Source organism: Antennarius striatus, chromosome 12 (genome assembly GCF_040054535.1).
Source record: "Antennarius striatus isolate MH-2024 chromosome 12, ASM4005453v1, whole genome shotgun sequence".
NCBI lineage: Eukaryota > Metazoa > Chordata > Actinopteri > Lophiiformes > Antennariidae > Antennarius > Antennarius striatus.
The window spans coordinates 14,659,604-14,803,782 of NC_090787.1; the positions used below are offsets into that span (position 1 = coordinate 14,659,604).

Sequence of the window (144,179 nt, forward strand, 5' to 3'; positions counted from 1 at the left end):
GACAGCACCCTACTGTAAGTGAGACAGGGTGTAAGTCTGGGTATGTCTCTGTCTGGGTTAAGGGGATAATGAGAAAATACCCTGCAGTGAGTTAATCAGCTCATCGCTCTCCCAGCACTGCCATTTATTTGCTGTTTATTCCCCAGCACAGGCCCCCCGGGGGTAGGCCTGTCTGCGAGGCAGCACCTGCAGCTTCTCCAGCGCTTGATTTAGCACTGTAAATGCTGCTTGTGGGCCAGATTACGCTGGACAGTGATCAAACCTTATTTGCACTCTGATTAGACAAACTGCTCCCTGCACTGACCAGGCTGATGCAATTCTCCTTTAGCAATTTAATACTGCTGTCCTGTGTAAAAATGATTAACACCGCCTGATAGAATGTGGCAACTATTCACCATAGCAATATTTCTGCGCAGACCTGTCGGTCCTACTGCTGTAAACTGTTAAAGTAATCCCATGATTTAGGCTATTTCTATAATTGATCACACCAGAACAAAAAATAAAGACCTGCGTATGGATGAGCTGATTCAGCATTCCACTGTTCCCCTTTCACTGAACATCTTATCTACTTGTTTTTGGGTTAAAGTTGAAAGGTGAAGTAAATGCATGACATGTGTGGTCACATGTATAGGCATAATTAAGAACATACCTTCTTAAAGAACCAGTTCGTAGGACTTTTACCCAGAGGTGTTGAAGTAGATTGCAAATGACTGAACACCCCTCTACACAGCCAATGTTTGCTTTGTCTGATCTGGGCTGCTGTAGACTCTCATGTTAATTTTATGAAAGAAAACGATAATGAAAAATACAGTATATGTCAATGCTGTTTTTATTTTCAGGACTAGGATGGAATGCTGGCAAGATAATTCCTGTGGTGTTATGTGCTAAATACGATAATGTGCAATGTTATTTCTTTTTTTATACGCAGTTTTCGTAAATTTCAATCAAATATCCTGTTTCTTAGATGCTCATGTCACATTATCGTTCCATCTCACCTGGGGAAATGGAGTGTGAGTGTGTGTGATAGGACCCAAAAGATGGTGACCGATGTCTGGGGAGGACAAAGCCAGAGGAAACTCTTGGTCCTGAACTGGGTATAGAAAAGACTAATGAAATCATCCAGTAGCCGGCCGGCATCAGAGTGTTCCTCAGGATAAATAGGGAGTTTTCAAAGTCAATGATTGCTGGTCTTGGGGCCAAAACAAACTAAACCTATTCTGAAATTTTAAATGGGTAAAGAAGCATTCCTGGCTGGCTGGCTGGCTGGCTGGCTTAGGTGTGATTCAAAATAAATATGTAAATCAGAATGTGTTCTATGTGTGGATGTACTCCTTAAAATGACACCATCAGCCCAGACACTCCAACTGCATCCTTTTATCTGCTGTGTAGCAGAGAGAAGTCATATTAACTATCTCAAGACATTATTTTTTATGTCTGGAGTAGATAACCTGAACTGTTCATATGTCTTCCCAAAACTAAAATGTTAACACTTTTCATTGATCAAAACAATTACAGCTGTCTTTGACTAAAATAAGACAAATATTCTCAGTTAGGCAAAAAAGAAAAAAAAAAAAGAGGATAATTAATAAATATAATTTAAAAAATGACTAATGTAGCCGCAAGAGGGCATTAGCCAGTATCTTATTTTGCCGGTCCCAAGTCCAGGTAAATACAGAGGGTTGTGTCAGGAAGGGCATCTGAAGTACAACTTTTGCCAAATTAAACATGCAAATCAAATCTATGACTTCCATTCCGGATGGGTTGAGGCCCGGGTTAACAACGACCGCCATCGGCGCTGTTCAGCTACGGGATGCCGATGGAAATTGGACTACTGCTGGTCGAAGAAGGAGAGGAGGAAAGTGTGCTCGTAGGATGAGAGAGAAGAGGAACACCAAGAGTAGAGGACTGAGAGTAGGGACGTTGAATGTTGGGACTATGACAGGAAAAGGTAGAGAGTTGGTTGACATGATGCAGAGGTGGAAGGTAGTTATACTTTGGGTCCAACAGAGCAGGTGGAAAGGTAGCAAGGCTAGAAGTTTAGGAGCAGGGTTCAAGTTGTTCTATCATGGTGTAGATAGGAAGAGAAATGGAGTAGGAGTTATCTTGAAGGAGGAGTTTGTTAAGAATGTCCTGAGTCTGAAGCTAGAAATCGAAGGTGTGATATTCAATGTTGTTAGTGGGTATGCTCCACAGGTAGGATGTGAGCTGGAGGAGAAGGAGAAATTCTGGTTGGACTTTGATCCCTGACTAAATCAGCTCTGAGCCCCTTCTTGTTCGCTATGGTGATTAACAGGCTGACAGACAAGGTTAGACAAGAATCTCCATGGACTACGATGTTTGCAGATGACTTTGTGATCTGTAGTGAGAGCCGGGAAAAGGTGGTGGAGAAGCTAGAGAGGTGGAGGTTTGTCCTGAAAAAGAGAGGAATAAAGGTTAGCCACAGTAAGACAGAATACATGTGTGTGAATGAGAGGGACCCAAGTGGAAGAGTGAGGTTACAGGGAGAAGAGATCAAGAAGGTGGAAGATCTTAAGTACTTAGGGTCAACAGAGTAATGGAGAGTGTGGAAAAGAGGTGAAGAAGCGTATACAGGCAGGATGGAACGGGTGGAGAAAAGTGTCAGGTGTGATGTGTGATAGAAGAGTTTCAGCTAAAATGAAATAAAAGGTGTACAAAACTGTGGTGAGACCAGCGATGTTGTTTGGTCTAGAGACAGTGTCACTGAAGAAAAGACAGGAGACAGAGCTGGAGGTAGCAGAGATGAATATGCTGAGGTTCTCTTTGGGAGTGACCAGGAAGGATAGGATCAGGAATGAGTACATCAGAGGGACAGCACATGTTAGAGGTTTTGGAGATAAAGTCAGAGAGGACAGACTGAGATGGTTTGGACACGTCCAGAGGAGAGATAGTGAATATATTGGTAGAAGGATGCTGAGTTTTGAACTGCCAGGCAGGAGGCCTAGAGGAAGACCAAAGAGGAGGTTTATGGATGTAATGAGGGAAGACATGAAAGTAGTTGGTCTGAGAGGAGAGGATTCAGAAGACAGGGTTAGATGGAGGCAATTGATTCACTGTGGTGACCCCTGAAGGGAAAAGCTGAAATTAGGAGAATTAAACAATTACTAGGGATATTTGACTAATTACTAAGACTGAATTAATAACAGTTGTAAAAATGAATGTAATGAACAAAATAAAGTACATGATACAACAACACTGCAGACTTATTTGAAGACATCTTGGTAAAATGTCTCAACCTAAACAGTGATTTATATGTTATTTCTGAACACCTGAAGAACGGCTTGACCCGGCAAGGCACTTAACATAAGAATTGATTCAAGGATGGGTTGGCTTTTGTCAAAAAAAAAAAAAAAGCAGGACGCGCTGATCAGAAACTGCTTAATTACTCAATATATCATAAGACTAGTCTGGAAAAATGCGCAGACGAACTCAAAACCATCTATGGTTGTGTTTCTGTCTGCAAGACCTTCTGTCCATGGAGCTGCAGAATCTTTGACCTGTGACTGTCACCCCCTGCTGCACATCATACCCCTGCTGTCTTCATCAGTGATAGCATTAGTATCTGTAATGTCAGTGTTTCCTGTATAGCAGCTCTCTTATCAGTGCCTTCATGTCTTGCCATCTCTCTGTTGCCTGTTTTCATTCAGTCGTTTGCTCTCTCTCTTTCTGCACTGAACTGGACAAGGAAGATGGCCGCTGATGAGTCTTGGGTTCTGCTCAAGGTTTCTTCCTGTTAAAAAGAATTAGTTGTTTACCTCCATTGCCAGTATTTCCCCATGTGGGACAAGTTGGGTTCTATAACAGTCAGTCTCCCCCCTGATCTACATGAAAAATGCCTTAAGATAACTTGTTATTATGATTTGTCGCTATACAAATAAAACTAAATTAAATTAAAATAGATATAACATACATAGAGATATACAGTATATCAAGTATATCTTTCTATAATTGTTCTTGTAGTTATAATATTTTGTCTACGCCATTTGTGCAACCCACGCACACAAAGACACAACCTCGTATTCACGCACACATGCTCACACTCCTTAGAACAGACAATGGCTCTTGTAACCTTCAAACATATTGAGTTTAGAGTAGGTCGCCTGTGGCATTCAGAGTAGGAACCACTTCAGTTTGGTCATTGTACAGCAGATTTTCATGCTTTAATGCCACACAAAGCCTGCTGTTTCCACCAAAGATTAGGCCATCTTAATCTTGCACCTGAGACTGAATAGGTGCATATGAAGAGCACTGGCAAGGTCTTTTTAAAAAATATTTGCTTCTGTGCAGACGCTACCAAAGTATTAATGAAGCCATTTCTTGATCGTATCTCTTTACCCTTACCCTCTCCCAGAATATCTCTCCATCATTTTCTAGTATTTACTGTATTAACATAACACTGATGCAAGGCCCATTTGGAACTGGAGCGTCAGGGGAGTGCATTTAGTGAAAGGGGTATAATTGCAAAGGAAATGCATGAAGTACACAAGTGGAAAGAATAGAGGGCAATGCCCATAATGGGATCTGAAAGCTTTCATTTCGCCCTCATTGTCTCTCCTTCTTTCTGTACACAACCTTCCTTTTTTCAGCTATTGGGAAAGTTCTTTGAGTGAAAATGAAGTTCATTCATGCATCCATAGAGAGGCTTTTAAGAGCTATGACTGGCCTGTGTATGACTCAATGTTTATGACCTTGGCGTGCAAAATTCAGAAATGTAGTAGAAATAAATGGAAGGGGCTCTAAAGCACATCACAGTCACAATGATGTTTTATTTATTTGTATTCATGTTTTGTCCGTGTTGCTAAAGTGATGTGTCGCAGTTTCGTGAAAATGTTTCTGGATAATTACACTCAAGTACATAAGGCTACAAACTACGTAGGTTGACTTTGAGTCACAGAACATGACAGAACTGATGCTGTTTTACTTTCATGCTTTTCTTTTCTTTGGGGAGGGTGGAGAGAAATAATTCTCTTGAATAATACTGTATTTCCATTGATTTGGAGCAGACATGCATCTTCAAGATGAATGTAGGACCATAATGAGATACAAAGAGTATTTTTCTTAGTTGCCAGACCCCTCCCATTGCTCCCACCCTCTTTCTCTCTTCATTTTCCTAACTGGTCCTGAGACCTTCTTCTCCGCTGACCAAGCATCAGCTTCCCTGTGCTGATAAATGGGCTTCTTTGAATTGATGACAGGCTGGAGGAAAAAGAGATAATCCTAGATAATGTGGACACAGTTTCATTTCTTGTCACCCAATTAAACTGCAATTATCCCAAGAGCAGGAGAGGAGAAAAGTGGAAAGAATGGCTGAAGAATGGGAGAGCGAGGCTCCCTGGGACACTCTCTAGCAGACACATTAGCCCAGATTTGCTCCATCCTGATAAAAGAGATCCATTTCTTGCACTTGGCAGTACACAGCAAGTGGCAGACCAGCTGCAACCGGGGGTTTAGAAAAGAATGCCTGTGCAATGTTTGTGCCATGCCTCAAAGTGGCTGGGAATAAAAAGATCAAAATGTATACAGGTTGTCTCCCTATTAAAGCATAGTGGCTTTTGTATCTCTCACCATGTGTCTTTAGCTGAGGACGTCAAGGTTTTATCCCCTAACAGTCCATATAGATTTTATATAATTATTATGGTAATGTCCAAGACACACTGTCGGAGGGAACAAGTGTGCTTCTTGTGAAACCTTTGTCACCACTGACTGATCAGTTGAAGAACCCTGGCGCTGCCTACACAGGGGTTCAAAAACCTTCAAACAAGCATCACTTAGCATATCCAAAAGTGCTTTGACCAGGAATCTGTGTGCCTCTTCTGTTGTTTAAAGGAATCAAGCAAAAAAAAAAAAAGAAAAAGAAAAAAAAGGATGCTTCCTCTGTGAATTGTTTGCCCTCAGATAAATCAAGGCTGGGTGAAACGCTCTACTGACACAAAATCTTAGAAGTAAATTAATGTCTTTTGTAATTACAGTTCCTTAAAATAACGATCACATTGAACAATTTATGGATTAACATATTGATTTCACTTGACCCCTTGGTAATGCTTAATTTGGACAAAGGAGACACCCTTGGCTTTTGCTGCCAAATGCAAACTGTCAGGGTGCCTGTTGAAGCTTAGAATTTTAGACATGACAAAATCTTTCACAGAAAGACCCGTGGGACGACAATCTGGATGCCTGGCCAACCAAGAGGAGTGTTAGCGAAAGCAATTCCTTTATCATCATGCAGGTAATTTGTGTTGTAATCTTTGAGTTTGAAAATCCGAGCTCTAACCGTACCCTCCACGTTTTTGATAAGCATCAGAAATAAACAGATTAGTTAAGATCATTGCACAAACATGTTTTAACATACAGACATGGGTTGCCCGCCCTGGAATGCTGATAAGTGTAACCCCTTTGCTGCGGCACCTAATGATGTTTTCACATGTGCTGTGTCCACAGAATCAGCTGTAAGGCATCGCACATTATCATATCAAAATCTGATCAATATTTCCCATAAGAGCACTCCCTGCTCTGCATGAGTAATGGCCTGATTACTCTGGAAACACAAATGAGTTTAGTATGAACGCGGCCTCTCCACTCCTGTGTCCATCAAATGATGAGATCACCTGAGACAGCGGCTGTCGCCCCCCCCTCGCGCTGCTGACAGGACACTTGCCCACCCTTCGATCGTCGTGTCATCCAAACCACCTCCTATGAGATGGATGCACACGCACCATAAATTCATACACAGGCACACACACATACGCTCGGTTACAAATTCCAAAATGCAGCACATATCACTAATCTTTTGCAGCGTTGTGCATCTGCTATAATAAACTGTTACTCCAGAAGTTGTACGTATGTCAAACAAAACTGCTGTAAAAGGCTCACCTACAGGGACCTGACATTCATCTACAACAATGAGCCATCTGCAGGAACTCAGTCATTTCTTTCTTTTGAACAGTGGGACTTTTTTTCCCCCTCTCTCAATGATATGGTTATTATCTTGGTCACTCAATCTCCTCAAATAAGATTGATTTGTCCTTTCAGGCAATGTTAGAGTGCCTCTGTCAGTAGACGCTCAGGCCATGGGAACCCTAGAGTTCCAATACATCCTCACAATTTTCCCATTTGATGGAGGTCACAGTCACTTGGGCTGCTTCTTTGACATACTGATGAGTACACGCACAAAGACTCTTTTATTGTCACAAATAACAGAGAGGAGCACGACTACACACACAATGCGCGATAGAAAGAGGTGCAAGGTTGTAAATTTGTCATACAAATGCAAACATGCATCACAAATTGTAGGATAATTACACACTTAGCAGCCAACTGGCACCAACAGTATGATGTGAACTCTTCACATCTGTCATTCTGCCTTTGTCTTAATTCCAACACGAGTAGGAAATTATGAAGTGGGCAAGACAAAAAGAACATCAAGATACGTGTAGCTGCGTTAATGTGTGGATGTGTCTTTAAGATTAATAAGCTGATGCCGTAAGATGTCACACTGTTGGCAAAATGTTTTATAATGTAAATTCTTCAGAACATTTCATTTAGACAAATGTTAACTTAAGGTTTGGTCCTTCTCTCAAGGGGAGTTTTATAGAAAAAACCTTAATTAGATCAGGCTTTTTGTTTTGTGTATAATTTTATGCCCTCTACCAAGAAGGTCATGCTCTTGCTGACTTTTGTTTGACTGTCTGTTTATACGATTACTCCAAGAAGAAGAAGAAGAAGTACACTTTATTAATCCCCGCAGGGAAATTACATAGTCACTCAGGTATTTTTACATGTTCTTTGTGTTAGTTTATGACAGTCAGTGTATACACAGGCCCCGTGAAACACAGCACACAGGGGGGCCTGTAAGCATGCAGTTAGCAGTTAGTACACACATCAAAAACACACATCGGGAGGCAGAGTGACGGGCAGCGGCTTCAGGAACGCGCCCCAATAGATATGAATGGATTTCAGTAGACTTTTTTGGAGTGGTGTCATCTGTCCAAAGGAACAATTTTGGTGGGGATGCAGATCAGATCTTGTCTACCTTGGTGGAGATTTTTCTTTCTAAACAAAAAACTCATGAATTGATTTCCACAAATCTTTGTGATGTGGAGGGCCATGGTCCAGACCAGAATTTACTGAATTTTGGCGTGCATCCTGATAAACGGTCAAATCCAAGCATTTTTTCCTCACTCTTACAAAACTGTTCTTCTTAGCTAGAAAACATTTTTATCAACAGTTATCTTTCATACGTTGTACAATACTTCATATACTGCTCCTGACTTACCGTGTTTTATGGCAAATAGAGCACTTGTATTACCACACCATTTACCAATTATAAGAGATCCACAAACTTGTAGGATTGCTCGGCCTTGGAGGAGGTATGTGCTCTGCTGACTGCCCCTCTGTCTGTTTCTGTCTGTCTAGTCTGTTTTTCATGATTCACTTCCACTGTAATGCCTAACATACAATGGACAATGGCTCACACAGAAGAAAGGTCATCTTTAATAGCTGACTTGTGAAAACTTTCAATAGTTTTGCAATTTGATTTAATCAACTTTTAATTTCTAATTTTTGCAGACCTGTGCATTGAAAAGGTTCTGAATTCTAATAAATGCTGACCTTTAAAGCTAAATTTTTTTCTCATGTTTTCAGTCTCTTTTCATTAAACTCAGAGACACACACATCGATAGATTAAGTTCTTTATTTCCTATTCAGAACATCAGGGAAAGTTGAAAGAAGGGTCAAAGGTGGTTAACAAGCTGGAAGCATTACACACTGTCAACTTTTATGTAAGTGTGCTTGATGTTGTATGCAGTGTCACCCTCTGGATTTTTTCTCTCTCTTCGTCTGAAGGACGATGGCACACTATGAAAGCCAAAATAGAATGTTACTATGCTGCCACAGGTTCAAGGAGATTGGATCATTTTTTGTTTGCGGAGCAGCCTCAATTCAGCTTCCACATAAAGAGAAGGAGTCGAGGAAAGGACCGGGAGAGAGCAGTCTTTGTGGGGTTGAAGGGAAGAGGTGGATAAAAAAAAAATTGCCTTGGTGCATCAGTTTTCTCTGATCCTCACTGGAACTATAAATGTATCTGAGAGATGAGCTATCTGTGGTGGGCTCTGCCACAAGCAGGCCTTTTCTTCCCTCTGTCCCTATGATGAGTTAGCAGGACCTGGAGTGATAAAGCTGATAGAGGAGCTGCTATCAGGTGGCAGTCTGGGTAATTACAACTCTCTATTTGGGGCTTTGCAGCGATGCTGTGACGATAAGAGGAATATAATGAGGAAGAAAGACTGGCGATAATGTATCGGCTAAATGGTTCAAAATAGTCTATCTTGGAAAAGTCATTTTGGTGCCTGAGGGGAAACAAGAACGGGACCATTTGATTGCAGAGACGACATGGAAGGTACAAGCAAACATACTGCCTGTGGGGGGTGGTTGCAATCGGAGTTCAAAAATCTGGGCAGGATAGGCCATTTTTAATGATCCTGGAAGTCTTTTGATTGCTATTTTGTTTTCCCCTCAGGGTGCGGAGATATTCTGCAGCGTGAGATTACATATAATACCTTGTCAAGCGGCAGTTTAAAGATGAAGGTCTTATCAACCTCACGGACTCCACATCCTTCTGTGCATCCATTCTCCCTCCGTAATGCGCTTTCAAACTTTTTTTTGTATCTGTCAGTACAGGTCCTCGAAGATTGAACTGACAATCACTCCTCTTCCCTCCCTCTTTACCATTATTCAAGCATTCACTCACATGAACTCAGTCAATCCTCAGGGCCATTTTCCTCTTCCACTCCCTAGTCTTTAATACATACTGCAGTGTGTTCTAGCTTGTAAAGATGTTATTGTGAATTACAGATTCCTTCACTCGGGATCATGACCACTATCAATAGTATTTCCTCTAATGTGATTAACTTAATACTGTTCTCTATGAGAGGATTATTTCTCCATTCCTGTTGATATGTGTAATATTTAGGTTGTGGTTGAGTAAATATTTTGGTTCTTCACCAAAATAATTCCCACTGAGACAAAGACACTAAAGTCTGCCCTAAGGAGCAATAAAGACTGTATAATTAGAATGATTAAGGAACTGCACAACTAATTTGGCACTTATTGAATATATTTCTAGAACACAATGTTCAAAATAGGTCACATATTTAAATCACGGGAAATATTAACTTTATTCACATTAATTATGCAGTTATTCAGATGTTCTATGTGACTCATTTGAGGTGATGCTGAAGTCGGCATTGTCTCCGTCAATCCGATCATTATGTGTCCTTGCACTTAAGCATATTTTCTATGTATTGTAGAGGATGTGAAGAAACCTCATTAGGCAAAATTACTTCTAATTTAAATGCAATCATCTTTAAATAGTAATCAATTGGATTCTTTACAACACTAAACTGTTTGTCATTAGCACTTTGTCAAATGCTCACTTAAGATAAGATGCTGCAGCCTTAATGGAGTGTGATAGTAACAAATTGACTTTCAACACCCTCCACATCATGCAAGAAACTCTCTTGTCCTTCAGTGCATGGAAAATTTTCTTTGCTTAAAAATGTATTGACAATTTGCAGATTTTGTTTCCTTTTTCAGAAATGTCTTTCAGATTCATGAATACCTTTGTCTTAATCATCCACAAATTGGAATTTATTTCAGTCAGTCATTAATATAAAAATAGTTTATGATATGAAAAGAACTGATTGAAAATATACAATAATTATGTATGAAGAAATATTATATTTATCCAATCTTAAAGCTTCAGTATTATACTATCAGTCATGCTTCTAAGTAGATTTTTATAAAACCTCAATCAAGATTTAGGTCTGTGTTTTGTGCTGTTATATCTGCAGTACAAATCATTAATCTGGAAATCAGCTGTAAAAAGTGGAGCAATTTGCACGTTCATATAAGGATTAGGGAAAATCCTCAGAACACTGATGAAAATGAGACAACTACCTTTTTGCTGTGAGGTGCATTAAGTGTTTCTATCTTGGCCCGGCCTTCGTGGAAGCAGCTCCGCTTATAAAGGGAATGGGAAGATCCAGGCAGAGCTGTGATCAGACAAGCAGAAAGAAACCACATCAGGAACACAATCAGGACCCCTCCCTCTCCTTTCGCCAGACCTCCCCGATAATGAAAAAAAAACTTTCATGTGGTTGTAAATGCTATCTCTCTTCTGATTGATGTGACTAGCAGAAAATACTCTTGTTTACCTTATAACCATTTTTTCCCAGTCAGAAAAAAGCCATCTGATAGCAGGAGGTCATCTTAAATGCTGTGTTATCTTGAAATCAATTTATTTTAAATTTCCCCTTTCCTCCTGCCCTTTTAGAAAATAACAGTAAAAACGGAGAAAAGTATCCTACACTGTTCATTATGAGGACTTTTTATGCAAACTAGGATTATCCAGCATCCTCAACTCTCTTTATAATTTGTTGTGGTTTCTACCAGAGTTAATGGAGTGTTGGGCAGAATAAACTGTTTGGTGCTATCATGAAGATTCTTGCACCTCCAGGGGCTCCTATTTCAGAGTGATGGCTTTAGCACTTTAGAGTGAACTGTGTGCGATCTCTTCGGGTATAGGAATATGTCCCCATGGGCTTGTTGTTGCTGCTGTCTGCCTTCTATTTGCATGATATTTTTCTATTCAGTCTTATCATCAGTGTGCTGTGAGGTGGGAGTGCTGGCTCCGTCTCGGAGGCTGGACCCGGACTTTATCTGCAGGTAATTCTCCCACTCTCACTAACTCATCTTGAATTATTTAAGTGTTATTTCCAGGATCCAGGTAGAGGTAAAAGCGGAGAGAACACACATTGGATTATAGGATTTTTTTCCCTCTCAAATTACGTATAATTAAATAAACATATTTGAATGTTTTCTCAATATGCAAAATATTACTTGTTTTATGAAGTGGATACAGTATAACGAATCTTGACATTTTGATCTGTAGAAAACATGTTGAATGGCTGCACCTGTTCCCGTTAACGCATGGATCAACTGGGCCCTGGTATCAAGTGAAATCCTCCAACACGTGTTAAAAAAAGAAAAAGAAAAAAAAAAGCAGGATTAAGGAATCAGTCAGGAAATGTTTATTTATCTAAATTAAAAATACAAATACAATAATGCAATTTAATTTAACAGCAGAGAGAAATCAACACCTCTACGAATGGGTGTCAGTCTACAGAAAGCATATTAAAACTTTCCATCTTGTCCATATACAGTAATTCAAATTCTTTCTGTTTGTGTCACGGGAGGGACGCGCTCCCAAGGAGTGAGTGGAGCGCTTCTATGCAGTAACGTTATCGAGGTGAATGACAAGCCGCCGAAAAGGGACGCACGGTGTTGAAAGATGCTGCGACTCCGTTCAGGCAGCAGGTTTGTCTCTCTTTTGGTCCTCTCGGCGCGGATCATCTTCACCTTGTCAAGTTCCCAACTTGAGACAATGGGACGATCCGTCACTGGGCTTTTTCTTCCCGCTATTATAAAAACAACTCTAATCTTTGTTAACAGATTTCTAAAGACAGGCTCAACGCGCAGAAATCCAAAGGGCTCAGTGTCTTGTAAAATTACGCATCACTTTGGGGGAAAATGTCCGCGTCATCACTCAACTTTCACCCCTTCAAAAACCTGCCAACTAATTATTTCAATTAAAAAGAGGCAAATTTTCTTGGCAATATTTTTATTTTCTAATAACAACAACACTTGAAATAGAAATCCCACTTTAAACATTGACTAACTGTCTTCAGATAAGACTAAACCATTAAATAAGGAACAACAGTTGCCCATATTGAATTAAATTTCATTTATATCCTAATTTAAATGCTCGACCTGCAGCCTAATTTTTCCATTTATAATATTGTTCGATTTTCTTTTTCCTTTATTGTACTCATACAATTATGTACACCGGTGAGGCTGTGAGAACAAACCTCTTAAACCTACAATTTACTCAACAAGTCCTAAAGATAACTGTAATTGCTTAGTTGAATATTCGACAACCTAATTTCGGTTGTGATTCGCTGCCCCTGGGAAAGTCCTTTGAAGTGAATGTGAAAAGAGGGGGTCTCAAGAAAGTAATTAATTTCACCGAGCGCGATTAGAGACACTTCAGACCTCCCAAGCATATGCGTATTTACGACAAATGCAACAATATCAGAAAAATACTGTCGTCTTACACTCTACTTTTCCAATGGCAGCGCATCCATCGGGAAGGGAAGGGGCAGGTTTACCGGTGAGGATGAAAGGTGAGAAAAGTGGAGTGACATCAGCAGATAGGATTTTCACTTAAATGAATGGAACACAGAGACGCGATTAGGCGCGTAGTTGTAGATGGTTTAATTGAAGGACTGTGTGTGCGATATTAAGTGTTTAAAGGCTGTGACTGAACGCACGGTGTGTGCGTCAACAACTAGCGCTCGTCCGTTTCTCTCACTTTTCACCTGTTAATGACAGATTGAGCCTGCGTGTGACCTTCGTCCTCGGTTATTTCAGGTACATCCGTAAAAAAATAAAATAAAAAAAAAAAGCAAAATGAAAAAAAAAGTTTAGGATGAATTTTATATGACTCCGGAAAATGAAAGCGTTCAGTTCAAACAACTCTGCTTTCAGCTTAAAATCCTCCCTGACACAATAAAATAAAGACGATATATAAATACGAGATGCGTTCATGTTTGATCCAGGGTGGGATTTTTTTTTTTGAAATTGTTCAGCTGTCGTCTGCGCGCTTCGGCGCCACTGCGCATGCGCAAGTGGCGCTTTCACTACCTGCCACACAGTCGCGTATTTCACATGGGGCAACTAGGAGTTATCATCCACTTGCGTGAATGCTGCCGCTGAGAGGTGTTTGTCAGTCTCTGGAGACAAGAGGGAAACAAGACGGCGCCTTTCTCTCTCCTCTTTGTCAAGGCGTATCACTGATGGATGCCACCATGGAACAGAAAACATAAGTTTAACACTCATAAGGACGTCGCCACTTGTACTTTGCAGAAGATAAACAGCGGTGGGGATGAAGAATTGAAGTCTTAGGTACGTAGCGAAAACGTGAGCTGCGATTCTTGTGTGTCTTTTAATGCACTTCTTTACTTTTAAACGAGTTGTGCGTATTTTAATTTGGGTTGTGCAATACTTACAAGATTATTTTCTCAAAAAACAAAATATTTTTTTTGCAGAGCGTTCTGTGCCGACATGTCAAAACCGATGGATCACGTAAAACGACCGATGAATGCCTTCATGGTGTGGTCCAGAGCCCAGCGCAGGAAAATGGCTCAAGAGAACCCGAAAATGCACAATTCTGAGATCAGCAAGAGACTGGGCGCGGAGTGGAAACTTCTCACCGAGTCTGAGAAAAGGCCATTCATCGATGAAGCCAAGCGACTGAGAGCGATGCACATGAAGGAACACCCAGACTATAAATACAGACCGAGGCGGAAGCCCAAGACTCTGATGAAAAAAGACAAGTTTTCTTTCCCTGTGCCCTATAATCTCGGGGAGCACGACGCGCTCAAAGTTAGCGGACTTTCGACCGGAGGAGCACTTTCCGAGTCCGTTCTTGTGAACCCTGACAAGGCAGCAGCGGCTGCAGCCGCCGCAGCGGCGAGGGTATTCTTCAACCCTTCCATGGCTGCGAACCCCTATTCATTTTTCGATCTTGGATCCAAGATGACTGAGCTGTCACCACCTTCGTTTCCGTACCCGTCTCCGCTGGGCTACCCGCCCGCGGGCGCCGCGGCTTTCACCGGGACTGGCGGTGTCGGTGGCGGGACGCACACCCACACCCACTCGCATCCATCCCCTGGAAACCCCGGCTACATGATCCCTTGTAACTGTACGGGCTGGCCATCAACAGGACTCCAGCCGCCCTTAGCATACATCCTGCTCCCAGGGATGGGAAAACCTCAACTTGAACCCTACCCTGCCTATGCTGCAGCTTTGTGATAGGCCCCACTTTTTGGACTTCTAAGAAAGTGAAATGTGAAAAGAAAAGAAAAGAAAAAAAAAAAAGTTACTCGTGCAAGAGTTTTATTATGCATGCACAAACTTGTACATGTGATGAAGTGCTCGTCGTCTCAGATATCACATGTGTATGTATATTAATTAATGCCTTTATCTAAGGTTATGCTTATTTAGAGAACTCTCTAATCTACTATCGCCCAGCCATCACTTCTCACACCCCAGGAGAAAAGGACTTGAGGATAACAGAAATGCACACATTTGAGAGGAAAATGTATAAGATCATGTTTCCCATTTTGAAATGTATTTGATTTTTATTTCTCTCTTTTTTTTTTCTTTTTTTTTTTGTCAAATTGCACCTGCTTGACTAGCCTGTTGGAATCTTTGGCAGAATAATCACTGGATCACAACACTTCCTCTCAGTTAAGACTAATGGCTTATAATCCATGGGTCAGGGAAGATTGTGGTAACATTTATACCCTCTTGTTTGACTGTAAATCTGTACAGATAAAAAAATAATCTAGTTTATTTGCCGTTATAGGCTTAGTGTTTGAGATAGGGCCAGGAACCTACGTATTTCACTAGAAATCCGGTGTATATTTTGAGTTTTCAAACCGTTTTATAGATGTCTGTAATATTTATTGTTTAGTGAAATCTATGGTGACCCAGACGGTTTTAAAAAGGACAAAACTAGTACTGTAATATTTTCACATGAAACGTAGAGGATGTAATTTATTTTGAAGGTGATATTCGATTTCAGTGCATTACATCTTTTTGGATTTCATAAAACCGTTTTTTACCCTCCAACCAGTTAAAAGAAAAAAATTCACCTCACTCTTCCACTCCCCGTATCACGTGCAGCAGAAAAAAACCCCATTTTTAACTAACTCTTACGGAATTTGTATGTTTTTGTGTTTTCTTTAACCTCCGTTATGTACTTCAATCTATTGCTACTGTTCACATGTTGAGCAAAGGACTACAATAAAGCGTATTCGGATTAAACGGAAGGGGAATCGCGGCTGTACTTCTTGATGAGATGAACAAGATTGTTTTCTCCTGCTCCTCAGTCCAGGTGAAGTGTAAGGTATCCTCCAAAGGCCGCTTTTGTTCGAGTGTTGAATGGCATTGCTGGGGGAAATCTAAATCAGCCCATTGTAATCAAGAGCCAAAACCTTATTTATCACAATTTTAATCGTGAATAGGAAGGAAGATAAAACTGTGTGGTATAGTCTGGCCTTTCTTTTCCCATGCATGGAAAAAGGCAGCTTGCAGGCAGAAGAACAAGTTCGTCTTTGAGCCTCTAAAACAACCTGAGCTGAGTGTGTGTGCTGGAAAAAAAAAGTGCGTTTAATATGAATTAAAAGGGACACCCTCTTTACAAAAAAAAAAAGAAAGCACAGCGATCACCTGTCCGAAGCAGTGTGTGTGTGTGTGTGTGTGTGTGTGTGTGTGTGTGTGTGTGTTCTCACGTGCACCAGTGTGTGTGTGTGAAGCAGGTGTCTACGTGTGTTTTTTTTTATTGGCGCGCAAAATTCCAATTCATATTAGATCTATGACGTGTAAAGTGTGTTATTGCTGCCCCTTTCTTACTGGGAGATTAATTCATAAGGATCACAGCCATTATGCAAAACTAATTTGGACAGTCCAGGGATAATTATCTCCGTCACAGTTAATTAAACTCTTTCACCGCTTTGGTCTCCATTGTGACACCCCAGCATCACCCCTCTCCGCGGAACTTCCTTCTTGGCCCCCAAAATAACGCGAAAGTGACTTTATTCTTTTATAGTCTAGAGGGGGGAAAAAAAGCGGAGAGTCGTCAGAACTGGTGGCATTCAAGTGTCATGTCCAGCATCTCCTAAAGAAAATTGAAGTACCACAATTTCTGACATTTAAATATATTTCAAAATTGTCTATATTTTGTTTTAAGTCCATCACTAATTTTTATTATTCCACAAAATGGAATACGTCGTTGCATTGTGAGAATAAAAAAATGTCAAAGACTATTTTAAAAAAAAATTATTCATAACAACAAAAATTCAAGCCGGTTGCTGTGTGATCAAAACAGAGGTCGTCGACTCAGCGAAAGGACTTGCATTATGAGTTCAGTGGCTATTTCTTTTTCCTTCATTCTTTGACCTTTTTTTTTTTTTTTTTTTAATTTTATTTTCCCTTTTCTTGTGGGGGGAAAAGGGGGAAGAAAGCTGAAAGAACTTTTTTCAGCTCAGGGAGCGTTTAGACAGTCGAGGGGGTTTTGTCCGGGAACAAAACGTGGGTTGGGAGGTTTTGTGAGAGTGTTGTTTGTTGAAGTGGAGCTCAGCAAAGGCGGCTGCTCTCCCTCATTGTGATGAAAGCAATCAGTGGTATTTGGAAAACTGTTAGCATTGTGCACTTCTTCTGTGTCCGTTGTGGAGGATTTCTTTTCACAAGGTTTTTTCAGGCGATCCAGCTGGCCGTAGTGAATAGCACTGCAATGTGTACACGCTTTGTCCCTCCAAGCCCTTCAAGTAGCCCACATTGAATGGAGTGAGTTGACACTGCATGACAGTGAAACAACATAATAAAAAATACATGAGCACATGAATAGAAGCAGGCGCATAAATAAATAAAATGGGTGGCCAAAACTGGATAAACTGAATGACAAAACGGTGAAAGGGGAACAAAAAGATATTTAACACGCTAGATTAGCATTAGAATGCAATCTACAAGCCAGAACAATTGATGAATAGGTTTACCGGCCAAGAAAGAAATGGACTAAATGCCTTTTGAATAGATAGCCTATGTTTTTTCTGTCTTATATGGGGACTGAATGAATAAGGTGCATGCAACTATGGAAATAAGTGGGAGAAACTTTTTCCAATAATTTCCCCCCTTCTTGATTCCAAGGATCTCAGTAAATTTGGGGCAATAAATTTTGCTTCTGAAAATAAGATTGTAGTTCAAAAAATTTGTGATTTTCACTGAAAGAATTTTATCAAACCAAATGACCGTCAGCAGGAGCCCCATCTTTATGTTTCTAAAACACCTTAGTAATTACAGTCAAAGATTCAGATTGATTTTACATGCGATACGGATTCTGAATATTCAAAATCAATCATAACAATGTGTTTTCTGTTTAATATGACAGGTGGGAGTAAATGGATGGTGATTCGTAACCCGACCCTGAAGTTGAACAATGTGAGCACTTAATAAAAATAGTGAATAAATTCAAGCAGCTGTTCAGACTAAATAATGACTTAAATACAAACCAGTCCAGACAGCAGGGCCTCTTTCTTGACTTGGGAAAAAAATAAAGATAATGATGAAATTGCACCTGTAGTGGAATTATCGTGGGACTGTTTACCTATGATAACGCTGATCCCCCTGTGTATATATTTTGGTTATATACTATAATCATTTCTGCCTAAATCAGTACGCAGTAGTGTAACTTCTCAGATGATCATATTGGTTTTAATTAAACATGGAATCATATTATATCAAGATTTCTGTATGCAGATAAAATGATATGAAATATGTATCAAAGAATTCTGTGAATAAAGCAAAGTGTAAGACATGGGATTATTATAATGAGAAATACGAATTTAGATCTCAATTTATTTTCCTTGGTATTTTAGTGTATCAAAGGTTTCTGCAGAAGATTTAAAGGTATGACTGCCTCATGTTTTTGTAATGCTCCGTCTGATGCCCTGATATCATTATGTCTTAGTGTTAAACCCTTTATGTGCCTGTTAGACATTTGTAGAAGTGAGATTAGGCAAATTAACATACATATGTATCATCGGTTCAACCATGTTGACCTTAGAGGGATGCACAATGGTTCCCTCATCCTTAATTCGCCCAGGGCTGCCCCACAAGCATGTGGATTATCACCTGGCTTCAATAGCTTGAGATGGATCATTTCAGCATTTTTTTTCCGACATGAATAATACATCAATATTATCTCTTTGAGGATACTTTCCTCCATTTGTTTGCAGGAGTCTTCTCCTTGCTCACCTGGTTGTCGTAGTGTGTGCTCACTGTGCAATGCTGGGAGATATGCAGCCAATGCTGGCTTCTCTGTGAGCAACCTCAAAGAGTCTGATCACTGACTTCTCCATCTCATTTTAGGCAAATCAAAGTGTGAAAAGTGTCTCCCGAAGCAATATCTCTATCATCAGGTTGGGTCAAGAATGTTTATGAAGGCTGTGTGCCATATTACCTGTAATCTCCAGAGTATGAACCGCTGTATTTTTTACTTTTCTATGCTCCCAGGAGGGAAAAAATGCCAAAATTATCTTGCTTTGCACCTTTTCCGCATCACCTCAACGTGGCAAATCAAAGCCTCACAACCGTACATGTCACTGTGCCCAAGGTCACCGGGAGAAATGAGAAATCTGTGTGTACTGTACAGCCTTTACCTATAAACATGGCACACAGCCTCTGAAGTCTGACTCCAGCTTTAAGAAGTCCAAGTTTGCTTAATAGTACATAATGCAATAAGTCAGCGGACCCCTGCTGGAGTTCAGAGAGGAAATGCTTGAAGTAGGTTTTTGGCAGTGAGGGTTGAGAGGATCATGAGCTTTGTAGGCGAGCCTCACTCTGTCTACCAGGTTTTCTGGCATCAAAGAACATTAGCAATAATAATATCACAGGTTAATTATTATTTTTGGGTCAATGCTCCGTGGGTTTTCGAACCCTCCTTATATCACTGAAATAGTTATTTAATATTTTTTATATCTAAGTGCAGCCAATGAAGTCATGTTTAAATATTTGTGGACACAGACAATCTGAACCACGGAGATTCTTTATTTTTAAAAGCTAAAGAGGCTAAAACACATGCAGATTTTTTTTCAAATTTTTTATGAGCATGATTTTTTCTGATACATCTTCTACAAAAAATGTTTTTTTCTTGTGATCTAATCTGAATGTTAAAGCATCCTCCCAAATTTAAATCAAGTGTAAACACACCTTTTAAAACAATAACAACAAAAAACAACAAATTGCATTTCTGAGTGTGGTAAGACTCTGTTGTTAGAAAAAACCTCTCCCAAAGTAACACACAACAGTAATGTATATATTATTGCGATTGAAAAGCTTTGTACCGTCTTTTCTTCTTTGTGTAATTTCTATCAATTGTGCAATTCCAGGAAATATATGCTACTATGAAACTCAGTAGGAATTAATGAAGCATTAATTAAGTCAGAATAGAAAAGAAAAGAAGAACAAAAAGGTGTGTTTTGTAAATTTCAAAATTAATGTAATACCAACAGCAAAGGAAAAATGGGTCAGCTTTCTGAACAGTGAAATAACACATTGTAAAGGATTCCTAAAATGCATTTCAACCATTATTTTAGAATAAGCTGTTACTCTGAACCCATAAAAGGAAGCAGTTTTGTCCTGAGCTATAAAGAGAGCGTTAGGGTGTTTTTTTTAATATCAGCTTTAAAACAGAAGGGACTTTGCTCTAAGGCTCCCACTGCTGTCTGAAGGAACTCACTGCACTAAGAACTTCATACTGACATTCAAGATCATATAAAGGAGCATTATTTTACAAGTCACGTTCCATTGTTACAAAGGCTGTCTTAAAATAAATGTGAGAATACTATATATAAGCTCACATTTATACCCGAGGAAAAACCCCCCCCGAACATTCAGATGTTATGGGGTGACAGAAATGAATGTTTTGAGAAGATTAGACTTTTCTAAAAGATCCTTTAGCTGTCAGGTAGTCACCGAAATCATTACGTTAATAACCTAAAACAGGAGGCATAGGATCACTTTATGAATCCATCAGTAAATTAGAATAAAACCAGCGAGGAGCCTTGAAAAACGTACTTTAAACTGACATGACATTTTTTGTTCCATTTCCAAATGACCGCTGGCAGAGATTTCTGGCTCTTCCATTAATTCCCAGGTTTTCAAGGAAAAATATATCTATCATAAGTAGAAATAATGAAGTTGAAGAGCTGATGCCCCGAGGAGCAGTCACAAAGAATTATATCTTTCTCTAACACAGGACACAGGCAAAAGATAAGTACCTGTCAGTTGGCATACTTTCTGCTACATGTGCCTATCAATAAAAGAGATTATTTCCCCCAGTTATTACAACAAAGATCTGGGGGGCTCCAAGATTGCACCTTTAATGAGAAGGAATGATTTCCTCCTGCACACTCACAACCACACATTAAGTGAGTGAGCTGTATTGCCATCAATTTCGCCTCTCTCTCTCTCTCTCTCTCTCTCTCTCTCTCTCTCTCTCTCTCTCTCTCTCTCTCTCTCTCTCTCTCTCTCTCTCTCTCTCTCTCTCTCAATTTTACAAGAACTTATTAAAATGAAATAGCACCAACATTAATTCATAGGGATCATTTATTACATTTTAACAGGATTATAGAGAGCAAAGCTTGATTTGGGATTCACACCTCATATTGTGATATTGTGGTTCAGAAGTCAAATTCCTGTAATTTACAGTGGAAAAAACATCCTTTCCAACAGCTGAAGAACGGATGGAAACTCACATTTTCTTATGTACTTTTCCGTTAAAAAGCCTCAAATGTTCCTGAATTCTTTCGGTGTTGTGCCTTTGAATGACACTGACATTGGTGTCATGTCTGCAGCTGATTTATTTTCCCACACAATTTTGTAGCAAAGGCGTAATGCACCGGAACAAACATATAGATTCCCTGGTAATGAAGAATACATGTGTATATTTCCTTGATGACACAAAGCAATAATTTATACAAGCACCTTATCATATTCAGGAGAAAATTCAACATTTGCGAAACATTTATTTAACGTGAAAACAGGACTGAATGCTGAAATGTGACATTAGTTATACTGATGAAGGAGCATAGCCTCATGCCTTAATTGGGAAGTAATGCGATGGTCGTCAGAACAAATCTATTATGAATGGTCGCTGCAGACATTACATCAGGGGTCTTTCTGACACCACATTCTCTTTAACCACATTATCATGCTGTGTCTAGTTGTATTGTGGTATGCTATCACAAAAGGGTTACATTGAAGGTAATGGCTTTTCAACAGTGTATTTACACTTGCTTTGTTTGCTTGTGTGTGTGGGAAGAAAGGGGAATCTTTAAAGGATGTGGAAAAGCAAAAGCAATCAAAAGTCTGGCCTTCACTCACTATGCTGCTGACAAAAATGTTACAAGGCTAGGAGCTGCTGAAGTACCGACAGACAGAGAGACATGTCTGTCTCTCTCTTCCAGCAACTGAGAGGTCCTTCTCTCTAAACGTTTCCTTTATGATTCCACATGTTGGATACATGGTTTTATTCAGCTTTTTCTCCCTTGAAGTAAATCACTATCCAAGCCACTATTAGCAATTTAAAGTAAGGCGCAAACAAAGGACTGAAGTGTATTACATTGACCTATCTCTAAATAAGTCAGATCCACTCTAAGGCATGGAACATTTTAATTTAAACACACTGAAGTTGTTTGTATGAAAAATAAAAAATGGGTCAAGTGGAACAAGTGACCCACGACAGTTCTTTTCAAAATGGAATGAAACTTGGGAATCGAGGGTTTTTTTTCTTCTCCTCCCTCAAAAAGATGGCACCCATTCAGACTCTCACAGGAGACATAAATGAAGTTGAATGTCTAACAGCAAACCTCTGCACTTTGATACTAGTGCAGACAGGTATAAAAATATACATAGCTAACAGAGCAATAATAAGAGATTTATGTATGTAGGGCGCAAAAGAAATGCAGAGCCGTCTCCTAGTGCTGTCAGGTTAATTTTCCTGTTGCGTCATTCACCATGCCAGCACACAGAGAAAGCCAAATATGGCAGAATCCTCTATTTCTCATACCATGTGCATCATGATCTCTTGTCAGGCAAACAGATGTCTGAGCACCATGAATTGTTGGATGTTTGAATGTGTGTGAAAGAAATGAGTAAACAGGTTGAAATATTTCCCCCTTAATTTGATGCACAATAAATCTTGACAGCCCATTGAATTTGTGCAGAATCAAGATCCAGGGTCACATGTCTCATCCTTTTTGCACAGATTCATGAGCGAGTTTGGTAGGAATAACCAGTAACTCTGGTTGCCACTCAGTGGGTCGAAAGGTTCTTTCTATTTGTCTTGTTATATTATTACCTCATTCTGAACCTAGAATCCAACCTTTACTGTTACAATCAATACACTCGGAGGTGATGAAAGACCGTGAGTGAATGGTGTGTGTGTAATGTTGCAGCCAGTAGCGATTACGGAACATGAACTCTTGGAAGTGATACTGAGACGTGGCTTTTTGTGTCTCCTAAATTGCTGGACAGCTCCAGGGCTGACATTTAAAACATAACATCAGCAAACAAAAACACATCTAAAAGAATAGCTGAGCAGGGGGGCTTTAAGCAAAACCTGAAATTCAAGTTTTGGCGAAGGCAACTGACCCAAATTTCCTGCCCCTTCGTCTTCTTAACATGCTTCTGCAAGTCTGGGCCCTGGGGTGACATATCCTTTACACAAGGATTGCCAGTGCATTTACATAGCATGGTTAATGAGAGATCAACACCAGGAAAGCGCCTTGAATATAAAGCTTTCTTGTAAAAATAATGAGCGAGCGATTGATCCATACTCAAACAAGCCGGTTTGCTGAGTTAATACCAAAGGCAGATTATAGCCAGTGCCAAAAGTGCCCTGGCGTGCAACGTCTTTTGCTTAGAGGGTCCCCAAACTTGTCATCACATTAGCACATGGTCAAGGAGTACATCCTACCACTCTCATAATCTGCTTTCCTGCACAATTAGCCTTCTATAATAAGGCAGCAGCCTGACGCCCAGCAGGAAAATCATTGGGTTTCACATAGGATGGATGGATCATTTACTGCCTCTGAAATATAACCTCTGAGGCGGCTCGCTCTGCGACTCATCGCTGCTGCTGCTGCTGCTGCTGGTCCACACATTAGGTCCAAATGTTATGACAACACTGAGGCTTTCCCATCTTCATTGTGTCAAGCATCTATTGCACTTTGATGAAGCCAGACAAAGGAGGTAAGGGGAGAGAGAGAGAGAGAGAGAGAGAGTGAGAGAGAAAGAGAGAGAGAGAGAGGGAGAGAGCATACCCAAAGCTCAGGATAGATGTGTTTTAGCTCAGAAATTGTGAGAGAATCAGATGTTGGAGAGGGTAGGATAGCAGTGGAAGGCATGTTTTCTGAATAAAATAATAGATAATTTTATTCTGACAAAGGCGAGGAAACTATGGGAAAGAGAACAAAATAGCAGGAAGGGATGGAGAAGGAAAGGGGTTTGAAAAGAATAAGAAGAATTCAGAACTGCTTCTTGCAAGGGAAAAGAAAAAAAAAACATTGATGACACCCGGTTCCATTCTTCCGCTCTCCCCTTTCTTTGCTCCTCGCCTCGCAGCACGGCGGGCTAAGCTGGGAGCTGTAATGTCATTAAATTGCAAATGCTTTTTTTTCATTTTCGACACACACTGTTTACTTATCTGGCAAAAACATATGTTGGAAGGAATCCGTTAAATTCTGCCCATTGCCTTGGGTGAAAGTGCAATAGAAACGGGCCCACTGAGCTCCTTCTGTCGTCTCCTTTTAGCACTTTGCCTTATCTACAAGGCTGCTTAGCAGCAAACTGGCGAGTTCAATGAAAAATGAAGATACAGTGCAAGATTAGGGAAGAACAGTGAGGGGAGAAATGCTTGGAGAGAGGGTCATCCCATTGCAAATGATTTCACTCCTCTCCATCTGCATAAATGACTATTTTTAAGGCATCTCCAGCGTCTGTATATTTTTCTCACTCTGCCACACATTTAATTTCACGCCCCGTGTTCTGAATATGCTTAAATGCATATCTCTGATGCACCTTTAAGCCAGAGGAAAGAGGATGGGGGGCTGTGTGTGGGGAGGGTACGAAAGCAAAATTAAAGATAAAATGGTGTGATTTGCACTACAAGTCTATTACTTTATGGCATTTACATATAGTTTACCTCTGCAATTCCAAGATTTTTTTTTTCTAGCACCTTCCTATCAGTATTTGGGCTTGTATAAATATGTATAAATCTTTGTTGAGAAAAAATAGAATTTTCTAGCACACTGGAAAGTTTGAAGGGTGCACTTTCTTGGTTGAACTTCTTCCCTCGCTCCTATGAGACTGACTGTCAGCATATCTGCTGGGGGTGTGCTCCCCCAGTCTGCCGAAACAAAGGCACAGGCTTCAAGCACTTTGTGTCCCATGATCCTCAGATACGCCTCCCCTCAGTGGAGCGAGTGGGGAGAGGGAACCTGGGTCAAGGCTTGGCTGTGAATTTATAGGCAGGTCCTGGCAAAGCCTGTTGCGAGTGAAACACGGCACCTTTGTCAAACAAGTGGGTGAACAGCTCTGCGGAGCACGGGCATGCTTGGAGATTGACATGAAGATTGCCATATGTACACATAGACTCCCACACAGGTCCCCCACAGTGACATGATGAATAGTGGTTACATGTGTGCTACTGCCATGCTGTCAGGTGGAAGTGTATTTCCACACTGGTGAGGAAGTTTGAGCGTTGGAAAGCCCGCCCCTAACAGCAGAGAAGAGGAAGGCACTGAATTAGTCTGGGAATGAAAAGCAGAGAGAGCAAGAGGCTATTCAGAGCACGTTCTCCTTCCTTCATTGTCTGCCCGCTTAGATTTGAATACGCTCACTCAAAGCAGACGAGAAAAATGCTTCAGACCCCTGCATTGTTGGCATTCTCTCTCTTCTTTTCTATTTGCAATTAAATGCATTTCAAATGGAACAACTGTACAGAGAGCATTTCTGATAAGAAGGAATTCCATTGCCTTTAACCTCTTTTGTAATAGCTTCGCAATTTTTGAGTACTCTTATTATGAGAACTGCACAATCAAAACATATCTTGAATAGAAAATGCCATACAACTTAAGTGTTGCTTCATTGAAAATTAAATTGCATTTATAAACCATTTTTAGTCCCCTGTATTTCTTGTTCCATAAGCCAATCTGAGTGTCTCTGTTTTGTTGCTTTGTGCGTAACATAGTGCTTTGACAGGACCCTTGTGTCCTGAGCAGGATCACACACACTGGTCCAAAGCATGGGATGAGATCAGTCAATTAGAATTAATGTCATCTGGTCATTTACAGCTAAACACTCTCCACATGCTTTGTGTTTGCTTTGTGTGCAAACCATCAACTGCAAAACCAATCTCATCCGCCAGACATGAATTTTTGAAGGATTTGAATGCTGTAAATAACTCCAAACCCTCTCTTACGAGGTTTACCCCTGGAGCACTTTGTAACTTATCAGGCCTGCCTTGTGCCTCCTTTAATGCTCGCATTATGCTCAAATGTAAATCGGTAAGCTGCCAGAGAGGTGGGCGGGAATCACTGAAGAAAGAATCACTGAAGGGTCTAGCTAGCCAATATTCTCATTTGGGCATAGCAAAATAAACTGTATAGTTTTGTTTTATAGGAGCTGGTTGAACAAATATATATCCCATTGCTCTGTTATACTGACAGACAGGAGTCCGTTAGCATTACCCACTTCCAGAGACTTGCAAAATGAGAGGTTACAGCCTTTAAAGGTTTTTATATTCCAAAGTTTTCTAGGATTTTAGTTTTCATTATTTTAACACCAAACAAAGGGAAACTAATACATTAGCAAATGATGCCTAGAGGTCTGTTTTGTATTTCTAATTTCCATCTCTAATGGTACAAGAGACTGATTAGTAATTAGGACAGGCTCCTTTAAATGCATGTAATGAGCATTATAGGTTTCCCATATACAGTGCACTTCACACTGATGAAAATGGGTAGCATCTTCGTCAGTTTGAGCCCACGTGACCTTAAATGGCAATTAATCTGCAGCACAGCTCTTCATGCTGCTTGTCTTTGAATTGGCTTTAAAGTGTAATGAGTATATCGTCGGCATCTCCCAAATAATTGACCTCAAGCATGTTTCGCAGCATAACTATTAATCTTATTTTCCAGGGAATAATTTCATCAGTTTGCAAGAGAAGTGGGTTATAGAAGAGTACAAACTGGTGCAGACAGATATGTGGCCCCTGGATATTAATTTGGAGATGGATAGGAGTCTTAAAGAGGATTAAAACTCTATACAGGATAGTTATTTCGTACGACCGCATACCACCCAGTCCACTGTATATACTGTCAGTCACTGCTTGGCATGGTTGAGATTTGAAATGGTGACAGTTAAAGTACAAAGATGTCCAATCCCAGACTATTTCATGGCATATTTCTTGGAGCATCCTGAATAAAATGCAAACTGTCAGAGCCAGTCATTCCAGTGAACCAGGGCCCCAGAAACAGCAACACTGCCCCCCTGTTTTTGTCTGCAGATACTGCATCTCCTGTTCGTTCAAACTGGCACACTAGAACAGACTGACATAGTGCATACAGAGGAGCCACACAAACACAGCTGTTGTTGTTAGACTTTAAGAGTACTCTAAAGAAATCTACGGCTTGTTGGTGTTTGTGGATCATCATGTACTAAATAATTGTAATTATTTCTTTAAAGAAAAGTTAAAAGAATGCTTCTTTCATTTCAACCAGTATTTCTAAAGCAGCGATATGGGACCAGGTTGGAATAAACCATATAGTTTGAAATGTGAACTATAAGTATGCAGCAGCCTGAAAAGGTCATTAACTATCATTAGATGTTTTGTAACTGAATATAATAATTGTCGTTTAATATTCATTCAAAATTAGTTTCATAAGTAGGATGTTTTACTGTATGATTGTGCATTCTGTAAGTTTCATCTTTTGGAATTAATACAAATGTTGAGTGTAACAAATATTTTGTTGATCTTGTCACTTATTAAAAAAATTGATATATTAATTCCTAAAAGACATTGTATTTCAGAGGGTGTTGGCTCACATGATCTCTATTCCATATTCCTCAAATATCCCCTATTTTGGTAATACATTTTTATCTTGCTTTTCATCTCATGTGTTTTGTGCTTTATGATAATCTATTTTAAATTTTTGTTCACGCTATATAATGGAAACACAGTAAATTGTGCATCACCCATTGTTAAAACTTTACATTGTATGTATTTTCACAAAGGTAAATATAGTTTAGACGTGTCTATTTAAAAGAAAGCAAAAATATTAATTATGTGAAGAAGATGAAGAAGAAAGAACCAGCAGCGAATGTCAAGTGTAACCACACATTCCTCATTCATGAAATAATCGCACTTACAGACAGTTTCTACAACACTGAAGAATGATCAGTGTGAGTGGGACTGAAGTGGCCTCAATTAAATGTTAAAAGGCCTTCTATTATTTGGACAACAAATATTGCTATTAAACGCCCCCGGAATATTTCTTTTTCACAAAGCTGTGATCAAATTGGCACATTTCCCTTTTTACATAAGAAGCAAAGTACAAATTAATAATCACCACCATTTTCTTTGAAAGGCCATTTACAGAATGGTCTCTGCTGCAAAGATACATTATCGACTATTATGAATATCTTTATAATGAAGCTGAAAAGGAAGAGAATTAGTTCACAATCAGACATGCAATTAAAAATTTGTCCTTGCTGCAGTTCCTTCTTTTATATTTTCATATTTTATGAATATCTTTGCATTTTACCTCAACAAACTGTGCTCTACAATATGAAGACATGATCTTCTATAATTCTCAACAGATCACTGGAGGGTTCCAAGAATAAGATATTTCTTTTCTTTTTTTTTTAAATTTCTTAACACCGCTGGTTTCTTCTTGCCTGCTGTCATACAGAAACTCGTTTCCTGACTCTCTGGCACCATCCTGTGTTTCAACAGGAATAATGGATTCTTTTTTTGTTTTTGTTTTTTTAACACATGTTGAGGAAGTTAAAGGGCAGGAGAGATCATTAGTGCTGGGCTAATGTAATGGAAACCATATGGGAAAGAAAACCGGTAAATTGCTCATGTTAAATTTAACATGCCTGATAAATAAGCAGCTTTTTTTCCCCATACATTGAATTTAACTTACATTGTTGTAACTTTTTGAAATTAGAAAGAATGAATGGGGAAATTATGCGCATTTAGAATAAGCTAATGAAACAATCAAAAACAATGTGTAGTTATAAAGGACATTTCTAGAATGAAAAGGTTGTAAATATCACTCAATTGAGTGCTCCGTTACTTCGCCAGCAGCGATGACCTGAAGATATGTCCATTAAACATTGTGTCAAACACGACCTGCTCATGCACCATTACACATTAAGATATCATATCTAAGCCAGAATAAAAGCACTGTGAAACGTTAGGGCTGCTACAACTTTTTCCCAATTTATTCCAAAAACTGTTAAGCTGTTTTCCACATTTACAGAAGGGTTCAGCACGAGCCAGAAAAGAACCCATCCAGCTCTGGATAGAAGATTATATCCAGGATTTTTTAAATAACTAGCCAAAACATTGTGACATAGAGAATAAGCAACAGATTTACACAAAACACTAACTGCTCAACCTTGGTGGAGGTATGTACTCTTTTGCGTACCACTACAGTTTTGAATGTTAATTGTCCAGTGTTCATCGGTAATTTTTTAGTAGTTCTAATAATGTAGGTCTACTAATGGTTTTCTCTCTCTTCAGTTGCTTTTTTTTTTTTTTAAATTCCAAGTAAAAGAAATTGGGCGGCATGCTAAATATTTTCAAGGGTGAAAATGTTGGACATTTAAGCAACAAATCTTAGATTTGGTATCTTCGAGCCCTTTAAACTGTATGCGTGATGAATGTGCTCATTCATGCCTATATTTTATCTTTAGTTCTCTTTGCTAAAGCATTTTGTGTGCTACGATATTGAGTGTGCATTGTTTTTTGTTTTTTCAGGTGAAAACATTTCATTTTGTCTTACCTTAAATTTGAATTAAAATTTTAAACACACTGACCCGTGAAGCTGATGAACAATTATCAGGCCAATGTGAATTCAGTGTAATCTTATCTACCCAGGTGGTGATCTTCAATTCCCCCAGATTTTACCCTTAGACTTGAAATGGGAAATCATTTCTATAGAGACATTCCATTCGACTCCCAGCAGGAATTCTGGCCACTAATCCTGTTGAGTGTAGTGAACCACACAGCACCTGTTGTGTAAAAGACTCACACAAGTGTTCTCATGAGGCTTTATTCATGTCTGTTCTTTTCTCTGCAATTGATTATAAATGTAGCTCCTCTTCAGGTAAGCAAGTAAAATGGAATGTAATAAACATTTGTTGACATATCTCAAGAAAATTTGAAAAACAAAAATCCAAATCACAATATACTGTATGTCTTAATCTTGATTTGGTAATAGTATGAATAAAGCTATCATATTTAGAGATTTAATAGGAACACCAACAGGTTAAAAAAAAGCCTTTAGAAACCAAGCACAGAATGGAACATAGAGTCCCTTAATCCAGAATAATTCATATGCTTGTATTGTCATCAGTCACATGCCATGAGTGAGGTTGAACGACACACTTTTTTTTGTGTGTCATGAGTTTCTCTCAATGTAAGTGCGGCCTCCTCCTTCTCAACAAAGACTGCTCAAAAGAAAGTCTAACAGGCTTTTTTTAAATTTTCAGATGGAAAAGATAAATAAATCCTATTGATAGAAAAAGATAATAATTAAAATAATTTAGATATGTGGCTGATTCCCCCTTCTGATTGTGATGCTCGAACTCAATTCAGGTGAGTCCTTGTCTTTTTACAAGGACATTAATTTGAAGGTAACAAATACAGGCAGATCATCGTGCAACCAATGCATTTATGAATTTTCAACCTTGCATTCCTGTAAATGTCGGATGAGTCACATGAAATCCAGTCCCATGTTCTCAGCATCATTTATTCAATTGTTTCTCTGTCTTTGACACAGCAACTTTTAATATGGATGTGAAGAGAAGAGCAACATCTTGCCTGGAGCTCATTAGTGTGGATCAGATGCTTGGATAAATAAAAACCAGATTGTGAGAGCTCTGATCATGAGGACAAGTTGGTGATTTTAGTCTTTCATTTCAGTTATTAGTAATAATAATGTAATAATTCACTTAATTAATAAAACATTATTACATGAACACAATCTTCCAAAGCCATGTCAAAGTCCACTATGTATGAACTCAAACACCCAATTCAAAACTTGTTTTTCAAAAATTCAAAAATGTTTTTCTTATTTTTTACAAGCACTCATAAAAATGTAATTTTTCTTTTTGAAAGTCATGGACATTTGTGTGTTCTTTCCATCGGGAGACGAAATCACAAAAAATACAAAAACCAAAACAAACCCAAGTACTACTAACATAATGTAAATTGTAATATAATACATGAAATATTAGTATCATTAGTATTATTAGAAATAAATATTTTTTAAAGTAAAACATGCGTTATCTTTGTTTGTTATTACAGATGTATATTTACTGGTGCTACTCTGTATACAGTTAAGTACTTGTTGTGTTGGTTCCCAACCGGGGGGGTCAGGGTCCCTTCAAAGAGTTGGAAGAGAAATTTGAGGGGAAATTATTCAGAGTAGGTAGGAAAAGAAGAATGTGGAAAAAGGTGATCCTGTTTTTGTTAATTCTTAAAAACTTTTTCACCTTTTAAAATTTGAACTTATTTCAATTTAATACTTTGAGAAGCTCAGATGGAAAATATCTCCTTAATGACAACAATTTATAAAACAGTTAAGTTTGTCTTATACATTTACCAAAGCAAACATTCACCAGATGAATGAAGTAAAAATGAAGCATTTTTTCTCATTCAAAAAATACAGTACAGCAGCACAAGGACCTTAAAATTCAACTTAAGCAGTAGGTAGTAATTATACTGGATTGTTTCTGATCACAGCATATGTGGATAAAGCACAAAGAGCCCCACAGTTGCTGCTCACATGAACGACAGAGGCTGTCAGCTGAGAGTCTGGTGAAAAGTTTGACCAAAGACAAAAAGAAAAAGAAAAACAGAAAAAACAGACTGAGCCCAGATATGACATCAAACCAACCACCAGAAATAAGTAAGAAAACTAGCTGGATTAAAACAACCAGTTCCTCATTAAATCCAACACTACAGATTTGTGTCAGTGTTCAATATTTGATATCTACATTTTGTTTGAAGCAGGTCTGACTTATTAATCATTGTCTATGTAAGATCAATTAATTGGAAACAGATACTTTTGGTACTGAGTTAACATAGAAAATGTGGTATTCCCTTCAGGCAGTGTCTTGGTGTTACTCCAGATTTTAGTCAGGCTTACAATCCTCCTGTCAGGTGATCATCACAAGACTGGTGACTTAATCCTCCCCCATTGTACAAAAGCAAGAGCACAAATTAGAAGCTTTCTTCATGTGCATGTAACCAACTGGAACACAACATGATTTGGCTCTAAATGTTGTTTTCTGCAGCTTCTAAAACTATCACTGAATCTAATTTGAAGATACACGACGGGAAACCGTAGCAGACTGAGATTCCACGGTCTTCTGGGGGGAACTAATCGGCCATTTACTGCTGAAAGTTGATGTTCAATTTGATTTGTAACCAGAAATTGGAGGAAACGTTTGTGAAATATGATGCTTGCTCTGGGTCTTGGTCTTCTTTGTGTGGCCCTCTGGCCTGTTCCTGCTGGAGCTCAGTTTCCTCGAGTGTGCTGCACAGTGGAGGGCATCTTGTCTAAGCAGTGCTGCCCCTCGATGGGATCAGATCCCGCCAATGTGTGCGGCTCTCTGCTGGGAAGAGGAAACTGTACGCCGGTTCGAGTTGACAACAAACCCTGGGGAGGACCATACAATCTGAGAAATGTTGATGACAGAGAGAGGTGGCCCATGAAATTCTTCAATCAGACTTGCAGATGCACTGGTGAGTCTTTACAGCTTTATTAGGTTATGCTTAAAATAAAAGTCTTACGTTTAACCTGGAGCACCAACAACTTGTTTTTCTGTGGCTACCTGTGCTTCAGGTAACTTTGCAGGACATGATTGTAGCCAGTGTAAGTTTGGCTGGACGGGACCAAACTGTGACCAGAGAAAAGCCCCTGTGGTACGGAAGAACATCCACTCCCTGACCCCAGAGGAACTGCAAGAGTTCCTCAATGCTCTAGAAATGGCAAAGAACACCACCCATCCAGTCTATGTCATTGCCACCCAGCACTGGCTGGGACTCCTGGGGCCAAATGGAACTGAGCCCCAGATCGCCAACATCTCCATCTACGACTTCTTTGTCTGGCAACACTACTACTCCGTCCGAGACACTCTTCTTGGTAAAGCAGCATGGCGGCGTTTCCGTATTTAAAACTACTGGAAGGTCTTAGTTGATATTTATGAGGCAATATATATATATAAAAAAAAGTCATACATTCATGTGAGACAATAGATTTTTTCATCCCTGGAGCTTAAATCATCAGGTTTCTGAGAATAATCAAAAATAGTTGGTTTTCTCACACATGGAACACATGGTATTACTATTTGATGTGCTTAAAAATATTTTGGGATGTAAATGATTGGCTTTTCATCACGTTCCTCTTTTGCAGGTCCTGGTCGTCCATTCAGGGCCATAGATTTCTCACACAAAGGACCAGCCTTCATCACCTGGCACCGGTATCACCTCCTCAGCTTAGAGCGAGAGTTACAGGTTTGCGCAATCCTATTCATACATGTTATTAAATACATCTATGTTGGCATGACTGGACCGGATTAGTAACACAATCCATGTTTGATTGAAGCCAATAACCGTAGAACCGTAGAAAACACTGGGTTTCACCGTGTGTCTAATATGCATCTTTTGCTTTTGGCTTCAATTCATTTGATAATAATTCTCTTTTATCCTTCTCTTTATTATTTCAATATTTTGGAGGTTCTTTCTACACTGTTTCTCCTTCACAGTTTCTCCTTCACAGTTTCCTCAACCAGTTTAATAATTATTAATCTTTAACTAATCTGTTGGGTTTATCCTGAAAAGGAAAAATACTACCACACATAGACCAACAAAGGGACTAATGAGACATGATGTTTTATTACAGGTTGTACAGATCAATGAATGATTTCAAACTGAGGAAGTCCCACTTACAGTGGATGGATTAGAAAATCAAATGAGAGGTTCATGACGATGATGATCAGAACATAAACTAATATAAAAAACTCGATGTGTTCTCTGCAGAGGTTGACTGGGAACGAGAACTTTGCGATCCCTTTCTGGAATTTTGCCACAGGGCAAAATGAGTGTGATGTTTGTACTGACTCTCTGCTGGGTGGACGGAACCCAGACAACCCGTTTCTCATCAGCAACCAGTCCAGGTTTTCCAGATGGGGGGTGGTATGTAACAGGTCAGCAGACCCCACCGATGAAAAAGATGCTGTATTTACTAATAACATAAATAATTTAAGGCAAATCATTTAAAGTGTCTTAACAATGGAATTTATTCTCCAGTTTGGATGATTACAATCGCCTGGTGACTCTTTGCAATGGCACCAGTGAAGGCCTCATCCAAAGAGGGATGATGAATGGGGGAAATGGCTCTCTGCCCACCATGAATGATGTCAGGAACTGCCTCGGAATCAGAGACTTTGACAGCCCTCCATACTTCACTAACTCCTCCTTTAGTTTCAGGTATAAATCCTCTATTTGCTATCAAATCTGATGCCATGTATCACTTTAATAGTTGCTGACACATTAGTTTAACTTAGGATTTATGAGGCTTCGTTAAACTGACGGTGTGTTTGTAAATAACAGAAATGCACTTGAAGGATACGAAAAACCAGACGGAGAACTGGATGAATCAGTCAATAACCTCCATAATCTTGTCCACTCCATGCTTAATGGAACCAGTGCTTTGTCTCACTCCGCAGCCAACGATCCCATTTTTGTGGTCAGTATCCGACTCCTTTGTGTCCCTTGAAATGGAACAGTGGAGTAGTTGTCATTAAAATCACCGTGGTGTTTCCATTTCTCTTATCTCGCAGGTGCTTCATGCTTTCACTGATGCTATTTTTGATGAGTGGATGAAACGGTTTGCTCCTTCCAACGCCACCTTCCCTGATGAGATGGCTCCTATTGGTCACAACAGGGACTACAATATGGTTCCCTTCTTCCCTCCGATCACCAACGAGGAGATTTATATCACTTCTGAACAGCTGGGATACTCCTATGCTGTTGACCTCGCTGGTGAGTGAGTGATAAAAACAAGGAGCTGAAATGAGTTTGGGAAAATCAGTGCCACTCTATCTACTCTATATCTGTGCAGCAAACATGAAACTAAGCTTAGCATTATGTCTGGTAAAACTGACACACTGGTTACGATATCCACCTACCTACACTTTTAAAGTTTACTGAACAGGACATTCTATTCTCGTTATTTTTACAAGTTATTATGAAGCATGTCAAAATACCATGAACGCTTTTACATTTACGAATGTGATCACATGAGACATGTCTAGTGATGGCAGCAGCAAATGACAAAACCTCGTTTCTCTTGAGATGACCTGCTTTTAATTGCACCATTGTAAAGTTTCATTGTTTAGTGTTGATATAAACCTAGAACAATTTAGGGAAATTATTATAGGTGGGGATCTTTTATTGCAAATCACAGTAAGAAAATCTATTTTGAAGTCAACTATTAGCTGAGAAGTCACTGAAACCTTATAAAACTAAAAAGGTCCCTTCGCACCAGAACAAAAGGTTTCACTAATTTTATTATAACGTCTGAGTATTTATTCTCCAGTTTATGAAGTCTCTTCGTGTTTCCAGAAACAGATGGAGGGCCGAACGTGTTTGTGCTGGGATCTACTCTTGGGGGAGTCTTCATCGGTCTCCTGGTGCTTGTCCTTATCTTCGTGCTCTACCTGCGCCAACGGAGAAACAGAGGCTTTGAACCTCTGATAAAAGCAGACTTCACAAATAGAAAGTACACAGAGGAAGCATAGATTGACCCTGTTGCTCTGAAATGCACTATACATGTCTGAGAACTGGGAAATGCAGTCCCCCTAAAGCAAGAGAAAATGATTAATTCTGAAAAATCACTATGACTTGTTAGATATTAATTCTAAATCTGTATAAGAAAATAAGTATGAATAAAGTAGTAGCAGTTGAACAATAGTGATCATACCTCAATATGAGTTTCAGATGAGACCAATCAAAATGGATATGCATGTTTTTTATTTTAATGAACTCACACAATCATGATCTCTTTCTGTCACTCGTGATAATCAACTTCTTCAGAAGAGGCAGCACGAAAACAAATATTTTGGAATGTTTTTAATAAATATTTATTCCCAAGAACAGTAACAAAACACAAATGTACTGTAATCATCTTAATTGCACTGAAAAATAATAAGGCATATTCACGCAACTATCTATTCAATCATTTTAGTTTGAAGTTAGATTCAAACAAAAATCACCTTAATAGCATTCGACTTCTTACAGCAGCGCATTGATTGTAAAAATGAAGACTTAAAGTACTTCCTGCTAATTCTATTTTTCAGATATTTTGTCAGACCAGACATCAATTTTTAGTTTTTATTGCAAAAATATTACCATTAAAAGTTCAATGATACAAAGCATATAAAGAGCATCCTGTAAGATCAATATTCACTATAAATAATTCTTTAAATGACAATTTGACACATTTTCTTTATATTTTTCCCCTTGCTATGTGGATGCTAATGCTGATGTAAATGTTATAATGAAAAGCTAAAGAAATATTGATTGATATACTGCACTGGTTAGTTCCTTGGATATGTGATCTCAGCCGGCTGGTGGTTACGAAGCTGACGGGCTCTCAGAGAACAGTGGACTTACATACAGCCTGGTTTTGTCCACCCCCCTCAGAAGCGCCAGGCCTCTCACATTCTCTGTAAGTATGCTCTACTGAGGAGCTTCACTGAGGCATTCAGCCTTGACCAGTCTCCACAGTTTCTCATTTCACAGGTGACTGTGGTCGGCTTCAAGCCTGTCTGTGCTGCAGGCATAACTATTCAAGCTTTACAGATAAATTTAGGGACCCTTTCTTTGCATTTCAAGTAACCACTGAATGTTGCTTGCTATTTCATTTCTTAATAAATTTCTCAATTTTTACACAACTGTGTTCCAAAAATTTCAGAAATAGCTTGACTTTTCTCAAAAATTGCAATGTACATTACAGTGATAATCTAATCCGAACTATTGCGATGATTTACAAGATAACCTTTGGCTATTTGAGCACATATGCAAAACACACACTTTATGTTCCTGTTTTTTTGCAAATGCAGAATCCTGGCACTTCTGAAAATGTTCAGTATTTGTGAAAATAAGTGTAAGGTATTCTGAGGATGCAAGAGAAATTATTATAGGCCTCAAATGAAGGAAAAACAAATAAAGACATTTCAGGAGCAGAAAACCTGATGCGCGGTGACGTGTGTTTCATATTGTAATGTGCACGTTGATTTATGTCTACAGAACAATATCAGAATCTTCAACTAGTACTGTTGACGAGATTTATACTGGCAGGAGAGTATATGTATGAACCATTTAAATACATAGAAACTTTTGTTGTGTGTCTCTTTTGGCTTGTGTGTGCCATTGCATGCAGATCACTGATGCTACAACACTCTTAACAGAGACATAAACCCTTACTGGTTAAAAAAAAAGATCATAGACTATTTTTTACATATTGATTAGAATTTATCTCACCTGGGTATGCACCCAGTGATATTACAGAATTGGCATCACTATGATGGTATTACTGAATATTTGTGGCATCCTCTCTGTCAATAACTGCTCCATGTTTATTCTGTGTTTTCACTCCTGAAGCCAAGACTGGCAAACCAGCAAGCCATGAGAATATTTAGCAGATGATACAGTTGTTGTAACACAAATGAGTAAATAATAATCGTTTCCCTTCTGAAAACTGTGAGTTTTAGCACAAAGCAGTTGCTGCTCGCTGTCACTGGACAGCAAAGATGAGAGCAGATCCAGGACCTGTGCAAAACATTATGGCTGAAATCACTGTGAAGCATAAGATGAAGCAACGTGACTCAGTGACCGAAGTTTGATAAATATTCAGTCTCTTCAAATAAAAACGAACAAACCTGCAACCGGTGTATTTATGCAATGATAAAGGAACAAGATCTCAATTAAAAGCTCAGGTGGAAGCTGCATGTTCCTGAATTTCATCTTTATGCTTTGCATTTCTTTGAAAATATAACACTAAACTTATTGTGCACCATTTAGGTGCATCAACCCACATTCTCAGCATTTTTTCAACAAACAATTTTTGCATAAAAAAATCAAAACAATCAAAGTGCGTGTTATACCTTTCCACGTGGAGACACACATTAATACCTGCCATATGTGCAAGGAGTCTCTGCAGCAGAGTTTGTTGGTTTGGCATCAGTGTTAGGTGGTGAAATGATGCCGTAAAAATTGAGTCAAACGATGGCACAGCATGATCTTTGGGAAAGTGGGAAATCACAATGCATGACTGCTCTCTTTTTTCAGAGCAGACTCCTCTTGCCTTGAGGCTGGCAGATTGAATACTGTCTGTTTTACTGCATTTCCAATCTGCCTGAATAAAAAAACAACAACAAATAAACAAACAAAAAGAACAACCAGGCTGTCCGTGTTTTGTCAGTTCCTCCAGCATTATCTCCATTGTTGGTTGAATGCCAGGGTTGACAGGACCAGTATGGTTGGCAGGGCTACAGAGGGAGTGCAGAGCGGGTCAGAGTCATCCACAGGCCCACTTCGGTCGGCTTCCACCACCGGGGCTTCGCTGGCGACACCGTCCGTATCTGTGGGGCAGACCTCTGTGCAGCCGCTGCCACTGCCTGAGCCGCTGCCCTCATCGCCTGAAACGCCACAAGGAAACACAAACCAGACCGACACATCAGTGAAACTACCTTTTGAATTGTTAATTGAACCACATTTTCTGATCCTAAATGGCTGCTTTACAGCAATATCCTCACATTACTTTAGTGTGACAGCCGCTATAATTAGCATTTTAATAGTGGATCATATTAATTAGTGTGTTAGAATTGTGTCATTCATAGCAATAAACCCACAGGGATTCATCATCTATATGTGCAATTACCTTAATGTCTACCTTCAGAACATTTTAGTCTTTTTAGCTCTTGTTTTTGGTTCTACAATCTGGAATTTATCCACATGACTCCCTCTGTTCCACCTTCATCTGTGTTGCTTCATAAACTCATTGAACACTACCTGCCAAACATGTGGCAGACAAAATTGTTAAATAGCTGATGAGCTGGCTTTACTTAGACTAACAACTGCATTCTTATCAAAAAGTTATCTTCACATGATCAGCATGTTAAATCATAGTATAGCCTTCCTAATGCAGCCATCAGCAAGGCTGATGCAGCTTGGGACCGACTGCAAACATGGTATGTAATATATAAGTTTAAAACAATGAACCCATCCTGAATGTATGAGTAGATCTAGTAATATGTTTATTCCACTAAACTAACATGCAGTATTTCTTTTAGCTAAAACCTTGATGGTGACAAATAGAAGTCACACAAGAGCATTTAATTTAAGAGTTTAACACAATACTACTACTACTGCTACTGCTGCTGCCACTGCTAATACTACTATTACTACTACTAATAAAAATAATGAAAGTCTCATGTGTTATAAGATGCTTTCAAAACACAGAATCTCAACGATAAGAGAGGAGGGGGAAGTTCAACTCTAGTGATCCACAAGTCAGTGCATACGGTTTGTTTTGTGGACGCCATTTTCCAGAGAACTGATTGGTCAGCACAGAGAATTTGTGTATGTATTGGACATCTACAGAGGAGGTAAGGAATGCAGTATAAACTAGCATCATGACAATCCCCTGGAACACAGTTAACACAGCTAAGTTCTGTACCTACTGGATTTAAATAAACCACTAAAGGTACCATATCAGGTTCAGAGGTGGTAATGGAGAATGTAATGTTTTAGCCGCTCATAAATGGCAAAAAAAAAGTTTTAATCTGAGTCTATATGTGCATCTGAACCAGATTTTAACTATTCTGTTTTCAATTATCTGTGATGGGTTCTATTAAAAGAATATCTGAATGAAGTGTACAATCAATGTTCTGGCTAAAAAAAGTGAACAATAACTTTTATTGGCATTTAATGTGCAACAAGGGAGACTTTTTAAAAAGTTATTGCAAATTGCCACTGCAGCTATTTGATCCTTCAGTGCTTCTTGTGCCATTACTAATACTGATTAACTCTACCTCAAGATTAGGTCACATGCTTTCATGTGTGTGCACTGGAAAGCCTCTTTTTACTCACTTGAGTCTTGGAAGTAGATATCATTGCCGTTGTAGGCATTTCTCAGCTTGTTGGTCATCACCCTCAGAGCCATGATCTGCTGACGGATGAAGGTGTCTGGACGGGTGATGTCCACACCCACCTCGGGGTTGTTCACCTGATTGGTCAGTCCATCCTTCTGAACTTCAGGGAAATACCTTTTTAGGATAAAAATACAATAAAAAATGTCATGAGTTATTACTTACTGCTCATTAATCTATAAAATCAAATGGTCAAAGATGACAAGTAAAGTACAAACACGGAGCTTTCTCATGTGGGAAAACAATTTAAACTGTCACAACCATCAGACTTGTGCCAGTAAGAAAGGCCTGAGTGCATTTGAGAATTATTCTATAAAGATAACAAGATGTAACCACATCACAGTTAAACATGTTAGGTAATATTCAGACAAACTTGTAAGAACTTTACCCTGTAAAAACTATTAGCCTCTGACATTCCCTCTTTGTAAGGGAGCAGCAGACAGTCATGTGAGGGCATTCCTGCGGGCGTTCCACAAGCAGCTTCAAACAGCAGAGTCTGTTACCCATAAGCCCCAGTCACCTTGGGTGACACACATATAAATCTAAACAGCAGCATCTTCCACATCCAAACATTTTTGACTTTAAATTTTATTCAGAGAACGCAAAACATGGATGGTGTTGCACAAATCTTGATCATATGCTTGTTGCTTTGACTAAAAGCAGCTCAGATCATGTGACTGACTCCAGCCATCACTGTCGGCTTTTGGAACTTGTGCAAATGTTTTTTCTTTTTTAAATGAGGTTAACTGGGACACACTACAATGGCTGCAGATTACAAAAAAACAAAGAAAAAAACCCCCAGTGAAAACACAATTATATAAAAATTAGAAAAAAACGACCCTAATCCTTATATAAAATGCTGTATAGGAAAGGTTGTAGAGCCTCATTCTGGTGTGTAGTCAAAGTATGCCAAAGCTCTTCTACAGCTAACTATAAACCATTTAAAGTACATAATCTGGTCCATAGTTCTGGAATTAGACTGATTTACATAAAAGGCTTTTGTATCAGTTTGCATTAGCACTGGATGCTAGAACACTCACCTGCCCTTGCTGTGTCCATTCCAGCAGTCGTCATCAGTGGCGTTTCCAGTGGTCACTCTGTCCTCCACGCACATCTCCTCAGGCAGGTTGGACCAAAATTTCTTTGACAGCTTTAGCTTCTCTTTTATATCAATAACCTTAAGAAAAAACACAGATCATTACATGGAGTGAAAAAAAAAAAATCTGTATATCGCTATAGCAGTATTAGACTGGATGACAATGATGGAAAATATTTTTTGCCAAGCAATAAAAGTAAGAGAAAAATATTTGTCCAACCCTCCTTTAATGTTATTTATGTTTTAGCCCAAAAAATCTGTGAGTAATATGACTGATATTACAGTGAAACCTACTGGTGGGAAAATACACACCGACAGGTGTACATGAGGTTTCTGAAACATACTATCTTATCTAAACTGGGGCAGCAAAATAGCTGCCCCAGTTTATTGTAAGATTGAATCAAAGTGTGATAAATCTTTTGATTCAACCCAGAGATATCTTAACTCTCTTACTTCAGTTGGGTTGGATTTTCTTTTCACCTTGACAATCAAATGTTTGCGTCAGGAAAAACTGAGATGACACAAGTTTTGCAGCTATGGTTTCAGAATGAATGTCTGCGTTAAATGCTCCTTTGCATCTCAGCCGTGAGACACAGATGTGATTTCCTGACTTGGGCCTGTTGAACTCCAATCTTCAAACCAATCATCAAACACAGAATTTAACATATTCATCTGAAGCTGAGGGAAGTTTTGATAGCAGCAGGTTGGCCCCATTATCTTTTTCTGTCTGACTTGCCGTTGGCTTACGTGAAATTGTAGTGAACCTGAGCAGAACATGAAAGGTGCTGTACTGATGGTGTGACGCTGCTGTAGGCCCTGACTCCGCTTTTGATGTTTTAATCCTGTCACACTGTTGGCAAAGCACTTCAGCAGCTGTGATACTGCCCAGAGGGTGAAGGCTTCACTCAATGCAAGAGATTGACTGTCAATGTTTAACTAAAACTCACAAATTAAGTTTAGTTTAACAAGTTAGAGGTTTCAAAACCAGCTGTCAAAACCAGGTGAGTAAACAGCGTGGATTAAAGTTAGAAAGATATGCCACTCTTTCAATAAATAAGCATGTCCACTAAATGTTTTACTGATGTTCTTCATGTATCTGAACATAGATGGAGAGTTATATTTATCAGTTGATCAAATCATAATCTAATTTAAAAGGCTCCGATGAATATAAATCATCACATACATTAAATACAGAATGAAATATACAGAGTACAGTAACTATAATGTTAAATGTTTCCTGTTTCAACCAAAATCATCATTTTAGGATTGATGAAAATCTTCCTTCTGACACATATAATGAAAGTAAATCCACTGAAAAACTGCAAATGGTTGTTGCTTGAAGGAAAACAAGTTTAAAAAGTAGAGCAAAGGTCTGACCTTTTCACACATAATAAATACCCTTCAGGGAAAAGTCTGCCTCTCAGTTCATTGTGTATCGCCCATGAGTAAATAAAACAGCACAAACAGGTATGCAACGAGCTACAGTGGCCACTAGATAGCAGTATGTCTTTCAGGAATAAGTGGATGAAAACCACCAGAGAGAGAAAATACACTGAGGAAATTACTAAGGAAATTATTAAGTGCATTTACCACTAAGAACTACTTAACAAAATAAAAAATTCACTTTGCCAACAGTTCCTGTGTAGTCCAAGACTATTTTAACAATGGATGTTGAAACTCTTAGTGTATATGTATCCACAGGTCAATAACCAGGAAAACATGCATAGGGAAACATACGAAAAAGAAGGAAAACTCTTGATTATAGTCAGCCACATGTTACTGACAGGACTGATGTTCTCAACAAATGTTAACATGAAGACACTCCCGTTTCTCACATCAGGATACAAAGTTGTATTTGTCAAAGTGAAAACCTTTCAATTGCTATGTGCCTTCTGTTACTGAAAAAATATTGTTATCTTGCAGATATCCATATTTCAAAAAGTGCCAAAATATGGATATTAATGCGTTGAAATTACTGAGAGAGGCAGGCTATGCTTTGAAATGCAGGCAAATTCTAATTGCATAAATTAACAGACATAGAATCATCTGTTAAATATAGCAGATTTTGACAAACATTCCAACTCCGCATGTGAAAGTTGATTATCATCCATAAAAATGTCAGAATTTAGAGAATTACATATAAACTGCATACAAATAATAAATAGCACAAAAAATAAGACGTTTTCTGTTTTAGCCACTTATTTCTTCCTTCCCATATTTATTCTTTTCATACATTTATACAATTACATTGCAATTGTTTTATCGGATTTATTTGAAGGCACTGTTTAATGTTACATCAGTAACTAAGAACAGAAGCACTAAACAGATTTCTCTATCTTTGAGTTTTTATAGGACAGCTCATCCTATTGGGCAGCACAATCCATGACCACTTGTTCTCTTTTATGCATCAAATTATCTGTTCTCTGTGTTATTTAAAGACATAATATACATAATGTTAAAGACAGTTTAGTTAAGATGCATGCCTGGAGTGTAATAGAATATTCTACTTTACATTGAAGACTATATAGTCAAACGGTGATCAATTTAGTACATTTAAAAAATCAAATGTAATTGAATTACTATTTTAAATAATTTATTTGCTTTTACTCATTAGAAGACAGATAATTTGCTTTCCTGTGATTAACAGTTCTGTCCTCATTTGGGTCTAAAACATTGTACATGCAAGTAAATTTTAATTTAGTTCTAGTGGTTTCGCTATACAATTTAGATATTTGTCATACATTGCAAACATTTTTGAAGTATTCAAGTGTTTTCAAATTAACATAACTAGATATTGTGTAGAATGTAGGTCAAACCAACATCTGACAAAAACCAACACCTCTTTCAACTTCATCTGTGGGTCTCACAAACCATTGGTTCCTATTTATGACAAAAATCTTTACCAGACATAAATCATTTTATGTAACAACAATTTACTGTAGTTTTTAGCAAATTACAAATAGCAAACAGGAGCAAATGACATTACTTTCAAAAGTGGAATAACAGTCATATGGTGTCCTAGTTAGTATTCATGGAAGCACAGGGTCATGTTAACTATAATGAAGGGATTTCACTAAGTTGAACAGGTTGGTTCACTGCCACATTTTTAATAATTTTTGGACAACAATGGAGTTCTAATTAAAATCATCTACAACAAGAGGTGACTTCCTGTTTATTCAGAACTGGGTGTGGTTTTGATCAGTCATCTCATTTCTGAATCGACATAGAAATTATTTATGATTGAATGTCAGTTTATACCTTCAGGGTGAAAAGCGACAGAAAGCAGGAGTTTGGCCCACTCTCTCCTTTCCATTTCCTCTTTCGGCCTCTATCTCACTGCTTCCTGTCATGAACCATATATTACTTCATTGTGTTTCTCTCTCTCTCTCTCTCTCTCTCCCCTCTTGCTATAACTCTGGTTTCTTCTCTATTCGGTCTCTCTCTCTTTTACCACAGTCTTAAGTGAAAGTGAACGTTTCATGGTGATGTGACCCGTAATCTTAAACCAGATTCTATTCTAAGGAGCTTTGTGAATAAAGCCCCGGGTCTCTTTCCCAACTGTGATATAAAACAGAGTAAGCTCTGCAATTTCAGAACTGTTTCACATCTGCCCTCTTCCACATTTCCTCCACATCTTCATTAAAGATTCATCTTCATTAAGAGAGTTATCTGGCTTGACTGTACTTGCTCTTAATTTTTCTTAATTTCAATCAATCTTTCTTTTAATTTAATCACACATGCAATTAAAGTCTGTGTTCCTGTCTCTTCAGGAACAGGAAAACAGGAAGTTTACGAAAGCTAAACCACAACACAGGAGATTAATTAAGCAATGAGCATAGCTTGTGATGAACGTGCGCCTCACAGAGCTCAGCTCGCCATGATCCAAACATAGCCTCACCTTTAAGCTTGTTTTTTTTTTCCACATTACAAACACAATCCAACCAAACATAATGGATATACAGTAAAATGTTTACCTGCTGTAAAATGTAATTGGCTAGCTTAAAAGGACAAACATGAAGAGATGTTTGCAGACAATAATCACCCCCAGAAACAACAGCATGTTTCACTGAGATAGTGGTGTTAGTTGGCTTATGTCTGTGTTGTGCTTTTGCTTGTTGCGGTGAGTGTGCATACAGCGTGAATGACATTTTTTCCTGCATACATGTTAACAGGGTGTCACCTTCAGCCCAGTGCAGAAATGAAAGTGACCTGCACTTTGACCAGTGGATTTCAGACAGGCTTGCCCATCGTCAGATCAGAAGCTGATGTGACACTTGCTTTGAAGTCAGTCACACTCCTGGCAACGGTACAAAGCCAGGGGCTTGGGCTCTTATTTGGCCGTAGGGTAAAGTCCACACGTGCTGTCTGCCATTCAGTTAGACAAAAAAAAAAAGAAAAAAAAAAGGAAAATTCAGAGGCCATCTCTCTAAATTTTACTCCCAAAAGTCCTCAGTCTCACACGGTTGACCTATAATGTTCAGTATCTCCCTTGCTGCTTGGGGAATATCCATTTCCCTCACTCACAAAATCAGACATTCTCCGTCACGCTAGTTAAAACACCTCTATCCTGTTAAATTAAGAGGTCTTTTTCAAGCAACTATCTGGGGATGTCATTGCAGCACATCCCTCTGCTACAAGTCTGAGCTAAATTAGTGCATGTTAAATCTAATCATAGACTCGGCAGCAGGTCTGGCCACTAAACCACAAGGGGCAGACAACTCCTCGATCAACTTATTTTCCCTGGCAACTGCTCCTCCTGTCTGCGTTAAAATAGTTTTTCATTTGATACGAATGCAGTTTTCTTTCTGCATCTCAATTACAGAGGTCAGTGAGTCAGTTCTGCTCATACCAAGACCTTGGCCTTGCCATGAGTCTCTTTTTGACCAGTGACCACTTTGAGGACGGACCAAATAGTTTCTCACAAGGAGAAGGCCACAGCGAGAATAACTCTGCCTCTTCATCACATTCTTCATCAAAGTCATATTGTGGCCAGAGCCAGTCCCTAAAACTAATATGTGTTGCTCTATCTGGGTGAACTATGTGTTAATGCAGCCAACAGGTCAACTGTTTGAGTGTCGAGTATCAGGGTGCTGAGGCCCTGTGGGTGTATGGCCCTGGGCCTGGCTATGTAATCTGGTGTCTAACATGTCATTAATTCTTCCTCATTGGTCCAGGTTTCCAATTAAAAACTGCATATCTGCTCAAAAATGATCTGGCGTTTCTGACATATTAAAATATCAGCGGAGTATAAATACTAGCTATTTATAAGCACAGAGGGTAACTAGATGGCGTTCGTGTGTGACTGACAGTGTCTTCCTTTTGTCAGGTCGGTTTTGTCCTTGCCTGAAAACATTTGGCTCAAAGGTGACTATCTCTGTTGCTTAGAGAAGGTAACTACCAGAGTGCATGTAGATGTGAGGCTGTTTTCATCCAATCAATATCCATCAGCAGAGGACCAAAGCAGAACAGCTTTCCCTCTTTGACATCACAGCACACAAGACAGAAAGGCGTCGCCCGGCTGCTTATTTCGAAGGACTCACACAGACAGAAATGGCACATTAAAGCAAATCATGGTTAGAAAACATGATGTGACTGCACAGCAGAAAGTTTTTTGACCATCGCTGTTTGGCTACATGCCTTGTGTTCATGATGATTTTTTTTAAAGCCTCATTCAGGGGGCAATCATACTTTTTCCAAATCTCAGTTGTTGCCTCCACGTTTGCGTCCCTTGATTATGACTGATTGTGTCGGAGCATAAATCTTAGATAGCAGAATGTTACAATATCATTTGACATGGACATCTCAAAAACCAAAGCCAGGGGAATGTGTACAGTATATCTTATATCTTCTGGTGACAGCCCTGTCAGTGAAAGCACCAAGAGATTCTTATTATGCAGCTGCCTGGGAATGGATAGTTGACATACTGAGAAACTCTTATTGTTATTCATCACTGGCGATTATTTTGCATTTGTTTTGATTGTGCAGCAGTGGCAATGCTTCAAAATCCATCTCTACATTTGACAGACACAGAGGAGATGATGCAGATACCACTGAGGCAAGAAACAAAAATGATGAATATTTATCACTTATCAATGTTACATGTGCTTAAGATTTATAAATTACCTGTAGAAATACTGTACACTGAGTTGATGTAATTATACGAGAATATTACATTGGATTTCCCATATGGTCTACATTTCAAGTTTGATTCCATACTTCAGTGGGAAAAATCTGAATACTCAATTTAATCAGTCAATCCTGTGACACCCCGGAGGAATAACTTTATTTGCAACTTTCAGCAGTCTTCAGAACTGCTATGGGAGGGGGATAGTTCATCATGCCTTTAATTTCATGAGGTGCTGAATTTCTTTGTACCTTGAAAAACCAACTAAAAATGGTTCCACAAATAGCAGAAGCTGTGTTGTTATTAGAGGAGCAGACTGTGATTGCGATGCGTGGACTGCTCAAGCCTCTTTAGCCGACTTTGATGAGGTTTTATCTAGCTAAAAACAATAATAATAATACTCTTCCACAAATATTGCCTCTCAAAACTGCAGCTAAAAAAATATCTTTCACCAAAAACACAGCTGTTGCAAGCATCTCTGTATACTATTGGAGCTTGTGCAGTTTTTCCAGTGTCAATGTACAGCAGGACATATTCAGTGGCCCATTTTACATAATATTGCCTCAAACCATTTGCTCAGTCCCACGGTATCTACACAGTTAGCTAATATGGTGTATCATAGTGAGCAAAATTCATCACACAATGATCCTACAGTGAGAAAATATGACAGAATATTGATGAAACAGTGGTGAGTTCGTGTGTGTGATTTGCCCACGGCTACGACAGGAGAAGTTTGAAAAAGGGAGATGATTAAAGGGAAGCTATGCACTGTGGAGAACAGAGCAATCATCAGCAGGCCTGCTCCCTCCCGCTGCATGTTCCCCAGAGTCCCAAGCAGCCCAGAGTGCAATGGGCCAATGTGTCTCATTAATGTATCGAAAGATATGAAAAGTAGCAGAGCCCTTATGGTGCCAGCACTAGTCACCAAGAAAAAAGGAGAAAGATAGGATTTTATAAAAAAAAGATTGACAGTCTTTGAAAATATTGTGTAATTACTGCTGTATTATGTCTCCGAGGGAGTTTTGATTACTATCATACTGATGAGAGCTTTGCACAATAAAAAACAAATTACATAATTTTAGCTTAATGATTATAGATGTAGGGTTTCTGAACAACTGTGTTGGATTTTCAGTGCATCATCAGGATTCAGGTGTGTATCACTTTCCCGTGGACAGATGTTAAGTCAGCTGAAGCCCTACTCAGATACTGCATCAGGTGTCATGACATTGCAGGAAGTTGCTTTTCATGTAGTTCAGGATAATTCTTAAAGATAGTAACCAAACTGCATCTGTCTCAGATCCACCTATCAATGTGATCTAATGTGTCTGCTCGCATTCCATCAATGACATGATGCTTTGGAAATGATGAACATCTGCATATTAAATGCTCTGAATTTCATTTATTTATTGAGATGTTTTATATTACATAGATAGCTCCTCTCTTGTAATTTCTAATACATTATAGAAGATCAACCCAGTGAGCTGGGAGGCAGGTGCGTTCTCATTCTGCCCGTCTCCTGCATGTAACAGCTTTGCTGGTGCTGCCTGTGAATGACAGCAGTGGATGTTGCTGAAATATTCTCTGTTGTTGTGGCACTTTTTGTCTTAATGCAGCATGTGTGATGTCTTTACCTCAAAACAGGACCAGGGCATAAAGCTCTGCTATGCTGCATGGCTAAGTTTTGTCACTATTTTTTATATCTCCTTGCAAATTTGTCATATAATTTAATCATACCGTTTCACCTGCCAGTACTGGGAACACAATAAGGGAAGACTTTTAAAAAAAAAAATTAGACAACATCATTATATTATTTCTTTCCTTGAATCCTTCAGAGAACTATTGCATCGTCTCCCGTGGATGTGATGATTAACAGTTACTGCTCACGCTGAGTTAGTTTGAATATAGTGTGGATACCAGAGATTTGTGCAAAAATATCTGCAGTTTCAACTGTCCGTTACTGTCATTAATATGATCAGACATCCAAACTATTAAACACCTGAATTAATGCTTACAGAGGTTGAGAAAGTTGACATTTTGATCTGTTGGTTTGAGAGCAGCTCCACCAGGGCTCCACCCCAGAGACAAGGGGGTAGGAGATGTTTGTTACCTTCTAGAGCACTCCAGTATGGAGATCAAGCTGATGACTGACATGCACTGTTAGAAGTGTTCTATTTTGGAATAAATGGGCATTTGGGAATGAATGTGAAAAAATACACACCCTGCACAGATATGGAACTTGACTACAGTAAGTGCGTTTTCAACAATGTTTTCAATAATTGTTCAGTCCTACAAGCTATGATGACATTTTTAGAACTATTAATAGAAGGCATTTCTCCAAATCTAAATTGAACACACTTTTCCACATTCCCATGCATTTTAGATACTGCCATCACTGAATGTCTTGGAAATTTAAGAAAAGTCTATATTACCTATAAAGTTAAGGATGGACACGTGTAGATCTGTTCATTTTTGAATACATTATTTCGATTTTTCAAAGGAAAAGTAACATTACGCAATAATAAATACATTTTTACACTTAATAGTACTGTCATGAAGTGACTGAGGTGTACAACTCAATAAGCATTAATGTTATTGACTAACAGACGAAAACAAAGCAGGATCTTCCTAAAGCTCTGCTCTGTTACCACGGTCTCTCTGTCATAAGCAGAATGTAGGGAATAAGATAAAACCTTGCCTACTCTGTCCAATCAGTCAAAGTACAAAAATGTTTACTTAAGTGATATTAAGGCATTTGTCTGATTATCACATTGGACACATTAGTTCTACCAACTTTAATGCAGTGTTACTGTTGAAATTTGTTTTACTTTCACAAATAAGTTTTGGGATCTGAATCTTGAATCTGATCTGGCTGCAAATCTAAACCCTTCTCTCCCATTCAGAGAGCCACTGATCTTTAAAATGTCACTGAAATCAGTTCAAAACACATTGAGTGTCCTACTAGAAACAGACAGACAGATGGGGATGACAAAATATCCTCCTTAGCGAAGTGACCATTAGATACTGATGGCCACCTTGCTGGAAGACTGAAATGGTGAGTGAGGTGAATGTTTCTGTGGACATAACATTTGCATAAAAATCTGCCAAATGCTTACATTTTTTCATGTCTAAATCCTGGCAGACCCCAAAATTCCTGGCATTCATCTCTGTCCCACATCAGCTAGACCCAAACTCCCCTGTGTGCCTAACCAGTGACTGACCTAAAATGCTTACAGACGTGTGGGTGATACACTAAGTTAGGAGGTAAACCCACGTTGAGTCTTTTGACACAAAAATGTGAACTTTAACATCAGAACAATGCACATACAGATCTGCCAATGCCTGCAGGTGTTTACCCACTTTGAGGTATAGAGTATCTGCATGTGTAGTAATGCAACTGCTACCTGCAATTATACCCAGAGAACTGGACATGAACGTCTCACTCAGCATTTCGACAGACAACACATTTGTTTGAGCAAGAAAGCAAAGCCTTGACTGCTTTGGTTAGCTCTCTTGTTTTTTTTCTTTCTTTCATGTGTTAACTGCAACACAACGACCACAAACTGGTATGTGAGGTTCACTGTTGTATACTGCGCTGGTGGTTAGCATGTAAATGGATCCGAACGTGAAACAAAAAGGGTCACGTAGAAAACTAGTCTCATCAAACCGCCACATCCAGGTGGTTCTGAATGACTGATTCACATTTAAGGTACTGCATATTTGTATTTGGTGGTTTGTTGTTTTACAGACATCAAATATTTATGCTGGAGTGTCACTCATCACAAAGAGAATTGTTTATGTACTGTCAAGAATTGCCCTAAACTCTGATGCCACATATGCAGTTCTAGACTATTTATTTTTATGTGGTCTTGGAGGGAATCTGTGGAATTTACATAATTGCACATCTTGGGCAAGAGTCTGTAGATACAACAACTCAGAGAGCGGAGCTGCGGACAAGCCCACTTTACTTTGCTTAAGCTGTATCCAAAACAAGAATGTTCCAGTGGCTTGACATGTTCCTGGACTGCACAAATATAATGCCTGGGTCAAGATTTTTGGGAAAGGAGAGGTTGAGCTGTTTCCTGACAACTGACTTCACGAACCACACATAGATGTTTTACTCACTGCGTCCCTCTAAACATGGCAAAGAATGAGGTTCAAAAAGGAAGCATGCGTGAACATCCAGCTTCAAGTACATGTTACCAGTGTAATAACTGCATGAATGGTGTAGCCTGACACAACACTGACCAAAGATGAACAGGGTATTATTGGTTCTACCACACACGTTGTAGTGTGTAAAAAAATATACCATAGAAAATGTTCTGGGTGCTAAAAATGACCCTGCTGTGCATTTTATTCATGCACTCATCACAGGCTCATTCCATGTGACCTCTACAGGGCTAACAAACATGGACGCTGACGCAGTTACATCTAATGTAACTATATTGAACTGCATATCATGATCAGAAGGGTGCCTTAAGGAAAAGGCAAAAGTGAGGAAACAATGTTTAGAATGTTAAACTTGCTTGACGTGAGATACCAATTCTAGGTATTGATCCATCACAGTGCTACCTTTTCTACTGAGAGAAAAAGAATGATAGTTTATTTATTTCTTTACTAATATTTCTTTATTTTGGACTAAAACTATATCCTCGTACTAAAAGGCACATTGGATAGATAGGAAGCTTCAGCGAGCTCTGTGTCTATGTTTGGGTTGTGGTTCAGGTTTTCCTACATTGTACACAATTGTTGTGGTTAGTTTTGATTTCACGTTGTGATTTTCCAAAAAAAACCTTTGCATTACCCGACACTTATGTCCAGTCTTCATAATTCGTGAGTTGAATCTCTCTGTACTTAGATTTTCTGGCCAGAATGTTTTCCAAGTTATCAAAACAAGTAAAGCTGTTCTTCTGTGATGAGCTGTTCCAACATTTATTTGGTTGCAGCAAAAGAAACTGAAGATATCACTGACTGTTATTTGACTAGATAGAATCCATGAAAACATATCAATCATCTAATTTTGACTTGGAGAGACTGAAATTAAAGATATCTGCACTTCCTTTCTGACTACCCACATCATTTATCATTGATATCACCAATAAATTTAATACCAACGGAAAAGTCTTGTGTTGACATCTGTAGCTTAGTAAGTAAATCCAGTTGATTTTGATCAGGCATCATTAGCCAAACTCAACAGCACATCTATAATTTACTTTAGATTTGATAATTCTGACATGCATATCAAAAATTTTACAACTCATATTCAAATTAATGTCATCTACAATCATCATCATTTTAATTCTTGAGATCAACATTTAAGTTCTTATTACAGGAAATAATTATTGTAAAGCTCCATACCAGGAATGCAGCTGTGACAAGCGGAAATTATAGTCATACAATTTCTATTCCTTGTTGTCATAGCGAATGATAATTTAAATTTAAGTGACAAAATGATTGTTTGCAAAAACTCTTTTCAACTTGTGGCAACATAGTTTTGATTACAAACATTTTGACATGTCATGATTACATGTTATACGTCATGTCTTCCTGTCTCCTGTTACCATTGACATTTCTAATTTCTTCTTTTGTTCATTGATGATGGTGTCCTGCTGTACCTGACATTGGCTTGAAAGGCCAAATCCCCCCCCCCCCCAAAAAAAGTGCTCAGGCACTTTTTGGTTGAGTCCGAGCAGAACCGAGACAATTTTCTATTTTTGTAAAAGACCTGCATTCAGTCTGGCGGAGACTTCACACCAGTTATCACCACATCAAATAGAAACATTTGATAGGCCAGACTAAATAAAATAGGTGTGAAAGCACTTTAAAATATGTATGTAAGAGCATAATCAATAAAAGCATGGGTAATTTCAATCAGGTGCTAGATTCAAGCAATGTTATGCAGAGTTACATTTTAAGTTCACTCAAGGAGAGAGTCATCAGAAGCCTGGAGAAAATGATGATATTGCACAGGAAATAGGTAAAGTTTAGAACTAAAAAATTCACAATGTTCTTTCTACCTTGTTAATCCTCATGTGACCCCTCATACTTATTTTGTCACCTCAGGTTGGAAAGTCAGAGTGTAGCAGTTTCCATGGAGGGAAGTTTCTATAACACATCCAGCAAATTTCTGTTTTGAGACAGAGTAGAGAATTGCATTGGTACAGGTTAAGATTAACCTTGCCTTCTTGGTATATTCCTGAGTGCACTGTTAAATTGTACTTCACTGATCCCCATAGGGAAATTTGTCGACTGCATTTACCCCATTAAAATATTACAATATAACTATACAAGTTTAAAGATACTGTAGGTGGGCAGTAACTATGCAGCGCCTGGAGGCACTGACAGGAGAATTAACATATCAGAGATGTTTTTGTTGGCAGGAGAAACTGGAGCACAGGAGGAAACTCATTCAAACTTTACATAGAAAGACCCTGCCCTAGCCTGAAATCAAACTTGCTGTGAGGTGACACTACTAGGCACTGAGCCACTATACTGCAAAATTGATTGTTGACTTAGGTCTTCAAATCTTTATTTTATGCAGTAATACAAAAATGTTTTACAGAGTTTGAGACAAAGAGAAAACAATGTAAAGAATCAAATATATCTGCAGAGGTGAAAAGGACCTGCAATTTATTCACAATTATAGGTTTTCCATTTGATGTGCCTGCACAACAGCCAATCTTCCATCATATCTTTATGCAAAACATAAACAAAACAAAACAAAATGTAACAAACAAGTTAGAATTTAAAGTAAATGTTAAAAGTCACTGTATTGACTAATAATGCCTGAAAAAAAATAAAGAAAATGTTTCTTCCTATTTCTCTCTACATTACTAGGTACACGTTCTGTTAATTAATCAATATTCTTTTATTGTAGCAGTAAAAACATAAGAAAAAAAGTCAAACATGATTAAAATACAAAAATTCCACTTTCTTGAAAGATAAATGAACTTACTTAAACTGTTCTGGATTCACGGTGGATAATGGATCTTGCCATGACTTGGGTTTCATTTATTAATCAACATGGAAGCTCACGTAGACGAATAACCTTGTGGTTGCTGGCGATGACTTAATCAGTTTAATAAGGATGATCTGATACTTCTAATTGACTTTCAAGACATGTTTTCTGAAGGCAGCATAAAAATTAGGTCCAATACAGTTCATGATCATAAAAATGACAATACAAGTATTCCCTTTTGGACAATATTTCCCTCTGCAGACTCTGTCTACATCTAATCTTGTTTGTGTCTGGCTCTAATTGTTTCTACGTGTTTACTGATAAAATGTGAACCATGTATTCCACAAGGGAGACCGAAAATCTGATAAAACTACACCAAATTGAACTGCAACAAACTTGCTACAAATTTCACATTAAAAGCTCTACCTCTTATCTGTAATGCACCTCTGGCAGTGTTTTGTGCCTTCATTCCCTCTCTGGACTTTTAAATCCCTATTTCTCTCAGACCTATGAGGGTGTGTGCTCTGACAGAATGTCAGGCAATTAAACAGTCAAGGCTCATTGAGCTGGAGGTGGGCCCACTCCTCCAGGCTCCTCTATAAGCAACAGAAGAAATCAACGCAGACACTCTTTACCATCCCTCGCACATTCTGTGACTCACAAACTTCGTGGTACAGGCAGACAAGAAGGTCTTATCAAAGGACACTTGAAACAATTGTAAACTTTCAGAAGGCTTAGCAATGTCACTGTCACGGGTAATTATCTTGCACTAAAATGTAAACCAATACAGTGTGTGGGACAACAAAAATATGCTCTCAGGGAATCTAGTCATGTCCCTGCTGCAAGATGAACACATTCATGTGTACCACAACAGTGAGAGCGCGAGGTAGCTGCAAGACGTGAAAATTAAGTTTCAATTAAGACATGCAGTGACAGAAAGTTTCATGCATCAGTCTTTATAGCTTGCCTTTTTTCAAAAAATGTTTCTAAGTTGTACCAGACCTGCTATTTGTCAAAACCTCTAATTGAACTTCTGAATTTTGTAGCCTGGTGGACATGAAAAAATAATCTCCACTGCTTTACAAACTCAGGGACTGTCAGCTCTACATCACACATAATTATTAACTACATATTAGAGTCCGTTTGTTTCATCATGTTGAAATGAAAAGGCAAACATAATTTATATATGGAACTGAGGCTAATAAATTCTTTTTCCTCAAAGTCAAAGCTCATAAATGCCATAAAAATTCTATCTTCTCCCACCCCATTCTCTCTTTTCCTGTCCTCTTTCCTGGACAGGAAGTGAACCAACCTCTCTCTTCCTGTCTTTACTGACACGATTTAATCTCATCACATTCTACATCCTCCTTTGCTGTTTTATGTTCTACCATCCTATGTGATTTACCCTATTACATCCTTGTTTCTCATATCCCATCACATCCAGCCCTATCTTCTCCTATCCCTTTTCACTGAATCCCCTCTTCACCCATACTACTTTATCATACACTGTACCATCCTCTGCCATTTTCCCACATCTTATGTTGTTCCATCCTATCCAATTTTCTTCATCCTATAGTGCCCCATTATAGTATTTATTTCCTATCCACATGTTAGACTTCAATGTAATAATATAAACTGTCCAACCTCTATAATTTCATCTTATGTTTTCCATTTCTATTTTCTCCAAAACTTTTCTATATTCTTCTACACTATCAAACCACCAAACTGTTGATCAAACGCAAAGGTTAACATATTAGCATAGAATCGAATCCTATTGTAGTCTAACTTCTCTATACGTTACAATCATATCATATTTTCTCCTGTTCTACCCAATCCTATTTTGGCACATCATGTCCTATCACATCCCATACCATACCATCCCGTCCAACCCTGTCCTATCTAATCCTAAACCAATGTCATTCCCAATCTCATCCCATTTTACCTTTGTGTTAATATATTGTCCAATCCTACCAAATCTCACGTTGTACTTTCCTCCTGGTGCTACTCACCTGATATATATTAAATAACTGAATGTATCCTTATTCAACATCAGCTAAAGAAACAGGAAATAGCAATAGCAAGCAAATAAGCATCCCTCTAACAGTGCTGAGATAAAATGAAGAACTGCATGTTAAATCACAAATGTGATTAGCTGCTGATGAGCACTCACCATCTCTGTTATTATGCTTATTGAGAATTACATCCGGCTGTAGGCTTCATTTGATCGAGACATTACAAGAGAACTGAAGCCAAAATCATGTTACAGAACAGGAATGTGGCACTGGTACACACTTGTTCTCTCTTTTCCATTTCTTTACTTTCTCTCTCAATGAATGTCTGTAGTTAAAATCTAGAATTAAGAAGCTGCTCTTTTTTAATAAAGTACTGCAAAAGAATTCTTCTCGTTTAAATCTTTTTCAGTGTGCATGGATCTGTATGCTGGAGAACTGAGAACAGGGTATTATCTGCTGGTTTGTATGGTAGCTGATAAGTGGCTGTGATATCAGCTGGCTACAGGCTACTTGTCCATTTTAAGGACTGTTTTTCTGTACATATACCTGTCATACATCATTTACTAATGTTGTAGTTTTATATATTTGACAGCCGGAGCTAATCTGCAAAAGTGAATTCACAGAAGCTGTGTGAGATATCTAAAATAAAACACTTCATTCAGCATTTCTATGAATGGAGAAACAGTGCTTAAAATAAATTCACTGCGTGCCATGATATTGTTTCATTGAGAGAAAACAAGTTTATGTCTTGAGCTTTTTTGTACTTTAGAGGAGACGAAGAGGCCGTGAAGACAGCCTTGTTTCTGTTTTTTTATTTATACATGGGCTTAACTTTTGTGTGATATTGTAAGATAGCTGCGGGGGAAAAAAAACCTCACAGGAAGTTGAGAGGGTTACAGCATGTATACAAAGTTTATGCCTTGAATAAAAAACCTGCATCTTTATTGTGCCCATTATTGTCATGCAGATGCCTTCATCTCATATGTTTCAGCTTGTAAGTGCCAGGCACAAAAGTTTACTTTGAGTTTTTCAGACGCAACAGACTTTTTTCAGTGACAATGCTCGAAAAAACTTAGCCTACACTACCTCGGCAGCAGGCAGACAAAGTTAACATGTAGCTGGTGAACATAGAGGAACATTTAAGAACCATTTCCCTTAGGAATGAATGGAAACCAAAACAGTGCTACTGTAAAAGCAGAGTGAATATTCATCAAGTTGCCTGAAACAACTCAAAATGAATGCTAATGTATCTCTGTAAAATGAAGATGAATAAGAAGGTATGGATGTACAAACTTTCATTGAATACATTTCTGGCAAGCAACTTTGCCCAGTGGTGTGTTACTATTGATCTTTCTGAGTGACTCATGAACACTTGTTCAAATCTTGTGCAACAACCTAGGATGAGGCGCACCATCCTAGGTTTGGTGGTTACAATGATGATTTCAATTTAAAGAGGGTGTCAAGAGTATTTTCTAAATCACTTTGGGATTCTAGAGAGAAGGATTATGCTGACAAAACTGTTGTTTTTTTCCCCTCAGTGGTTCAGGAGAATACCACAATCAATGTTCCCTCAAAATTTTCATGTGTCTGGGCAAACACACAAGCTTCCTGAGCGCAATGTGGACCACTGTGATGAGCATCAGATGTGCACACATGCGGCCACACAAAAGTATCACACTTGTTCAAAACCTTGGATCATAGCAAGTTGCATGGCTTATTAAAAGAATCAAATTACAGCAGCAATTTTCATTTATTTTTAATGTAAGTGATTTGGCTCACTTGAAAAGAAAAAGACAAAGATTTTGTTCTTCATGAGATGTTTAGTATGTAATATGTGAGGGTTCTGTTTTGGCCATGGGAAGAGAGCTGCTTTGGCCAGTGAGGTCAACTTGTGGCCTGGATTTGGTACCTGTTCTGGAAGAAATGACACATACACACCTTTCAGACATAACATTTTGTTCACATTAAAACATTCACGTTTTGCACAATGACGTGTCCTGTTGCTTGTGATACAGTGTAAATGCGTGTAACTCTTTGTAAATGTCTAATTACTCTTTTTTATTAGCATTTCTACTACCCATAAATAATATAGTAGTAACAGCATTACATTACTAACATCCATAAATTAAAATCTTTATAAATGTCATTAGAAAATATGCACAAATCTGACTTAAATTTTACCTTATTTTTCAGGTGGTTGTGTGCTTTGTCCAGGTTAATGGCTTTGTCTGCTTCTTGCTTGGAACTTTTTCAAAAAGAAAAAAATCTCACCCAGTTTCACAACTTCTTCTTCTATTTGCATATACTCTGACAGCCATTCCATCTTAAGAGAACCACATTTCTTTTGTACTTTGGCTTGGTTAGTGGATCTGTCACTCACCAAGTCAAAGTTGTATGGCAGCTGATAAGTATGGTGTCCGTGAACTTTATCGCATCATTGGCAGGACATCTGTCACTCACTGAGTTACAATGCATAATGTTACCGAAAACAATATTATTGGTCTAATTAATTAGGTCTAATATAATACGTTTGTATCGAATTTTATTTAGTACTTATTTATCTTGCACGTCATATTTCCAAAAAACACTGAAGCACAGATTGTGTTTAATAAATGTATTTCAAATTGAGTTTAGAGTATCAGTTGAGATCTAATTGTGTCTTAAATAATGAATGTGAGCTGCAGAGGAGCCAAAGGCAAACCACGCATCGTCTTTCTCTTTCCATGAATCAAGCAAAAGCTCATTAGAGTAAATTATTGAAATGTCACGATTCATAGCTTTCTGTGACTACTCGATCAGCACGGAGTCCACAAATGTTGATAATGGAATTTTTCAGCTCATATACCCTGTTCAAGGGTGATACAATGGATCAGTAGGGAGAACTGATAATTCACAGCAAGAAGATTCTGGGTTAGACTCCTTTCTGTGTGTAGTTTGTATGTTCTCCCCGTGTCTGCGTGGGTTCTCTCCGGGTTCTCCTGTTTCCTCCCACCTCCTAAAACATGCAGTTTAGAGGTGAACTGGTCACACCAAATCGTCCATTGTTATGAACGCAAATGTGATTGGTTGTTTGTCTTTCCTGTGGCCATGGGACGAGCTGGCATATCATCCAGGGTGTACCCCGCCTTTTGCCCGTAGCCGGCTGGGATAGGCTCCAGCTGATTGGTGACCCACAAGGCTGATAAAGCGACTGAAGATAAGACGATTGTGATTGTGATGGATGGATGGATGGATGGATGGATGGAGGGATGGATGGATGGATGGAGGGATGCACTGTTCTAGTTACTGTATATGTCAAAAAAAGTTAGGGCTGCTGAGCTCCATCCTGTTAGAGTCCCCAGGCAGCCTGACTGCCGAGTCACTCACGAGCATCTGGAGCCCCCACTTAATGGTACCTTCAGAGCAGATGCTGGCTGCAACACTCCCCCAGACTCTTCACACCTCTTCTCTCCATCGGCTGCGATGGTCTTTTCTCACCTACTAACTATTTGGCTTCCTTGAGGAGTCGACTCCATTAGCTAAGCCAATAAGGGTTTTGGAAAGCGTCCAGAATACATTTGCGTTGGAGCTCCTGAGAGGAATCCTCACAAGCTGAGGATGTGTTCAATGATCCCTCAAGTGTTGGAAACTCAACTTTAAATCAAGTGTTTTATAGATGATAATTCAAGGCTGTAATACACCGTGAAGAGGTCTGAAGAGTTCCTGAGAGATCAAAAGCTCTGTCAGCGATGTCATGTGACAGTGACTCTCATAAGGGATGAAGATGAGACAATGACGGACATCACGACTGGAATGTACAGGTCAGTTCATAAAATATGTGGCTGCTATAAATTTCCACAGCATGGAACCATAGCGCCTAAAACAGTTATGGACAGCAGATCAAGCAAAACCGTAAAAATGAGTATAAAGTCTTACGCTGTGTTGCATCTCATTCCAAACAATCCTCTGGTTTTGCAGCATAAAGACAGGGAAACAAGCATAAAGTCTTAATTAATTAAATGTAGATGGAAGAAATTGTTGATGGACACAGAAAGCTGAAAAGGCAAATGTTGCTAATAAAACATCAAATATGTGCAGAATTAATTAAGATTGTGCGAATAGCGTAATTAGTATTGAGAAAAACAAATAAGCCATTTATTGTTGTGGGATTCAAAGAAGCAGATGCCTGTGATTCAAGTTATGCATTCAATAAATAAATAGACTATCACTAATATGACATTTTTGATGTATGATTTAAATACTGGGGATGAGGCTGCAACTCTGAACAGATGGAGGAATTGTGGTAAATTCTCAAGGGTCAAAATTGCATTACATTTTTTTATTTATTTATATCTGTTGAAATGGGTTAAACACCAACATGAATGAGACACAATTGGAAAAGTCTTACTATGAAAAAGGCTGGGAGGGAGAAAGGAAGGACACAGCTTCTGAACAGGTAATCCATGATGAGAACTGTCTCTCAGCTGAATTGGTCTGTCAGCTCTGTGTTAACCTTTACCCTGATGCAGCATTTTAGGTTTGAAGGTTGTTTGAGATGGAAATCCACGTATCAAGATCCAATCCAACAAACATACAGCTAATCTGTTAGAAAATAAAGGTGTGCTTTACAGCAAACAATTGATATGGTCAGCCTTGCAGAATCTATCCATCAATTCTTTCATCCCTCTCTTTTCTGTTAGCCAAGTACACAGAGATGAGAAGGGCGGCAAACGCAGTGCACCACACCTTCCACTGCCCTCTCGGGGTATAGCTGTTGATTCGTTAACAAACACAAATCGATAGAGAGGCCTGAATGGAGGACAAGTACAATGAATTAATTTCCGGCTCCAGGGGCTTACGATGGCAAATCACCAACTTTAATCAACGGTGTCAAGACAGAAAGACAAATGATGTTTACACTGAAGCAGTGTCTCGCCTGAAAACAGCAGCATTGGCTCTGTCTCCTTACCAGTCTGTCTAGGCTTGTGCCAGCTGCAGTGGTAGGCCGTTCTTCTGGGCTGTACGGCCTGAAGCGAGCGTTGAACACATCCGAAACACCACGGGTAGACCTAGTCATTCCTGCGGGTTTGGGCTGGCCACAACCTTGAAAAACCTGCAATTACAAAGACAGGGGCACCCGATTGTCAGGGGAATAAATTGCTTTAGATGCAGAAAATAGGGAAAACGTGCTGTTTTGTTAAGGTCTTATGAGACATTCACCTCACATCGCCAACATGACAGCGCTCGTTGTCAAGTTGAGGTAACCACTTTGATAGGTGATTCAACTAGGAGCAGCGACCAATGCTATTTAGATGATATAGTTACATTTTTATGGGCTTTTGGGATACAACCGCACATATTTAAACCATAAACAAAACTGCATCTGCTGCATGGGAAAGCCAACAGGCCTTTAGCTTTGAATGGGAACTGGCATCCGAAACTATGAAGGTTGAAACAAAATTCTTCACAAGAACCTACTTTTATTTTTTTCTTTCTGACTATATATTTGTGGGCAAAGAAAAATGCAGTTAAACACAGGAAGCGGATTAACTACTGTTAGTTGAACTAAGATTATCCGACCAAACTGTAACATATAATTCAAATACAAGGCCTAAACTTGGACATAATTAGAACATGTTGCACAGCACACCTTAGAAACAGCCCAGTATGACTTAACACAAGTTGCCCTCTCAGTTTCTTTTGTTAAAGCTGGACTTCAACAACCTGTCTGAGACGTTACTTTTGCTGTCTGTGCAAAGACTTAATAGACACGTACCCTGTAGGAGACTTCCGCAGTGTTATCTTGCATATTCATGATAGCCTCCGAAATCTTGACATCAATAGGCTCCATTACAGATTCAATGTTGAAAGGTCCCTCCAGCCTCTGTGCCACCAGCAGCATAGCATCTGGCATGACAATGAAACAAAAGCAGACACACACTCACTTAAAAAAAAAAAAATCAAAAACATATAAATGCATTATACAATGATTTTAAGCCATTTAATCATCTCTATTTTCACTTAGGTTATTTTAATAACAATATAAGCCATTCAATATCACACATCAAGTGATAAAAAGCTCAATGAAAATATGAAAAATACAATCATTAATTGCAGGCATAATCAATGACACTCATGTCTGTGGATACACTGATATATCGTGTTGCAGCTGGGTTCACTACATTTGCAGTGTGTCGATATTTTCTTTTTTGGGCGGTACTGTTTTGGCGTTTGCTCATCTTTTCTGTGTGTGACATGCTTTCCATAATGCAATGCATAAGTTGTCACACTGGTGAATATGTATTCCTTACTGCCTGCGTTTGCCGTCAGACTGTCAGAAAGTAAAAAATAAATAAGTAACAGTTCAACAGAATTCAAATGAAGCGTCCAGTTTCCACATCGTACGTTAATCCTTTTTGTTTTAAGGCTAAATTACATACTGTACCTACATGATTAGCAGTCATCCAAGTAAGCTAAACAAATTTATCAAAACTCAAGCAAAATGGTATGTAAAAAGACCAATCGGTTCTATGTTCTCAAATGTGAGGACTTGCTGTTTATTTTCTCTCCCTCACATCACTGTGAACTTAATTTTTTTTGGGTGTTTGATGGTAAATAAATTAAAAAAAATAATGCAAAGCAACTTCAACCAGCTTGGAATGTGGATGGACATGTCTGATGATTTTGTTGACATTTAAAAGATTATATTGTTATTTAATTAAAATAATAGGATAATGAATTGCTAGATCCTTATGAAACATTTCATTAAAATTCAGAGAAAAAACTGTGTTGTGATCTGATTACTATCCAGTATTGTCACTTACATTCACTGACATACAGCTTTGAAGCATGAATGCTTCTATGGGCAAATTCAATTTTTATGGAGATCAACCTAATCAGGTCAACAAATTTTGTTTATTTCACATGCAAAGATATGTTGAGCCATTGATTCAATAGAAATTTTTGAAAAGCTAAGCGTTTATTTACATCCGCTGTGGGAAATGAATAAGGTCAAAGTCTCATTAATATCCCCTTGTGGACAAAAGCCAGAAGACCTTGGTTAACACGACACCATTACCACTTCCACAGAAACCATTTGCTTTCATCGCTTTCTATTAACAACTCTGATTGTTTTATATAAATATAATTTATTCAGAATATTCAATATTTACAAATGTAGAAGTGCAGATTTCACAGAAGCTCCAAATCGGGCAGCAGCTGTTGCCCTTTAGAGCCGGATTGAGTTAATTGATACTGTCGTGAAGCAGCGCATAAGTGCTCTCAGACCTAATGTGTCTCAGTAATGGCAGTAATGTATTTGAATGATGTGTCATAGGGAGTTTGGACATCTTAAAACCATTAACTCACAACTCAGCAAGTCCCAGATCTGGAGGCTGTACTTAAGCAGTCTGTCAGGAAAGGCTCCTCTATCCACAGACCTCCCAGGACCTGACCTCACCTACAGGCTGTCATAATGACTCCTAAATTATGTCCTTGCTAAAGACAACAAAGTATTCTTCTTTCCTTTAAAACAGATTAGCAGTTAATTAAATCTCCAGTCAAATAGGGTAAGTGGTATGTTTTTTTTAAATTCTGCTGTTCTACTGTTTACATACTGCATAATGTCTCTATCCTCTGTTCCTCAGGTGGACCTTAAGTATATTATTTCTCCTGCTAATCACTACGCATAATCTCAGTCACACGCAGCCAATGCTTGGTAACTTTATCTATTATGACACAAACAAAAAACTCAATTTAAATCCATTAGCTTCCAGCATATCTATCTGAGGTTTGTCTCACAGACTCCAGCAATGTCTGTGTGCAGCAGAGCAGCTCCAACACACGACTGCTAATCAGCCAGAGCGTAGTTAAATCATGTGTAAATGTTGCTAAAGCAAGGAACACAGTGTGTCAAATATACTCCAGATAAAATGATCACCGTTCAGAGTCATCTAACACAATATGTTTCGATGGAAACCACATAATAAAATGAAATCCACAAAACCCAAAGGCACAGCTTCTCATAGCAGGCTTCCATTATGGATAAAGTTTGTGAGGATAGAACGTACAGTTTGAGACATCTGCTCTGGACAACATAAATTACAGATGAATGAATGGACAAACCAATACCAATGTCTACTTCCACTTGCTATTTTTGTAGAGGAATAAAAACAAAATCTACATTACGCTTGGCTTCTTTGATAGTAGGTTGGTCTAGATATAAATTCTTCTGGGACCTGAGACCATTAATGGAAAAGGAAAAGAACTGAGAAACATCAGTTCAGCTTTGGCTACATTTCCTTTCCAATTATGTAGAAATTGGAGCCTTTGAAGAGCTCTTCTGTTTGTTTACACCATGGATTACAAATAGCCTCTGATACTCTCTGAGATTTTAATACACCGACTATATCAGTGCCAAACACTTTTCTACGGCGGCACTTCAGTCACACTGTGCAACCATATGGTCTAAGTGTAGACACCTGCACCACCAGTACCATCAAAGTCAGAATTACAGTAAAAAATAAATAAGACCTGTAACTACTTGTCATTAGCTTTGATTCTGATCTGTTGTGATGAGGGGTTCCTTACCATAAACAGCAATTACTAGTAATTCTTTCTTTTTTGTATCTTTCTTGGACACAATTTATTCCTCGCATTGCCACTCAACCCAGATGTTTAATCTATTTATCATGTAAATTCATTCAACTGCCTCAGGTATATTTCCTTATTTCACAACAGAGAGTGAATTCAAATGTAAGCTTAAAAAAGTGAAAAAACTGAAAATTGAGGTCAAGGGAGCCAACAGCAAACCTCCCATATTTTATAATGAAAGTGCCTCTAGCCTCAGACATGACAGAAATCTTTCCCAACAATGGTGACTTATCTGCAACTTATCAGATTGGCTCAACAAATAGAGAGCCTAGATCTTTGTCTTGTATATCTGAGGCAGAGCATACTGTGATGACAGAGTGAGGGAGGGAGAACGAAGGGAAAGAAATGAACCGAGGAATGAGGAGTGGAACAGAACGGGTTGAATCGGACCAGGGCAGGGCTTTATCCCACAGGAAGAGGGTTCCTGCACCACATGCGCAAAAACTCTACCTACATTGAGAATTAATGACTCTCATTTACGAGAAGTGCATGAAGTCCAGTCCGCGGTGGCATGGTTGCCACTCTGAGCCAAATCTTCTCTGCATCACCTTTGCAGCACCGAGATAAGCTGCTGGCCAGTTGGAGGAAATCTTTCTTTTTATCTTGACAACACAGTCATGCAAATAGATGCATTTTTCCTTGTCTTATCTAAAAGGATTTGAATACAACCATGGAGAATGTGCCTTGCTGATTGCAGACATACAGTATACATCTACACACACACCCCACACACACACACACACACACACACACACACACACACACACACACACCATATATATATATATATATATATATATATATATATATGCACACTTGAAGCCAAAAGAAAAAAAATCAGAAGTGGTAATATTACTATGGGCTCTGCCTCTTTATCGAGATTGATGTCCACTTAAATTCAGGCTATGTCAGCCAGCGGCAACCTCCAGCAGACAAGGACAAATAAGGAAAGTGAACAGGCCCATCTATAGCTCTATGCTTGTGAAGAGCTCCGGAGAATGAAAAATGGTTCCAGTGTAATTTGGATTCTGTAAAGCAAAGCTCATCTGAGGCTCAAGTCGAACAACAAATAATGCTATGTGAAATGATTTGAAGCTGCAAATGACAAAAAAAAAGAAAAGAAAAAAAGAAATCAAGCTGTCTCCTTAATAAAAAGTTACCAAACACACGCACACACACACACACACAGACACACACCATCACACTCTCTTCCATATAACGTTGAAGAACTATTCTGAACGTATTGATACCATCATCCTCACACAGAAAGGGAATTCTCCACAGCTAACACAGACAAGCTTGGCAGACTGACAGAGGGAAAAGGATGGCCTCAGAAAAGGTCAAGGTAACATACACCAAACATATCCTTTGGCTGTACAAGGATCACAAAGAAAAGTCTATGACTATACGACTAAATATAGCACACAACAAGAAAAATAAGAATATTTACACTAGATGCATGTATTAAAGGCAATGTGAACTACATCTACATGCATTTGTGTTGATCAAACTGACGCCAGCTTCAGCAACGAATGAATGAATGAGTCAGCCACTTCCTGAGGTTTACTGCTCCGCAGTAGAAATAGGTTTATATCTTTATAGCCCCTCGAGGGGGAATTTGATTCACACTAGAGGGCAAAAACACAAACACAACATATAAAACGATACGGGGCATTGATTACAACAGTTATATTTATTGATGCATATATAAGTAAAAGATCCCCACTAAACACATCCAGCTCTGGTTCAACATATGACAAATATAACACACAGAAGGGACTTTATCTTGGGAAATGATGGGAATCACAGACAAGTGTTTCCTCTACGATTCAGTGGTATTTATGGCTGCAAATTCAATATATTTAAAGTTTTGTTTGTCTTTCACTAAGACCTGCTTTTAAAAAGCCTTTTTCCAGAGTGGCACGGCTCTGCAGATGACTGTTTGTCAGTCAAAGACTCGCTTTGTGCCAGATTGAAATATCTCATATTACCATGACATTTGGAACAGATATTCATGTTTCATCATGAATCATTATCTTTGGGGAACACAGCACCAAAGCAGGTCAGATCCTTTCACCTGTCAAGAGAAATACTTCAAGATTTTATCCTCACATTTTTGTTGTGCCACTGTTCGTACAAAAGTTGTGGTTTTCAATGAAGTATATCCACAAAAAGGATCAACATGACATTTGGCACAGAAAGTCAGAGCCATCGTCAGGTCAGAATTTAGATTTTCCAGAACATGCATTTCCACCAGCCTTGGCTGTACTCTGTAGTGTGTGCTTAATGGCAATCCGCAAAAGTCAGCATGTTAACAGACAGAATTAGGACATTATATAGTAAACAAGATCATGTTTACAAAAAGAAAGAAAAAAAACAGCATCAACAGCAATTACAATCTGTGCACCAATATGTCTAATGTTGCACTCTTGACACATAGGAAAGGGTTTCTTATTTTACCTGATTTGGATCATGAATGGTGACAGAAAAATCATTATTTAGCTGAGTGCAAATTTATTTGTAAATGCCTTTGTACTGTACGTTTGTATTCTAAAGAATTAGTGAAGTTGCTAGTGTTATAGCCTTAGCAAAGATGTCTGTAATAATTGGTACGAGTCCATTAGTCTGAAGCAAAGGAAATAATAGGTCTCACAGCTCATGAGGGCATAAAGAATAATTTATCTTTACTAAATTTCTCCCTTTCTGCAGATCTGTAATTGCACAGGTGGGAAATGGAATCTGTAATTAGATGCACTCAGTCACATCTTCATGTAGCTGTGAGGCAAAGAAGTACAAAATAAAATAAGATAATTATCAACACTATGGACTCCTTTGCACATAAAACAGAGTGAGATCAAAATGTTATCCCATTGCTGTCTTGTTAAGAAGTGCAATATGTTCTACAATATTTGCTTGAATGAAAAGTAAAAGCAGAAATAAAAGGGCTCTGCAGACTGGGTCTGTTCTCAGCAGGAAACCACTAAGAGTCTGAACATCTTTTACAGCGGTTCTGGTTAATCCATGAATCAGTCCAAACTGGGGACAACACCACGTACAAATCCTTAACATTCAAATACTACTGGATTTACTTGAAATATAAAGTTTCATGTGCAAGCTAAAGTCTTTCTTTTACTATTATTTTGTTTTTATATATATTTTTATTGTAAAACTGTAATTGATGGCAAATTAAGTGTTATTTCATTACATTAAATATAATCCAAAGATTATCTTTTTGAGGTCTCTACCTTGTTAAAATGCGTTTCTGTCTCTCATATGGGGGATTTGCAGTGTCTTCATTGTATAAAGTGTACTTTCCAAAACTGCTCCTTTTGAAAGTGATTTGTTCAGACCCAGTGAAACGCAATTAAAACAGAATTGGGAAATTATTGTAGGGTCATGCTGCTGGTGGAGCCTATCTCAGATGACTATGGGTGAAAGGCGGGGTACACCCTGTACAAGATGCCAGCTCATCGCTGAGCCACACGAAAGACAAACAGACACACACGCACACACGTACATCTATGGACATTTTAGCATGACTATATGTTGCATGCTTTTGGAGGTTGGAGGAAGCAGGAAAACTCAGAGACAACGTACGCAGACATGGGAATAATGTATAAACTACGCACAGAAAGGAATTTAACCAAGAACCTTCTTGCTGTGAGGCAACAGTACTACTACCATCACTACTGTGCTGCTCTCTGAAATAAACAATCAGTCTCAATTTAGAGTCATCAGTTCACCAGTATTGCATGACTTCTGTGATCGGAAGAAGCTGGAGAACCTGTAGGGATCCCTCCCAGACATGGGGAGCACATGCAAATTTCATACAGAACAGTTCCAGGTCCTCAAGTGGATTTGAACCAATGAGAATTTTTGCTGTGAAGGAACACCACAACCTGCTGTGTCACCCTGCAAACCACTTGCAGAAAATCTTTTGAAAAACTAAGAGATTAAGATAACTCAGCATCTATATGACTGAATTGTTTTGTGTTAACACTGACAGTATGGAGTGTCAAACTCATATCTGATGTTTTTCATTCAGTATAAAAAAGAATAACCGGTACTAATGCTTCAATGTTGTTTCATTACTAAACAGAAATATAAGAGCTTTCATCTTGACTTCATGACATTACAATATTTATATCAATGCCATTTTGCAAGATTCATATACTTTAAAGATTTCTTTTGACAATAGCGTGTGGAGATGGATTTTCATTTCCTGGTGACCAGTTACGTATATCTTCTGGCCATGGGTGCTGAAACAAGCTTCCAAGTTTGGATGCTACATATCATAAATACATTCTACTACAAAGGTGCCATAATATCTTTTAAATATCTTTTAGCTGCTATTTTGAACCACCACTGCAATAAATACAATGTCAAGAAAATTACTGCAATTTGTAGGGAAGTTCTCATAATCCATTAAATTCATTTCACTTATGTGTGAATGTTACAACTCCAGGGAAGTGAAAGTCCAGCTAAATATAAAAATTCATTGCTTCTTTTCATTGTTTGTCAGAGTTTAGGCTCCCTGATTTCACATCCACTATGACTCTGATTGCACAATCAGATATATATGAGACACACATCAGACACGGGGCAGCTTTCTTTCTCTTGGAGGGCAACTATCAAGTGCTGAGGCGGAATGCAAGGAACGCAAAGAAGCTCATCAAGAAATCTGTTGAAAATCAGACGCAGCATTTACTCTGGTAGATTGTGCTGTGATCAAAAGTTGAACAAGGTCATATTTTTAGAGCAGGATTCATGCTATTCAGATAAATATCATCACCAGTATGACTGTCATCACTGATTCATATGAAAAACAAAGGCAGGAAGTATTGCAGATGCATTTAAAACAATCAATTTTTTAAAAAAAAGATTACTATCAGTGGAATACAGCTAAGTATATTTCTTAAGTGCTCTTGTTTAATTTTTGAATGACAAATTTACCTGAGATTTGATTTTTTTTTGTGGCGGGTGAGAGTCAGAGTGCACCCTGCACCAGTTTGTCAATGGGCATACAATATTAAATTCCCACTGCAACTCCGAGCCCCCGGTATACCAAGAGTGTATGTTTGTGGAGTGTGGGAGGAAGCCTCAGCACCAGGAGCAGACGCCACATCTGGATTCAATCCCATCAGCCCTCCGGCTGTGCTCTGAGGTGACAGGAGTAACCCCTGCACAACTGTGACACCCTATTGATGATCATAATAATCAATGATAAAATGCAAATCTGACATTTAAATACAAAGGATTTTGAGGATTTTTTTGGTGTATCTATTTTAAATATTACAGGCAGTTTTGCTAGAATGATATTCTAATTGAAGGATTTATCTGTAAAATAGTATTTGCAAAGTATGTTAGTAGTAATTTTATTTATGCAAATATATGTTTCACTGCGTATGCCCAAAAAGGCTGCAGCTTTCCTCTGATTTATCTTTCCACAGTATCTACCTATCTACCTACCTACCTACCTACCTACCTACCTACCTACCTACCTATCTATCTATCTATCTATCTATCTATCTATCTATCTATCTATCTATCTATCTATCTATCTATCTATCTATCTATCTATCTATCTATCTATCTATCTAGTAATTGTATTTGTGTGAAGTATTGGCTGATTATTATACAGGAATTCTGTCATCTCCGTAAATTTGGTGAGCGACCAATTATATGTGTAATACAGGTATACGTATTATTTGGAAAAAGTCATTGCCCTTCTAATGCACTTGCAGTCTCCTTCTCCCACTCGTCTACCTGCTGTCTTTTTCTGTCTTTATCAAACCCATTGGAGTCAGGCTAAACATCAATTTAAATGTGGGCATTGAATTAAATTACACTTAATAGAAATGCCACTAAACCTAACTATGTTCTGAACCACAGCCAACCTTGGTCAGGAGGAATCCCACTAAGACAGGTGGGATGAAGTGCATTGACCCTGTCAGATTGGCTGCCTGACTGTTTTTTATAACATCTTCCTGTGTGGGTGTGAAAGGAGTCTCATTTTACCTTAATTATGGTCAAGATTAAAGATATATGAGACATGATAGTGTCGCACTTTATGACGGTAAGAACACAAATCGGAAAATCCTTCAGGTATCCATGGAGCATAAAATATTTTGGTCTATTTCTGCGGTCTTACTTTCAGCCACTGGCTGTCCATGTTAGAGAAGGGCTTTCTAGGCAATATTTTATTCATGAGGAATTTTTCACAAAGGAAGGCATATGTTGCCGGCTTGAATTTTCATAAACAGTGAGGTTGTGGCTGGCTCCAGTTACCAAGTGAAACAAATCACCTAATTAAAAAGAAATGAGCAGACACAATCGATGCAGATCACTGGCAATGTGGTGATATCTCTTCCAGAGAGAAAATCAGCAGCCTGTAAACACTGATGCAACAAGATTGCAAATAAGCAGGTGGCAGTGTCAACTAGTTCAATTATGAATTACTTTAAGCCAACATCTCACTGCAAATACCGTGAAGGAAAAGGAATAAAGCTCCATCAGAGGTGTCAGATACCTGCCAAACTAAAAAAAATGATAGTGACATGTTGTGTACAAACTCCAACGGACAATATTCATCACCGCAGCACACGTCCTAAAAGAAGAAGAATGTATTGGTGCAGACAGCCGAATAAATAGCATCAAAAATAGTTAAAAACAGTCCTTTTTCAGAACTTTCTTGAACAAACAGAAAACCAAACCGGAAGAGTTCTAACATAACACAAAGAGATGTAAACATTGTCAAAGTGATCATCTTGAAATGTTTCTTATAGAGGACGCTCTATATGTCCCAGAGGACTGTGGGTGTGGATACTGATTATGCTCAGTGCAATATTTTCAGAAGCTGTAAACAGGCTGACAGCTGTTTATCAGTCACTTGCGTGCTTTAACTAATTCATATACTGTAATCAAAATATAATCTCTCTCTTAATCTCATCAAATTCCACCTGGGTTGCTCTTTTAAATGAATGTTCACCATGATAATGAAGTGCAGTCATATTCTGTTATTTTGCAGAAAAGGCCTACATCTAAAACTACACTATAAATAGAATTTGTATAGTATAAAACATAGTAGTACGCTTAATTAATTAATATAGCATATGGATCAACATCATTAGCAATGAATGCCCTGAGCATGTCTTGCGCTCATGAGCAGAATGTGGAGAGGTCAGCAAGGATTTGTCCTCCAGTAGGAACAAATGGATTAGAGAATGGCTAATAAACACAGTCCATTTAATCTGGTGTATGATTTATTCAGAATTGATTTACTTAGAGCAACACTAAGGACAAAATCCAAATGATGCATAACGCTTTAACTCCTAATTTAATCTTTCCTTCCTTTCTTTGGTTAATATGAGGTGGTGTCTTTTTTTTGGTTCAAATGGATTTGTTTTATTTCCTGAAAGTGGGGTCATTCAGTGAGAAGGGGTTGTACGAGAAAATCATTGCTATCAGGTGCACAGCTTCTTGGGTTTAAGGATTTCTCACTCTTTGGTTGGGTTCGCTTTTGCCACTCCAATATCTTGTCTTTTCTGGTCAGTGGAGCGACTATATGATATTGGTCTGAATGCATGCCACAGGAATCAAGATGATTATCTTGGAGTTGGTCCTGGCTCTGTGCCGACACTCTCGGGTGTTTCTTACATTTTTTTTTTTCCTCTAAGCCCTCAAAGCCAAAGCTCCTTATCCCTCTTCAGCAAGCTGACATAACCCATGTGAAGTTGAAAAGATGACTAACTGTGATGTCTGAGTAGTAACTATTGACTGTTTTATGTGAACAATATGATTCATATCAGCTAGTACTCCAAACATTACAATGATCTGTCTGTGATGAACATGAAGACTTCCTCACAGTTTAACAGCAGGAATAAAATCATTACATTTTTTGTGGTTGGAACTATAACTAATTGAAAATCTTTTATGCTATAATGAGCATGAAATGTCAGAGCCTAAAGATATATAACTGGCATTTAATCTGTGAAGAAGAACAATGATCCAACTGACAGGAGTGCTGATGAAGAAGGACTGAACGTTTCACCGGGAGTAATGGCAAAGTTTTCAAATTTAAGAAGGGCCATGTCTAAATGTAATCTGTGTTACTGAAGGTATAGTGAAATGCTCTTGGTTGGTCCGTGCAATCTTAATAATATCCAATTATGCATTGTAATATATTATAGGTGAGCAAGAGACTTCTCCTTGTTTATGCGTGGGTTTTTCATGCATTGCGAAGAAATGGAGTGAAGGCGAGATGGTGGCTTAAAAATGTCAGTAGGAGGAAATATGACTGCGAATGTCTATGTGTGTTATCTCAGTGAAGTACTCCAGGGCGTCCCTCTGGCAATCTGCACGACCCTGAATAGCATAAGTGGTTTTCATAAAGATAGATAGGGATTAGCTTTACAGGGCATGCAAACAAACATGAAGACAGACTGACAGGTAAGATGAATGTAATGTACTCTCCTTCCTGTTATAGGCTGTTTTAGCTTTTGATGCTTTTATTTTTTCTTGATTCATTGATCTAGGTAAAATTTGATGGGTGTCTCTTTCTGCGCCTTGTGTAACAAAGCATTGATAAGAGAAGTATTTTAGGGGACAGTCTTGTAGTATTTAGACAGTATTGTTCTATTCTCAAAATATAACCTTGAAAGCAACCAACTCAAAAGGGATCAATCAAAATTTGATTGGTTATCAGCTCAAAACACACACACAGACGCACACACAGACACAGACACAGACACACACACACAGACACACACACACACAAACACACACACACACACACACACACACACACACACACACACACACACACACACACATACACACACACACAAACACACACAGAAATATACCTGCTTCAAGCTGTTCTATATTTCTCAGTGTATCCTACAGCGTTAGAAAACATTGTTCAAATAATATCAGATGTCCATCCACACTGTCACTGTCTTCTGGGTCTCTTGGAAACCAGTCAATCATGTATCTACTGCATTCAGCTCAGTGAAGTGTTGGTATTATTCCTGCTGGTGGGTGGTACTTTGCTCAATTCTCTTGTGAGAATAATGAAACCTGGGCTGTCTCAGGTAATGTTCAGAATCCGCTGCCTCTGCCTCCCTGCTTTTGGAGGAAAGTTAGTCCAAAAATCATGCATGGATCTGTCAGTCATTTCCTTGCTTTGTCCATACTACAAACGCTCCATGCTTGCTGAACACATCAAGACAGTCTGGACACCATAAACTCTTTTGTGAAACATATTTGCTGAAACTTTGACTGAACTCATGCATCCGCAACACAAACTGGTTAGACACTCCATGCCCAGCATGAAAAGGCAGAGTGCCAAAGACAGTGAACAGCTGACCAGGAAGTCCAAGAATCAAGGAAGCCAGAAGCAAAAACCAGTTTTGTCAGGAAAACTGATTTAAAAGTGCAGTGAATACTAGACGTGCTGTATACTAGACAGTTGCTCTGAATGTGTAGGCATTTGTTTGCTTATACTCATGTAAGGTTACATCTGTTACATGTGCACTTGGAGTAGACTCAGCACTATTTTTATCTAATGACCTGGAAAGATTATGATAGATATTTCAGATTGAAAAAATCAAGTATGAAAGTGACAATCTCAAAAGATCTGGACCAACATTTAAAGAAGTGACATCTGATGGGATACACTGTGTGGCTGTGTACTGTTCTGATGTATTCTGGCATCTAATAAGACATAATAAACCAAAGCATCAAAAGGATATTAAAAAAATTACTATGTCAGACTTTATTTGTGAAGGCAAGGTCTGAGCAATGGGACTTCACCCGTTAATCTGTCACAGGTTAACAACAACTGAGTTGCTCCTTCAGTTTCTCATAGGAACCCATAATTTTACTGTCATTGCTGTTAAGTCTAAATCGAACTGAGAAGCGAATCATCTGAGTCAGGTATTCTGTGTCACAATAAATAGGCATATAAGCAGTGCATTCATCTGTGCACTTTTGCTCTCTGAGCTTAACAAGTTCCCATTGAACTTCTTTTCACACAACCTGACACTCCCCACAGCGCAAGTTTGCCCTATTACAAGTCTCTATTTAGCCCAGCAGGGGAGCATCCATGAATCCCATGAATAAATTGTTTTTAATGGAAAAAAAATGTTGACAAAAGAATTTGAAAAAGTGCGTTTTTATCCAAGAGTCTAAAGTATATCAATGTAGCTGTCATATTATTATAATAATTATCATAACATAACAACACAACACCTACTGCTCTAATATTAGAAAGTAAAGCTCAACAACATAGCACACCTGATTTTTCTTTATATATTATTTGTTAAGTCCATTTCTTTATTTGGTAAAACCAAAGAAAAATGCTTCAATATAGACACAAATACATTGAGCTCACAATAACAAAAGAAAATTTCAACAGCATAGAAACAAACTGAGTCAGAACCATTTATCGTAGCAGCTCTATAGCTAATTGTGTTATTTATCCTTGTGTTTTGAGCTCAATGTAAAATCAGACTTATGGTTTTGGATTATTTGAATTCCAACATGAAGCCTTCAATAGATTTTTTTTTTTTTTTTTTACTATTGGTTTTAAGTTTCTTTTGGAATCACTTTATTTTATTCATTCATATCCTTAATTAAACATCTATCTTAAGGAATCTAAGTTTTAAGTTGTGTTAACACCAATATGGTTGTTATTTCAAAGGCATTAAAGACAAAATCTGAAAAGATACATCAAGTAAAATTTGTTGTACTTAATCAATACATTCCTCTCTGTCACATAAAAGGGTCATCTGAGGCCTTAATGCTGATCAACCTAGTCAGCACTCACTCAATTATATGCTCGAAAATGATTTCACCTCAATGCTCAGCAGTAGTTGACGGTGTCCTCAATTTAAACACTTTAATTTTCCTTCTAACATAATTACATAGCAATCCAACACGAATTGAAGAATTCAATTGTAGCTGTGGGCGGCACGGTGGCGCAGTGGTTAGCGCTGCTGCCTCACAACACGGCGGACCTGGGTTCGAGTCCCGCTCTGTGCGGAGTTCGCATGCTCTCCCCGTGTCTGCGTGGGTTCTCTCCGGGTTCTCCGGCTTCCTCCCACCTCCAAAAGCATGCGCTTCAGGTTGATTGGCCGGTCCCAAATTGACCATAGGAGTGAGTGTGTGAATGATTGTTTGTTTGTATGTGGCTCTGCGGTACACTGGCGTCGTGCCCGGAGTGTCCCCCGCCTCACGCCCTGAGACTGCAAGGATAGGCACTGGCCACCCCGTGACCTGCGTTAGCGGATTAAGCGGGTTGGTAGATGAATGAATGAATTGTAGCTGTTGTGTAAAAACCTATATTTAATCTACAAATGTCTCACTGTCATGAGTGCTAATGAGATGAACGTGCTGTTCTTTTTCTCCATATTCATCACATCATTATTCCCATTTAACCATGCTGTGATGTCATGTTCCCAAGTATAAACGCTTAGAAATATTACAAAGTTGAAAAATCTGGCCTTCTGAAAATTTATGTCCAAATAAGTTCAGCATGTCTTTCATATCAGAATGTCAAAATATAAGATAATCAATGGACACAGGGAAAACAGAGTCTCATCAATGCAGTAAAACCAGAGATAAAGAAGTCTCACTGGAAAAATGGAAAACAGCAGCAGGTGAACGAGATGATGTTTGAAAAGACTTACCAATGTACAGATTCCACTCTGGATCCAGATCAGCTTGATTGGCCAAACAGCCCTTCATGACATTCAGGCAATAGTTCTTACAAGGTTTAACTGATGGCATGCCATGACAGAAGGGGCAGTAGAGCATCTTAGTCATGGCTCGGATACATGCTGGGGTGCTGCTTACCTGCAGAAACACAGTGACAGCAATTGTTATAATGCAAACAACTTCAAAATCCATCACCACAGCTTCATAATTACTTTAACATGTAATTGTTGCCATTCTGTTTTGTCATTCATAGCTAATGTTGCCTGGCTGTACCACCATTAACCTGTTTTTTTCATATATATATATATATATATTTTTTTTTCATATACTGTATATATGTATACACACACACACAGAGTGTGCCCTCTCTCTTTCTGTGTTCCAGGAATCACGCGTGATTAATGAATTCCGCGATAGAAAGACAATTTATTTATCTTGTTGTTTACAGTAATTTAAAAATTTATGACCCTCCCCTTACTGATATTAAACCACCTTCTGTCTGTATTACCTTTTCCGACACTCTTATCGACTGTTTAAAGCACTTTTGTGTCTCACGAAAGTCTGAGACTCACAGACTTACATGAGACTTGTGGTAGGCAGTCACAGATCCCGTCAGCCAATAGAATGCACGTACAGTATCACGTGACTGCCTACCAAAAATTAGTTTTTCTACTTTGTGGCAAGATCCAGTATTTGGAAATATGGACACAAACTCTTTACTATCTCTCATTTAGCTTCATTACTTCTCTAAGACTGCAGAGGAAGCTGAGCTTCCATTAAAATGTCAAAAAATACATGGTCAACATACCATTGTGTTAACATGTCACTGACTGTCATTGATAGTGTTGCCCCCGGACTCTCAGCATCTCTTGGGGTGAATGAAACGGTGGGCTGGCCTCGACTGTCCTGGATGCTGGGTTTACGCTTGACAATTGGAGCATCAGTCTACCGGCTTTATCCCTTTTACTGACAGCTATTTTGACACATAAACTATCGCTTGAGCATTGAGAGTTCTACCCTGGATTTTAAAAGTGAAGTCGAAAGAGAAACTGCAACCAATTTCTTTGTATTTGCTTGGTTAAACTATTTGACCATTTCCATCATTCCTTTATTTCACTAAAAATTAACAACAACAAAACATGTCCTTTTCTTAAGTTTAACATAATCTCAACATTTCCTTTTTGGAGTTTAATATTTTTTTTTGTTGCCTGTTCAATCATTCACACTATTCACACTGTTAGGTTGGAGAGAAAAAGCCAGCTTGAAAGGTGCACATAATGGCAGACATGCTAAGATAGTCAACTTGATTTTGGCAAAGCCAATTAATAGTCTTGCTTAAGAAGAGAAACTTAGAATTGAACAGCAGAACAGATCAACATGTAATCGGTGCAAAAAGTAGGGAATACTAACTTGTTTATACAGCTCTCCTTGTTTGACATAGGTATCTATCAGATGGGATAGTCTGATAGCTAACATAGAACGTGTAGTGTTGGTAATGCTTCTTAACAAAGTCTCAGAGATGACTTGTCTGGTCAGATTTGGGTTTTGGGAATATGTCTAACCGTCCAGGCATATAAAATAAAAGGCCTGAAAAAAACATTAGACATGAGAGTGCATGGGAAATGTTAAGTTGCCTGGGCAGGGTCAGAGTTGAATATGAATTCAATGAAGGTGCTCGTGGCAAAATATAATGAAACAGTCACATGAAACAGAGACTTCCTAAACTGTTTTTTGATGTGATTTCCTTGTTTGGCTGGCAAGAGCTATCATTTAGGAGCATGATGAAAGGATTGAGTCATTAAGCAAGGGGAATTACAGGGAGTTCACACAAACATTATCTAAATATGACTGTGGTGGCCACACAGTTCCATTCTTCAGCTGTTTTCTCGTAAATCTCTGCTGTTGCAGCCACTGTTTCTGATTAACTCACAGGCAAAATTCAGGCTGGTCCCTTTTTTGGATTGCAAAAAAGGGAGCAGTCCAAAACAGGGACTGCTCCCTAACCCTAACCCCTAACCCTAACCCTTTTCAAGTCATTGGAAACAATGCATAGTTGGTACGACAGGATTACAGATCATTTTCTTGAAAAGGAGAGCACAATTTAGCTATTAATAAAATGACAAATTTTACACTGTAGATCAACAATGAGCTTCCCCTTGCTAAAAGACCAGGAGCCCCCACTAGTCTCTACATGCATGACTTCCACCATGACACATGGAGGAGGAGGTGTGATGGTGTGGGGGTGCCTTGCTGTTGACACAGTTGGGGATTAATACAAAAATGAAAGCACACTGGACCAGCATCCATTACTCGGCATCCTGCAGCAACGTGCCATCCCATCCGGTTTGCATTTAGTTGGACCATCGTGTATTTTTCAACAGGACAATGACCCGAAACACACCTCCAGGCTGTGTCAGGGCTATTTGACTAAGAAGGAGAGTGATGGAGTGCTGCACCACATGACCTGGCTTCCATAGTCACCTGACCTAAACCTAATCAAAATGGTTTGGGATGAGATGGACCGCAACGCTGGGAACTCCTTCAAGACTGTTGGAAAACCATTTCAGGTGACAGACAGATGAAGGTCATGGAGAGAATGCTGAGAGTGTGCAAAGCAGTTATCAAAGCAAAGGGTTAACATGTTTTCAGTTATTTCACAACTAAAACATTATTCCATGTGTTCACTGATAGCTTTGTGAGAATCAACGATGTAGAAAACAACTAATGCAGAAAACGCATGCACGCACATATGCACACACACACACACACATGCACACGCACGCAGAGATACATATAGTATTTCCATCCAATCTCCAATCTCAACCTCTCACATTCATTGCATTTGAGCAAATACTGTACACTCAAGTTTAACTAAGAATAGGAACACTGTTCTACGTCCCTGTGATGCATGAATCCCACTCAGTAAACTGGGTCACAAAAATTATTGTTGTGGTTCATGTCTGTTATAATTGGGTGAAGTAACACTCTTTTAAAGGGAAGCTATTAATGCCATTACCTACAGCAATCCCCTTACAGTAGGCCAGATTAGTACATCCCCACATTAGCAGAGTATGTAAGCGCAAGGCACAGCAGTTTAACACTGTTTGGTTAGAGATCTGGATACACTGACAGGATCAAGATAAGATGTTAGTTCATGTTTTGTGTTGTTTGAAATGTCAAACACATAGTTCAAGTTCTGCAGTGAAATTGTTTGGTGTAAATGAGACATGCTGGTTTAAGAAAGCAAGGCACCAACAGTGACGACCCCACTCCAATTCAAGACCAGCACACCCATGGGTGAGTGAAAATGACAGCTCCGTCGATCTGAAACTAACAGGGATGCTTTCATTGTGCTGTGCATCATATTACACTGGAAGTGCAGAGCCCCTTATCTTTAACACTCAAATCTGTACACTGTGGAGTTTTGGCAAAATATTGTAAGAGAAAGCATACAGGCTGCAGCTAATAGACTTTTTTCAAGTTCCATAAAGCAACCAACCAATTTATTTAACAATTTAACAAGCATCTCTCTGGTTGAAAACTCACACTTCCAGGCCACACAAATACACCACAAAATAACTCAGTAATAGCTCACTCCTGTGAAAGAATTGCCTGATGTCTACCTCCCATTGTGCTGAGAGAAAACTTGAATGTTTTGCTAAATGAATGTTCTGGGCTTACACTACATGTACATACATGAAATGATAGATTCAGAAGACAATGACCTTACTTACTTACAATCGGCCTCTACTGTGTGTTTGATTTTTAATTTTGATTTTTTAAATATACTACATAACATTGAGTTCTATGATGGCACTGGGTGTTTCTCAATGAAATGACAGTGTGACAGTTAGTGACTGAATCATCACAGCAGGGACAGAAATATATGTCTGTTGGTGAAATCAAATCAACTCAAACAGAGATGCAGGGCTGCCACTGATGTAATGTTTTGTTGCTAAGCAACCATGCATTACGTTAAGCTCTTAGTTAATCAGAGGTAATAAACATTATCAAATAGGCTGTGGCTTTTGAAAATGATTATAAACAAAGCATTTGGCTGCATTGTCAACATTCTTCTTCTTTGAGATAAGCCTCCTATAATTAAGCAACAAACAAAATGTATGATTACTATATCATAGGGAAGTGTTACTTATAACAAAATCATCTGTGTTGCTATATTTTTGTTTATATAAATTTACTGCAATGGAAAATAATTAAGCCAAAAATATGGAAAAATATTTTTAAAGTCAACTCTCGTGGAATGAGATAGAAATCTGGTGGCACCATTTGTGGACAGTTTTTGCAAAAGCAGAATAAAGTGAGTTACATGGTTTGGTCTGCAAGACACAGAGGGATGGGTGACCTTCTCTGTGTGTGCAAATTACGGGAGTACGTGATCTTGGTGATGTGTGTTAATGTTTGATGTGTCTGAACCTGTACTACTTTCTCAGAGTTAAGAGTCATAAAGAGAGGAGTGGAGGTATTTTTATAGGCCTGCAGAGGAAAGGAATACTCAAATACAACAACTCACAGGCTTGACTGTTATAAGTCACATCTTAACTTGACAGGGAATATTCTAATAATTCAACAGCAATCAAACTTGACACAAAGTAGGTTGGGATCTCTTCCCAGCAGAGGCCAATGGGGTTTTTTTTTATCACTCATATGCTACTACTACTGAATGATAATGATTTAATAATGCTCCTAATAATATGGTAATATAACAACATCATGATAACAACAGCAACAACAACTAAACAACAAAAACAATAATACAATTATTTTTGCTATTATAATAAATAATAACTAACAATACACAGTTCATAAAAATATTAAGAGGGCATTTAATCATCACACCATAATACCAGTCAGTGAAACTTCAGGGATTTAATCTATTCATTTAGAATGCATTTGAAATTTGAAAAATGAACTAATGATAGCGCGGTACTTTAAAATGTGCACTAATATTCTTTCTAAAAAATACTATCATTTTTGATGCAGTGTGGGATTAAATTGAAAAATGGCATTGCCACATTGTTTGCGCATTTTCATATGTCAAATTCTTTTGTCATCTTACTGCTGTATATGCATTCAGATAATAAGGGTATTATTTTTAGATATCACCAGAATATCAATTACCAGACAAATAATTATGAGACTTAAAACATTTTGAATAAACAGAAGATGATGTAGCATTTAGACTATGATCTGAGATGAGCATACGCTTTGTGAGTTGCAGACGGCAAACAGAAGTTTCTGCTTCCTCAAAACTCCACAGGGTTTTGTTATCTGTCTCTTAAGCTGTGAAAAGCAATAAAGCACCACATAATCTACTTTAATTCAATATATATCCTAGCAGCAATAAGCATGGATGTCACATTGTGGAGGCGCTCTGCAACAGTCACCTCTAGCTGGGTGTCTTATTCCATTATGCTTACACCCAATACCCTGTGATGGGTTTATACCCTGGGGATCAAAGGGCTGGAGTCCCAGACACATGACCTGATTCTCAGGTCTCACTGAAATGTCAAGAGGTGCAGCTGGGACATGCTGGTCCATGTAACTCACTAAACGCATACTAACAACACTTCATCTGTGGCTGTCTCCAAGTGAGCCTCACCATTACTACTTGTCAGAGGGGAGGCCTGACACAGTGAGAAACATAGCTGAAGTTCACTGAGTGCAGCTTCATGAATGTAGAATTTAGAGAACAGCAGTCTTCTCCTGACCGCCTGCCTCTCTGTATCTGATGATTGACTGATACAATCCTTTTATTACCTTCTGTTTATATGATACATAGTAAGTCTATAAATATTCATAAAAGTATTGATAATCCAATCTATTTGATATCAATACAATAGGAAGTAGGGTGGCTGGGGATTTGCACGCAGTGTTTATCTGTGCCTCTCTCATCCCATAAGAAGGCGTCCTGTTTTTGTGGAGTGTGACTAAACCCAAGCCTTACCAGTCTTGCCTTCCCTTTAATCTTACTTTGTACATGATCAAAACTCCTCTCACTCCCAGGACAGGAAAATACACTGCAGAAGCTGAATTAAGATTGCATGGCATTACACAGAATACTCAGGGTAAACCACAACCAATGTCGTCTGTGCTGGTTGAACAAAAACTAAGCAATAGAGAAATAAACAGTCACAGCTGAAATTTCTCTTCTCTTTTTTCCAATGCCTGGTCATTTCTCCCGAGAAATCCACATAATATTCAAAACTGTTTACAAGACAGCACTTGAACAGGCTGCCTTTAGCCCAAACTTCATGAGTACATGTACCAAGAGTGAACACATTAGTCAGAGAAGTATCTGCGAAAAAAAAAAGTTGATAGAAAAGAAAAGGTAAATGTATTCCTGCTGCAGCAATACCAGACATTTATAAAAAAGTGGCATGGATGGACAGTAATTCACAGTCATTTCAGCTGAGGTCAAATGATCATAGAATCAGTTAATGTAATTGTCTAAAATATGTGTTATGTTTGCAAAAACGAAGCAGTTGATAAAGCATTTTATAATTTAGTTAAATTCATGAGGTGAAAACATGGTGAACACCTTTACCTTTGACACTCTCAGGGCCACTTCCCGGCCAACAGAGAGCCCTTGGACAAATGTGCGTGCAGCAATGAATGCTCGGGTAACCTGAGCCTTGAGCTTCCTGGGCACGTCTCCAAAGGGCTTCAGCTGGTCGGTGTACTTACTGATACACTCCAGATAGTCCTCAGTGATGACATATTGGGAGTTGAGCAGTGTGAACATACGCTCCAGTAGCCGTGACCAAAAGTCATTAAGCATTTCCTCCAGGTTAACATTTCCTCCTGTGTAATAGCGCTTCAGCTCAGCAAATAGGTTCTCAAACACCTCTGAGTTCTGCATGTAAGGCTTGCCGTAAGTCCTCACAAACATCTCATTCAGGGACCGCTCTGTGTTCTCCAGTAGCTCCAGGAAGAATTCTGGGAAAAGAAAAAAAGGATTATGGTCTGACATGTCTTCACGTCTGACTCTTGCTGTAGATTATGCTGTAAATGACAGATAGGTGTTGACAAGATGCACTGTGAATCTTATCAAAATCTTAGATTTAAATAAATCCAGCAGAACTTCATTAGATGTGTCTTATTGTGAGATAAAACACAGCTATGAAAGGAACGTCTAGTCAACTGCATAGCAGACAACACATTTACTTACAACTAAAAAATACCAATACAGCAAATCAATTAGGACCTCTGATGTTAACTTAATTTTAAAGTGACTTCACAACTTTGTTAATTTTTATTTCCATTAAACCACTTTTGACATTGCAATCTGAGCCATGCTCATATATTTCTGGAAAGCAATAAGTTAGTTGTTTGCTCTGTATGAGGTCTGTACTGTCCATATTACAAATGTATACCCATAATCCATCACTGTAGACCCATAGAAATATACTGGATACACTGTATGCTGGCAGATGAACTCCAATATTCAGGTTCACACTAAAGCTTTACTATAAATGTAGAAAGCATAACAATGTCATATGAAGTTCAATATATTATCATTCAACATTATTAAGATTCCACAGGAGGGTTTGTCTGTATGGTCAGCAATCTTTCAGCAAATTTCCTTTTTGCCACCAATTGTTGTTTGCCTCCTTGGCCTCTGTAATTCACCAAGCATTAGGATGAGACAAGGATATTTATGACTATTTGTTGTCCATGATGATGGTCCTGTCTGTCAAAAACCAATATTAACATTTAAAAAGGTTTCAGAACTGCAATATGAAACAGCGCAAGTCTAATCGTGAGGGATTCTAGTCCATAAAGGGTCGTACAGGTACTAAAAAGACTTTAATATACTATAGTTATTGTCTTTGGGTGATATTTTGAATCACAAGCTGCTTCAAAGCAGCATTAATTGATTCTCTTTAGGTCATACTGGCATACATCAGGTTCCCAAAGAGTTGAGTTGTATATTCACACATCCGCAAGACAGACAAACATTTCTTTGGAGATGTTTTTTCCCCCCAACTTTTGGTTTTTGTTTAGTCTTGCTTCTGTCTCTGTTTTGCCAAATCCCAACGGAGACATCATGCTGAAGGCTGCACTGTGTTCAAAAGATATCTGCTAACATTCTGTGTGTATTGTTTGTACAGGGTAGGTAGTGTACAGCAGGTTTATTAGAGATTTGTGACACCTGCAGCCAGCGGTGGAGGAAATGTTCATTTCTAGCCAGTAGGATGTAAAAGTCCTGCAGTGAACATGTTACTTAGTAGTCAAGTGGTCATAGTTGTATAATGACACTGTGTATTATATCATTACATCATTACTACTCATATACAGTATAAAGGAAAAAACATGGTTTTATTTGCTCATTAGGTTAAGATCGTTTGTACCTATTTTGCATAAAACTGAAAATAGTCTGTGACTCACAGGAAGGCAGTGGGTGTCAGCTTGCCTTCGGCTTAGTCTTTCAGTCAGAATTGCCCTCCCATTCTATGTGTTACTATATTGCAGGACCACTGTGTGTGAATCCTGAGATTAGTGTTGCCAAAATGACTGTGATTGGTTTCAAGATACATCAACAAATACCCCACATATTAGAAAGATAATGTGCTCAGCCGAACCGTTCTCCATCTACAGCACAGAATGAAAGAAAGTGTGGAAACAGATCTGATTATGTGAACAAGAGGCAACTAAAGATTATTTTCAGCTGAATTAATCTTCTGATTATTTTTTTATTAATTTAATTTAATTTATAATAAAGTCCCAAGTATTCAGAGCTCACAATAAAATCTTCAGAAATCTCATTTTGTAATCATTGCAGATTCCCAGAAAAACTTGCAATCGACACATTTTAAGATAAAGACTAGAAACAAATGTACGATTTCTACTATGAAATGATTTCTACTATGTGGTGCCATATTATTTCTTTTCAACTATATGTTACTTCCTTTTTTGGTGTTTCTTTGGGTTCAAAGACACGACTCTTTTTACTATCACCTTCACTGAGACTGCTAAACAGCTAAGTAGGTAAGAGAAAATATTACAGACTACTGATCCCCACCAGCCCATACCCACCATGCTTGCTAGTATAGCAGCTACAATTTCACATTGGACACGGTGGAATATGGTATAATGAAAACCCACACAGTAGTTTAAAATGGTCTCCTTTCTTTAAAAACATGCAGTGCATAAAGTGAACCAAGAGTTACCATCCTGTCAATATCATACTTCATTTCTATGTGTGCGCGCTTCTTACTATATCGCTATGACGACCAGCTGTACTATCCACAAATGGAAATGACATCAATAAAAGTATCGATACCGAAGGTGAGTGGGGTCCAGTAGAGTCAAAAAGTTGAAAGACAGCAAGTTCAGTGTACGGACTATTGATTAATCGATTAACGGACAACTGAATAATTTGAGGTGCACATTATTCTAATTTATATTCACTGTCTGCCCCAAGCATCAGACTTAATGTGAGAAGGCGTGCTGAATCAAAGCAATTAAGTTTTATTCAGCAAAAAGAGAGGCATAAGCTGAATGATTTTAAAACACTTTGTAGAGTTGAGGACAGCACAATTAATGACAATGATTTGTGGGTTTGTCACTACGAGCCACACGATTTAGATTACACAGTCATCTGATCCATTACTAATCCAAAGAGCCTTGCACATCTCATAATCAGTAGTTCTGAATCAGCATCTGTAAAACAACTGAATGCATCTAGATCACATTACACACTCAGACCACACACTAGGAAAGGCATCCATTCCTCTGAGTCATGCACATTACGACCAGTCATCAGAGCAGCTCTGACAAAACTGTAATGGATTTGAAGTGGTCATTACTGCTCAGCAACGCAGGTGAGGTGATATATTACAACAGCAGAGAAGCAAAATGGTGTGACTCGCCACAATGCCACAAATCACATCCGATTAGTTATATTAAGAGCTGCCCCTCCCTGTTGTACAGCAAGGGATAATAAAATATGAAAAATCACCTGCATGCTGATGGAATGCACAGGACAGTACTTCATAATGATAATACCTGATTGAGATCAATTTATTTTTTGCTGCACAAATCAGTTTCTGTGTGTCAGCTTGAAGGGCAGATGTTACATTTGGTTAAGGGGGGAAAAAATCTCTCTTTCTGATGAACTTATGACTCTCTCTCCTCTCTCTCTCCACTCACATATACTTTTGATGGACTTGTGATGTGAGTTTTTATTTAAATATGTCAAGCTCCATCACAATTTTGCCTCAGAGATTCATTTCTAGTAGCCAGTTGTGCTGAATGATATGCACATTGATTAATGGCAGGATCATCCTCATTTAATTAAAAATGTGAATTTCAGGGGGGGGAAAACTCATGCAGTCAAGCTCTCAGCCAGTGTGTGAGCTGAAATATCAAGTGAATGTAATCGATATAATTAAGGCTAAATGTATAGTTAATGTGGGTAGTACATTTGATACAACTCCAGCTCTGCTTCGTAAAGATTGCAAATTTAAAAAAAAAAATCATCACCATGGATTGCCTCTGTCAAATGTGGTCCCTAAAATATTTGCTTAAAAGATGCAACTTATTCTGTATAATTCAAGATTGCATATTATACACTAGTTTGGAGATTTACCACAGACAAAGAGGCTGCATTAATTCAGAGGAATTCATTTGTCGGAACAAATGACTTGTGGCAGAGCTGAAACATAGTACACTGGTGCTGAAATGCTGGACAGGGATTTATTCAAATGCCATCAACTCACAGAGAGTTCATTACATTTTACTGATAGCGCTCAGTTTGGCTACAACTCCTCACTTTGCACATGCAGCTATGCAGAGGTTACACAGAGTAATTCTTTCTATTATAAAATGACAGTTTGTGTTTCTGTGCTTCCACTACTGCTTGCTTGTGCAGAGACCTACTGGTGGATGCTCTGCTTGATGTCGATAGTCTTTATTTCTCCATTTCTGAACGAAAGTTTTTTTGACACAGAAAACTCTTAAAAATAAGAAATAATTCTTATTTAAATATTGTACTTCTAATTTCAAATCAGAGATGGATGATGAATAAAAGGAAGCAGTATCATTTTCAGTTTTAAGCAGACCACAGTTTTTGGAGACAATGGAGATGATGGGGTCTGTTTGAGTTGCACATAACCAACAGAGACATTGCCTTAGATGTGATGACATGTAGTTACTGTGGGGAACCTCATGGGAAGTGGCCTGCAGGATTAATTACAGCGAAGTCCTCTGAACTGTGAGCAGGCATAACGTAGGAGGATAAAACAAGGGGCCGTCCACCACAATTAATAAGGGAATACAATGGTATTGACGAAACTGTGGAGTTTACATTCTTCTTCAACATTCAACATCTGAGCAAGTAAAAACCTCTATTGTTTATGTATCAATGAAGTCATCAAAACAATAAATAAATCAGGTCATATTCAACAACTAAGAAGAGGAATGAATATTCACTTCATCCTCTAGGACTATAAGTTAGTGTTGTCTTAATAAGGCAGGTAATTTTCAATTTGAAACTGAATGAAACTGAAGGTGAAGTGAGCAGAATAAGATTGAGGAATTAATACTTAAGTAATAATAATAATATTTTATAATTTAGTAATACAAGCATCAACATTTTGAGAACAAAGATCATAAGTACAGCTTTATTTGTCAAAGGGACCCCACCTCTATTAGTGATTCTTGAAACTGTATAATGCATACGACTTGGTAAGCAAACTCAATTTTTTTAAAAAAAGACAAAACCAAACAACCTATAATTGCATATGTCGATAATGCATAATTAATCGGTTGTGCTCTAAGTTTGGTATTTTAAAGCCTATTGTGAGTCAAGCTGTGGTTAAATTAAATTAAAATTACATTTCTCACCAAAACATTTTTTTTCCCTGTGAGTGTTAATGTGAACTTATATACTTCACTCTACCACACAACTAAATGTAAAGACCTTATGTTTAAAAAATATGAATGAAAAGTTGATTTTCCCACACACAGATTGCCGATTAGAAGTCATGCTGAGAAAAATTTGTCACACACTTTCATTTACTAATCCTCTAGAACACAGTGATATGGAGCCAATCCCAAATTCTGTTCCAGTCTCTGAATGGATTGTCCATTAGGACGTCCAAACAGAGCAAGGCCTTTTCATCACCGTCCTGCTTCCTCCCATCTCGTCACACATATCCTCCCCTGGTGGCCTGTCAGCATAGAATGGCATATGGTGGGCAGCTAATTCAAAGCTGCGTATTGACCCAAAGGTACCTGGGCAACAGCTTCTGAGAGACGTTTCGCTTTACTTTCACACTATTGTTTCATTATTTTTTAAAATGCCATTTTATACACACATTGAAAATTACTGGGGAAAAAACATGCCCAATTTGTAAACAATTCAGCACTAATGAAATTATGGGTCAGTGCAAGTTAGTTTACCTTAAAACTGTGAAAAACATACAATAATAATAAACCAACAATCTAGAATGTTGAAAATGTATTCAAAAGTGACAGCCAGTAATACACCATGAAACCAACAGTTATCAGAGTAAAAGAGATTACAACACTTACACCCATACCATAATTTAGTTTGGATAATAACGAAAACCGCTTTCGGCATTTGTTGACATTTGATTAATGGCTAGTGTTATAACTTGCATTCCATCCTTTATGACTTGATTTGTAGAGTCCAAGATTTACAACTCCTGCCATGTGTAGCAGTTGCAAAACTCTTGGAGGCCTTTTCATTTGCTCTCGAACCAATGCTATCACTGTTTGAAGCAGTAACTGCAGAGATCAATAGCGGAGAGTGGATCACATTAATATTCAGCTAGGCTAACCAGCACCTTGCTGTCCAATGCCACAGGATTGATTAGCAATTAAGTTAGTTTAATGAGGAAGTGGGGGAAAAAAAAATCATCTGTGCCTGCTATCTCAGACCAGTTGTTTCCTGAACTCTTAGGACTATTACAGTGAAAACAATGAGAATATTCTGATGTGGTTTCATGAATATCGTGTAGCAACTGAAGGAAATTTAATTTCATTGTTCAGGTCTTTACATGGGAAAAACATTTAAATCTTTTGATCATCCTCACCCTTAGGTTTGTTCTCCAGGGTTGTTGTTCTGGTTTATTGCTTAGGTTTACTGCATAGGAAATACTGATAACATTCCAAGACCTTTGGCCTTTAGGGGTAGATGAACATTTGGCGAATCCCTTCCACAGGATTTACCCCCCCCCCCTACACACACACACACACACACTCAAGATAATGTTTTAAGATTGAACTTTCTTGCATTCACACAGCTGTACTCTGCAAAATTAATTGCTGATATTTCCGTATTTCTCCTTGGTTTTTCTAGCACAGATGAGACTGTGCCCTCTCACTGTGACACAGTGTAAAGTGTCAGGCATGCGTGGGCTGGCCAGCTCCTGTCAGCTGCAGTAACACTAAAGTAAGAAATATACACATACAGTATATGAGTCAGTAGGTGGATTATAAAGAATATCTTTGTGAACTTGTACCCCAGCATTGTTTGGATTTATGTGCAGATCCAACATTAACGTTTTTCACTTGATGGGTCAGGGAAGTGGGACACAAATCTTCTTGCCCCAAGACAAAATCGTATGAACAAAGATTTAAGTTTGTTCTCAAACTTTAAAACTTCCTGAGCAACATATAGATGGAGTTTTACCCACATCCTGGAATGCTGCCAAAAGAATATTTGTGTCTGCAGGATAATTGAGGTGTTTTCTTGTGTTTCACCTCATAAATGTGTTCAGTACTGAGCAAATGCAACTCTTAACAAAGATGAGGAGGGAGCAGAGAGGTCCCCTTAGGTACTTGTAAAATTATGTTTAGCCAAATTCCCGAACAAGTCTATTTACTAGCCCAAGGTGGCTTTTTATTCATGCATGTGCAACAAAGCAAATTCATACATTTCTCCTTCTCTGGCTTCCTTCAGTCTAACAACCTCACTCTTGTTAAACTGTCACATGGAGGTGGTAATCAACTTTTCCCCAAGTAGCCATGACTGTGTTAACATTAAAAAGGCTAGTGTTTGCAACTCATGACCAGTTACAAATATGCATAGTTATGCTGCACCACAAGCAGCAGAGCTGCATGTTTTACAAGTGAAGAACAGACTATTGTGTTTGACAAATTTGAGTTAAACACATAATCCTGGTGAAAAGCAATGCAGTTGCAGCTGCCAAATAAAGAAGGAAAAAGACAGCTGGACTGTGACCATGTTTCTATTTGTGAATCCCATTAAAATAATGTGTTGATAATACTGTAATATGAATTCTTATTCTCTGTGTTTTACACTTAATTTTTATTCTTTCCTCTGAAACCCATCATTAATAAGACTTGGCAGTGAATGAAATTAAATATAAAGACTAAACAATGCAGTGCTTCGTTATTTTATTACTAAAGGAAAGAAAAGTGGATTTAGCATTTCAGTAACACTTGGCTATAGAACAGTATGAGCATATAAAGACATAATTAAATGATCGAACTCAGAGGAATGCAGTCTTTTAACATTATATTCATGTTTTAAATATATATATACAGTATAGGCGTTAAAATTATATATATTTAAAGTCTGTACAACTAAAAACATTCAACTGATTACACTAAAGAAAAAGGTCAAATTCAAATAAGATAATCGACATCTCAGATTTCCTGAGTGGGTGGTCAGCAGAGACCCTCAGCAGACAGAAAGTCTGCAAGCAGCTGAGAGATGCAGAATCTAAACCTGCATATGGCATCTGCATCAACACTGATGAAATTATGGAGAGTGGCAGCAAACCCCAAGAGAAAGACCAGGTGCCGAGAGTCATGCATTTAAGTGCTGCTAGACAAACCCCATTTCCTCCCTGACTGGAGTCCTCCTTATGACATTCACTATCCTGACAGCAGCTGATCAAAATAACACTTATTTATTTATGCACCCTTCCAGGAATCAGAAGATAAAGAAGTGTATATTCCTGGAAAAAAAGCAGGAATATACACCCAGTCATTGTGACATTGGGTTTCTGGGCAATGTGAAATAATTTGAGTTGCGTGTTGTAACTGAATAGCATTGTCTGATTGAATGTGTTGAATAGTTTGAAAATAATGAGTGTAGAAAGACAAGACATGGACTGCCGAGTATCAAATTCCAATATGATTCAGTAAAACATTATTCAGTTGTTGACAATGGGTATATTTAGATAACTCAATATGAAATTCTAATCTTCAGCCTCCTAACTTTGAAGCAAGAATATTTTTCCTTTTGAATTTTGATAGGGGTGCTGTAAAATCATGCAAACAATAAAGAGATTTTTTTTTTTTCTATAAAATATAATGTGAAATTTTTGAACACATATGTAGGAATCAGGATAAATACTGTGGTGGATGATTAGGTTTAATTTAAACAAAAGACAAGTACATAACGTCCAACATGTTGGCCTGCTACAGAAATGCAATTTCTTCTGATTTACTGTAGATAAATCATAACCATAATCAAAATAAAACTTAGCTATTGATTTGCAGTACATTGAAATAACTGAATTCATGGTATTTGCCAAATATTACCTCTTGAACCCAGCTCCGAGGCTGGTCATTCTTTTGTTCTTTTGGTTTTCATGGGGTTAAATGCTGAAACCTCAAGTTCAGAATTAGATTCAGCAAACCAACAAAACGTGTCAAATGCCATTCTATTCTGTCCGTTCTATCTATTCTATCTATTCTATCTGTTTATGACAAGCTGTGGATAGACCACATCCACTGTCAGACTGCTGTATGTGTACTGACACACAAGGGTGACTCTTTATGCCCCATGTGGTGTGGAGCAGAACCCTTGCGTTACCTTTTATTTCAGCTGTAGTATCTGTATTGTGTCAATGATGCCTATTTTGCTTTATTAGTCTGATTTGCGTACAGCAATTTCAGCAGTCTCAGCTCAGAACTGGCAGTGCAATTTAGAATTTAGTAACAGTAATTTCAAATTTCACGGCCCCTAATCTCCACTTTCATAGAGCATTTGTCGTTTAGCTATTCAAATCCCACAGAAGACAACAGAGCAAATGGATTTGAAATGAAGAGTAGAAAAATGTCAGCAGAAGCACAGTTATGTGAGGCCTGATTTGCTAATATCATTTAACAATTTTAATCTATATCATTTAGGAGCTTGTGTTCCAACATGAAAGCAGGAAGCACATTCTTACACTACTGTGAGCAAAAAAGTGTCATGGTTAGACAAGAAAATATTAATCATTCAAAATAGGATTCATACACTGGTGAATAAATTATCATGGAACGTAAGCTTCTATCAACAATGACACAGTATTTGTACATAAAAATTAGGCACACTACAGTATACTCCAGTCTGCTTTCTGTGTAGCTGCTCCTTGAGCTTACATAGACTCCTACACAGTTATTAGAATGCTGTTGAAAACATCCTTACACTTCCTTGTCCTTACTTTCCCCTATAAAGCCCTCTGCATTCACTATTTGGATGCTTTAATAAATAGTTTGCTTATAATGATGAAGAATTATGCATTACTCTGGTCAAGGTCGACCGAAGTTTGATGGTTGCAGGCAGCGTTGCCATTTCTTCCCACTTCTCCACAATGACTGGGAAACTATTGAATTGTGCTTGGATATTTTACAAAGGACTGTATGATCAGTAATGAGCACTAACACTACAAGTTCCAGTATGGATCGATATCAACTGTCTATGATCAACTGAAAACATTTTGTATTGTTAATTTCGAGTAGTTTGTTCAACTCCAGGTTTGTTATAACGATGGAATAATGTTGTGTTACTGAAGAACCATTAAAAGAATCTGTAGAAACAACTAGAGTTTGGATGCTGGTACATCTTTTGTCATTTGGCTTTTTGTGCGTTTACTACTAGCATTGGTGTTGTTGTTACTGGTAGGACTGGGTGATATAACTTCAAAATAACAACACAATCATATTTTTACAAAATTGAGTCATTTTCAACAGTAACGACAGTTCGACCACTCATTTTGAGAGGAAAACAATCCAGATAAGGTGATACTCAAAAATGGTTCCGTGAGATGAATTAATGTAATGTAATGCGTAACAAAGCTGACAGGTGGCTTTGCTTGACAGTTCTCTCCTCCGTCTCCCTCCACCATCATCCACAGAGATAGGATGTTGCTTCCCAGTATAATGCTGTGAGGTGCAGGATTATTATTTCTCATTAAACTGTTACTATAGGGAGAAGGATAGTGAAGGAGAAGTGGAGAGTGATGTTTGGTTCAGTAATGAGAACATCCCCTCCCATAGTGAGGGTTCAGTGGATGTGCGGTGGTCAAGACAGTCACTGCGGGCCTAAGACAAATTCACACAGAGCAGAAGACCACCAAACAAACCTTAATAATGCAGAGTTTGGCTCTGTACTGCTGTTCAAACTGTCAATCTGCTGTGCAAGAAGTCATGTTTGTCTAATCCAACAAGAGGGTTCTGCACTCTTAGGCATATTAATGAGATTTTCACATCTTGTCTCCTCTTGAGGGAGGACAGCGCTAACCATGAACCTTTTCAAATTAACTCAAACAGTCGCAATCTCAATCCTTTCATTTCACTCTTTTTGCTGCATTTTGTTCTACAGTGACTGACTGCCAAAACTATTCCAACAAAGAGCCATGATGGGAAAATCGATCAGCATCAAGCATTTAACCACATAAATAAATAAATACTTACCATCAAACCTTTTATGCCTGGAGACAAAGGTGCTTCTCAATACATGACTCGTTTCATCAACGAGATTCTCAAAGTCTTGTTTGCTCTGTTGACCAAATTTGTCCTCCATTTCTTGAGTGCAACATGTGTTTCCCTGAGAACAAACACGAAGATGTTCACCTGAAAAACAGGCAGAAACAGTTTGTTTGTATGCGTATCAAATGTGACACTGCTTATAAACACGCTTCGTAAATGTAACATGAGTAGAGCATTTGAACACTTTCCAAACATGTCATTCTTGGCATCAGTATAAAGTAGAATGTGTCATTAATACTAACATGTGGTGACTGTCAGACATTCACAGGAAATTCAGTCAAAATCCAATGTCCTCAGTCGAGGAGTTTGGGTGTGACTAAAAAAACCAAACAAACATTTTTTTACAGTGCCAGTGTCTTTTTTTGGTTGCATTCCAGTGAGAGTTGCTATTTCACATACACATTCTCCCAACTAGCTGTAAATATGCTATGATACAAAAAAAGGTGTCCGGGACTGCAGTTGCAAAATCCAGGTTTTGTGTTTTGATCAGCAGCAGTGAATTCAAATTGACGGTTTGCTAAACCCCAAAGCTTTCCGTTCTTGCAGGTCTAATATGCAGTTTGCAACGTTTTACAAACCCCTAGAGGACTTAAAACTCAGAAAGAAAATAATGGGTCCTTGAAGTTATACAGATTTATACAAAATCTGGCTTGGAATTTTTGGCAACCATCAATTTTGTCAACTTAAATAACAACTGTGGATTGAAGATTTAATCCACCGTAACCAGTGACTAAAATTGGCACTGTTTGAGTTGGTTAGTTGAAAATATTGTCTCCAGGTGACAATTTCTTGTTGTTGGCAGCCATCCCAGTGACCTGAAAGTCCACAGTATGGATCAGACACTGCAAAAAAGAGCTGTCAGAGCTAACCTGAGCCAGCACCACACTGTAGTGTACTGGTTCTGGTGATACTGGCAAGCAGTGTCCGTTATTTTTCCAGCATCACTAATGTTGGTTTGGTTGATATGAAGCCTGAATTTCCCACTTTGGATGTTAAAATATTCAGATTATAAACATTGCTTTCTCAAAATACTTCTTTGATGGCTTCGCTCCAAATCACTCCTCTCTTGATATTTGCTCATCTAAGTGGGTAAATATATATCGACCACCAGAAAACAAGCAAAGTTGATTTGAAGTTCCCTTTATTTCCATTCATTCCAAGGGGGGTTATTTTTTAAACAAATCATTCTATCAACAATTTATTGTAATAATTGACCAGGCTGCATCTGAGGGGCAGGACTAAGCAAAGGGTCAATTTTTAAAGATAATAGATTTCTGAAAGACTATGTTCTCATTTTGTGACTCCTATTTTGATGCTGTTTCATAATAACCAGGAAATATGTTGATAAAGAGTTTTGAACTGTAATTTCCAAAGGAAACAGAACTCTCAAACATTTGTCATTATTTTTTTAGTTAATTAGTACACATTTAATTACAATTCATTTCATTCCCTCTTCATGACACTTGGTTTCTCAGGTTTTCCTAGGTGACAGACTAACTAACTGTTATGGACATAAAACCCATGTTTTCTCCAATATGATTTTAGAATAACACTGACTCTCTTTTGTCATTTGTTCTGACAACAAGAGCCCCAAATGACAAGGGGTTATCAAAGTTAAATGAGTGGAGAGGAAGAACAATACATTCCTTCAAAATATTCTTTGCACAGTACATAATTGATGACACTGGGGAAATAATGACATGTATCAAATGTCAATGATCTACACCATATCTTATTGTCAAACAGTCTTTTTAAAGGAGTCACAGATTAAGCGGAATTGGTTTGTAACAGCCTTAATTGTCTTGCCTTTTTTTTATTCATTTCAAACTCTAAAATCCAAAGAAGTTTGATGTTGAGTTTTGAGAACAAAAACTGAGTAACTTAGGCTGCACAACCTATGAGAAGGAAGGATCCGTAAGAACTGCATTTTGTGCACAAAGACAAGTAGTCTTCTACTACTCTTTTGAGCCAAAACTAGAAAAAAACAACTATAGAACACTGAAACAGAATGAGCAATGAGCTTGTCGATGATCCGGGCTGATCAATTTTTTTCTCCTCTTATGAATCCTTTTCGTTGTGCTTGCAAATGCTGAATAACTATTACTCATATTTTGATCTGTGTTCTTCCAAGTCTTTTCTTGACAGTGCACATTGATTATATAGAACATTTTAATCGAAGGAGACAGGTTCCACCACCACTGGAAAAAAAATGCCTGTCTGACAACTGATATCAACAATGTCATGGGTTCGTGAATGCAGTGGGGAAAAATTGATGGCGCAGCCTCAAAAGATCCGTTTTTGGTGGGGTTTTTATTTTCACCAACAACAAGCAGTGAAAAAATATTTACAGTGCAGATCAAAATTCCCAAAACCAAAAACCCAGTGTAACAAAAAGAAGTATATACAGAAAAAACTCACACTACCAATAGGAACCATGCATAATATTCAAGAACGTTCAACTCTAGCTCCAACTCTACAACTCCAACTCCAACTCCCAACTCCCAACTCTTCCCCCATAAAGCAGAAATGCTTTCCTTAAATAACCCCATGCCCCTCCCCTGGCAAACCAACAATAATTAAATGGGGTTGGTTTTACAATATCTGACATCATTCAACCAAAACGGAAAAACCTGCCTTACAAAATAAACCAGAACAGAATAAAACATAAATGCCCATCATATGGCTGTTTAAACATTTATCAAAAGCCTGCAAAATACAAAACAATCCAGTAAGCCACAAAATGGTTTAGTCCAGGTACCGGCTGGCCTGACCGCGCCCCACTTTACGCCATTTAAGCCACACCTCAGGTAGTGGCTCGGTTTGGCCCCTGAACCGGATACGGACTAACGCAGCATCCTCAGGTGAGTGTCTCATCAAGTTCTGTGTGGGTGTGGGGAGAAAGCGTAGGCGCCGAGTGTGCACCCTCGAACGCACTACCGCGACAGTTTGTTTGACATGGACCCACCCAAGAATGTAGGTGCAACACTCTGAGCGGGACCGCGCTCCTGCGGTCCCGTCAGGAAACAATGAGAGCGCTGCTGCGGTCGCTCTCCTGGGCGAGGGAGAGAGGCGCGCGGAACGGAGATGGACGGAGCGGCCTCTACCGCTCCGTCACAAACAACAACAAGGCAGTCACAGACTTCAACATCCCGCGACACCCCTGAATTAAAAATTTTACCCTGACCTACTTGCATAGATCAAAGATCAATGCTGGTGCTCTGACCTACTTTTATAGATCAAAGCACTAGCTTTGATCTATGGTGTTACTCACACTGGCCTCTCTCGTCTTTCTATCTTATCCAGTTCCTGGGTGCACAAAAACTGAAATTTGACCTTGGCCTTGCTTTCTCAAGATCAAGGTGGTCATCTCATTTTCATCCCCTTTGCTGCACGAGTAATCTGCTTTTTGTTTCATCTTTTTATCTGCAACAGTTGCGAAGATATTTGGTGGACAAAAAATGAGTGAACGGACACACAAATACTGACAACCACAATACGTCACCGATTTGAAGCAAAATGTAATCAACAACTTCATACGTGCCAAAAATATAGCAAATTGAATAAACCAATTTGGACACTTCTACAAAACATGTAGTAAATTCTATCCAGTGGTTTATGTGGTGACAGATGAACAAGTTATTGCCCATTGCATGTGAACATATGGACAAGGGTAAAACTATATGCCCTTTTTGGGGCAAAAGATATTCAAGCATGTCAAGAAACAAAATGAAAGTAACCACATGGTCCAAAACCTGTTCTTGATAAAGAAGATAGGTAGGTAGGTAGGTAGGTAGGTAGGTAGGTGGTAGATAGATAGATAGATAGATAGATAGATAGATAGATAGATAGATAGATAGATAGATAGATAGATAGATAGATAGATAGATAGATAGATAGATAGATAGATAGATAGATAGATAGATAGATAGATAGATAGATTATTAATGCCAGAGGAAATTGCACATATCCACCGCATATCAGGCATTACATAATGAATAAAGAATGTCAGCCAACAGGGTTCAGTCCAGCCATGAACTGAACTGACCACTGGTCTCCAAGGCATACATTAAAACGTGTTGGAGCCTTTATAGACAGAACGTCATTTGACATGCATATGTGCTGTAGATAGCTGTGGCTATTTTCAAAAAAATCACAAAATTAATTTTTCTGAATTATGCTGTGATATGACACAGAGGTCATTTTTTTTATTTTTCCAGTTGTGCTCCTCTAAATTATTATCTTGCTTCTGACACCATGCACAATTAAACCAGATTTAGCTTTGCCTCAAAAAATTCAGCTCTAATGAACATCATCAGCCATGAGCATTAGCTTCCAACCAGGAAAGCAGATGGCAACTGTAAAAGTCTCACTGCATGCAGCAACAGATTGTATAGAGTTGATTTTACTTTGATTGCCAAACTGAATGGGTAACTAAATGATGTGACAATTGGATTGTTGTGCATAGAGTGTATGGAAAAGGCAACTGAAAAGCAAGGTTTTGTAATATCACAAAAGCAAACTGCAGCAGACACATACAAACACATATGTTTGCATCAGCCAACAACCTGGAAGAGATGTAGTTTCAACGCTGTGACAGCAGCTTTCTGTACATAAAGCAAATAACTTGATTGATAAGCATCCCATTCGATTCCTGTTGCAGTGCAGATCAGTTTGGCTGTCAATGAATTTCACAACCTTGTGCATGATGTTCCAATAATTTTTGGTGCTGTATTGTTCACGCTGTTGTTATTAGAACTGCCAGACTAAACACACACTCCCGGTATACTCCCGAATAATACTTCAAATCTATTTAATAAGGCTAACCAAAAATGAAGCCACACTTTTGATGACTTCAGAATAAAAAAAACAAAAAACAAGCAGACAAATGTCTTGCAAACTAAAATTTAAGTTAGACAGTCACTGTCAGAGACATTGATTCTGTTTTGTTGGTACCTCCACTGACTGTTCACAGCAAGAACAACAACATCCCCCCGTTATGTCTTATAATTTTCCTGCAGAACAATCCCACTGTGAAGCTATGCTAAGGTTACATCTGGGCTTATTTTATTCAGAATACTACGAAATGTGGTTGTGAAAAGGAGACCTTTGGTTTTCAATGACTTTTTCACACGTAGTGTCACCGACATTAATATTGAACCATATTCAAGATAACGTACTGCTAATGACTTCCCTCTCTTCAGCAATACAAAACAAAACAGCCTCATTTGGCTGACATGACAGGAAAAACTGCAATGCTGATAATTTAATTTAAATGATGCTCATTAAGTGAAATAATTTTTGTTTGTGTGTGTGTGTGTGTGTGTGTTTGTGTCTGTGTTTTTTGCACATGGGGGAAGTGAGACATAAAGAAAGAACGCTCCAGTTGCTGAAACAGCAAAGGTTTGTGCAGAAATACATACACACAATAAACATAAATTGTATTGAGCAACAGACTGATTATCTTCACTGAAGGGGGACATCTTTAATGGTATAAAATGAACAGAGGGTTGTGACTTTTTTTATCTTGTAAAATTGTAATATGGTATGAAATCTGAAATTTGCATCAAATTCACTCGAAATTATGTGTATATCAATGACAATGTGAAATTATGTGTGTATATCATAATTCACTAGTTTTACAAATACTGCACTTCTATTGTTTTAAACCATTCTACAATGCATTGATCATAAGCAAGTCAATAGAACATTGCATGATCATTCAAGTCAACATTTCATGCATTACAATACCACAGAAATATTTAGGGTATGTACTGCCAGGAAGAAGAGACACTAGTTCAGATGTCATTGAAGAACTTCTCATTTTTGAGTTTTTGTCAAGTAAGTCAACTGAAAATTCCAGCATCTTCGTCCCACTCACATTCATTCAGCATGCTTTTGAAATCACTTAAAAACAAAGTTATTAAAAAAGGACTTGGAAACTTGCAAGTCCCTCCGGCTGCACATTGTGAGTGAAGCCTTTTCATCAGATATGTCAAAAGGATTAAAAAAAAAAAAAAATCCATCTTGAAAAAACAAAGCTACTATGTGCTCCAGCGGTCTCAACAGAAAACAACATCACTTAAAAACAGGCCTGTCGTATATCAACACATGGGATGGCGCTTTCAAGGGACTTGACCACTCAGCAAAGTACTGTGACCTTCTCTGCCAAGGTTAAAACAGCACTGTGGCCTCACGGATAACCTAACTGGAACACAGACCACACATTACTGAGAGACCGGATGGGGAATGGGACAGGCAGTTATTTGGCAGCAAACACAAACTATGCATCAGGTTTGTGTCGAGTGTCTATAAAGCTTTAATGGCTAATGTTATAGCTAACAAATTCACTGTGATGACATGAAAAAAACCTCAACTAACAAGAAACTAATCCAAGTCTGATAAAGCATTCTCCCTCTATTACAAACTTCCACTATAATCTATAACGATGGGCATTTTTACTTTACAATATAAAAAAACTCAGTCACTTATTCTAAATTGATTAATAAAGCTGATATAATTTGACGTGGCAGTACAGCGGTGCAGTGGGTAGTGCTGTTGCTCACAGAAATAATTTCCTAGTTTCAACTCCTGCTTGGGCTTTTCTGTGCGTAGTTTGTATGTTCTCTCTGTGTTTGCGGGGGTAAGCTGTGATAAGCTGGCGTCGCATGCAGGATGCACCCCACCTCTCTTGACCATAGTCAGCTGCGATAGGTTTCAGCAACACCCGCAACCTTTGGTTAAGCGGCCAAAGACGAGAAGACAAGACGATTACGATGAAGGAAACGATGACCCAACCAGCTCTTCAGGCAGAATGAACAATTTAGATCAAGTAATACAGAGCCTTATCTGGTGGGTGATAGGGACCGATAACTTTTTAAAGATTCGTTTATTAACTATTCGTCTTCACAGAAGTGTGCTCTCTTCAAGTTTCTAGTAGTTTGCACTCCATAGCATGTCCAGTGCGCCCTCGTTCCTTGTGGGTAATACGTTCCAGGAACCACACGCGATTAATGAATTCAGCGATAGAGCGACAAACTATTTATCTTTACTATTTATCCTATTATTTTCAGTCATTTAAAAGTTTATGACCGTCTCCATACTGATATTAAACCACCTTCTATCTGTATTACCTTTAACCACACTCTTGTTGACTGTTCAAAGCACTTTTGTGTCTCACAGAAGTTCGAGACTCACGGAACGGGGCGCACTTCTGGATGCCGTCAGCCAATAGAATGCACGTACGGCATTACGTGACTGCCTACCAAAAATCCATGGTGAGGTGAAGTCACGAGAGTTGATGCGCAAATGCGTGAGGACACACTGTATGTGCATTAGGACTGTACTGTATGCTTGTGGGTACTACAGCATCTTGAATTTGGCACCTGCTCCCAAAAATTGAGCATTCAACCCCAGAAGAATTTAATTACTATGATGCCCAAATTTATTAACATGGCTTCCCTTCTCATTATTAAACCTGAACATAGTGTCTCATGATCTAAGCCACATGAATAGAAAATGGTTAAAATGCTTGTGACCTAGTGTGTCTATGCAGGAGGTTGACTAAATGCAGAAAAGAGGCAGATGCTCAACACATGCAGTAGCAGTGATGCGAGTGAAATGATGGCATGTTATTTTCGGAAAATACTAGTTTTTCCTGAGGAATACACAAATCCATTGAAATATTTTATAGATCACAGCAGACATGATTTCAAAGCTACTTTCCACAACTCTTGAGTTATAATCAATTGAAAATGTATGAACTCCTTCACTACATATAAGTACTATAATATAGTTGGTTGTGAAATTACCCATTCTGCATAATAGAACTGTCAAATTGTCATTCTAAATACATTTTGATGTTCATACTGTTGTCTATCTTAATCTGTTTCCTGTTTTATTTTGGTGACTACTGTCACATTTTCCTGTCAGGTTCCTGTGTGATTGCTTGTTCTGCCATAATGCCATTTACCCAGTTCTGATTGTCTCCCCCTCTTTGTATATTAAAGTGACGTTTTCCCTTCTCCCTGTTTCAATCATCTTTACTTTCATGTGACACTTCTTTCCCTGCTCAGTTTGTCTTTGACCATAGTTTGCAGTTTATTGATTACCCTTTTTAACTTTCATTTCCAATACTGTTGTCTGATCTGACTGTGTGCTTGTACACAGACTTTTTTCATTTAAGTGGCTGAGCCTGTGTCCTGCCTGCTGCCTGCTCTCTGGGTTCATATTCTGTGATGATAAGCTTTAAGCAACCAGCGCTCATCCCTCTCTTACTGGGGCAGATGCACCTGCAGAGGTGTTTGCCCTGACTTATCTGTTTGGAAGATGCTATGAGTAGGGCTGGCCTCCAGATCTGATGAACTTGAAAAAACCCCTGCACTTCCTTGTCCGATACTGAAACGGAAAGTTTGAGGACACTGCAATTTCTTTCATGTAAATAAATGCATAATCTGCTACTATAGCTGGAGCAGAGTCAAACCCTCTACTCAAGTGTAGAGGGCTGTTTTGTTCTGCAGTGGTACCGTATGATAGATAACTATTTAGAAATGCTTTCTGTGATGAATCTCCCTGTTGACTTAAAATGTTATCTGATTTTTCTATCAACCCATATCCCATCTTCCAAATTGAAAAACAGAATGATGTGATTGTGACCCATGACGGTAGAAAAATGTTTGTGGAAACACTTTTTTTTTTTTAAAAACTGCTTTTTTAAGGTAAATGCCTTAGCACATCTTTTGGGGTGGCTTGTTTCTTCACTCATTGGATCGGCACCGAGTCTTTGCAGATAGGGTTTTTGTTTGTTTTGGTTTTTTTGCTGGGATGGTACCAAGTATGATTTCCACCAGGAGCTTTCTGTGATCCTGAACAAGCCATACTTCAGCAGCTACGGGGGAATTTTCTCCGACTAATAGCTTTGTATCAAAGCTGGCCTTTGGCCAGTCATTCAGAATTAAGAGAACTGTGAAGGTGAAACAAGGATACTTGTCCCAGCCTGACTTTACTGAAGTACCCAATCCCAGATCCTTTATTTATCCACAGCTAGTAGGAGGATGCATAAATTCAGTTTAAATCAAGACATTGCACCATATTATGTTAAACATACATAGAGAGCAGCAAATGCCAGTCACATTAACATATTAATAACAAAGCAGCCAACAGATCCAATGCTAATTTTGTGCCACTCGTGCTAACCATACACCAGCACTATGAAAACTGTAAACTTGAGTTCTGTAGAGAGGCGTTTGTATCCACTGAGTGAATCTACCTACACAAGTAGTCACTACAGATCACAATTCCATTTCCGTAATCAAATGAAAAATTAGACCAGTTTATTATCACCGCGGTGGAAGTAACAGAGATGCATGTAATTCCGACATCTACTGAGATTTGCTCACATTTCTCAACGCATGAATGTCATTTCATAGATTTCATCATTTGTGCACTGAAAACTCAAAATAGTAACTTTTAAAGCATTTGTAAGCCTCTCCCCATATTGTATTGTCAGGTTTTAGCAGTTTTTAACCATGAGCCTCTCAGTGTTTATTTACTGACAGCAAGTTATGGGAATTTATTTTTGCAATAATCATACATAATAGAGCTGAAGTACATTATCTGTCTCTTTTTGTGGATAAACGGCTGCTTGTTTTCGTTATGTTCATTTGGAGAATGACTTCCTGTTGTCATTGGTAACGGTTCTGAACATTCAATGAACACCTACCTGCTTTTCAAAACTTCTCTATTTTTGCCATTGCTCGAGTCAAACTTACATAAGTTCTGTGTCACCCAGAAAGAGCCTGCTTTAATGTGTAAGACAATGCTTTAACACTCTTCTGCAGCTCCATATCAAAACAAGAAGAAATAAAGCTGTTGGAATCTTCCAGCATCACATCCTGCCTCAACCCTCTGAATAAAAATCAACTTTAAAGTCAAATTAATATGTAGGTATTCCTCCTTTTTTCATATGGAGAGAAATGTTTGGAACAACATAAAATGAAAATGCGTTTTTTTATTTTTGCTTACATTAGTCTTGCAGAAGTTCCAAAGTAAAACTACTAAAATGAGAAAGTGAAAGTACAAGAACCACGTCTCATTATTTTAAGTCATAAAATCACCTTTGAAATGCTAAAGCTGCACCTAGAGCCTTAATTAAATATAGACAGGGTAAGACTTAACAATAAATAAAACAAATAAATGATGAATAGGGAACCGATAGGACCCAAAATAGACATTTACTGCTGATTAGCTGTTAGCATCTAAACTTCTAAAAACAGGTAATAATTATTTGGTAAATTGATTAATAAAAAATAAAAAAATGTAAAAAATCAGACAAAGATTCGATAGCTGAATTGAATTTTTTAAGACAACTTAAGAACACTGGAAGATTTAATATGATAAGATACCGGAGACTTGGAGATGCTGTATAACTGACCAGATCAGTTCATGAAAATCTGTCAGTAAATCAAACTGACCACTTCATTCAACATGAGTTCTGTCTGATTAAATCTCATTCATTACTCATGACTTTTGTTTAATTCAGTTAGACAACAATATTAATATATTCAGAATAAACATGTGAACGGTGCTCCCTGCAGCAGCCGGGGCATCGAGTCAGAGCTCTGCTGAAACAGCGATACCATCTGATATGGTCGGGGCAGTGTAGCTACAAATAACGCAATGCAGAAGAAGGAAGTAAAGCAAGTGAACAACACACTCCATCCTCACCAGTGACTTTGTTAACTCGACAGTTCCTGTGTTGAATTTAGGCTCCGTTTAGTATTGAGGATGAGGATTGAGAATGATACTGTGCTCAAAGCACTTAACTACACATTACATGTTTTTGTGGCTGCGTGTGGTTTTGCTTTCATCTGCGCAGCAACAGGTGAGAGTGGCAAGAAAGAACTGCTTCTTTTTCTTTCTAGAGAACCGTGTCGCTCAGAGGGACACATGCAAATGCAGGTGAGTCACTGACATGTAGTTCAGTTATGACTTATTATTCAGCATTATTCACGACTTAGGGGAAACAAAAAAGGTATTAACAAGTGACTACTAGTTGAGTGTCCTTTACTGACATAATTAGGGTGCATTCATGAATAAAGTGGTCAGTAAGACTGATTCATAGTCATTAAATTATCATTACTATTTCATTCGTGAAGAATTGACTAGTCCCACCTCTAAATAAATCACCATTATTTTCCACAATCTCTGTCAATGCGTTCATTCCGATGATGAACCATTAGTAGTAGCTCCTCTATAAAAATCTACTCCTCATTTACAACAGAACATTCTGGTTACCTTACCTCTGTTATGTGTTAGAGAGACACGATGATTGTATTAATTCAACTTTTTACGCCATCACGGTAAAGTCAGCGTTCGTGTGCACATTAGCAAAGGTAGGTCAACTCTCAGAAGTATTCAACGGTATACCTGGCCAAAGAGACCCACAGCATATGTGCTCTGCCATCTGCTGTGTCCCAAGGTTCCCACTGACAAACTTTTTATGGATTCACGCTCATACTCCAAATGAGATCAACATTCCTAATGACAGTCCAGTTTCTTCTTATTCCATGCCAAATCCATTCATTACCAAAAGGCAACTAGAAGGTCATATGAATTGTGGCACTGATGCACTTATTTCTTATATCACAATTTTGTTTTTAATTTGAATTTGCCAATTCTTTCCTAAGCTTTGGTTGCACAATATTTAACAAAAATGTACTTTAAAATAACTGAAATAAAAGTTATTATATTCGACTAAGTAGTTTTGCTCAGTGCTTTATGTAGTCTAGGTTAGTATAACCTAGGAAATTGACTTTCCAAGTATTTCTAGAGCTAATGGAATTTCACACCCGGCCAGATGGGCAACATGATTGGCCTTCCTCCAGGATTAGATGCACACAAAACACTGCACACATTTAAAAGCTGTGATACGGTGCTTATAATTTCTGTATATAGTTTCTATTGTACTAGTTAAGAGCTTGTAAATAAAACAAGAGTTTAAAAAGACTTAGGCCAGATTTTGTGGCTGTGCCTATTTTTGTTTTGATTCAATCCATACAATGAACTCAAATCTTCTAAAACCAGATGAGGCAAAGTAATGATAGAGGCTGAATTAAAATGAACTCATCCATATTCTAAAAGTGAATACATGCACAAGCAAATGAATTAATGAATTAGCCTGACTGTTGGGGAGCAAGTGGGTGTATACACTGTATGAATAAATGAATATGCATATTATTTTGTGGCTTCAAGTGCATTATATAAATAAGTAATACACTGTAAGGATCGCTGTATATCTGACCCCACATGGAGACATTTTGCTCTAAGTTTTACATCCTTATTAACTAAAACAAGCGCTCTTGCTGTTAGTCACTGCTCCATCCAAGGTTCAGTTAATGCACTACGTTCTATGCTTACAGACATCCAAGGCACTTCATGCACATACAGTAAGTTGAATACAACAGACATTCACAGCTTACCTTTCAACCCTCACAGCACACTCAAACATGGCCTCCAAATGATGGATAATCATCCTTCGAGAAGAAGACCACATGACAGCCTTCATTCTGCTTTGCATGGGAATGAAACTCAACGCATACGAGCATCAATATGGATCTATTAATTTGTGTTTCCCACACAGTCTTTCCTTCACACTTTTAATAAAATCTCTGGAGGTTTTTGTGTACAGACTAGCCAAGTTTCTCACTGAAGTTAGAACTTGCGTCAATCAAAACTGAATGACATTATTCCTATCACATTTTGGGTCATGTCAGAAGTCATAATGAAAGGCATGCTCTAGATTTAAATATCCGGGGGATGTTGATACAGAGGAGTATATGTCCTTGGGTGAATAAGGACAGGTTCAAGAGGAAATGAATTCTCACTGACATAAAACAGTCTACAATAAAAGCAACACAGTACAATGGTATGATGTATTCTTCATCCTCAGGAGAGTCAGCGTGAAGGGGAAAAAAGACAGGAATAAAGATGTTGGAACAGCTTCACACTCCAAGCAAATGTGTCAGTATATATTTTTTAGAATATGTCAAGATATTCCAATGCAACATACCATGTGCGAGGCTGTGAACATGATAAAACAGTCAAGTGTTGACACAACAATATGGTGGTTCATACTGAAATGTTTTTAAGTGTACCATAAAAAAGTTCTTTGAGAATAGAAATATATATGCATAACTGCCTGCTGTCACAGCATTTTAAGATGCTTTGAAGAGGTATAGGTTTTCTAAACAATATATATTGTTCCCAAGTTGATGACTTCAAAGCTGGGCTTCACTGAGACATTTCAACATTAAATTGTTTCCAAAGCTGCAACTGATGCGCAGTTTTGGGTTCATTCATACACTGAAATTATGTGGCCCTCCTCCGGGTAACTCAGAGGAGGGCCTCATGACAATTAGAAATAATTGCATTTCACTTTAGATTAAGTACTAGTTACAACAACCATCTTTAAACAAATAATTAATGGATAAACGATTCAGTCAATTTCAGGCAATATGGAAAAAAAAATACAAACACAAGCTTCAGTTAATCCAGTCCTCAGGAGAATTTTCTCCTTTTCTTTTACAGTCTATGATTGAAACTAATTTAATTGATTTTCAATTGTGTGACTAATTTATTTTTAAAACGTCAGCAGATAATAAATGACTAGTAAAGATTACTTCAGCTCTACATTGCCCCACAGGAAGACCTATTCTTTGATGAATCCTTACAGAGAAGGTAAATATACAACAAACAATAGAATATGTTTGACCTTGAGGCTAATAGCCATCGAATATTCATGTGCCCTTTTGTAAGGTGTACCAATATCATTACAGTTCAGATTAATGTATGGATTTCCAACACCATGTGCTGCACATTTAGGAATGACAAACAGTGCATAATCAGTATATCTAGCACTATGCCCCGGCTTTGATATTTATTGAGGGGTATGTAATAAAAAAGCTTAACAGTGGTGCAAGGAGATTGCTGTGGATATTCGATCCACATAGGCAGCATGCCTACAAGCCCCCGAGAGTGAGACAAGAGAAGACAAGCCACTCTACTGTGTCAACTCGCTAAGTGGAGCATGGCGGAGGACTGCACTACAGGCAGCAGCTGGTGGCTGTTTGGAGACTCGGTCCAGCCTTCAGACCTCCGCTGATCATTACCTTTCAGTCAGCATTTACAGCTTAGTTTACCGACACCAGCTGTTATTAGCCTCAATACCTTGTTACAGTGTCCTCTAGCCAGGAGACTGCTTTACTGAGAAGGGAACAACACAACCAAATTGCATCTACCTAAACACCCCCACTCCATCCCACACCCACCGGTGTCTCTTTCGCCAACCCAAATTGCAGGCTGGTGGAAACACACCGAACAGTCCTGAGGAGCAGTGTGAAGGCGAACATTCTCTCCAGTTGTACATGATGTCTAGTCAGATGTTGTCAAGAAGACAGGAGTGGCAGACGTACAGCTAAAGATAGATCAAACAACAGGAACTAGGCGTTTGCAGGGTCTTTGTTCCACGGTGGCTAGGTTTTGACAGGCAGATGAGGTGTTCGGGAAGAGCACCAGCTATACGTTGCACCCAAAAGTCAACATTGGATCCATATGTCAATAAAGAAATTGGTCTTGTAGATACTGAAGAGACTGTTATGTGGATGTCACTGATGATCCATGAAAAGTTTGACAACAGATTTTTTTTTCCTGAACCACAGAACAATATGCTAACAATTCTAATAAATATAGATTATTAGACAAGACAGATATCAAGAAAAATATGCTGGAAATAACTCAATCATTATAGCAATCAGATAATCTTACACACAGAGCGACTATGTTTCCTGACACGAACAGGAGAAGAAAATGTGAGTCTTCCAAATTATGAAAATATTCCACCTCTCAGTTACCTCATGCATCAGTTAAGGAAATGAATGAGTCCATTTAAAGCTTGGTGTGTGGATTCTCTCCCCTGGGCTGCATGTTAGCCTTGTCAAAATGCCACCTTAGTGAATCTTAAAATGACATTTTGCTGTAAGCTGTAAATCCCCCCCCCCCCCCTCTCTCTCTCTCTCACACACACACACACACGCACGCACGCACACACACGCAGCATCTTTTGCTGAAGACCATCATGATAAGTGTGATTAGTTTAAGGAAATAAATTAAGCAGTCAGAGACTGCAACATCCCGCTACACCCCTGAAATAAAAATTTTACCCTGACCTACTTTCATACGTTAGGGTCAATGTTGTGATCTAATTTTCATCCCCTTGCCTCCCTGAATACAAGAGCCTTTGTTTTGTCCTTCTATCTTATCTGGATCCGAAGATATGTGCAAAAATTTGTCAGAATAGAAAATATCTCAGACCATAGATCAAAGCTAGTGCTTTGATCTATGGTCTTACACAGGCCTTCTCCCTCGTCTTTCTATCTTATCAGGTTCCTGAGTGTACAAAAGTTTAAAAAGTTGGACGAACGGAAGGACGAACAAACAAACACTGCCAACTAGAACCATGGCAGTCAGAGACTGCAACATCCCTTGATACCCTTGAATTCAAAATTTTACCCTGACCTACTTTCATAGATCAAAGCACTAGCTTTGCTGTACGGTCTTACCCACACTGGCCTACTACTGCAGGTAGGCATTTGACTTGCGATCATTCAGAGATACGAACCGCACACCGCCATATACTACTGTAGCTCCTCTTTTCGCTGAAACTCACTCTGAGCAGCGTAACATTAACACCCCATAGATTCAGATTTCATGTTGTGTCAAAATAACTCAGCAAATATAAGAAAAAGTGAACAGTTTGCTTGATGTCGGACTTCATGTGTCCTTATCGGCTTTCCTGTTGCAGCTTTTCTTTTATCCACATCTCTCCGAACTTCTGAGCAGGGAATGAACCCACAATGTATTTACAGTATGTGCATGGGGACGTTCGCGAACATCCAGACTGCCAGCAGTTCGTATCAGATTGAAGTTTAAGCTATCAATGAAGACTACAGACTACCTCTAAGAAAAATCTGTCACAACCTGTCTTGCGGGTGAGAGGCGAAGGGTTGTGTCCCTGTAGGAGCTAAATGATATGGGAATACCTCAGTTGCTTCAAGCTTGGCTTAGCCTCTACACCCCCAAGGATAAAATTAATATAGCAGATAGAGGGGTAAAAGTTACATTACAATACTACAGTATATTTTATTTTGTTTGTGTTTTTTTATGTCCTGTAACAGTTTCTGGTAAGTCTTAGAGAATACTGACATTTAAATGACCTCAAATGGTGATAACGGACTGACATATAAAAAAGAACGACTTACAAACAATTAAACTTAAGAACAACCTCTTGGAACCAATTGCGTTCATAGGTTGAGGACTGCCTATCTTAATATTATTTCATGAATGTAATTAGTTTTTTTTTTATGTTCCACAGATGTCCACTTGAACTGATTACATTTAGGTTGTCAAATGCCAGGTTATTGTGAATTCACCGAACTAGACTTTTAGCCACTTTCTATAAAAAATATTTCACTTAAATATTGTACATTATACAATAACATGATGAAGAGATGACATTTTATTTCCAAAAGGTCATTTGTCAACTATACCGTGGCATCCTAATGATCTGTAAAAAATAAATTTTAGCCTTTATCCACCGCCATAATTCAGGACCAGAAGGGAGATCGTGACCATTATTCACAGCTGGTTGGATACTGAATGACACTAATCTCGACTGACCACCTTGAAACTGTGGTGATTATTTAGACATTCTGTGCTGCTGGGCCCGAGACGTGTGCCAAATATTCATCTTTTGCTTTAGAGCATTAATAAGAGTATTCATATTTGAAATATTGTAGATCATCAAATATTTATTGGTCTTGTTGGAGTTGAGCTTCAAGTGGTTGTCATTGCACCAAGTGATGAGGTTCTCCATTGGCCATCTGCACCCCTGACACAAATAGTGAGGTAAAGCAAAAAGACATTGACTGGATTACTGGAGAATGAATGCTTCTATTTTAGGAACTAATCAGGCATATAGGTGTAGTGTCTGTCGTCTATACTGGTCGAACATTTGAAAAAAAAGGAAGCACGGAAAAAATAATAGGATCAGTGACTAATGGAAATGTGTTTGTGCCAGCTTTCATATGTGGAAAAGCTCTTTGTCGGTGACTCCTGGTTAGAATTTAATTGGACAGTTGTTGACAGGAACTAATAGATCAAAACAGCATCTATTCAATCTCTCGCTGACAGAAGAGGCACTCATTCCTTCACTTTTCAAATGATTCTTAAACCATTAAACAGCTATTGCCATGTCGTCTCAGGAGAATCAGTTCAATCCATTCTCTTGTTTTTCACAGTCCATTTATCTAAAATGAGTTTGACACACATTAATTCTTTATAACAGTGTTCGCACCATCACTCCTCCAGTAACCTATACAGCAACATTACCTTATAAATGGTATAAACAAGCCATGTCCAGCTTGCTGTATCTGGTCAGGCTTCAATAGTCCACTGTCTCTGTTCTGAATTTGTAAAGAAGCAAGATTTGTTGCCATGATGAAACACAAAAAATTATTTACTTTTTCAACAATAGGTGAAGTAAATTAGCAAAACAAAAGTCATTGCTTGCTTGTTAACTGAAATTCTTTCTGGTTTGAAAATGTGCATGGGTCACGATCAGCAAAAAGCTGGACAAAAACCATGCTGAAGGCCACAAACAGAATAAACAAGAAAGGCTGGGTCACAGACAGGATTTGTGTTGATCCTGAAGTGGTTTTTGGTGTGCAAACCCTGAAGACATGAGTTTTCTTTAGAGACTCATAAACTTCACAGAATTCACATTTTCGGATTTTCCTCCATTTGGGATCTGAAATAGGGGATTTCTGACAGACTACAGGCTCCTAGCAGACTAAATAAAATGTTTTGGCTATTTGACTTTTGGCCAAACAAAATAAAACAATAGCTTTACAAAAGGGAAAACTAGTAGACTGGTGGATAATGAATTCATTAAGGAAAAACAAAAATACTGTTATAGGAAAAGAATGGAAGAAAATTTTACTTGACAAATTTTCCTATACTATGTGCAAATAAATATAAATACGACAGCCAGCAAAATCGAGCATCACGGTGACAAATCTATCAAAAACAGCCTATTAGCTTCATAACTATTTGATATAAAGCTTGAAACCCACAATGACAATAACAATAGATGTCCAATCTACAGTCACATTAACATCTAGGGAAAAATCTTTATTCAAAATTAAAACTTCAAAATAATATTCATTCATATGCTTCTTTGGAGTTGGTTAAATGGAGGTCGATGCGAATGACAGTTCTGGAATCTAAAGCAAACAACGTAACAAATGCTATCATCATCAAACTGTGGTGCTCCGACATACAGCACCTTCACCTGGCTAGGGCTTGTCAACTTTAAACTCAAGAAAAAAATTGAAAGAAAAACCACAAATGCAGAAATCACACATGTGACATGAACGAAACAAGGGGAAATTTGGAATTCAGGGGATATGATGCTGAACTATGGTGTTGGATAACAATAAAATATGAACAAAAATACCAATACAGCTCTGCATTCTATAAAAAATCTTATCAAACTGATTTAATTATAACACAAATTGCATCTCATCAGTTTAGATTAGCCTCCTTTCGGCATGCTCCAGTGTTACGGCTCCCAATGAAGAAAGCAAAAACACTGAACATGTAAAATAACAGAGCGCCACACAGGAACACCCACAGAGAAAGCGAGGCATTCTGGCATTCATGAGCATGATTGATGTCCTAAGGCTGCATTCCCATTACATTACATAGATTAATGCAGCTTGAAATAGCGGTGCTTCCATGTGCTAACTCAAACAATAACCGTCAATCCAGAAAGCCCGACGCAAATGTATTGCACTTCCTTATGTTTGCAAAGTGATTTGTAAAAGCAGAAACACTCCATAAATGCCTCACAAGCTCTAATGTCTCAACTCTAAGATCCAGCCCCACATATGTGACTGACAGGAAGGTCACCGTGATCTGACAATACATCAGAGCAATGCAGCCATTTGTTGCGGGGGCTAACAAAGTCACCTGGCCATCCCCTCTGGAGGCACTCCCATTTAGCCCTTTTTAATCTCTTTCCATCCCATTACATGACAGCAGAGAACCTGTGCACATTACACGCTTCAGCAGGTGTATAATTTGCCTTGTTTTGCAGGCAAACGAGTATCATAAAATATCAGCGCTGTTATTCCTGTGCAATCTTTGGATCTGGTTGGGAGTAAACAGAGCTGGACGTCAAATGATAGCACATGACATACTAAGAGGTGAGGTGAGCCGTCTGCTGCATGCTTCATATCTAGCGATCTCGGACTTTGAGTGGAAACAGACGCCAGCAATTGTAGAGCAATGGAAAAGTGATATAAAAGACCACATTTTCAGAATTTGCTGAATTGAAATGCTAGAAATACAGACTACTGTGGGGAAACAGAGATGCCCTAGGCATTTTTTAGATTTGCAAACACTCAAAGACTTTAAGTGCAATCCTGTAGTTTATGGTGCCTCGCTTTCACCATGTAGCTTCTGACCGCCTCCAGCCTGTCCTGGTCAGCAGGCAGAGGCATCGCCTAAGTCTTGTGGAATTATTCTACCGACTCAGCCTTAGAGGCTTTAGATCAGAACAACATTTTACTTAATAACACTGACTCCTCTGCTACGATTCCACGATTGGGTTAGGATTTTTGATCAAACACAATAATAAAACTTTGGGAATCCTCATTGAAATCAGACCATAGCAGTTGAGTCCTCCAAAGGACACTGAATGATGTAATTATGCAAAAAAAAAAAAGCCCAGTTTTTAATGAGTTTATTTTGTTAAGGGCTTTTTCAAATTTGCTGTTAAAAAAATCATAGAATATGATCACAATGAGCACAAATAAGTCATGAAACGTTGTCTGTACGTCACATTATCAGATTATTTTCTGTCAAATTCTCTTGTCATGCTCTCTCGTGGTATCTCAAATCATCAAGGGCAAACTCACGACAATTTGATGTTTAAGGGCCAGCATTTTTCAACATTTTTCTACAAAGACTTGAAGAAATCCAACAGCAAGGAGCACTAATTTAGCTCAACTGCAAAACTTGTAGAAGCATTACAGAGGTGAACTGGAAGCACAAGTACTGATGTTTTTGCCAAACTAACAGTTATTGATGTGTGACGATAAAAAACTACTAAACAACCGTTGAGCACTGCTCTACATCAACTCTCTAGAGAGCAAAGTAATCAACAAGTCCTGGAATATTTTTATTAAAGTGCTGTCACTGAGGATATGGATGCTCTTAACCTCTTCATCTAAGATTGCACACCTGCAGAAAAAAACCCACACACATTTTATGCAGTGTTTATGCTGCTGAAGTAAAATGTCCAAGTCTCTAACAATCATGACACAATTTATGCTGATTATTTTTCCCTGTATCATTCCTATAATATACAGTAATGAATGATTTCCTTTCACTTGAGCCCACTTTATATATGTGCTTTAATTATACTCTATTATAACTGAGTGTCTTGTAAAGGATGTTCGATTCTCGCCAGCACCCCCCATGACCCAGTACAGGACAAGGAGTTACAGAAAATGGATAGATTCAAAGTATAGAGTGTGTTGTTTATCCAAAAAAATGTTCAAACCACAACCAACTATTTCTATTTGGGCAGAGTTACTAGAAAAGCACCCCCAAAGTTTCAACAGCTAAGATTTATTTATTTTCTTTTGGGAGCTACCTCTGTATATTTCCACATTTTAATTCCACTTTTACTTTAGTCTTGTCTTGCCTCAGTCTTGCTTGCGATGTGAGAGGCAATATGTTGCAACGTACAAGGGCATGCCCATCATTGTGTGAATCTGCTGAGCTGTTGATAATGCATTTTCTCTCCAACAGACACATAAGGTTACGACTCATTCAAAGACTGGATCAGGAGACATTTATTCAGGCTGACATCATTCAGATGAGAGAGACTGCCTTCTTCACTCATCGGGGAGATTAGCAGTGATGTCAGAGACATGGATCCAAAGGATTTAATCAGTTAGTTATTCAGCCCATCTCTGAACAGGTGTGCCTGTCATCACATATGCAGCCTTTTAGTTGTGCCAGATATACTGATTTAGAGAGAATCATTGGCGCAGAAGCATAACAATGACCTGTAGAGACAACACAGCTGGGGTAATATAAAGAAAAACTAATGACTTTTCTTCAGAAGCACACATTTACATATTAAAAACATGCCAGGCTAGATTCATTATTTCTCTGATCACTTGACATTACAGTCAAAACAAACACCCTGTAAGAATTTATAAACTGACATTGACACTTTTTCCTCAAGATGACATGAAGTGTTATAGCATGTTTACTTGCTATAAACTTCAGATATTTTTGGATTATTGTATAAAAATGTTTCCTAACATCCAAGAGACTCATTATTAAACCTGTGTCATTAACACTTGGAGTATGTTTCATTTTATACTTTGGGGCTAACCTGCACACTGGCCTGAATGTGTCCATTTAATAAGGTAGTTGAAATAATTGCCCCTGTGGGTAATGGCTAAAATTATGTTGAACCGATGATTTGCGATTATGAACTGCTGCAGGATCACTTCAGTAGCCAGCAGTTCCACTTCACCTTATCATTTCATTTTCGCAGGACAGGAGTTAATCTGCAGAGTTGACCATTCATTATCTCTGCTTGCTTGGCACAGTCAGTGATACATGTAGTCAGATCTTTCCTGAGCTGCCCCTGGGGAGTCCTCACAGTCGGCATTGATGCCGGCTGAGATGAAACTATTATCACAGCATGAATATCAGGAAACCACCAGAAACCAACTGGCCAACGATTGTGTGTGTTTTTGTTTTTTTGTTTTGCACCACCTGTCACATCGCTCTACTAAATTGCGCGCAGGAATCTGCTCATCCGATCAGGTCAATCAGGTGTGTTTAGTCGGTTGAATACGTCTTTTGTCTGCGATGTAAAAGTTTGCCCAGGCGGACAACTTAGTGAGCGACGAGTGGATGATGTGCCTCTCACCGCTGAGACCTGACGCAGCCGCTGGGTTCCCTCCTGCAGCATTTCAGCCCCTCCAGCCACAGTAATGAATTTGCAACATAATGAGATGCAGTGGGATACATTTGAACTTTTGCATACAAGATAGTTAATGTCACAAATAAGTGCGCATTTCTTCCTGGGGGGGGGGGGTTGTTGTAACTAGCTTTGATTGTCGGCTTGTGCGCCTAATTGGCGCGTCGCGCTCCGTCCAGCCTTACCTGGGATCTCCTGGAGAGGAACATGTGCGAAGCTGAAGCCTTTCCCGATGCAAGCCTCCCGCACCTCACTGCAATTCCGTGCCTTAAAATCTGCTCTCGCTGCAACAGACAGCAGAGAAAAAGTGCATATGATAGTCTGTAGTCTGAGCATTGTTCACTTCTCAGAAAATCCTTATCGTTAGGGTTCTCTGCAGTATTCCGATGGCTGGTAAAACTCCCCTGCAATAGATCCGCAGGTACTTGATGACAGGGTCGTTCAATGGTTGCAACTCAACAATTGGTGACTAAAAGCACATTCCCCAACGAAAAAAAAAAGGCTTTCAACGGCAACCACCAATGGTTACGGCGACTCAGAGGAGGAGACTGCGCGCATGGAGATGCCATAAGAATCCTGGCAGTGCTTTGCGCAGCGCGTTGACTCAACTTCGCTCAGCAGACGGAGCCCGTGGTCTCCGTGTTGAGGGGGAAATGCTGTGTGGAGTGGAGCGCCCTGTGTTCAGGTTGTACACTGGCATGGCAAAGTGGGACATAAAATATGGAGTGGAACCTCTTTCCTTTGAGTGGATACAGGTCGGCAACCACCAGCTTGGGTAAAACAGCAGACATGCAGGTAGAGGGGATAAAGTGACATATGGGATAACCGGTAAACAAACACTCATCCACCTGTTATCTCTAAAAAATTTAAAATAAAAATATTTTTGGAACATTAACTGGAAAATTAAAAACAACCCTTTAACATGCATTCTTTATTTTTTTGCTGTTTCTAATATGAAATAAGTGGGGTTTTTTATTTTTGTTTGAGAAAAACTGTTCCCTAAATATGACTGGAAACATGCAACCATTGGTTTTTGGGGGTTTTTTTTTAACCTACGCTGTTGTACTGCAGAGATGGGAATTCGACAGAATTCATAAAGTATATATGAGTGCAATTTTTTCACATCCATTCAACACCAAAGCAAAAGACCATCATCACGGCATCAAACTGTACTAACTAAAGGTTGTAAAGGATGTGAAGAACACCAGAAGGCAAGCTTTCACGGCTTTATTGATTTTGGAACAGCTTGATCTGAGGGTAGATCATCAGTGGATTAACATGGCTGCCATCGCTGTGCAGGATTCCAATTGGTATGGGATGCCACAATTTGTGTCAGCGGGTGAGGTCTCAATGGAATTTGGATCAAATATCCAAAACCACAGGTGGGAATTGAGGTGGGATTATTGATTGATGTGTTAGTCAATTAAATTTGCTTTTGCATGTGAGGGCATGGGAGGGCCGTTCTCTGTATGTTAAGAAAACCTTTACTCTTCATGAGGTGTTTGTAAGGTAGTATTGCGTAGTCTTTTGTTTTATGCTCTAATTGTTGTACCTTAGGTTAAGGTGGAATTTGTCTTTCGACCTCAGGAGCAGTTTTTTTTATCGAGTCTCTCTCTCTCTCTCTCTCTCTCTCTCTCTCTCTCTCTCTCTCTCTCTCTCTCTCTCTCTCTCTCTCTCTCTCTCTCTCTCTCTCTCTCTCTCTCTCTCTCTCTCTCTCTCTCTCTCTCTCTCTCTCTCTCTCTCTCTCTCTCTCTCTCTCTCTCTCTCTCTCTCTCTCTCTCTCTCACACACACACACACACACACACACACACACACACACACACACACACACAAACCCAACAAACAATTCTGGCGGTAGTAGGGAATGGCTGAAAGATACAGTCTCAAAACCATGTAAAATGCTATTTTCAAAAAAGCTAAAAGGAAAATCATAATTTAATTTAGAAATCACAAATGTAACAACTCACATCAGATGACATGACGATAAAAATAAAATAAATAATATAATCCACACAGACTGTGTAAGGCTATCCAACAATCCGTTTCATGACACCTTTGCTCTACTTTGTTAGTGAGACAGTCTGACCTGGACATGTCACAGTTAATTAATGAATTCAACTCTGAAACTCAGGGGATGAAGAACTTTTTTAATACAATAAAAAATTAATTTCATGGCAAATTCTCAGCATAGATGGCTGTCAGGCTGTCCCACCAGGCTGTAAAGCACTCTGAATGTGCATGCAAGCATATGACCTGCCTTCAGTGGTGCCTGTGCATACCGTTTGTAATATAATGTAAGTAGTTTCCATTTCAGATTTGTTTGGTTGCCAAGATGTTTTGGGATTCCAGACATCCCAGACCAGCTACAGAGATACGGTCCCCTGCTGTGTGTGCTGAGTTTATCTTGGGGTCCCATCCTGGCTGGTCACACCTTGCTGTCCACTAAAGAGAAGTTCACAAACTCAAGCTGAGTTACAAGGCAGGAAATTGAGGATTCAGAATAAAACCCCAACACAACTAGATATATATTTTGTAGATACTAAAGCCACACAAAAAAAAGAGACAAACAAAAACAGGATAAAATATTTCAAATGTGACACTCAAACATTATTTGAAGAACATATTACCAGGTGAAGGCCAGTCTGGAACAGCCAGTGAAGACTTTAGAATTGATTCACGTTCAAGTAGATAAGTTCAGTAGTTAAGCAACAGCCTTCAAATGCTACTCTTCCATAATTCACTTTTATTTATCCCTGTTACCAAGTAATTTAGGAACCCAGACAAAGTGTGTTTGGATTGAGTGAATTTAGCTACGTAAAAAAACAAACAGAAAAAGCTATGAAATTCAGTTTTCACATGACTCACCACAAACCAACGCAATTCAGTCTGAGAGTGTGTGATCCTACACTAATGAATCAGCTGATATGAGATTCAATCACAGTGTCAGTGAGTTCCTATGTGTCTTTATTCTTATGTAATTACTTACACCCATGGTTTGACCAATGTTTGTCATTTGGTTTGGTTATTGAGAAAGACTACAAAAATCTACTGATTTCCATTTACATTAATTCACTGATCGGACATATTGCAGTTAATAATCCCTTTAATTTTGGTGCAGATCTGGATTAAGAGTTATTTTTTTATTTTATTTAGCTAAGCTTGGTTGGGTGTTTTTTCTTTTGAAAGTATCCCTAATGTTGTAAAAACTCCAGAACCAGTTACCCTGAAATGTCATTGAGTGAAGTTTAGTTAAATAGAGATGTGGGACTGTGCTGCTGCATTTGTTTGTGTCCTCTAATGATGCTCACTCAACGTTGGGGAAATTTCCATTTGATTTAATTGATCATTAGATTTCTTGATATACTGATTTATCTGTGATTAGCTGAGTTCTTCATACATATTGACAAGACAAACCATATTGCAAGTAATAATCTGAGAAACTGATTAACTGTCTGTCAAAATGTCTGCCCATGTCCCAGGGGATACTGTAAGTAGGCCTGAGATTTTGTGGGATCAAACACCCCTCCAGGCTTGTGATCCGTTGTCATCTGTCCTTAGCAGTAATTGAAAATAAAAGACATATATATCAATGATGACAATAGATACCAAAGAAACAAATATTTTCCATGATCTAGATTTTTTTGCCAGCAATTTAAATGAGATTAATGATAAAATTCCAAAAACAATCAGCCTATTCACAATTAATAGTGTCTGAATTATATCATCTTCATATCTTAGTAACATCAGAAGGCTGTAGGCCGTATTTTTGCAAAGGTCTGTCTATAAATCGAGTCATTTCACAGGAATTCTATGATTGAGAAAATGAAGGGATGGTGTCTCAGAATAAGATATGACAATCAGAGCCAAGCTGGGGTACCTCTGTGAAATGTTTTGTTTCATCTTAAAGTCCAGTTCAGGTTAGATTTAGAAAATAATCAAAAATCAATTAAAATGCATCACCGCTTTAAAGCGGGATGTAAATATAGACACCTTAAAATTATATACATTAATAATCTACATATGTTGTAATACTTTCCATGAACTGCACAAATCTTTTAAACTCTCCTTCCCCCGTGCAATACACAGAATTTAAAAAACAGAAAACTTTTTTTATACTTGGTCTGAGGTAAGTGAAAGAAACCAACCAACCCGGTTCAAACTGGGAGTATCCACATTCAGTAATAAGTCAGCGGCTTTTAACTATTTTCTGCAATGAAATTCTCAACCCACCAATCCGACCAACCACTCAGTCCAATACACTCCGCCTTGGGGCACTTTGAACATTTGTGTGTTTTTCTCTTAAAAGAAGTCTTATTTGAAGTCTGTTTTCTCTTGTATTTTTTGGCTTTGAAAAATTGAAATGCTCTCTGGGAGAAACATTACACATCAGTTTACAACTCTGGCACCTGTGTCCCATTCAGCTTGGGAGTGGTCACCAGAGATCCATCCATCATCCATCTTCTGCCTTTATGGTCATAGGTCTGCTGGAGCTTTTCCCAGCTTGCTATGGGTGAGAGGCGGGGTACACACCATACGAGATGCCAGCTCATCTTGGGGCCACACCAAAGACAAACAAACATACACACACACTCGCTTCTATGCAGAGAACCAGAGAGAACCCACAGAGACACAGGGAAAACATACTAACTCTGCACAGAAAGGAATCAAACCCAAAACCTTCTTGCTGTGAGCCAACAGCGCTACACACTGTGCCACCATGCCACCTCCAGAAGTCCATTCAAGCCATTAAATAACCTGAATAGTTCTTCATGATTTGCTGTTTCCTAGACCTCCACCTATGATAAGTACTGCGACCACAGGACTCAAATAAACCTCGGGCTTAGTGAAGCTCGCAAAAAACCCTTATTGCGCCGTTTTTTTAAGTGGTCTATGCTACAAAATTAAAAATTAGAGAAAGAAACACTACAAAAATGTCTTTCTTTAAGTTGCAGCCAAAATACAAACACTCTGGAAAGCTCAAATGTCAGAAGGTGACTTGAAAGACTTGAAGTTGCAGTCCAAGTGTATGTGGAGGACAGGTTTGAAGTTCAGTGTCAGGTCGTGAAAGCATTTCAAGGGTGTGATGTAAGCAGTTGTGCTGTCAGTGGTGTTGTCAGCACCTGTGGCCACTTAACACGACTGAAGTATTGTTCGAGGATCAAGAGATGAAAACCGAAGAGTCAAAGGTGAAAAATGTTCAGTTGAAGTGTAGAAAAAGTAGTTAAAATGTCAGATGAAAAATAAAATTCATTCAGGCTTCAACTTTTGTCAGAGAACTGCAAAAGAAAGTATAAAATATACATTATTTAATGTATAACTTAATGGGATGTTTCTTCAGCTGGAAGAAACACAAGATAAAATTATCCTCATCTTCCTTTGATAAATTCCCCTTCATTTATATTTCATTCATCTTATTACTCCTACAAATTGGGTTTTGTTTTTGCCCATATTTGTTGGTTTGATTGTCTGCAAGGTTACACAATAGCTAAACAGATTTCCACAACACTACATGTTTTCTTTTTTCACTTCATTGAATATTGTGAGATACGGCATTTGTCAACTTCCTGAATTTTTTTGGAAATAATACATAGATCTTCATGAAAAAAAACAAAACCAAAACTTAATGTTGACACAAATAAAAATCTGGATCCATCTGATTCATTCATAGAGGAGTAGGAGCAAAGTAATGAATTTAATTTTGAATCGATTGAATAAATAGAGACGTTTGGACCAGGTAGAGGTAACACTCCACTGAGTGCATTCTAGTGTTTTAATATATTTATTTCTAACGACTGTCAGTTTTATTTGGTAACAATAATGACAAGGTATCCTAATGAGATTCATGTTTATCGTGTAAATTACTGTATATTTTATTGTCTTATATTAATCAGGTGATAAACTCATGCAGGGATAACATGGCTCGTTGAAAACTACAAACTGGTACGCCCATTATGTTTGAGATGAACTAATCACATTCAACAACAGACACAAAGCTAATTGCAAACATCAAGTCAAGTGTTTCTAATTAAGTCAGTTTGAACTAGCAATACACTGAGGCTTTCATTACTGCATATTTTACTGTGCAGACTCAAGCAACTGTATAACACTGATCCATGTTCCGACATTTTCATATATCTGGGAAGAAAATCCTAAATAATTGTTTTGTACAAGCAAAAATATAAACGCAACACTTTTGTTTTTGCTTCCGTTTTTTATGAGATGAACTCAAAGATCTAAAAAATTTTCTACATACACAAATTAACAATTTCTCTCAAATATTTTTCACAAATCTGTCTAAATCTGTGATAGTGAACCCTTATCTTTTGCTGAGATAATCCACGTCATCGGTGTGGCACATCAAGATGCCGATCTGACGCAATTATTATTGCACAGGTGTGCCTTAGACTGGCCACAATAAAAGACGACTCTGAAATGTTCAGTTGTATAATGCAGCACAATGCTACAGATGTTGCAAGTTTTGAGGGAGCATGGAATTGGCATTCTGACAGCAGGAATGTCCACCAGAGCTGTTGCTCATGAATTGAATGTCCATTTCTCTACCATAAGCTGTCTCCAAAGGCGTTTAAGAGAATTTGGCTTCTCATAAAAAATGGGGGAAAAACAAAAGTGCTGGGTTTATATTTTGTTCAGTATAAATATAAAGTCACAAAACAATAGGTAATTATATATGTGTGTGTGTGTGTGTGTGTGTGTGTGTGTGTGTGTGTGTGTGTGTGTGTGTGTGTGTGTGTGTGTGTGTGTGTGTGTGTGTGTGTGTGTGTGTGTGTGTGTGTGTGTGTGTGTGTGTGTGTGTGTGTGTGAATATCAATGCCCTGTTGATAAATGTGCTCATCTATGCACTCCTCTCTTGATGTGGTACAATGAGGCTAGTGTTACCTATGACCAGACAGGTCCCACACGTTCCCCTTACGCCTGCGGCAAAGGTGCTCTGAATATATATTCATTATTCATTTTTTATCACCTCAACAATTGTTCATTACATTAGAGACAAACATGACTTTGGGGCATGTCCTGGGCCCTCTATGAGAAATGAATCCATTATATAGTGAATAATGATGAACCGTTATGGCTTGCAAACAATAAAATTGTCTGTTCTAATCAACTGTAGTCCTATTTAGGTAGAAACGTAAAATATGTATGACATTCTGAAACCGTCAAAAGGAAGCATTTACGTAAAATGCACAACCTTGAATAACTATACTTCCAGTTCCAAACACAGTTTGCCCATTGGATTACAAGTTATTTAATGTCAGTTGCTAAGAGTAACTTAGCTGAATGGCACACAGTCATTCTAGACATGGTTATGGAACTTAGCAGTGTATTCATGTGCAAATGTTAATAAATAAATGCCTTTATTTATATAAAGAAAGAAAGAATAAATGCCTTTATTTAAGACATTAAATGCCTAGGATAAAGGCATTTATATTCATAGAATCAATGTATATCGATTCTAGCATATATATATATATATATATATATATATATTTAAAAATGTTGTTTTTTTATATATATATATTTTTTATATATATATATATTTTATATATATATATTATATAGTATATATATATATATTATATATATATATATTTATATATATATTATATATATATTATATATTATATATTTTATATATATATATATATATATGTATATATATATATATATATATATATATATATATATATATATATATATATATATATATATATATATATCCTAGAATCGATCGGGTTTGGATCGATTCTAAAGAAAACGTGTCTGAAGAAAATGTGACATGTGTAGACACAGCCTTGAGAAAATGTTCAAAAAAGCATCAAAAATCTTTTGGATAGCAATGAATGTCTATAAGAATAATAATGGAATATAAAGACATAATTACAGATTTGACTATACATGTCAAAGAGGAGCATCTGTTATGTAGAGCTCAGTTATCATGTAGGACAAAGTAAAAGGGGATAGCAAAGAAGATATGAGGAGACGTGCAAAAATATGTTTCAGCCACATGGGGATAGTCCAGCATATCATCAAACAGTGAAAGAGGCATCATATAATTCAGACACTATCAAATCAAGCTGACTGGTGAGAGAAAACAGTCTGTGACCAAAAACAAGATTCAGTGGCTGCGTTGAGTCACAATTTCTGACTGCTGTAAAGATATGGCCTATATGTGTCATGATGGTGAGAAACAAACTAATACAATTTCTTAATAACCAACAACAAAAAACACGTTCATACAGTATGTGGACTCAGCATGACACATCATCCTTAAAAAAATGTGCTTTAAAAGACAGAAGTCTCTGAATATTTCTTCCATTAAAAATTTGCCAAATTTATTTTTTAAAAATACACATTTCTCCTCACTAGATGCCAGTGTAACTACCTTTTAATGGTATTTCTGAATGTGATTCAGTTTTGTTTGAGCAAAATTTAACAATAAAATTCTTCCAAATGATAGAAAAGCGTGTTTTCCATGAAGTTAACAGTATTTCACTAATTTATGGAATGATTTATGGTGATTTATTTATGTATTTTTTCATGTAATTAATTCAATTTTTTTACAGCGTGTAGTTTTGCACTTTTCTATGGAATGACAGAAACAGCATTTCTGTATAACAACGTATTTTAAAAAGGTATTGATCCAGCAGGTTTGAATGTGTAAATATCTCTCTTCAGGTTGACCACAGTGTCTGCACCGTGAGTCAACCAAACAACAAATCCATCCATTCAGTCTTCCACCCACTTCTGCACAGTTTTGATTTCCAATTTTTCCATCATTAATTTTGTTTTCAACATGTACCATGAAATTCATTAACCTTTATTTCTTCTCCTTTCACTGTGGTGGTAGATTAAAAACCTTAGAGACGCATGCCACCACTACACTATCTACTCAACCAAAGTGTGGGTCATCATGTCTTCTGAAGAGAATACTGGTCATCATATAATTTTAAATAAAGGCATTTCATTAGGAAATAAATATCTAGAATTACAGGTCAAAAATAATGTCATTAAATTCAAGGCATCTGGGGTGTAGCGCACCTCTCACACTCTCCAAGCTGGGATAGGCTTTAGGAGACCCATTATCCGCAAGAGGGATAAGCTGCTGAAGATGAGACAATTACAGTCATCTTGTCTAAAAGAAGATGGATGGATGGATGGATGGATGGATGGATGGATGGATGGGTGGATGGATGGATGGATGGATGGATGGATGGATGGATGGATGGATCATCCATGTTACAGCCATAATGATTTATTTCCCAGGACCTAAAAAATTTACACATTTAGTACCAGAGGATTACAGTCTATTCTGGATCTGGACCTCCATGAGGAGAGGACTCACCCCTGGCAGAGCCTGCAAACACTGGCAAACAGCCTGGGCAAAGTAATAAAGCAAGGCATATTAGCACATAAAGATAAGCGGCTGTCATTAGATGTGACCGTTTCTATGATCCATCTTTGGCCTTGACTGCCCTGGTCTAGTCTGGTTGCTCTGCTGGAAGGCCACAGTTTGTTTCTTGAAAGCACAAACACTTAGCTAGTCATAATCAAGAACATTCTATTATGTTTTTGTAGAACTAACGAATATTGGAAGATTGATTACTTAAACTGGTGATTGTAATTGAATTTAATGACAACTGCATACGTTTATTCTCTCCAATAGCTATTTAATCATTTTCACATGCGACACAATGACTGGAAGCTATGAATCATGCAGAGACTGCAAAGAGCTGGTGTTATAAAAACATTGCAGGCAACAAAGATCCTTCAATAAAATCACCTATTCATACAATAAATGCATTACATTAACCTGCTTGTTTTATCTTTCATATAAATGCCTGCTTCCCACCGTCTCCTGAACAACTGTGAGTTAAAAGTCATGTATTCCAACCAGCAACTTATTATTTTATGGCTGCATTTGCATCTTCATGGGATTTCTTCATTCTACTGATGTTCTGGAAGACAGATTTAATATGCTGTGCAATCCGTCAAGCTTGGCCCCTTCTTACCTCCACGGACACCTAATGCAGCATAATGAATCAGTGGCAGATACTCTTAGATGATGCCTGTGTCAACGTCAATGGTATGGATCTATGGTACTTTTATAAATAATCCAAAACACATTATGCATTTGATGGCAAGGCTTGCTTTAAATGTCGGATGGGTGACTTTTGGATGTTATGAACTGACAAACTACTTTATGTTAATGCAAAGAGCAGCTAACATACCTGAATGTTTCTAAACACGTGTATAACTCTACTCGATAATCACACGCCAATGTCAAAGTAATAAATGCATCACATATTCAATAGCTTCAGGGTCAGAGGATCTTTTTTTTAAAATTCAGTCTCATTTATTTGCCCATAATTCCTTCATATTATGCAATACAAAGTGCTTAAAAATACTGTATACTTGTTAAAAGAAAATAAACTCAGCTAACAGCTGAAATTTATATCTGTAGCCATTTTGCAGCTATTCTGTGTCATGAAAGATGCATTTATGTATCTTGTTTGTCAGTTAGCCTACATATCTCTGCTTGAAACAACAAACAGAGTTAGGCAGGCCACATTTTGACACCAAATTTTGACACAAGTGTATCACACTGTGTCAAGCGTGATACAATTATGCCTTTCCATAAAGATAATTTGAGGCTTAGGTCAACTTTTTCTAATTTTTTTAATCCTGGATTTCACTTACATAACACATCTGAACTTTAGGCAGCATTTGGCTGTGGTTACTAAGATTTTCATTCAGCACAATGAGCTGACATTCATGATGACTGTGCTTATCGAACAAAAAAAAGATCAATGCAACTCATTTAGAAACACTGAGTCCATGGAATCAGAGGCTTGCTCACTCTGACTCCTAGACAATACATTAATAAAGAACCTAGCTGCTTTAGTGACAGCGATGTCCTATCTTTTGACACCCCTTCACTGCCACCGCCAGCCATCAACAGTCAGCCATTGTTATAGTCTTTATGCAATCAATTTCAATCTAAGGCTTGTGGTCAATCACTCTTCAGCAGCGGACACATAGGGCTTGCAAAAAAATATAAGAGGAGATAGGCTTGACAAAACTCCTGGAGGCCAGCACCTCTTTTCTGTCTGTTGAGCTGGGCTCAGCTGGGAGCAGCACAAGGGGTTGTAAACAACACAGCTGGGAAAAACAAACCAAATCCTGACACTCCTTGGCTCCTCTCAAGTTAATCCTTCGCTAGCTCTGTATCTGCCAGGAACCATAATGATTTGGACAATTCTGGGAGCCTGGAAAAAATTGTAAAAATATATTGCAAGTCGAATTACCTTTGGGAATCTGGAAGACACAGCACACCTGATGGCTTATAAGTACAGATAAGACAAGGTGGATGAACAAGATCCAAGCTGTTTCTAACGTGTCCAAGTCAGCACATTTAGCAGGTGTTGTTATTACTGTAGTTTTATAATTTTTGTGGGTTGAGAAGGACAGATCCTAACTTAAAAACTTTGATTACATTCATTTCACTGACAAAATACAGAAGCATTTTACATAAAAGATGTCCAACAAATAGTGTTGGTCTTCAACAAGTATTTGCTGACCTCGGACTGGTGTTCCAGCAAAAAAATGTAACATCAGGTAAATCTGTCTCATTTTGCACATTTCATTAAGAAGAACCTTATTCAAAGACATTTCAAGGCAGTTATTTCTATCAAATTCTATTCTATTCTTTAAATCTAAAATCTTTTTTACAGGACTACTGTATGATCAATTTGTACCAGCTTTTTTTTGCAGATCAGTTTAAATGAAGAGCCAAGTGCACATTTTATAAACAATATTGTCTAATTTATTTATCAAGAAAAGTCTCAATTTATGTATGATTTGTAACCATGCATTGTATTTGTAGCAAATGCAGCCACTAGTACCTACCGTATCTTCCAGTAGCTTTTGTTTGTTCTGTGCAATTCATCTTACATTCACAACTCTGGCATAATCTCAGCCCATGTTTTAACATCAAAGTGTTTCATTTTCACTCCATAACTTGTCGTATGTTGATGTTGCATGTGTGTGTGGGTGCGATAACCAAATGTCACAGGCTTTTTAATTAATACACCTGACCAATTCATAGTTTCAGGTGAAAATCTGCTATTTGACATGACCTGACAACAAATCAAAAAGCTGTGAACGAGTCCAGAGGGGCCGTGAATCTTCTTCTGATTAAAGTGAATTTCCATCAAGGAAGTGACACGCTTTGAGAATTCAACACATCCAGCATGCAAGGGTCCAGGCACCTTTGGGACCCCAAGACTAATTTGCTTCAAACCTAAAAGGCTGATAATAGTGCTGATCTGACAGCCTGCCAATTCCCTGCTTCCCCCATCAAGAATACATTCATAAATTCATTTCAAACATCAAACTACTCATACCAAAAAATAAAATGAAAAAAGGACCAAAGTTGGATATGGAGGCAAGACCTTAAGGGATCCTTGATTTAAAGTTTAAAATGCTGTCATCCTCGGTGTTATTAGCTTACATACGGTTCAGAATTTTAATCAGATGTTTTATCTCAAAGTCAAAAAGTATGCGTAAATTTGGAGAAATAGGAAAGTTTTATGATGGATCGATCTATTTTAGAATTTAATTGAAGTTGTGATTGAACTCAAAATTATATCCGTCGTAGTAGTGGGGTTTTCATAAGTTTGACAGAAGCATGTTTCGTTTGAGTGAGATTGTCAATATAGTGAATATAGTTATTTAAAGTATGACATTTACATTCAAGACTAAATGATCTATAATGTAGCTTTGGCATTGTACAGTGGGACAGACTATACTGTAAAAGCATTAGCACATTTCTTTATTTAATACCCAAACAAAGTATTAAGTGAAGTTTGGAGGTCAGGTCCTTTTATTGTTATTCATTTACTGTGGTTTAAAGGCAGAACCACAGCACATGTATTATGTTATGTATTGTGTCATGTCATGCCATGTCATGTGGTGTCATGTAATGTTGCGGTAGCAAAGACTTCATCCAATATTCATATGAAACATTTATGAATGTTAGAAATCAGTTGGAAATGAACACAAATTGATGTTGAATTTGTGCCCTTCTATTCCATTTTGTCACAATGTGAAATCAATGCTGCCTTAGACAATAGAGAAACATTACATAACTCAAGAGCAAAATTAATTGAATTAATAATTTAAAAAAAGAAAGAAAACGTAGGTACATAAATGGACTTCTAACTGTAACCGGAATATTGCATCAGAAATCAGAAACAGATTTTCAGAGGTTTATTTATGATTAATATTCCATCTTGTAAACCAGGTATTTAGATAAGCATCTCAATGGATCAGAGATCGTCATGGAAAATTCTCACAATATCGTACTCTGCCATTTTGTAAAGGAAAAGGTTTGAAGCCATAAATATCAGCAGCCGTAAAGGTCATTCTCTTCTATGAGGCAGTCATAACTTACCACATCCTTGACTTGAAGCTGCGATAGAGGTTTGGTCGAGTGATTATCATAAAATAGAGTCATCTCTAAGTGGTGGCAAAGATATGAGGATATTTGTTATTTTGATGCATAACGCCTGGATACGTGATAAGGTTGCATCTTGCATTGCTCATTTACTCTCTGAGAATGTAATAGAGAACATAAAGTCACATTCCCAGGAACATGTACGTGTCTGTGTGCAGTCAGCAGACTCTAACCACTGAGAAGGACATTTTGATAACATTTTCTTTATTCAGCCTGCATGTTCATGCAACAACTGTGTACTAACTTTGTGGAGACATTTAGGGGGAAGAAAGTGGATAGTGAGAGGAAAGTTAGAATGGAATCCCTGATCCGAGATCCCTATGAAGGAGACCCTCCCCACAGGTCAGCCAGAGAAGGGAGGAGGTGTCTTCTTACTAAGGCTGCTGTGGATGGGGATGTCACACCCATGCCTCCTCAATCAGATTGGGGGCTGAACTGGCATCCGGTTCTCAGCCCCTCCTCACTGGATTTAATGTTGCAGCCAGAAGACAGGCAGTGAATTTTTCCCGGGCTGCCCGCCAGGAAATGCCAGGATATTTGCTCTCTCCCTCTCTCACACAATCTCTCTCTCTCTCACCCTGTATTTATTTCTTTATTTTCATGGGATTTTGTATTTGCTTTTAAAAAAAACTGGTGGTTAAGGTGAAGGCAGGGTGACATTTTTATCTGGAGACATGCTGATATGACCAGATCAGCGTTATTACAGGCCTTCACCGCATAGCATGACCTCTTTGCTTGTTGAGTTAATACAGTAATCTCACCCATCTGTATGTCCAGACTCCTGGACTCACTGTTGAAGTCACAGGTCACTGTGGAAAGAAGGATACAACAAAATTAGTGAGAGCCTTACAATACAGAAGTGCTTTATAGGATGCAGCAAGGTTTTAAGGAGGCCTTCACATGAACAGATGGAGGAGTCATTGCTTATGTGAACACTGAATTGTTCACAAGTAGAATTAGCTTTCAAGTCACGACTGTATCTTGAGTGACTGCAGATACTGAGCACGAGTGTAACTTCAGGAACAAAGTTCCCTGTGGATTTCAGAGTTTTTGTCAGATATTTTTATTGTTCCGGTTTTTTTTGCAGGGCGTTACTTTGTATATAGTTCATTGATGCCAGGCATAAAAATAATGTTACATGAAAAAAGACAAGGAAGGTGTATGAAGCAGACTACCAGTTGTAGATTTAACTATTTATCATGTAAGAGTGTATCATCTATACTATATAATGTAATTTCAAGGTATGCACATTTTAAAATGAATTTGTTGCTTAAGATGCTAAGGATTACAGCAATGGTAATAAGAAGCTGTGTTGTTGTTTTTTTCCACATTTTTCAAAACTAACAAGACAAACTAGACCAATGAGACAAACATTCACCAACATGTTCTCCATCTGCATTTCCTCCTTATTTCATTGAAAAAGAAAAACCTGTTTTATGTGGAACAAATGATTGTATGCATACAGCTTCCTTTGTTCTCTTGCGTCCTCAACTTATTTCATCTACAGTAAATATTCCCAGCAATACATGTATTATAATCAAATTAGATGTGTCAATCCAGCAATTCTACACCTAAACAGAAACCAAACAAAGAAGAAAACACAATCTCGTTCTTCTCATTTTATGTGCTCACATCATTTTCCTCCATATTCTGTCGTATAGAACCAGTTTGTTTTTCCAGTCGATAGTTCTTTCTATAGACAAATAAAAACACATAAGGATGTTTTTATGTTGTCTGTTGCACTGATCCATGTGATCCTAAAAACAAATTTGTTAAACTGTTTTTTGTTTTGTTTTCATTCGTTGACAATGAAACGATGAGAACTCGCTTGATCCACTCTTGATTAGCAAGACATTGCTGCTGCCGCCACGACTGGACCTCATTAATTTAAAACTTGTATTACTTAGAGTGGGCTGGTTAAGGTTAAAACAAAGACATGTCACTTCCAGAACAATGCCTTGCATGAGATATTACACGCTGAAGAATTCCATTATTGACTGCAATTCTTTGAGGTGAAAGCACACAAAGAGGATGCTCACCAGTCTGATGAGACACTCCTATAATGTAATAACATCTCATCTTTTTCTAAAGGGAGAGACCTTTTGTTTCACTCACCCTGAAACAAAGCATTAAAGATGCACTTATGCCGGTCTGGATCTGCCTGCAATACAAGCCACCCACTAATTCATCAATAAACTCTTCTGCCTCCTGTTTTCATGTCATCCCACTCATTTCTATTGTAGGAATTCTTTGACTTTCTCTTAAGATGAAATGCACTGAAATCTCTATAATGTGTAGTATATTTAATAGGATTTAATACAGTTTAATCTAGTCTTCACATTGTGTGGCTGAATGCATTGTGATGCCTGTCTCCCTGCCGGGCAAGTGGGCATATAGGCTTCTCATCAAAACTGTCAAACAGTGAAGTTCTACCAAACTATGAGCTCTATTTGAATCACAGTCAGAAAGAAAGAAACTGGTTCTCACAAGTAGGACAAAGGGCATGCCAGAAATTCTTTATCACAGGAGAGCTTTCTTTCTGAGTAAAGTCAGAACTGCCTTGCAGAAATTATTAAATGTAAAGGGACAAAGAGGTGTTGCTGAAAGGAAATATTAGTTTATTTCTGTCAAATGGTACATCTTTAGCAGCAGTCGGTGATGTGTGCCATCCAGGGTCGGCCCCAGCTGTCTTGTTTGACATTGCCTGCAGGAGTATTTGTGTCAAGTGTGATTTTCAGACAAGTGGGGTCAAACCATCAACTCTCCAGACTGAAGAAGGTGATGGATAATTGCTCGAAGCTTTACTTTGTAAACTTTCAGAGGATGGAGCTGTAATATTATGCAAATTCAGACACGGCAATTAGAAGACACAGTAATCTAATATTAGCTCAGGGGGGAATTGTTGTGTGATGACAAATTACATGATTCATTGGTCACAGTGGAACTGTAAATTAATCTTTTTACAGTAAATGAAGTAGGAGGAGTACTCCACATGTTCATACCTGCTGCCAACAATAAGCATCTACATGTAGAACTATCAACATCAATAACATCCTAGCTATTGTCAATGAACTCCCAATCAGTTCTTTTAGTACCTCATCCTTCATCCTTATCCTGTAACAGTGAATGACACAGTGAGGATATACATTCTGTCAACGCTCACTAAGGCAACCTGGCAGGAATGGCGAAGATTGAAAAGGCAATGAGACAAGAAACTGTCCGATCAGAACAGTTGTGTGGGTCAGGCCGGATTAGATGCAATGGATCAGTGACGATTTTGGGTTTTTTTGTAGTTTGGCTTCCAAATCAATACCAATCAGATCTTATTGTCTGTGAGATTGAAGGCTGGAGATGGAGACTAATATATATTTGTATGAACTTTTTCAATTTTACAGTCCACAGTAAACTCAGCCGCATGTTGCTTGAGTCAATCTGCTAACGCTGTGACATTCTCATTGATAATTGTAATGAATGCAAAACAAAGATCCCGGAAGCAGTTTTTGTTCAAGCGGACATCACTTGGTACATATTTGCAGAGAAAATGTTCTTTGAGGGGAACTGAAAAGAAAGATTTGCCTGTCTTCCATTGAGCATAACTCTTGCAGTGAAATGCTTTAAATGAGATAAGGCTGAGCCAATGTTTCATGTGGCCATTATGAAACATGGAAATGGACTGAAAAGACTCGGCTGCAATCTCTTCTCTTCTTTGTCTGTTAAAAAACAAATACATGCTTCTCAAAAGATGTGCTTAATGCCTTGCAGACACAGAGTGCCACACAATGTTCATTCATCTGCTATTTCATTGTTGCTCTTGGCTATAGTACTATTCCTGAGAATAAAGTAAGTGATTATAAGCACCCTATGTAATCCAGAAAGGTTCTGCGTACTACAAATAAATTTAGTTAGCAAACACATGAAAAAATAATTAAGAAATGAAACTGGTGAAATGCAAACACGTAAAACAGGTGAGTTTAATGTATTTTAAAAATGCTCATAGTATTATGGCTGCATATATCCTTAACATTCCTCCTGTGCAATTTGCATATTGATTAAGATGTACAGTCCTCTGTAAGGTAGTAGTTTCTTACCTCCTGAGGTGCCACCATTTCATCTCCTGTTTTGTGCCTAATTAGCTGAGGATCCTGACTGGAGTGACACTCAGTCCAGCCCTCTAATCCAGAGAAACCAACTGGGGAAAGGAGGTTAAAAAACCCTGACCAAATAGACAGTATCTGTGGTTGACGGTTTCAGCTCGCCTTGGTGTTTTCTTGTTTTGATGTCGGACTAATATGTCAGTTAGTGATTATTCTATGTGAAGTTGGACCGAGACTGGGCCAGATACATTTTCAAAAGATAATTACACCCAGCACCTTGGAATTTCTTTGTCCAAAGAGACCATGTGGGTATATACAGTATATGCTATGAAGACATTTTGACATTGCTCTTTGGGAGCTGGCTCAACTAAAACCAAAGACCACAGTGGGAGACGATGAGCATCACGATGGTGGTTACCAGCTTTCTTCATTAGCCCGCGCTGTGTGTTTCAGCCCCTTCACGCGGCAATCCTGAAAAGGGATTTTGTGCATCATGACCTTTCTTCCAGTCATGAGTCGCCTTTGTCATTCAAAAGAAACAAGTTTATTCATTGGAAAACAATGAAACAATTTTTTAAAAATGCATAAAAAATAAAACAAAAATTAAAAAGAATGTGATTGGAATGGGAATGTGTAAGTTCAGAAGTTCTTGTAGAGACATTCAATTTACTGACCCTTTTGAAAATGACAGCTAAACATGGTCAACGTTCAAAGAACACTGTTATTTCAACACATTTGAAAATTGTGTTTCAGTTTGAAGAAAAACAACTGCTGGAGAAATTTCCATAAACCTTGGTAAAAGGATGGAATATGAAAAAATTCATGAACTTTTGGAGCAGATTCTGATTAATAAGAAGATTGCAAGACAAGGCAGGCATTTTTTTCAAGATTGCCCAAAAACCGATGAATACTTTTACAGACTTTGTGGAGGGGTGACGTTCTAGTTTGTAAACAAAACATGAAATAATCCAAAAGTGACTATTGAAGCTGTGTGTTATTCTTTTAGTTTTCACTGTGGATGATGTGTTAATCTGACCTGAAGCAAATACAAAACAATACATATTCTGATCCAGAATAAAATAATAAAACACCATAACAATGAGATCCATTCAGATTCTCCTGGTCCTCTAATTTTCATTGTGGTAGTTAAACAGGGAAGAGCTCTGCTAATTTGAATATATAGGTTCCCTTTCTTAAGTAGGGAACTTGTATCACCCATAGAAAATATTGTCAGAAAAAACATTTTGTAATTTAATTGAAAACTATTAACATAATCTCCTGCGGGTTATCACTTAACTGAGTACACAGAATGTATTTTCTAAAATACATGCTGTATTTTAGAAAAATATGCCAAGTTTACGGAGGAACTTAGCATATTTGCTTAGTTAAAAACTCTTTTTAGGTTTGTGATACCCTTCTAATTTAATTTGATAAGTTAATGTGACCTTGTATAAGACAGCTATAAAATAAAATTTCTTTTTAATCTTTTGGTTGTTTTTGGGCTTTTTTCTATTTCTCAGTCAGATCATGCACTGAAGTTTTCCGCTAAGTTGCAGCTGCCACTTTCAGAATCATCGACACCTCCACCTTCTCTTTCTTCAAGGAAGTGTGTTGTAAGGTGGAAACATGAGACACCTTGTATGGGGACAGATGCTTCTCTTGCATACTTGTGAGGACACTTTCAGCTCACTTTGTAAATAGCAAACATGAAAGATATTTTTATTCAATGTTACAATCATATATTCATAAAGTGGATGCTTCCACTGGAAATAAATATTATCCATTTGAGGTAGATGCCGGTTTTTTCTCCATATTTACCACAAGCTACTTTGGTTGAAATTTCCATTAGGATCCCTCAGTCAAACAAATTACTTGATACACAATCTCCTGTTTACTGTATATGCCAGGAAATATTCAGAATATTATTCCCTGACTCATTCCCTGGTTGTGCCAGACCGTAATCAGTAACTTCCACAACAGTCTGGTGGTAAAATAATAACATTTCTGTAAGGGGAGTTTAAGTGTGAGCAAAGTGATTTGGTGACAGGAAGACTGTCAGATCAGTTTCTGAAATCTTCAAACTAAATCTTGGTGGGGAAAATGAAAAAGCAGTGTTACCATTCACTCAAACTTAGATGCAAATAAAATGTTTTATTGCAATTATACATTTTCTTGCAAATCTGACATTACTTCTCTAATATTTCAACTAACTAATATTTCAATCAAATGACATCAAGGGCTACATTGCTATGCTATTGTCTTCTCAAAAAACCATATATGTCTTATACAATATTCATGCTTTTTTTCAGATGCTGCTGCAGATTGATGTTACAAAAATCATTAAACTGCCACTACAGATCGTTGGATACTGGAATAAAAAATAGTTAAACATTTGTAGTAAAAAATAAAAACAGGGCATGATTTTGTATATGGAGATATTTCACCTGGATCTGCAGTTTCCCGCAGCTGCATAGAGAATTTTATTGTCTTCAGCTTGGTGCTGTTTCAGTTTTACAGCCCATAACTTCACTGTTTTGGTTCAGTCTCACTGCACCCATTGACTTGTTTCCAGCAGCAGCAGGCTGTTTTGATTAAAAAGGTTTTAATAAACTCATAGTAGTTTACAGTATGCTACAGTCTTTATGTCAGCAAAATGCTAATGGGCCTCAGGTAAGTTTAACTTATAGTACATTCAATTATTTGACTGATAGATCATCACACACCAGAAAACAAAGTACAGCCTGAGTGACTGTTCGTGCCACTGCTTATGAACAGGACCAAAAGCCCAGATGGTGCATTTTGGATGGTTCCCACAGTATAATACTGATGGAATACACACAGATGTTTCTCATCAGCTGCCCTGTGTGGCCTTTCAACAAGAGATAGTACCCAGTTTCATGGCCACGCAGCTTCTCTGCAACTATAAAAAGAAATTTAATTCCTACATACTGTAATTTGGATAGAAAACCTTAAAATGAGACAGGTGCTACAACGCCGGTATGTCCTAACCACCACTCTTAAAAAGGCTGCTTTGGACATACACAAATGTAAATATAATAAAACACTGCAGTCATACAGACAAGATAACTGCTATTCCCTCAGCAACAACCCTGAAATTGTGTCCCAGACTGCAGGACCAGAAAACTAGAACAGTTGGTGCTATGACATCTACAGTGTGGGATTCTCTGCCAGTGCCATCAGACTGCCTGTCCTACTCGAAATTATTTGAGCCAATGGGGAAAAAAAAAACTGGAGAGGTTTTCAAGCCAAGGAAAACTTTGACTCCCAAAGGATGGGAAGTGAGAGACAGGTGATGGTCGGGCTGAGTGGAAAAATAGGGCACAGATTGGTAGTAGTGAAAGGGTGTGGTTGAAGACATGTCGTGTGGTAAATAACAGCGGTGAGCTTGCATGCACACAAACCCTCTGCGGCCACTCATGAGGTAGCAGTCTCCTACGTCCATCACTGAATTGACCAATTTTTCAAAAAGTATTCATTCAAGAGTAGCAGGAGTGCTTTTGATAACATCTTGCCAATTCTATGGCTGAAATATATTTTTTATCAACAGTGCAAAGCAACAGTTGTGTAAAACTTACCTTAAAAATCTATTTAAAAGTTATTTGGATTCTTTGACTTTGATATGCTGTTAGATGTTCTTTGCGAAAAAGCATTTCTTTTTGGAGGTGGCACAAGCTTATAAAACCAGCGGTTATTTGCAACTCAGAGATGCAGACAAAGTTATGGTTAATTTAAGACAATAACAAGGGTCCATCTGCATATCATCACTTGCAATGTGTGTCTATAGTATATTAGGTATGCAAGAGACTTTCTTAATGTTAAACAGACATCCTTTAACATTCTGTACATGTATTACTTTGCAAGACACGTCTTCAGCAAGGATCTCAGCACAAAAGATTGTGATTAAACTCCTTGTGAAAACTCCTCATAAACCTGCTCAGAAAATTAATTGTTTTCCATCACTAATTCAAAAGTGTATTAGCATAAATTGACAGCTTAAGTGTTCTGTATGCGTACATAAAATTGAGAGTTCATCTTCAGGTCGGACGCGATCTTGGAGTCAGAGTCACGGTTATCTCACAGAGGTCAACTGAAGGAACGAGACCCTCGCCAGAGTGGATGCCAGCCATGAAGTGCAGCATCAGCAGAGTGCCTGACACAGGCTTTTTTGTGTCTGTTAGCAGCAGAATTAAACCATCCCCTGAGACATAACATCAACACACACAATGCCTCTCCTGAATATTCAATTAGCGCAGTCACGCCCAGATAACCATGAAAACAGATAAAATAAGTAATAAATAAATAATAAAAAACACATGATAGCTGGTACACTGTGAATACACATCGCCCTGTGGTTAGAAACACTTAGACTGGGTAATTAATGTCAGGATAAGAACATGCTCGGGACAGGTGAATTATTAGTGACTGTTTGCATTAATGAAAGAAAAAAACAACCAAACCTCAATGAAGACTGACTCAGACTGGTGAGAAACATGCAGAGATTTCACAACCATTTGCCCTCTATGGCCTCCAGACAACCTGAATCTGTAACAAAATACAAGATTTTTCTGGCAACCAGCTTTTCAAAACCCACAAAAAAATATTATTCCATACAGAGTGGAAATTGGACATAAAGCTCTAATAAGTGACAGCTGCACACAAATGTATCCTAATGAATCATTTCATATGACTGACAAGAAACAAAACCGGCTTATTAGAAAACCCCCTGTGAAGAGTAACCTTTCCTCAAACTCACACATCCTGTTTGTGATTCTCAACAAATACACATCCGTAATTGCAACATGGAACCTGACAAATTTAAGCATGCACAAATAGACTCCCATTAGTCCCATCATCAAGGAGTCACAGCATATTCTCCTCTCAGATTCTCATTGTTAGACAGGCAAAAACAGAGCATGACGCATCCACACAAGAAGTGAACAGGATCGTTAATTTTTATCATTTCATCCTATATCATATGTTCTAATTCTGGGATAGTGAGGGCAATAACTGCTCATAATAAAAGGTCAGTTTTGCATTAACTTGAGCTAAAAAATACCGGCATTGGCTAAGGGGCCAGCGAAATGATTTCTATCCATGGATGAGGAGAGAGAGAGAGCATGGACTCTGAATACAGATTAGGGGGGAATAGGGCCACAAGATGAACAACACAATAAAGCAGAGAGGCAGAAAGCTCAACACCAGCAAAGAGCACTTCAGTGCTGAGAGAATTGTGTCTTAATTAGAGTCTGCCTTTGAATGACTAGAGACAACTGGCATCTGCCAAGAGACAGACCTTCATTCCCCATTGCTCCAACTAATAGCTCATAAAGAGCCATCCCATAGCAAATGTAGTACAATGACATGTCCCAGACAAGGTGGAAGAATATTTAATAACCCGAGTGTACCGTCACATGCTTCATCATCTTCAGTCATCGGATCCATCGGACCCCTCCAGGAGCAAGCACATTATAATGTCTCACGTAAGATCGTTCTTGAAAATGAAATTGTTTCACTGCCTGATCAAAGTGAGGGACTTATTCTCATCTTAGTTATGCTACTGACACCATCAGACTGAAATTATGTGAACATGCTGATGCTAAGCAGGTGTTACTCACAATGGATGATTTGCATTTGTTCATTGTGCTAGCATGCTAAGCTTCACCGATTACCATCAAGCATGAAGAGCAGTTCAAGCAGATGGGATTTAATTTTGCAGGTATTTGGTCATAAATCAAAATATTATACAAATTGGAAGTGATTAGAATGATGATGTAAAATGTCAAGGAGTCCAGGATCAATGAATTAATTCATTGCAATTCAGTTTGAATGTCACGGCACTCCTTTCAGCAAATCCTTTCAGACTAAATATTATTGTGCAGATAAATACACCCATTCTAGAACCCCCCCCCCCCCCCCCCCATCTTAATATAAGATATGCATCTTATATTAAGATGCATATACTGTACTCATGTCAGGAATGAGTACATCAGAGGGACAGCACATGTTAGAGGTTTTGGAGATAAAGTCAGAGAGGCCAGACTGAGATGGTTTGGACATGTCCAGAGGAGAGATAGTGAATATATTGGTAGAAGGATGCTGAGTTTTGAACTGCCAGGCAGGAGGCCTAGAGGAAGACCAAAGAGGAGGTTTATGGATGTAATGAGGGAAGACATGAAGATAGTTGGTGTGAGAGAAGAGGATTCAAAGGACAGGGCTAGATGGAGGAAATTGATTCGCTGTGGAGACCCCTGAAGGGAAAAGCCGAAAGGAAAAAACAGAAGAAGACTGACACACCTCTCTTATATTAAGATGCACTGGCGACACACCTCTCGCCTGTAGCTGGCTGGGATAGGCTTGAGTGTAAAACATGACCCTTAAGGTGGGTGAGTGACTGAGGACTAGACAATTAAGATCAACTTGTCTTCATGACGAATGAACTAAAGAATGAAAATGTAATAGTCATCATCAACCTAATGGTAGAAAGTACGGTTTCCTAGCACGACTTCACCTACCACCAAGATGTATGGAGAAGAGGGAAAAAGCCTTCAAAGGAAAAAAATTTAATAGACCAAATGCTTCACCTTGTGACCTTTATCAGAGTCGTATGACCTCAGAGTAGCAAAACAGGGGGAAGAAAGAGCAAAAAAATAATAAACTGGACTTGCGTTAGGTTGAAGACATTTCGCTTCTCATCCAAGGGGCTTCTTCAAAACTGATCATCAGCTCAGATTAAGCTGATATTTTTCCATTCCATAAGGGAGACAACAACCATAAGTAAAAAAGCCACAAAAATATAATTATACAAACACAAAAATAATTACTTTCTTTAATAGTATTTGAAATAAAAAATTAATGCTATCGAGTACCGGATGAGACGGTTTAGCCACAATTTTAAAAAAATACTTGGAAGCACAAAATGCATATTTCAAAATAACCAAGGATCAGGTAATACACCATGAAAACAAAGGCACAATAGTTTCTGTTTGTCATAGTAAATAGGGGTCGCTAGAGCAATCAGCATAGGCTGATACGCCGATATGCATCTTTGAGTTCTTGTCCTTTCTGGATGCTTCCCATTTATCTTGACTGTCAAGAAAGGACGACATGATAATGAAAGGTGAGCACAACAGTGAGAGAAGCTCTGTGCCAGCCCACCATACGATGTTGTGTAATGAAGTTGGTTAGGTCTGGAATGGATGTGTGTGGCTGGTTGGACGTGGAACATTCATCTTCTTAATATCTATTGTGACAAAGGAATTTAGGTAAAATGCTTCCTTTATGTTCATACATGGGGTCAAATGAAAACACAGGCTTTAATACTTATAAGACAACAAACACCAGAATAATTATTTTAATTTTGTAAAAACTAACATCAATGTTCTGTGATACAGTAGGGTTTTTTTTCTTTTAAACTGCAGTATTTATATTACTAACCTCAAGTGGCAATTTTTAATAATTTCATAATCTGAAATTGGAATATTTATGCTAATCTGCATGGCACTCATGGATCATTATACATTTTCTTTCAACCACTCGGAATTGGCCTCTTCCCGTGAAAAATTGCACACTATAAATGTAAGTATAGCGTCCTCTGCTGGAGAACTGGATAACTGTACCACCACTGCAAATGTAACGAGGAATCCCGAGAACTCCTATTCTCAATACAAAATTCAAAACACGCTTATGAAGCACACTACCCTCCCCCCTCAGCGATACACCTTGAAGTAAAGAAATAACAGGAGCCAAACACATGAATTAAGAATGCCCTCCATTTTTATTCCACTTCGTTTTTCACAAACAAAAAAATTCAAGTGGAATGTTACTTCTGAATGAGTAACTGAACACTTAATCCAAGTTTTTAATATTAACTAATTGGAAATTAAAAAGGACATTTCAATATTAGAAGCAAAGCCATAAGCAACGTTTTATGACCTTGAAAAAAAACATGCACTAGAGCAGGTGCTCATTTACTGGTTATCACCAGCTGAGACAAAACTAAACCGTTGACAGCATGTGTACTAGAGAAAGGGAATTTTTTTTTTTGCTTTCCTCATTGAACACAACATAGCAGTCCGTCATAACACTTCAGAAAATTCAAATTTTAGAAGTTAGGGATGAAGTACAGTATTGATGAAAAATACCCAAGTCAATATTTTTACTTTTCCCGGTTCAACATTCAAATGTATTTTTTAACTACTTTTGTGAACGAATTGATGCCTTAATTGTGAGAATGGTTGAATCAAAAATCAAGTTTGTCATCCGCTTCTAGGCAACAAGAGCACCTCTTCCTAAATTTGCATGTTTGTACAAGTCAGGTAACACAGAAATTACCCTAACCCCTATAAACAATTCAGAAAATCTATCACCTAGGAATATTTTGGTTACTTACCATATTTATCAAAGTCTTCGCATGGATGTTAAAACATTTTCTTACATATTTAACTTTTAGAAGTAGCAACCAATTACATATTTCAGACAAAGGGCATTAAAGTCTAGCACTCAACCAGAACAGCAGTGGGCTATACACTCAGATATTAAACAGGTTCAGATAATGCAAATTTTATTTTCCAACACAAAAACCAGCATAATTTATCTGAACACTTTTGACAACAACAAAAAAAATTCACTTGTTTGCATTTTATTTCATCACATACAAGAAACAAGGCTGCAGATGACTCACATGAAGTAAATCTGCATTTATCTGCTCCAAAAAATATGCATTTAAGTAAATGAATTTGATTTACGAGGTGTCCTTTAGTGAGCCACTTGCATGAGAAACTTGGTGCAGAACAAAACCCCACTTCCTTAACAGGCCGGGACAAGTGCAATACCTCACAGATCCAGGGCATTGCCACTTCTCCCAACCTGCACAGAAAGGGGCGACACCTGTTAAGATTGATTTAGCTCTATGATCAGTTTTGCATGGATTTGCACAGCAGTACAATGAAAAGCTGAAGGCAAACCAGCAAAACTAACCAGAGACCCATGTGCATGAGCTAGCGTAGCTATATGCCTGAGAAGAAATGTGTGTCTAGAAGTACTTTAAGTGCTCACACTGCAGTAGAATTTCATTCAACTACCTGCACTATAAGCACTTTAATACTACTGAAACCAGTCTTCACCATGATGGCGCCCACCGAGTAGAAAAGTTCAAAAGTAACAGTATTTAGGTGAAACCACAGGCCCCCATCAGTTTTGCATAGATTTGCACAACTTATTTCTTCTTGCAGCGCAACTACGCAAAACTAACAGTGAACTGCTACGATTCAAAGTAAAATACATTCAATACACAAAGTGCAGATGAAAGTCCCAGCTCCTTATGCCAGAAGGAGCACTTAGGGCAGTAGGTGCTAGTCTACTTCACTATCTGCACTAGATGCACCTTAGCATAAGCACCAGATGAAGGCACATGTGCAATACCCACATACAGAATACACATTTAATGATGGCATAAGTGTATACTTGGATGAACAAAAAAAAGACCAACTTTGCATCACTGATCTGTACTGCCTAGTTGAATTAAAAAATAAAATTGATAAAATTTAGCACATATGGACTCTGCAAAGGAATTTGCTTTTTGGAGGGGGATCTGACCTCACTAAAGAATTAAGTTCCTACTAGATGTATATTCCCATGAACATTTGGATTCTGTACGTCCCAGGCTAGCATCAGCCAGTGTTCTTGAAGAAACCCAGGCTTCAGTTACCTTCATCAGAATAGTGCTGAAAGTGCCTTCACTGCAGTAGATTAAAAAGGAAAACAAACTACCTGCACTGTAAGCACTTTGACACTACAGTGACTTCCAATTCTTGGCTCTTTTCACTCCCAGACTAAATTGTAGGGGGATCTTCCATTGAATATGAAGACCTTTAGACTTTT

General features: G+C 38.3%; 3 protein-coding genes across 4 annotated transcripts; 2 read left to right on the plus strand and 1 right to left on the minus strand.

The window, feature by feature from the left end:
* The first annotated feature begins 13,633 nt into the window (after positions 1-13,633).
* sox21b (SRY-box transcription factor 21b) lies at positions 13,634-16,083 on the plus strand. Its single transcript, XM_068329297.1, has 2 exons — positions 13,634-14,037; positions 14,181-16,083. Exon 2 carries the CDS (start codon positions 14,197-14,199, stop codon positions 14,944-14,946), a length of 750 nt encoding a protein of 249 aa, XP_068185398.1. The 5' UTR covers positions 13,634-14,037; positions 14,181-14,196; the 3' UTR covers positions 14,947-16,083.
* A 16,158-nt stretch (positions 16,084-32,241) lies between these two features.
* On the plus strand, positions 32,242-38,368 carry dct (dopachrome tautomerase). 2 transcript variants are annotated; one of them, XM_068329539.1, is made up of 8 exons: positions 32,242-32,740; positions 32,841-33,140; positions 33,411-33,511; positions 34,037-34,203; positions 34,307-34,486; positions 34,610-34,745; positions 34,840-35,041; positions 35,630-38,368. In XM_068329539.1, exons 1-8 carry the CDS (start codon positions 32,452-32,454, stop codon positions 35,797-35,799), a joined length of 1,545 nt encoding a protein of 514 aa, XP_068185640.1. In that variant the 5' UTR covers positions 32,242-32,451; the 3' UTR covers positions 35,800-38,368. The 2 variants fall into 2 exon arrangements, with proteins under 2 accessions (XP_068185640.1, XP_068185639.1); XM_068329538.1 differs by having other exon boundaries at positions 35,624-38,358.
* Positions 36,116-117,173, minus strand: gpc6b (glypican 6b). Its single transcript, XM_068329537.1, has 9 exons — positions 116,835-117,173; positions 94,452-94,610; positions 83,314-83,705; positions 76,721-76,886; positions 62,155-62,285; positions 61,348-61,491; positions 41,253-41,389; positions 40,154-40,329; positions 36,116-38,700 (listed from the first exon to the last, which is right to left on the minus strand). Exons 1-9 carry the CDS (start codon positions 116,983-116,985, stop codon positions 38,495-38,497), a joined length of 1,662 nt encoding a protein of 553 aa, XP_068185638.1. The 5' UTR covers positions 116,986-117,173; the 3' UTR covers positions 36,116-38,494.
* Positions 117,174-144,179: the final 27,006 nt, after the last annotated feature.

Bases quoted from the DNA above. Each gene is read 5' to 3' on its own strand.
- sox21b (XM_068329297.1), top strand. From the start codon at position 14,197: ATGTCAAAACCGATGGATCACGTAAAACGACCGATGAATGCCTTCATG.
- dct (XM_068329538.1), top strand. From the start codon at position 32,452: ATGATGCTTGCTCTGGGTCTTGGTCTTCTTTGTGTGGCCCTCTGGCCT. The intron at 34,487-34,609 runs GTATAAATCCTC...TGTAAATAACAG, and splicing joins AACTCCTCCTTTAGTTTCAG to AAATGCACTTGAAGGATACG. The intron at 34,746-34,839 runs GTCAGTATCCGA...CTTATCTCGCAG, and splicing joins CCAACGATCCCATTTTTGTG to GTGCTTCATGCTTTCACTGA.
- gpc6b (XM_068329537.1), bottom strand. From the start codon at position 116,985: ATGCTCAGACTACAGACTATCATATGCACTTTTTCTCTGCTGTCTGTT. The intron at 83,706-94,451 runs GTAAGTATTTAT...TTCTTTTCCCAG, and splicing joins CAGGCATAAAAGGTTTGATG to AATTCTTCCTGGAGCTACTG. The intron at 41,390-61,347 runs GTAAGGAGACAG...TTTTTTCTTAAG, and splicing joins GCACAAGCCTAGACAGACTG to GTTATTGATATAAAAGAGAA.